Below are 144,179 nucleotides of genomic sequence, written 5' to 3' on the forward strand. Positions count from 1 at the left end.
ACGATGATAATGGAGTAGAAGCCAATGATACAGATTGGTCTCTATGTGGAATAGATGGAAGACCAGTGGATGGTGGTGTTAGAAGCCAGTGTAAGTGCAGACTGGTGTCAATGTGGGATTGACAAAGAACAGAAGATGGTGGTGTTGGAAGCCAGAAAAGTATCAGACTGGTGTTCATGTTTGATGGACGAAGACCAAACATGGTGGTGTGAGAACTCAAGTATAGAGTAGCCAACGGAGAAAAATACAATTATCCAAATTTCTGTGAACCGTCAATGCGGTCCGGAAATTGGGAACACGTTTGCTCCGATACGCAAACTGTGAACGCGGTCACGTGGGTGTAACAACGGACAGACAGACACACAGACACACAGACGCGGCCGTTACAGAACCTCTCCTTGACTACGTCACACGGAGAGGTAGAAAACTCGTGGTTTCAATCAAGTGTCTATAGTTCAGTGGTAGGATGTCTGTCTACTGCGTGAGCGACCCGGGTTCGATTCCCGGCTGCGATCTGTAAACCTTTTAATTAAAATTAAATCTCTAACAGAGCCCAGTTACCTCTATTGGTGGGTTGTGGTTAAATAAAGTTCCTTTTAAGTTAAAAAATAACGATAACGAAAGCGAAAACTCTGGCCACAGCTACTATTACTACTACTACTACTACTACTACTACGGCTCGGGTCTAACTAAGAGCCTCATCATATACCCCTCCTCTATACCCTACTTAAAAAACAATGCAGTTGCTTGCTCGATCCGGAGCCTCCGAGATATCTAGGAGGAAATATTTTTACCCTTTGTGTGTACGAGGTGGCGCTTTAATGACCGTTGCGACCGGGGTCTTCCATAAATTATCGATGACATTTTAGGGGCCAATTATAAAACTTTTATGAAAGAGACAGGTTTCACCTTTAAATTACCGTAATTTTCAGGGGCTATTCACTTTTTATTGAATCTATTGGTTAGATTGTATGGACAAAAAAGTAATTATGAGATTTTAACATCGTTATTTTTTTTAGTAAAACAAAACTTCTTGAAGTTGCTAATTCACAGTTTTCATATACCATTAGAGGATTTTTACCCCTTCAAAACCTTTCATTTTTTTAACCTTAACATTTTTATCCTTTACTTCTTTGGAATGATTTCTTAATAAAGGTCTTCGGAAATTTTCTAAAACATTTTTTTACTATCCGCGACCTCGGCTTCACCGCTCTACGCATAGACATTAGAATACTATTAATAACCTAGACACACTTATCGGAAGAGAAACACGCGCTTTTTGGATGCCGATTTTACGCTATTTACCCATTTTATATGCTATGGGGAAAAACAAGACGTTGGCCACCTAGCGGCGGACGGAGAAACTAAAAATCAAACTAATTCCAAAAAGACGGTAAATTTATGTTGCATTTTCTGTATTTTTAAAAGAGATGGCATACAAATAGACAAATTATGTTAAGAAAGTTAGGTTTTATTAAGATATAAAAGCATTTGCTATTTATTTATGTTGCATTTTCTGTATTTTTAAAAGAGAAGGCATAAAAATCAGGGTTGGCACGCTGGTAACCAGTCCGGTTTTATCCACCTGGATTAAACCGGTTTAAACCACGTTGAAAAATCCAGTGGATTTTTCAAAAAATATGATAATAGAGTACAGTGCAGGCACCATAAAGTGAGATGGAAGGAAAAGTTTGACACACATGTCTTTACCTCTTTACTTCATCGAAATGGTCGATTCCCATATATTGTGGGTTAGTTTGACGCGCCCTCCTCCCACTGCCCCACCCAAAAATCATGAGACTGAGTTGAACTTTTCGCAACGCTAAATTGTTGGGTCGGACCGCGCATTTAGAAAAATCTTTATCAGACCCTGCCCTATTGAAGATCACAAAAAAGCATACCAGGGCCCGACCCTGCCCTATTGAAGATAATAAAAATGTCTACCCGGGCCCGACTCTGCCCTATTGAAGATAATAAAAATGTCTACCCGGGCCCGTTTCTGCCCTATTGAAGATAATAAAAATGTCTACCCGGGCCCGACCCTGCCCTATTGAAGAAATAAAAATGTCTACCCGGGTTGATGGTATGATAACCCTATCCGACCCGACCAGCAAAACGTTTTAAGTAATTTTCTAACCCAACCCGACCTAGGATTTTTCGACCCGATATGGGTCGGGTTGCATTGAAAAATCCCGATTAAATTAGGGGCCCTACTCATCTCTAAGGGAAATGATTCTCAATCAGACGGCCCAGCAGAAGACAACTAGCGCACAAAATGTAAAAAGAAGTGCTAAAATTAAGCACTAGAGAGTAGTTTAAAAAAGCCGGATAAATCCAATAAAATCCGGTTTAAACCAGCAAAAAACCATACCAGTGGCTTTTTCAAGAAAAATCCGGATTTTTGCCAACCCTGATAAAAATAGACAAATTATATTAAGAAAGTTAGGTTTTATTAAGATATAAATGCATTTGCTTTTTTTTTATGTAAATTTCAATTAAATAAAAGCCGGAATTTGGCATATACCAGACAGGTGAAGTAGATTCATAAATAATTACACTTTGCGAGCATGAGGTTTCTAATGTATGGTGATATACATAAAATAATTATATAATTTATTTATTTCGACTCTTACTTACAAGCCTGAGGGCTAATTTCATGTCACACAGGTATCGATATTTTACTCTTATTACTACTTTCATAGAAAGGACTATACTGTAAATGACTCACTACCATAAAGCGGTGAACTTAGTACTTAGTAAGTGGTATTCATATTGGATTTGTGTAATTTTTACTTGGAACAATAACAATGTGAGGCCTACCATAAACCACAGAGGAAACCCTGTTTGTGGTTATTTACTTGTTTTGCATTGGCACAGAAAGTCTACTTGAGACTTGTGTAGACCGAATAGTAAAAGTGAATAATAGGAGAGTTAGTTTAACGGCTTGCAATAAAACAGACACACACAAAAGCTGATATACGTATGTAAAATTAGTATGATAAAATAAATTAAATGATGAATTTTCATTAGCCAAATGTCAAAGAAACAATATAAAACTTGACACAAATGTTTAGATAGAAACTAATATTGAGTACCTTTATCATCTATACGAATAAACTGTAACAATTTTTACCAATCCAGACAATTACCAAGTATTTGCATAAATACTAGATAAAAATACTTGGATAATATAGGCCTGTTAAATGACTAGATGTCACGCTGCTTCGGACAAGAACCCTTGGACTCAGTCTTTTAATCACAAAGAATATTCTGATAGAGTAGTACTCATCGAGAATAATCAACTAATACTCTTATATCAACTTTGGTAGGCCTAAATACTAAATACTCTTAACTCAATCCTATAATAGGTTTATTAAAATGTAAATATTCGGTAAACAAATCAATAAGGAAACACAACACTACACAGTAAAAAATAATGGTTTGGGTTTAAACCATTAAGGGGTATGAAACTTTTGTTAAAAAATCGTAACCTAAATGGTTTCATTTGAATCCATTAATGGTATGAGAATGGTTTACTTCGCAACCCTTTTTGAACCGTGTATGGTTTATCTTGAGAGCATGTATGGTTTGGAAGTGCATTTCCTTTAAACCATTTACGGCTTTGATCTGGTGTGCCATCAAACCATTTTTAAACCACATTTGGTTTCTTTCCAAACCAGTATTAAACCACATTTGGTTTCTTTCCAAACCAGAATTAAACCACATTTGGTTTCTTTCCAAACCAGTATTAAACCGAATAAGGTATATTTCCCACCCAGTTTTAAGCCATAAACGGTTTCGTTCCCAACCAGTTTTAAGCCATAAACGGTTTCTTTCCCACCCAGTTTTAAACCATAAAGGGTTTCTTTCCAAACCTGTTTTAAACCATAAATGGTTTCTTTCCCAACCAGTTTTAAGCCATAAAGGGTTTCTTTCCCAACCAGTTTTAAGCCATAAAGGGTTTCTTTCCAAACCTGTTTTAAACCATAAATGGTTTCTTTCCCAACCAGTTTTAAGCCATAAACGGTTTCTTTCCAACCAGTTTTAAGCCATAAACGGTTTCTTTCCCAACCAGTTTTAAGCCATAAACGGTTTCTTTCCCAACCAGTTTTAAGCCATAAACGGTTTTTTTCCCACACAGTTTTAACCCATAAACGGTTTCTTTCCAAACCTGTTTTAACCCATAAACGGTTTCTTTCCAAACCTGTTTTAAGCCAAAAACGGTTTCTTTAACAACCTGTTTTAAGCCAAAAACGGTTTCTTTAACAACCAGTTTTAAACCATAAACGGTTCCTTTCCCAACCAGTTTTAAACCATAAACGGTTCCTTTCCCAACCAGTTTTAAACCGCAAACGGTTTCTTTCCATCTCAATTTTAAACCGCAAACGGTTACTTTCCCAACCAGTTTTAAGCCATAAACGGTTTCTTTCCAAGCCGGTTTTAAACCAAACACGGTTTCCGAACAAATTTTTAACCAGAAGTGGTATATTCCCCCCCCCCCCACTTTTAAACCACACATGGCTTTTCCCAACACCACTTTCTAAACCAGTTTGAAACCATACATGGCAAGTTTCTAAACCAGTTTAAAAATTATTAAGCATATAATAAAATTCTATAACAAGTTTATTATTAACCGCGTTTTCGGGTAGAAATCAACAAATACATTTAAAGATTTGAAAATTAAAATTATGCAATACTTCATCTTAATTGATCGCAAAAAACTTGGTACCAAGCACGTTCTACCATGCGAAATATGAAAAATTAACTTTAAAAAATTATTTTTTACAATATTTTTCAAATTGTTTTATAGAGGTGTGACATTTTGTATATGACAAACCTAAGTAGCAGGACTCTACGAAACTTAAAGTTTTATACAAAACTGTAGAGTAGGCCACATCAAAAATCCAATACAGAGAAATAACAAGTGTTATGGCCTCTTTAAACCCTGCTGCTTCTGTAACTTTAACTCCATCCAAATATATTTCGTAATTCGGATTCGATAATGGTTTTTGTCCACTATACACGATAGTCGGTACTTTAGGGTATCGTGAAGGTTCATCATTTTTGAGGAAAAAAAACTTTTCATGGTTTTCTTGAAAACGATGTGGAATAAGCAAAACTGTTAAATATCTCTTCGCATCTGAAAATTTCAAATACATATTATAGACATGTTGATGTAGTTCAGTTTTAAGTAATTACAGGGGGGTTCAGATGATAAAACTCAATATGCATATTTTATTTATTAATTTTTTTTTTTCAAAATTCTTCACTTGGCGAAAATGTTTAATTATCTTTTAATTAGACCTAGTTCCATCTAATTAAAAGATAATTTTAATTTTTCGCCAAGTGACCAATTTTGAAAAAAATAAAAATAAAATTCACTATTGAGTTTTATGATCTGTATAGGTAAATGGTGAAGGAAAATATTTTAATTCTTCTTCTTTACAATGCTGTGATCCTACTTTATTTTCCTTCTAATTCTCCAAAGAAATGAATAGCTCACCCAGCAAAGCCTCTGGATCCTCCTCCTTTTTGATCTCCGCCATTATTTCAGCTTTTAAGGATCCTACATTCTTTTTAACTACTTTCCAAATTTTTTCAGCGTATAGTTTTGACGATTCTTCGAAGTTTTTTTTAATATTTATTTTAGTTTTTCTTTCGAATTCCAAAAATATCTTTTAATATGCTAAAATTAATAACGTGCTCAGGGTTTTGAGAAACATGCATTAGGCTTTACTTGTCTGGCATCACTCAGAGCAGGATATTCTCGCAAAACATCACCTACGTTTCCATTCTTTACTATTGACATTCTATCAGCCACTGTTTTATCCATTTTAGAATCGATCACCTCCCAATCAATTTTTTTTTTTTTCAACTCTTCCTTCATCTGACTTTTGTGCGCAGCGATGCTCTCCTCGTCTTCGAAAACGTCTATGTCAGTGGGCTTGAAATATAAACAAAGTTAACACGTTGTATAAACTCTTATATCTGCAATTATTTATAGAAAATCATAACTGTGGATAAGCGAAATTAATATTAGGGTATTTACCTCCACTCTGTTAACGTTTAGAAGAGTTTTTCCGTCAGAGCCTTGAATTTCAGACTCGGATGCATTTTTATATGATGCCTTTCCATATTTTTCCTTACGCTCAGCCACAGTTGAAAAGTTTTGTAAATTTTGACGGAAGTTTTTGAACTTGGACCTCAAGGATATATACCACCAATCCTGCAAAAAAATATTAATTCGTGGAAAATGCATTTTAAAATGGATTTACAGGAGGGTTAAGAGGAAAAACTAAGTGACTTTTTTTTTCATTCTTCTACTAAATATAAGACCACAAAATTATTTTAAAAAGCGAAATTAAGAACTCTATCTCCGACGAATCGTGTGACGCCCGCCTTCCAGTTAACATAATACCCGTGACATGCTCTATGTCGCGTGCCTTATCACATCTCGCGTATAGCGTGTGTCAAAAAAATTTTGTTAACTGAAAGGGTGGGAATTGATAGGAGTTGGAACTTTTAATATATCGATGGAATTTGAAACTTTGAGAACAACTTCTAATTGAGCTAAAATGGCAATTAAAATGCTTATGTCTAAGTTCTAACGAAATAAAATATAATGAACTGTTATTTCGATATCCCTATAAAAAAATACCTACACCAGGTTCCGTTTTTAAGTGAGGATATTGCAAGATCAATTTTTCCGCCACAATTTTATGACAAGGATACCTACAAAGTATTATTATTTGAATCAAATTGAATTGTTGTTCAGTTTGAAAAGATAATATTTACAATCCAAATCTTTTAATTAGGTCGCTGAATAGCAAGTTTCTTAATTCTCTATTCATGGTAATCTTTTCATTGGATGAAAGGCTGGTATATTTATCAGCATTCTGAAAAACTTCAGGCAAATCAGGAAGCGAATACTTTAATGCAAATGTGGTTCTGGAACAGTTACTGCCAACGTCTTGAGATATATTTTCAGAAACCCTGAAAACAATATTATAAACAGATCCATAAATTACATGCAGGGAAACTAAGACAAAGGGGAGGCCTGCCATCTTAGGTTATTTCCTTTGCGTCAAGAGGCAACGCCTTACGGAGCCCGAGATCACAAAACCCGGGAAGCTAGCCAACTATCCTACTGAGAGAAATAACATAAGATGGCGACTTCCTTTTGTGGATTGGTCAAGAAGCCAGCAATAGAGAGGTAGGCCTTTCAACATAAAGGATTATTTAGCTTACCAGGCAACTAGTTCCGACTCCTTTTCAAGGGATAGTCTTTCATTTGTGTCATTCTGTTTATGACAAAAAATTTCAGTGACACCTAATCATAGTTTTTCCTCTTGCAGGAAGGATTTGAGACATGAGCATTACTTACCGGTTTTTCGTAAGAAGTCGATGGAGTCGCCATGTCATTTTCAGACACCCTTTGTATTTTCTTCGGCTGTAATTCTGAATCCTCGTTACCTCTTTTTTTCTAATTAGAAATGATTTCACTTGTACATGCACATTTCAAGTATACATGAGGTTTCAGGCGGTTTTATAACCTTTTTTTACCTTTAAAACTACCATCACTCTGGTTTTATTTTCCAAAATGCTATTTGGTTCCAGATTTACGTACTCTTCGAAATCTTTATCATACACCTATGATAAACAATACTGAGAAATTTCTAGGTCACGTGTTTAGTTGTTTGCCTGTAGCTGGGTAACGCTGTATGAGTACATGACAATATCAACGTGTCTTTTAAAGTTACTTGGAAAAAATTCACAATGTTAAATATCTTAGAGAGGTTATAATGAAATTTCCAATTGAGTATGGACATAAAATTCCCGCCGCGCATACACTACAAACTGGACGTTAGAAAAAGATATACTTTATATTTAGATATGCGGTTAAATCCATTGGAAATTTTTACAGGTTTCTAAAACCTTGAAATATAAACATTTAAAGGGAGGGTGAAATGGAAAAGCAAGTGATATTTTTTTTTATTCTTCTACTAATTATAAAGGTAGGTCCACACTATGCTTATATCATAGACTTATATTATGTCCAGAAACATAGACTTATGTCACCCAAAGAGAAAGAATTATTATAAACTACTACTACGTAGACTTTAAGACTTATTTTCAGAAGCAAAGTAAATCGAAGGAGAAAGAATTTGGTAAAACACCCAACTTCAGTTCTTTCCCTAATAAATTCCGAAACTTTTGTTAGAGTTGACAGGAGAAAATTACCCCACATGAAGGGAAAAATAGCTCTATAGAACGCACGTCCCAGTCAGGGGGCTTGAAAAACTTCCAAGCAAAAACCCAAAAATCAGCTGATCTTTTGTGTCAGTATCCGAACTATACAAATTCAGTATCCGAACTATACAAATTCAGTATCCGAACTATACAAATTCAGTATCCGAACTAAGAGTATCCGAAGTGGCTGAAAAGCGAAACTAAGCGAAACTAAATTCCAATCGACGAGCGATACAACTACTACAGCAACATCTCAGTGAAACTAAGAGCCCATCTACGATGTGGCTAAAAACCAAGTATAGGGTGTTTTCACACGTGGCGGATTCATACTATTTACACAAGGAGGCTAGGCTACTTGTAGGGCAAAAAGTAAACTATTTTGCCTTGCCTCCTTGTGCAAATGGTATGAATCCTCCACGTGTGAAAACACCCTATATATACGTTATACCGAATTTAGCACAGAGTGCAGTCCAGATATTCGTTGGTCGTTCTCTGACAAGCTCTCATTAAATCAAATGCATGTAAAACCACAGAAGTGGCATACTTAGCGAAGATAAGTTAAAAACTTATAATACATTAGGATTGTAAGTGGGAAACTTTTCCGGAAAATGACCGAGCTATATTTTTCCGGAAAATTTTCCGTATTTTTCCGCTACCAATAGAGTAATATCGGTAGAGAGGGGGAGTGAACTGATGTGTATCCCCTTCGTCGGAGGCAACTTTGTATTAGAGAATACTATTTGCCTTCGGAAGGGGGGATATCACTAAGGTAAGAGATAGAGGGTTATGTGAAAGATATTACTCTATTTTTTAATTAAAAAAGTTTAAACTTAAAATTTTTTTCAATTGCTTTTCTCTTGAAAACATTAATTTTCGGTGTTTTCGGAGGTAAAAAAAATTATCCGAGCGCGCAAAGGGTCTAATGATCCCTTTTCTCTATAGCAAAAGCTCAGTTATTGGGTTACTGTTTAGACGTTAGAGAGACCTAACCGTTAAGAGACATAAGTCTAACTAAATGTTTATAAATTAAATCTTTAAATGTTTGAAAATTTACTCAAAGCTCACTTAATTGCTACTTCTATATTTTTCCGATTTGCGGAAAATTTTCCTCTCTCCGGAAAATTTTGTGCGTTTTATTTTTCCGGAAAATTAACAACACTATGATACATACTAGGTCAGGGTTGCAAATTAAAAGTATCTTATTCTGATGTATTGTATGAAATAATAGTAACTTTTTAACGTCATTGGTCAAAGAGCGCGGGCCACTATAGAGGTACAGACAGGCGGACAGACAGACAATATTCCGGAAATATGTATAAGCAGGAATTCATACAGCTAATAGGAATCATTGTGTAGCCATAATAATTTATCTCGCCGCGCGTTGAACCTTTACACGTGACGTGACGGATAGTACTCAAGCCCAGCCCACACAACCCGCATAGATATTAACATGGAAGATATGGGGGCACAATGATTCCTATTAGCTCTATGGATTCCTGATATAAAATATAAGATATAAGTTAGATACCTGATAAATTTTATCCGGCCCGGTGTAATCTCGTAAACTTTCATCGGTCTCGAGATGTTCCAAAAATGAGGAGTATCGTTGGTTTTTTATTTTAATTTTCCTCTTTTCGTCACCGAAGCACAAAAGCAACGTTATTTCTTCTTCCATTTTATAAACCGTTTCGCGTCTTAACTAGAACTTCACTGGTCTTCCGCAGTTCGGCTGTAGGCTACATGGTCAAAGACTTACTTGGTGAGGGGGATGGAAATGGGCAACCCGTTTTCTTTCTTTAACCCTTTGACGAGTAGAGATCGAACCAACGATTGTTTACTCTCTTTTCCGTTTTCCCGAAGAAATGACTCAAATGGGGTATTTTTAGGTAAAATAAGACTCGGTGGATTTGGGCTGGTTTTTTGGCAGTGGCAGTTGCAAAACTTATGGTCTTCACTCAAACTCGCGATTTTTAAGGCTTTTGTTACGCGGTACAAAAATTCTTCTTCTATAGAAGTTAGATAATTATGGCTCCGTCTAAATTATACAACTGTGTAAGATGTGTTTTTATTGCCAAAAGATTTGGAACTTTGTTAAATCACATGCGAAATAAGCATTCGCACGATCGGAACTTCAATATTGTTTGTGGCCTTGAAAATTGTGGGAGGTCTTATAATAAGATTGCCTCGTACTATCGTCATGTCAGATATAAACATAGCAACTTTCTTAATGATTCAAGTGACGAAATCGGTTCGGTTGATGATATTGAAAATGATGTTCAAGAGGATAAAGATGATGATGATGATGATATCGAGTCTAACATAAATGAAAATAATTTGAAACCCCCTGAAATTCGTGAAATCTTGATAAAAATTATCCTTAAATATCAAGAAGCTCATCACCTTCCAAAAACGGTGTTGCAATCACTTATTAACGATCTACTAATTTTTTGCGAGCATCTTTTAAATACTAATAAGGAAAACGTTTTAAAAGTGGTTCGCTTAAAAAACACCAACTTGGATGAAGCTGAGTTATTTCCAAAAAGCTATGAAGTGCGAGAAGTATTTGAAAGTTTGAACTCAAACTATAAAATCAACGCTGTTTGCAAGTCCGATTATGGATTAGTAGAGCCGATTGAAGTTACTTTTACAGAATCAATGGACAAAAAAAGACATTTTCACTATGTTCCTATCATAAATGTAATTCAAAAGCTATATACTTCGGATCTACAGTTAGAAAAACATGAAGATTTGGCAAGAATTCCAAATCAATGCGTTGGACACTTTCTTCAAAGTGAAACAGCTCAAAAAATAATTGAAAGAGACTCAAACTTCTCTTTAAACACACTCCAATTACAAATTTATGTTGATGATTTTGAAACTTCAAATCCACTCGGTTCAAAACGTGGTAAACATGAAATATTAGGCTGCTATTTTTCGATTTTGAACTTACAATCACAATACAGATCAAAATTGAGTGATATTAACTTAGTGTTTCTGGCTAAATCACGTGATGTAAAGGAGTTTGGTTGGCACTCTGTACTTGCACCACTGATTTTTGATCTAAACGTCTTGCATAAAGAAGGAATATATATCGAGAGTACGGGACACCACCTTACAGCGACTGTCTCAATATTTTCAGGAGACAATTTGGGCATTCATAAACTAGCCGGATTTAACGCTTGTTTCAGTTCGGGTAGGGTGTGTAGAGTCTGCATGATATCGAAGGCAAATATTCCGCATAAATTGAAAGTATGCGAGTTGCAGTCGAGATCTCTTGATCTTCATATGTATCACTTACGAAGCGTGGCTAGAAACCCAAGTGAGTCATCAATTTACGGGGTTCGCGGGGAGAGCCCCCTTATGAAAATCACGGGGTTTGATATCACTCAACAGTTACCGCCTGACCCCATGCACGACTTGAAAGAAGGTGTCATACCGGCCATCTTAAAACACACTTTGAAATACATGTTTCATCATTGTAATTTGCGTATTGATGAGCTAAACGAAATTTTGAAAAACTTTCAGTTTGGAAGAACGGAGTCCAGCAGGCCAGAAACCCAAATAAGAGCGGCAATTACTGGGGAGGGAAATTTAAAAGGCTCTGCAAGTGAAATGTTTTGTTTTTTCCGATTACTGCCTTTTATGTTTTATGCTTATTTACCCGAAGAAAATAATTTACATTATGATATTTATCTCCAACTTAGGGAAATAGTTGAATATATATATGCAACACATTTGCATGTTTCTTTCATCCCTAAATTGCAAGGGTTAATAGAGAAATTTTTAACGTCAGTTACAACAGTAATAGGAAGCGAAATTCTAACTCCAAAATTCCATTACCTTCTTCATTACCCTCAAGCTTATTTAAAATACGGACCTATTAGAAATATTTCCTGTATACGGTTTGAGGCAAAACACAGGTATTTTAAAAAGATCGCTAGATGTTCTAACAACTGCAAAAACTTAACCAAAACGTTGTCAGTTCGCCATCAGTATTGGCAATGTTATAATACATTGGACGAACAACCCCAAGGCTTGGAAACTAAATCAGCGGGAAGGTTTCTATCAAGAAATGATCTTCCCAGGCCCTTAAATCTTCTGCTTACGGAAGATTTTCCTGAAAAAATTTACTCTTTCGTGCATGCGTCATTTGATAATGTCCATTATTCATCCGGTTCTCTATTAGTCCATGAAACTGAGGGAAATAATATCAAATCTTTCTTCAAAATAAAGTACATTTTTTACAATAACATATCCCTAATATTGGCCGGTATAAAACACGATGTTAAGGGCTTTAATAAACGCCTGCACGCATATGCAATTGAAAAAGAACCTGAAAACTGGGTAATTGTTAAACCTTCAAATATTAGTCAGTATGAATTGTTGGATGATTATACAATTGTTGAAAGATCATATGTTTCTTTGAGATCTAAATGTGTAAGTTTTGAGTAATTGCTTAGTGTATTAGCTCTTAGTTATGTACAGAATTTCTTAAATAAAAACAAGATTCAGAATTTTATTCGAAATTAATAACAAGAGCTTAAGCCGAGAGGCTAATCACTGTCAGAGTAACGGTACACCGATTACGAACTACACTTAATTATTTTAGCATTGTCAAAGGCAGGGTTACGCGTAATCTCTTTAGTACAGTCAACGGTACAGTAGACCGATTACGCAGAATGGTTTGCCCCTCGGCTTATGCGGTAACCTTGTTGAAGATTTTGTTTTGCCGAATTGGAATATTTCGCGTTTGTGGGAGAGTCAATTTTAATTGAGGTGACCGACTGAAAAATCACCCCAAACTTTAAGAGAATTAATCACGACGTTTGGATAAAACATAAGTCAAACACTTTATTTAAGAAACAAGTTAAAATTAAATTGGCTCATTTGGAGCTGGCTAAATTAAAGGAATTTGCCCATTTGGGGCCTAACTAAAGTTTCAAGAATTTGCCCATTTGGGGCCTAACTAAAGAGGTTGAGAATACAGGAGCTCTCGGTCTAAACTAGTTTTTTTTGTAAGGTAAAATTTCGGTGTAAGCTGGGAGCGAGGAACAGATAAAGAAAGGGGTGTAACCCCTAGCACGGTACGGGATGGAAAGTTTCGAGAAAAACGCTGACTCATTCCCTCTTCGTATTTTTGGTTTTTTGAGGTGTTTTTGACCCCAGCTTACACGGGCGTTTTTCGCTACTTTACCTTTATCATAAGTAACAAGGTATTTCAAAGTATAGAGGTTTACATAGGTTTTCAGATTGGTTACAGATAGTTTTCATTAATTTTTAAGGTTCCAAATACAGATTTAAATATATTTATACAAAAAGAGATAATAATCAGAAACTACAAATTAAAGTAAATTAAACCAAGATAAATTCAAAAACAAGTTGGTAAAGTTCAAAGTTTGGCGCGTCAAATTCAACAGCTTTAAGCCCACTAAAGCGGGTGAAATTATCAAGTCGGCCACCCAACTTCGCTGGAGAAAATATACCTCTCATAGTACTAGCATAGGCGTGGATATTATTATTAAACCTTGTATAAAAATTTTGCTTATGTGTACAGGGCTTAAAAGGCATAGTAAAACTTTCTTTTTTGGATACAAAACCGTTGCACCATAGAGGGTATACAGTAGAGGAGTAGACACTGTAGCCTTCTCTAACGCATACGGGAATATCTCGCCAATATTTCTACCATCATTTCCGGTTAGTTCCCATTGGAAAAAAAACACAACTGTAAGCAACTACAGCAGTACAGCTAGGAACAGACTGACAACAGAGCTACTTCTAAAGTAAAATCGTCCCCCGAAGAAATACAGGTGTGAAAAACGGAAAATTTCCCGGGATTTCTTAAGAGCGCGTATGTAACAGTAAACACCTTTTCAAAAGCGCTTTTGCCCAAACGCGCTTTTACTCCGGCTTTCAAGCTTCCATATAACCAGGCTCAGAAGAGAGCAAAAATATATCTGTATTCTGAGACATGAATTTATTCACGGATCGACATGAATACTCCCAATGGCCAACAATATTCAAACTCAGATAGGTGTAGTTTTGAGAAGAACTGTATGGTACACTAGTGAATCATTCATGACAGACAATGGAGAAATTCATGTTGACAACCGATTTTCAAGAAACTTTCGACTTTTTGTTGATACAGGCATGCCTTTTTAAAAAGTCCCCTATACAAAATATGTAGCCGGGGAGGAAAGCACAGCAAAGACCGAAGGTGGAAAAATGGATGGACCCTAAATACTACACTGGCACAAAGAACTAGGCAGAAAATGCTGGCGCTATCTGTCGGATACTTGTTAACCCTTGTTCGTAGGGGTTACATTAAATTAGGAAATAAACGAATTAAAGCAGCTCGCTCTACGTTCCACGAAAAAAGAAATTTTGGTCGTTCCCCATTATTCGTCTAAAAATATTTAAATTCTAGCTTTATTTATACAATTTACCATGTATTACTCTATATAAACCATTAGTAGATTAGATTTTTGGAGCAACGCCTCTAAAACCATTTTGAGTTGTTTCTCAAACCATTTACGGTTTCTTTTGAATTTGTAAACTCTAAATAAACCAATTTCAAACCAACTCTCAAATGGTTTCATTTGAAACTATCTATAGACCATTTACTAGATAGTACTTTATATAAACCATTAATGGTTTTGAAAACAATATGAGAACCATTAATGGTTTCGATTTCTTGAGAAACCCTTCATAAACCATTTTGGGTTGTTTCAGAAACCATCTACGGTTTCTTTCGTCTTATAAACCCTAAATGTGTCGATTTCAAACCTCTGTTTAAATGGTTTAATTTGAAACCTTCGTTAAACCATTAAGTAGGTAGTACTCTATATAAACCATTATTGGTTTTGGAAATGAAATATCAAAACCATTCATGGTTCAGACTTTTGGAGAAACCCTTCTTAGACCAAGTTTGGTCGTTTTCTAAACCATGTACGGTTTCTTTGAATTTTCAAAACCATAAACACACCATTTTCAAACCATTATTTTTTACAGTGTACTAGTAAAAAGAACAAACTTTGAAGAATGTCACAATCTGGAAAATGAGGACCAGTTTATCAAGGCTAACGATAGTGAGATTCACGCTAGAGAGGACAATCAGTTAATGATGACACAATAACTTTTTTTTTTAATTAAAAGATTTAATGAATCTAGTTGAAAAGTGTACATAACGATTGAATAAAGAGTTTAAAAATTTACCACAGAGACACATTACATTGCAATCACAACCCAATATCTCCCAATAACGTCTTTATAAATCCCAGATAATTGTCTTCCTTTAACCACGAAATTGTTGTTGCCAAGAAGTAAATACCTTTAAGATATATTTAAAAAGACCAGCTTTGTTAATATTATTTGAAATGGGAATTCCGAGGGTATCAGTGTATTGGGGTAGCTCATTGATACTGATTTATCGATGCTGCCATCGTTTACCAAGCATATGGTTGATGATCTAGTCTCCCAGCATGATAGTATCATCTCAACGCTTTCATAAAACGAATTGATACGATTTATTTTACTTTTCGTCAACACAAAAACCACTAAAACATTTACAACGAAATTAATAGAGACACTCTAAGGAAAAACCTACCTTACCAATTTACTAAGTAGTTAAGCCTTTCACAAGGGCAGTAGCCCTAACTTGAAAAGAGATGATTTTGCTTTATAATAAATTATATATTTCTCTCTCTCTTTAAGGAGAAAAACTATTAAAGTTGCTTACCATTTATTATCTTTTATCTTGAACATTAATAATTTAATTTACTTGAAAAAGTAAATAATAATGCCCTACCGTATAATTAAACTGTATTTTTTTTACTCTCGGCGTTTTTCGTTCGTGACGCTGGTGCGCATGACTTAAATAAGTTAACCAATCATATTCCAGCATTAAATTAAAAAAATATATTTTAGTTACCGCCGCCGCCGCAGAGTGTCGCATGGCCTTTTTTTCCCCATAATGACGTAATATACATAAATGCTGTGACGTCAGCAACAATCGGCCTCAATTGCGGGAATTCAACAGTGACTCTATGTATCTCTATGGCTCTACGTCTATACCTTGCCCTAATATTGTAGCAGTCGATGGGGTCATGAGGCTGAACTTGTTTATTTTACGGTGCTTAAAGCGCCACCAAGCGGGAAAACACGGCGAACTAAATTAGTCAAAAAAATATTCTCGCTTCGCTACATGCATGGGCATAGATATCTCGGAGGCTCCGGAATTAGCAACTTCAAGAAGTTTTGTTTTACTCAAAAAACAACGATGTTAAAATCTCATAATTACTTTTTTGTTCATACAATATAACCAATATATTCCATAAAATGTGAATAGCCCTAAAAAATTACGTTAATTTAAAGGTGACACCTTTCTCTTCCATAAAAGTTTTATAATTGGCCCCTAAAATGTCATCGATAATTTATGGAAGACCCCGGTCGCAACGGTCATTAAAGCGCCACCTCGTACAATCAAAGGGTAAAAATATTTCCTGTATGAAACTGGATATTTCCCCACGTAAAAATCGACATGCATGGGCCTAGATATCTCGGAGACTCCGCTAATTCACAGTTTTCATATACCATTACAGGATTTTTTACCCCTTCAAAACCTTTCATTTTTTTAACCTTAACATTTTTATCCTTTACTTCTTTGGAATGATTGCTTAATAAAGGTCTTCGGAAACTTTCAAAAACATTTTTTAACTATCCGCGACCTCGGCTTCACTGCTCTACGTCCACACCTTGCCCTAATATTGTAGCAGCCGATGGGGTCATGAGGCTGAACTTGTTTATTTTACGGTGCTGAAAGCGCCACCAAGCGAGAAAACACGGCGAACTAAATTTGTTAAAAAAATATTCTCGCTTCGCTACATCTATGCATTCCTGATCTGACCAAATTATTAAACACGTTTTTTTACATTTGGCCAAGACATTTTGTTTGACATATAATTTTATTCCTTTATTGTAAGCCCACCCTTGATATATATACAATGCAATTTAGCGGTAACACCTTTGGAAAAACGTGGAGTGAAGAGATTTGTGCCTTCAGTTTGGATTTTTGGAACGATGACACTGACCTGGGCGTGGTCGGCCAATTTGACTCGCACACTTTTGACTGTTCATTCATCAAAAATTAACACTATTGAAGATTTGATATCAATGCCTAACGTTTTCACTACGATGAAATCGAATTGTAAAATTGTCCTGTTAATGAGTGTAAGTTAAGTCTATTGGTTGAATAGCTTTGTTTTGCATAAACACAGACAAGACCCAGGGATGAAGCTGATAATTATTATCGACTCTTTATCTGTAACAGGGATAGATTTAATTTTAGAAGTAGGAATGGAGAACAGAGTAATCTGGGCCCGCGTTAAAGTCCTGGACCCCCTTCCACGGGACGAAGGGGTATGAAAGAAGAGGCGGGGTCATTATTGCGACAGAGGTAAAAAGGAATTACGTATTTTTAGTCGTCCTCGTCAGCAACGCCATCAAACCTAGTTTCAGTGAGCCAATAAGATAATTTAAACGTTTCGTTACGTGTTGGAGGGAGGGCCTCTATACTGGGCTATGAGTCGGACTGAAGTTCTCCATTCCTACTTCTAAAATTAAATCTTTCCCTGGTTTCAAAAACTTTAAAAAAAACGATAAGAGTGAAGCTTATCGTTTTTCTAAAGCGATATGTAGTGAAATGTTTACTTGATGCTTGACAGAGCAGTTCAAAATAGATCAACTGAAAATTTGTAAAGCGATGGGTAACGAGGTTCTATTAAACCAGAATCCCACAATATATTTTTAAAATATTGAAATTTAAAACATTTATTGTACTTCATTAGGGATAATCCAGAGGTTCTTTGTTAATAAGAAAATGTTTTTCCAATTGGTCGAGCACCAGCAATTTCTTTTAAAGCACGCGGAAAGTTCGATTTCCTAAAAGGGAAAGTGGTCTAAGTCGCTCTTTATTTTTACCCAGTAAACGGATTAACTCATGGTATAGCTAGGAATCGAAGGCTTAAAAAGGATTCGATTACATGACAGGTGTTTACCGGCATCATTATCTCTGCAGAAGTAATTATTGGTCCTCATTTTAAATTTAGAAAAACGATTCAGCGTATTCAGCTTTGTCGAAACAAGGAGTGGAAACATTTCAATTCCTTAAAGATCCGAATGTTATGAAACGACTGGCGTATGGCAGAGCGGTTTTTATTGAACAAACGCAAATGTTGTGGGAATCGGGTGTAGGACATTTGTTTCAGCTAAAGAAAGAACTGGATGATCAAAAACGACGGATTTATGTGGGAAAGAAAACCTACGAACCTACATTCTTCCAAATATTTTTTAACCAAAATATTCCTCGAAAAATCTTGGAAAATATCGACTTCACGTAAGTGTACTGAAGCAATCGCGATCCTTTTCGGAAAACGCCACTCTTTCCAAATATAGGAATAATGAGATTTTGTTGAGACATTACTTCATAGAAGAGCTATAAGTTCAGAATTATTTAATTCTAACTTTGTTAATTTTAAATAGGAAACTTAATGGAAATAGCAATTTCTTATTTAAAATTTACAAAGCTGGAATTAAACAAGATGGTCCAAGGGCTGGGCCTTAATAATAGTCACGTCGTTATCTATTTAATTAGCAACAAAATAAAAAGAAAAGAAATATAAAGACACAAATTCAGAAGTATCCGACTCCCCCCCCCCAAAAAAAAACAGAAGTATCCGACCCCACAAATAAATGGGGCCCTCCCTCATTCCCGACCCTTTAGAGACAAATTAAAGGAAGAAAACTCGCTCTTCCTGACATACCCTCGTGTTACAGTGGTAGAGTGTCTGGCTTCTGCGCGAGCGACCCGGGTTCGAATCCCGGCTGCATCCAAGAAAAATTTTCAATTAAAATTAAATCTCTAACCGAGCTCAGTTCCACCTATGGGTGGGTTGATATCCTATAGAGTTCGTTTTAAGCTGAAAACTGGCGATAACGAAAGCGAAAACCCCGGCCACAGCTACTACTTTTACTACCACTACTACGGCTAGTTTGGGGCTCGGGTCAAACTAAGAGCCTCATCGTATACTACGATGTGGCTAAAAACACCTTGGATTCCAAATTTAACACCAGGGGTACCTTCAGTAACTCTCTTTTATGAACGCGCTAACTAAGCGATGTCATAATTTCCCTACGGTACGCTTTTTCGCTTATCCGGTTTTGACGTCATGATGCTCAGCGCTTGCCCGTCGAGAAAAAAAAACCCCATCTAATCGATATGGTTTTTTTGATGGCGTTACGTAGCGCTTGACTTTTGAACTCTTGACAGACGAAAAGTTGGCGCGAGACTTAAAAATTAAACTCCAATAACGCTATTCCTGCTGTAATTGTGTTAGTTGTCTTTACAAAACTACTTCTACTATTCAAATGGACATAATTATCTTTAACAATTTCAATATTTGCAAGCTCGTTAATAAATGTAAAGAGGCATTTGCGCTTTTTACTCTATTTTTCAAGACAGTACTAACTTCAAAATGTCACTGTCGTGTTCAACAACCTTTTACGTCACTGTGACGTCTCGAAGAAAACGGTGATTTCCTTCAGATTTTCGTTACTGAAAGTACCCCAGAATTATTTAACATGGATAAGCTCCTTTTAGCGCTTTACGTTACGGAACATTGTTCCGAAAATTACTTAACGCCCTAACCGGGGGTGGGGGGGGTAGAATCATAAACCTTTCTCAATGCTTGAACTTACTGAGGCTTAAAATTTAATTCAGCCGTAACAGTAATATCATTGCGATAAAAATAACAGAAGGGTGTCATCCTAGGTTAAAATAGTTCAATTCACCGTCTATTTGCTAGTTTTGGCTTGTGCATTTCATTCAAGAGTTACTTATCTTGAATCTTTATGATGCTACTTTTGTAATCGCGCGCTGTCACTAAGTCCAGAAAACACACGACTACGTAGTTTCAGTTAATTCAATATATATTTATTAATGTAGAAACCCGGTTAATTTATATTTACAGTCCGTTAGTTAATATTAATATACATCATAATTCCGTTAGACAATATGTAAACAAGTGAATAAAATTAATTTAATATAACAAAAGTATTAAGTTATCTCGATACCGGTAATCCTCCAACTGCCCAGATTCCCGGGCAACGTTTGATTATATCCCCTCGGGCCTCCGGTGATCGGCCAATCCCGGCTCTCGAGCAGACGACAGGTCCAAGGTACAGTTCTCCGGGAATGGGCGCCATCTGGCGGGGAACCCTGGTAGTAGTTTAGGTGGCTCCTCCTGGTGGTGAACTATAGTAACGGGCTCCCCGTTACATCCTCCCCCTCTGCAAGAAAGAAGCAGCTGCCCCAGGGAACGGGACGCGGCCGTGGAACGCCGCTGGGAGTGTCTGCAAAAGAACTAAGAGGACGGGAAACCCCGGATCCCGGTTCCCCCACAAAAACACAAGAGACCCCGGAAACGTGAGGTAGAACGTGTATTTAATAGTAAGGGGAAGAGGACCACGTTTTAGTGGGAAAACAAGTATACAACAAATATCAGTTTTACCTACGTACAAAAGTCAAATAAAGAAAGGAACTTAGGCCTCTAAGCCTCAAGCATGAACGCATAATGGTAGCGGCCGCTTCCAGTACCGGTACTTGTTTAACGACCGCAATGGCCTTAATAACATCCAGAGCTAATCCGGGCGCAGGGACAGACATATTCGTCGGTTCATCCCGGTTCGCAGAAAACATAGGGGCCCCAGACTGGGCAATGAGGCGGTGTAAAGGAATATCCCGGATTAGATGGGGAAGACCAGAATGCAACATCATGGGTGATATGGCCACGTAAAGGTTCGGAAAGACCCCCAAGAATTTAGCTGCCAACGCTGGGCCCCCGGAGAAATTCACCATTACGATGATATGATCGGTAATCAATGTGTTTTGCATTTCCGCCATGCAAGCCGTAAAAGCTCCTTGAGAGGGGCGGCCATCTCGACACCGTACTAACACAGGATATCCAAAATGATTGGCTATCTGGAGTTGGTCGCGAAATGTTACTCGCTGAATGGCCGAAGGACAAAGGTCGATAGGTCTAGAGTAGTCGAGGCCGATGGCTCCTACCGCTCGGACTTTTGAGAAGGACAACGCGCGTCTCAACGCTTGTTCCAATCGATTGCCCTCCACATACGCTTTGGCGTACAAGGGGGGAACTCCCACTGTCCCCAAGACACCCTTTAGACTAAGGGTTTTCTTTATGTAAGATTCGTCGAGTTCCTCGGGTGTGGCCCCTAAATGCGTGACACACCCGTTATACCCAGCCGGGAATAGGTTCGGAGACGAAGTGACGTGTTGATTGAACTCGTCCAGGCCCAGGCCTGTTCTTGACAAGTAGCATTTTAGAGAGCAAAAGGCATCCACAAAGGGGATTTTCATCAATTCCGGCTGTAGGGGTACTGTGGGTCCAACCGGTACGGAAACCATGGTACCGAGGGAAACGTTATTGTTAGTCGATGATGTCACCTCGGATGTGGACGGAGTATCAAGTTGGGCAACTGGGTCTAGTGTAATGGTATTTATGGGGCGGGCCTGTTCCGCTTCGGTCAAAATGGGAGGAGTGAGCGATCGAGGACAAACTCGGCCAAGTGCAGTGTGAGTTTTTGGCAAGGTACGGGTCGCTTTCTTCGCCACCTTCAGGGGAACGGAGATGTCCGGATCCTCTTCACTTTGATTTGTGCCTAGAAATTTCCGATACTGGGCATCTCTCACGGTAATGCGACCTCTAGCCATGATTCCCTATACATAAATAAATCAAAAGAGATCCGGGTCCATTTTTTTTTTTTTTTTTTTTTTTAAATCACCACAACGCGTGACGAACTATCTCAAAGGGGGGATACGCAAATGGTTGGGGCTTCATGCTGAAATTACGCATGCCTAATAGGCGGGCTTGGTTGCGATGGGTACCGAGGAAAGCCGCAATTTGTTTGTATGATCGTAACTTCTCCCTAACTGGTTCCGGGGTATAATAATATACGTCTCCAATTCGCCCTCCTGTATCCTTTCTTAAAACTATTTCCCTTCTCCACCCATATCTAAAGGGAGCCATCAACACATTGTCCTCATCCTCCTGGTCTATCTCCGGCACCGGGTCCTTTTGACTACCACGTTTCCGCCTACCCTCACCGGAAGGACCTGCCACCGCTAGGTCTACCCCTTGCTGTTCCTGTTCCTGATCTCGGACTCGGCGTCGGAGGTTATATTCCCGCCGTGGTGTCGGGGTGGGAAGTAAGTCATGTAATACCGAATAGCTATAATTCGGATCGGGTATATCCGGGTCTACATCTAGCGTTGTTGGTGGCCCATCACCGGTCCCTGCAGCCTGGTTTTGACGGGGCCGGAAGTCATAGAGTCTAACGGGTACCGTATCCCAGACATTCCCCTGTCCTTCCCGGGAATCGGCCTCGTCATACGACCTTTCATCTTGCGTGACGACCATCTCAAGTCCCTGTTCCTCATCTGGGTCTACGCCATTCTCCATGTCCGGTGTTACCGGTGGGATTTCTATCTCTGTGGCTTCTTGGGTCTCAAGGACCACAGAGTTCAGCAATAGTTTCAGCTGATTTATATGCCAGGTACCGGCTAAAGCACCTGACTCCAAATCCATGATAACATAGGAAACTGGGGATTTCTTCTCTACTACCCGGTAGGGACCCTCCCAAGCTGGAGCTAACTTAGCCGAGAACTTAGCTGCAGCGTTCGACAAGCTATGTCCTACTTTCCATACTAACTGCCCTACTTCTAGTTCCCCATCGGAATAGTTCCGGTCATAAAAGCGCTTTTGTTTAGCGCTCGCTTGCTCATTCATCTCCTGAGCAAAGTCAATGGACAATTGCCATTCCCGGAGTGGCCCATCCTCATAACCCCTTATTTCTCCTTCTATGTCCTCAGGGACTCCGGCAAATGTACGCTCATCCCAGGGTAACGTAGGCTCATAACCATGATGTAAATAAAAAGGGGATGAACCAGTGGAAGTATGTACGGCACTGTTAATGGCCAACTGAATAAGGGGCAAGCTTTCGTCCCACTTCGTATGGACATTCCCGGCATAAATACTCATTATTTCACCTATAACCCTGTTTGCTCGTTCAGTCATATTTGCCTGGGGATGATATGGAGATGTGAATTTTAATTGGATTTTTAACATTCGGCATAAGCGCTTCCATAACACCGATATGAATTGGGGCCCATTATCCGATAATAAGGCTGTCATCGTCCCATGACGTGAAACATACTGTAGTAAGATCTTACACAGTATAGGGGCGGTAACACTTCGCGCCGGGAAAAGCTCTACATACTTGGTAAAATAATCTACCATTACCACTAAGAATCTATTCTGGGATTTCGATACCGGTAAAGGACCCATAATATCAATCCCAACTAAGTCCCCGGGATGAATTTTATGAGAAGGAATCATTAAACCTGGTTTCTTAGTGTTCCTACTCTTATATCTCTGACAAGTTTCACATCCCCGTACATAGTCTTTAACTAGGGTATACAATTTAGGATGGTAGTATTTACCTTGCACCCGTTTATAAGTTGCGGTACGACCTCTATGACCCGAGAGTGGATGGTCATGGTAGGCTTGACATACACGTGGTACTATCGTGGTTGGAATAACTACCTTTTCCGGTTGAAAACCCTGCGCTATCCGGTATAACATGTCATCTTTTAGTACATATAATTTTGACGCTTTTCCATTTTCTAAGTCCTGTCTAATAGACTGCCAGTACGGATCACTAGCCTGTGCTAACTTAATATCGGCCTTAGTAGCTACGTCTAATGGGAGACCTAACGCCACCGGGTTACACGATACCACATTGACCCGGACTTCTTGGTCCACCGAACCGGGCGACTGATCTATGTCGTCTGTTTCTAAAACCCTTGGACTGACTGTGTCCAAATCTGATACCGGGCATCGCGATAAGGCATCGGCAACCACGTTTTCTCTGCCGGATTTATGCAGGATTTCGAATGGCATAAATTCCTGTAATTCCAATGCCCACCGCATTAGCCGACTTTTCTTGTCCTTTAAGCGTAGTAACCAGCATAACGCCCTATGATCCGATAAAACTGCAAATTCCCTGCCCTCTATATAGTGGCGAAATTTACGAATGGCTTCTACGACAGCTAAAGCTTCCTGTTCTGGGGTACTATATTTTAATTCCGGGGGTCGTAAGAGGCGACTAGTATATGCCAACGGTACTTCTACCTCTCCTTGGATTTGGGTTAACATCCCCCCTATACCGATGCCACTCGCATCCGTGGTGACGATAAACTTCCCATCTGGGGTTGGGGCCTGCAGCATCGCCGCATCCGCGATAGCTTGCTTTAACTCCTGATACGACTTCTCTTCATCGTCACCCCATCGCCATCGCTGGTGTTTTCGTTTTAATTGATTAAGAGAGGCCGTAAGATCCGCGAAGTGGGGAATAAACCGGGAGTGAAACCCACACATTCCCAAGAAGGAAGAAACCTGTTTGATGGTTCGTGGTCTGGGAAACTTCCTGATCGCTTCCACTTTCTCCGGGTCAATCTGTACACCCTGCGCGCTTACAATGTAGCCGAGTACGGCAACCTTAGAAACTCCAAAACTCGATTTTCTTAAATTCAGAGTTAAACCGGCGTGTTTCAGCTGAGAAAACACATACCGAAGAGCTTCCAGGTGTTCCTTCCAGCTAGCATTAGCGATGACAATGTCATCCAGGTATACACCGACCCCAAATCGTCTTGCATACTTCAAAACCTTATTCATTAACCGGGAAAAGGTGGAAGGGGCATTCTTTAACCCGAAGGGCATTACTAGCCATTCAAATTTCCCTTCCCTTGTGACAAATGCCGTTTTCTCAATATCATCCGGGTGCATCTCTACCTGCCAGTAACCGGATTTTAGATCAAGTTTAGTGATATATTTGGGCTTTCCCATAGAATCTATAATATCTTCGATGCGGGGCACCGGATAGGGATCATCTATCGTAACACTATTTAACCGGGTAACATCTATACACATTCGTTTTTCTGTTGTATTTTTCTTACCCACCACTATAGTAGGGGACGCCCACGGACTATCCGAAGGCCTGATTAACCCCTGTTGCAACAAGTCCTTGACCTGAGTGTTTATTTCTTCATTGGCCACCCGGCTATGGTTATATGGTTGGCGATGAATAGGGACAGTTCCTGGTTTTAACTTAATACGGTGTCGCAATAGGTGAGTTCTGCCTGGACGACCGGAAAACAGAGAGGAAAATTCTTGACAGATGCTGATTAAGTCCCCCATTTCCCGTTCCGTCAAGGTACCCATGTTTAATTGGGCCACATCAACTGTCCCGGTGTCAAGTTCTTGGTTTTGAGTAAACCCGGGCGCATGATCTCTCAAATAAATGAGGGGAAGAGTATATCCACAATACCGGAATTCGTTTCGTTCATGGTCGATGCTAGCTCGCAGCTCGTCCAAGAGGTCCATTCCCAGAATAATTGGGAATTCTATATCTTTCAGAACGTGAAAGCGCACCGGTATTGTACCCATTTGTCTCCCCAAATCTATTTCCAAGTCAATATAACCTACAGAAGTCGTAGTTATACCCTTTTTTATACCCTTGACCATCTTTGACTGAGGAACCACCAATGAAATAACGCCCAATTTATATAAGAAGTCCCAGGCAACAATACTGAGATCAGCCCCACTATCCAGAAAAGCTATACAGGGTTTACATGCAATCTGAATTGCTATTCCCTTAAGTCGACTGTTGTTAACCTGATCCCCCGTGACGGAATTAAAATGAATCGGGTCTTGTGGGTTCCGGCGCACATCCTGAGACCCTGTCAGGATGCGTCCTACGCGTTTCCCTGACCTGGTGCCGGACCTTGAGGGGCCACAGGTGGAAGCGCTGGTAAATTTCTCGGGCGAGGAGGAGTACCCGCGGGTCTGGGGCAATCCCGCCGAAGATGGTTAAAGCTACCACATCGATAGCAAGCCTGGGATAGTGGTGGTCTATTTGGGCCACTCGTCTGTCCGGGATTACTGCCCGCGGTCCCAGAAGGACTGGAAAAACGTACCCTTGGGCCAGGACTTGAAGGGTATCCCCCTGTTGCACCCTGGGCATACCTTCGGTCTAAACCACTCTGAATACGGCTAAATTCTTGTTGCACCTGAGTCAGGGTACGACATAAACCTACCGGCAACAGCAAGGAGATCTCTGGTGAAACATTAGTAATTAAAATCTCGACTAATTCATGTTCTGCAATAGGATTCAATAGGGTTTCGTTCAACTGCATGACTCGTCTACGAAATGAATGTAGGTTTTCACCCATATTCTGTTTTAAACTATAGAGGGCGATCCTGATTTCCCTATCTCTGCGGGGGGACAAATATTCTTGGGTAAATTGTTGAAGGAAATATCCCCAATCCCTGGGGTGATTAGCATAGTGGCTAAGATTTTTCCACCAGCTAAGGGCATCTTCCTTTAAGGACAAGGGTATAAATAACTCTATGTCCTGAACTGTAAACCTATGATACCGAATAAATGTTTCCATTTGATATAAATACTCCTTGGGATCCTCCCGTCCCGAAAAACTAGGCAACAGTATGGCTGGTCCCATAACCGGGTTATAACGCGTGCCACTGGCTGGGGTGGCCACTATCTGCACCGGGGTAGTGGGATTCACCGGCGGGGGTGTAGTAGTTCCATCCTCCCGTCCCGATTTGGCGAGGGGTGTAGTAGTTCCAATTACTCGGGGTGGCGTTAGTGGCTGATTGGCCACTGGAACCTGCTGAGCTAGGGGAGCAGGGGGTGAGGGGTTAACCCCCATAGTCCTATAAGTTACCCGAGGTGGTGTTGGAGCCGGATTAACTACCGGAACCTGATGAGCTGGGGTAGCCGGGGGTGAGGGGTTAACACCTATAGTCCTATAAATAACCCGAGGTGGTGTTTGTGGCGGGTTAACCACCGGCATATGCTGAACTATGGCAGCAAGGGGTGAAGTATTGGTTCCGATAACCTTACGCATTGTAAAACGGGATACTTGTGGAGAGCGGTTTACCGGAACATTCTGAGCTGGAGAAGTCGGGGGAGAGGGATTGGTCCCTATCGTCCTATGAGTCACTGGAGGTGGTGTTTGAGGTGGATTGATCACCGGAATATTCTGAATTAAGGCAGCAGGGGGTGAGGGATTGGTCCCCATCGTCCTATGAGTTACAGGAAGTGGTGTTTGGGGTGGATTGACCACCGGAATATGCTGAATTAGAGCAGCAGGGGGTGAGGGATTGGTCCCCATTGTCCTATGAGTGACAGGAGGTGGTGTTCGGGGTGGGTTGACCACCGGAACATACAGAGGTCGAAGAACAGGACCCCTACCCGAACTATTACCAGATGCTAATCTGCGAGGGGATTTCCCCGAAGGATTACGACTTTGTTGCCTATTAGGTAAGGCACCCGGGTTCCTGGGTATTGAGGAGATGGGCCGGTTAATAATTTCCGGCTGATTGAAAGAGACGTGAGGGGGCGCAGAGGCTAAAGCCTGTCTCTGAAATATGGGGGATGAGGTCCTCAATCCTGGGATATTTGACTGACGGGGTGCCCTTAACGGGGATAAAGGGGTAATTCCCCTAGGTGGTTGCCGATGTGGATCACCCGTCCCTAGTTCGTCATAAAAATGACCTACACGGGCCCGAATTCTTTCGGTTTCAATTCTAGCCCAGTTTTGCCAGGCTTTACGCTGTTGAATATCGATGGCATCTACCTCGGAAGGTCGTAAGACACTACCCGACCGGGATAATACACTAGAAGTTGCCCTATGGGGGGGTCCTGAGCCATTAAGGCCCTTATATTCTAAATCACAATCCGTGAGGAACCGGTCCATTAGGTCAAAAGAACCTGGACGTGCTTGCGCCTGACATCCAGCGCAAGGGTTTAATGTTAGGGGTATGGGAGGCCCGGTCTGTTTAATATTGCCAGTTGGCAGCTGAGGATTAATACCGTGACGAGGTGGAGGTATATTAAATCCATGTAACGGGGTATGTCTATCATATCCCACGGTCACACCAATTTCCCGGCATACTAAACATCCCACATATCCCAAAGTCACTATAACCGCAAATGGGATAAAATAAGGGAGAATTAATTGATCCAAAAGAAAGTAAAGCCCCATTTTGGATTCAGAAATATAATACAGCCAATTAAATGAATTTAATAAAACTTAACGGACAAAAGGTCCAAGGCCCAAGTTGGCGGCCCCTGGAAATAGGCTAAACCTAAGCGCAATGACTCAGCCCGTAATAAGAATGACCGAGGCTTAAGGTAAATAGTCAACGGAATCACTGTCCGTTTATACAAACAATCGTCCCTAAGTAAGAATTAAATCCATCGCCTTACCGGAAAATTGTTGCGCAGTTAATAAAGTAATTCAGGAAAATCTTAACAAAACTGATCTTCGTAGTTGGGCAAAAAAAAGATCTTGTGATATGATACAAATCAATCGTACGGCGGTCAGCGTGGAATGGCTTCTAACAGATACAGTAAACTCCGTCACAAGGAGAAATTTAAGCCCCGCCCTATCACGCGGTCCCACGAGAGAGAGAGAGAGACCACTGGGGAAGCCTACACGACTCCTTTGCTCACGCTTACCGGGGCAAACATACGGAGTATACAAAAACCGAGTAAAGAAATACGTAAGATTTGACTTATCGTTCGTAGAATCCTGGTTGGCCGTGCTGGTAGAGTGTTCCCGGCGTCTGCGGAACACCCCCAAAGATCCCCCCAGGCCGGATCAGGGGCTCACTGTAGGGTGTTCCAATCCCACGTTGTGCAGAAGGAACACACTAAGACGCACATCAGTCCACAAGTCCAGTAGTATATCAATAAGTTCACTCGGTGAAAAGACGTCCGTATAAAACGCAAGTCCGTATTAAACACAAAATCCGGGAGATAAAGGCGCGAAATTCAAAAAGTTATGTCCTCACTCGGGGCACCAATTGTAATCGCGCGCTGTCACTAAGTCCAGAAAACACACGACTACGTAGTTTCAGTTAATTCAATATATATTTATTAATGTAGAAACCCGGTTAATTTATATTTACAGTCCGTTAGTTAATATTAATATACATCATAATTCCGTTAGACAATATGTAAACAAGTGAATAAAATTAATTTAATATAACAAAAGTATTAAGTTATCTCGATACCGGTAATCCTCCAACTGCCCAGATTCCCGGGCAACGTTTGATTATATCCCCTCGGGCCTCCGGTGATCGGCCAATCCCGGCTCTCGAGCAGACGACAGGTCCAAGGTACAGTTCTCCGGGAATGGGCGCCATCTGGCGGGGAACCCTGGTAGTAGTTTAGGTGGCTCCTCCTGGTGGTGAACTATAGTAACGGGCTCCCCGTTACATCCTCCCCCTCTGCAAGAAAGAAGCAGCTGCCCCAGGGAACGGGACGCGGCCGTGGAACGCCGCTGGGAGTGTCTGCAAAAGAACTAAGAGGACGGGAAACCCCGGATCCCGGTTCCCCCACAAAAACACAAGAGACCCCGGAAACGTGAGGTAGAACGTGTATTTAATAGTAAGGGGAAGAGGACCACGTTTTAGTGGGAAAACAAGTATACAACAAATATCAGTTTTACCTACGTACAAAAGTCAAATAAAGAAAGGAACTTAGGCCTCTAAGCCTCAAGCATGAACGCATAATGGTAGCGGCCGCTTCCAGTACCGGTACTTGTTTAACGACCGCAATGGCCTTAATAACATCCAGAGCTAATCCGGGCGCAGGGACAGACATATTCGTCGGTTCATCCCGGTTCGCAGAAAACATAGGGGCCCCAGACTGGGCAATGAGGCGGTGTAAAGGAATATCCCGGATTAGATGGGGAAGACCAGAATGCAACATCATGGGTGATATGGCCACGTAAAGGTTCGGAAAGACCCCCAAGAATTTAGCTGCCAACGCTGGGCCCCCGGAGAAATTCACCATTACGATGATATGATCGGTAATCAATGTGTTTTGCATTTCCGCCATGCAAGCCGTAAAAGCTCCTTGAGAGGGGCGGCCATCTCGACACCGTACTAACACAGGATATCCAAAATGATTGGCTATCTGGAGTTGGTCGCGAAATGTTACTCGCTGAATGGCCGAAGGACAAAGGTCGATAGGTCTAGAGTAGTCGAGGCCGATGGCTCCTACCGCTCGGACTTTTGAGAAGGACAACGCGCGTCTCAACGCTTGTTCCAATCGATTGCCCTCCACATACGCTTTGGCGTACAAGGGGGGAACTCCCACTGTCCCCAAGACACCCTTTAGACTAAGGGTTTTCTTTATGTAAGATTCGTCGAGTTCCTCGGGTGTGGCCCCTAAATGCGTGACACACCCGTTATACCCAGCCGGGAATAGGTTCGGAGACGAAGTGACGTGTTGATTGAACTCGTCCAGGCCCAGGCCTGTTCTTGACAAGTAGCATTTTAGAGAGCAAAAGGCATCCACAAAGGGGATTTTCATCAATTCCGGCTGTAGGGGTACTGTGGGTCCAACCGGTACGGAAACCATGGTACCGAGGGAAACGTTATTGTTAGTCGATGATGTCACCTCGGATGTGGACGGAGTATCAAGTTGGGCAACTGGGTCTAGTGTAATGGTATTTATGGGGCGGGCCTGTTCCGCTTCGGTCAAAATGGGAGGAGTGAGCGATCGAGGACAAACTCGGCCAAGTGCAGTGTGAGTTTTTGGCAAGGTACGGGTCGCTTTCTTCGCCACCTTCAGGGGAACGGAGATGTCCGGATCCTCTTCACTTTGATTTGTGCCTAGAAATTTCCGATACTGGGCATCTCTCACGGTAATGCCACCTCTAGCCATGATTCCCTATACATAAATAAATCAAAAGAGATCCGGGTCCATTTTTTTTTTCTTTTTTTTTTTTTTAAATCACCACAACGCGTGACGAACTATCTCAAAGGGGGGATACGCAAATGGTTGGGGCTTCATGCTGAAATTACGCATGCCTAATAGGCGGGCTTGGTTGCGATGGGTACCGAGGAAAGCCGCAATTTGTTTGTATGATCGTAACTTCTCCCTAACTGGTTCCGGGGTATAATAATATACGTCTCCAATTCGCCCTCCTGTATCCTTTCTTAAAACTATTTCCCTTCTCCACCCATATCTAAAGGGAGCCATCAACACATTGTCCTCATCCTCCTGGTCTATCTCCGGCACCGGGTCCTTTTGACTACCACGTTTCCGCCTACCCTCACCAGAAGGACCTGCCACCGCTAGGTCTACCCCTTGCTGTTCCTGTTCCTGATCTCGGACTCGGCGTCGGAGGTTATATTCCCGCCGTGGTGTCGGGGTGGGAAGTAAGTCATGTAATACCGAATAGCTATAATTCGGATCGGGTATATCCGGGTCTACATCTAGCGTTGTTGGTGGCCCATCACCGGTCCCTGCAGCCTGGTTTTGACGGGGCCGGAAGTCATAGAGTCTAACGGGTACCGTATCCCAGACATTCCCCTGTCCTTCCCGGGAATCGGCCTCGTCATACGACCTTTCATCTTGCGTGACGACCATCTCAAGTCCCTGTTCCTCATCTGGGTCTACGCCATTCTCCATGTCCGGTGTTACCGGTGGGATTTCTATCTCTGTGGCTTCTTGGGTCTCAAGGACCACAGAGTTCAGCAATAGTTTCAGCTGATTTATATGCCAGGTACCGGCTAAAGCACCTGACTCCAAATCCATGATAACATAGGAAACTGGGGATTTCTTCTCTACTACCCGGTAGGGACCCTCCCAAGCTGGAGCTAACTTAGCCGAGAACTTAGCTGCAGCGTTCGACAAGCTATGTCCTACTTTCCATACTAACTGCCCTACTTCTAGTTCCCCATCGGAATAGTTCCGGTCATAAAAGCGCTTTTGTTTAGCGCTCGCTTGCTCATTCATCTCCTGAGCAAAGTCAATGGACAATTGCCATTCCCGGAGTGGCCCATCCTCATAACCCCTTATTTCTCCTTCTATGTCCTCAGGGACTCCGGCAAATGTACGCTCATCCCAGGGTAACGTAGGCTCATAACCATGATGTAAATAAAAAGGGGATGAACCAGTGGAAGTATGTACGGCACTGTTAATGGCCAACTGAATAAGGGGCAAGCTTTCGTCCCACTTCGTATGGACATTCCCGGCATAAATACTCATTATTTCACCTATAACCCTGTTTGCTCGTTCAGTCATATTTGCCTGGGGATGATATGGAGATGTGAATTTTAATTGGATTTTTAACATTCGGCATAAGCGCTTCCATAACACCGATATGAATTGGGGCCCATTATCCGATAATAAGGCTGTCATCGTCCCATGACGTGAAACATACTGTAGTAAGATCTTACACAGTATAGGGGCGGTAACACTTCGCGCCGGGAAAAGCTCTACATACTTGGTAAAATAATCTACCATTACCACTAAGAATCTATTCTGGGATTTCGATACCGGTAAAGGACCCATAATATCAATCCCAACTAAGTCCCCGGGATGAATTTTATGAGAAGGAATCATTAAACCTGGTTTCTTAGTGTTCCTACTCTTATATCTCTGACAAGTTTCACATCCCCGGACATAGTCTTTAACTAGGGTATACAATTTAGGATGGTAGTATTTACCTTGCACCCGTTTATAAGTTGCGGTACGACCTCTATGACCCGAGAGTGGATGGTCATGGTAGGCTTGACATACACGTGGTACTATCGTGGTTGGAATAACTACCTTTTCCGGTTGAAAACCCTGCGCTATCCGGTATAACATGTCATCTTTTAGTACATATAATTTTGACGCTTTTCCATTTTCTAAGTCCTGTCTAATAGACTGCCAGTACGGATCACTAGCCTGTGCTAACTTAATATCGGCCTTAGTAGCTACGTCTAATGGGAGACCTAACGCCACCGGGTTACACGATACCACATTGACCCGGACTTCTTGGTCCACCGAACCGGGCGACTGATCTATGTCGTCTGTTTCTAAAACCCTTGGACTGACTGTGTCCAAATCTGATACCGGGCATCGCGATAAGGCATCGGCAACCACGTTTTCTCTGCCGGATTTATGCAGGATTTCGAATGGCATAAATTCCTGTAATTCCAATGCCCACCGCATTAGCCGACTTTTCTTGTCCTTTAAGCGTAGTAACCAGCATAACGCCCTATGATCCGATAAAACTGCAAATTCCCTGCCCTCTATATAGTGGCGAAATTTACGAATGGCTTCTACGACAGCTAAAGCTTCCTGTTCTGGGGTACTATATTTTAATTCCGGGGGTCGTAAGAGGCGACTAGTATATGCCAACGGTACTTCTACCTCTCCTTGGATTTGGGTTAACATCCCCCCTATACCGATGCCACTCGCATCCGTGGTGACGATAAACTTCCCATCTGGGGTTGGGGCCTGCAGCATCGCCGCATCCGCGATAGCTTGCTTTAACTCCTGATACGACTTCTCTTCATCGTCACCCCATCGCCATCGCTGGTGTTTTCGTTTTAATTGATTAAGAGAGGCCGTAAGATCCGCGAAGTGGGGAATAAACCGGGAGTGAAACCCACACATTCCCAAGAAGGAAGAAACCTGTTTGATGGTTCGTGGTCTGGGAAACTTCCTGATCGCTTCCACTTTCTCCGGGTCAATCTGTACACCCTGCGCGCTTACAATGTAGCCGAGTACGGCAACCTTAGAAACTCCAAAACTCGATTTTCTTAAATTCAGAGTTAAACCGGCGTGTTTCAGCTGAGAAAACACATACCGAAGAGCTTCCAGGTGTTCCTTCCAGCTAGCATTAGCGATGACAATGTCATCCAGGTATACACCGACCCCAAATCGTCTTGCATACTTCAAAACCTTATTCATTAACCGGGAAAAGGTGGAAGGGGCATTCTTTAACCCGAAGGGCATTACTAGCCATTCAAATTTCCCTTCCCTTGTGACAAATGCCGTTTTCTCAATATCATCCGGGTGCATCTCTACCTGCCAGTAACCGGATTTTAGATCAAGTTTAGTGATATATTTGGGCTTTCCCATAGAATCTATAATATCTTCGATGCGGGGCACCGGATAGGGATCATCTATCGTAACACTATTTAACCGGGTAACATCTATACACATTCGTTTTTCTGTTGTATTTTTCTTACCCACCACTATAGTAGGGGACGCCCACGGACTATCCGAAGGCCTGATTAACCCCTGTTGCAACAAGTCCTTGACCTGAGTGTTTATTTCTTCATTGGCCACCCGGCTATGGTTATATGGTTGGCGATGAATAGGGACAGTTCCTGGTTTTAACTTAATACGGTGTCGCAATAGGTGAGTTCTGCCTGGACGACCGGAAAACAGAGAGGAAAATTCTTGACAGATGCTGATTAAGTCCCCCATTTCCCGTTCCGTCAAGGTACCCATGTTTAATTGGGCCACATCAACTGTCCCGGTGTCAAGTTCTTGGTTTTGAGTAAACCCGGGCGCATGATCTCTCAAATAAATGAGGGGAAGAGTATATCCACAATACCGGAATTCGTTTCGTTCATGGTCGATGCTAGCTCGCAGCTCGTCCAAGAGGTCCATTCCCAGAATAATTGGGAATTCTATATCTTTCAGAACGTGAAAGCGCACCGGTATTGTACCCATTTGTCTCCCCAAATCTATTTCCAAGTCAATATAACCTACAGAAGTCGTAGTTATACCCTTTTTTATACCCTTGACCATCTTTGACTGAGGAACCACCAATGAAATAACGCCCAATTTATATAAGAAGTCCCAGGCAACAATACTGAGATCAGCCCCACTATCCAGAAAAGCTATACAGGGTTTACATGCAATCTGAATTGCTATTCCCTTAAGTCGACTGTTGTTAACCTGATCCCCCGTGACGGAATTAAAATGAATCGGGTCTTGTGGGTTCCGGCGCACATCCTGAGACCCTGTCAGGATGCGTCCTACGCGTTTCCCTGACCTGGTGCCGGACCTTGAGGGGCCACAGGTGGAAGCGCTGGTAAATTTCTCGGGCGAGGAGGAGTACCCGCGGGTCTGGGGCAATCCCGCCGAAGATGGTTAAAGCTACCACATCGATAGCAAGCCTGGGATAGTGGTGGTCTATTTGGGCCACTCGTCTGTCCGGGATTACTGCCCGCGGTCCCAGAAGGACTGGAAAAACGTACCCTTGGGCCAGGACTTGAAGGGTATCCCCCTGTTGCACCCTGGGCATACCTTCGGTCTAAACCACTCTGAATACGGCTAAATTCTTGTTGCACCTGAGTCAGGGTACGACATAAACCTACCGGCAACAGCAAGGAGATCTCTGGTGAAACATTAGTAATTAAAATCTCGACTAATTCATGTTCTGCAATAGGATTCAATAGGGTTTCGTTCAACTGCATGACTCGTCTACGAAATGAATGTAGGTTTTCACCCATATTCTGTTTTAAACTATAGAGGGCGATCCTGATTTCCCTATCTCTGCGGGGGGACAAATATTCTTGGGTAAATTGTTGAAGGAAATATCCCCAATCCCTGGGGTGATTAGCATAGTGGCTAAGATTTTTCCACCAGCTAAGGGCATCTTCCTTTAAGGACAAGGGTATAAATAACTCTATGTCCTGAACTGTAAACCTATGATACCGAATAAATGTTTCCATTTGATATAAATACTCCTTGGGATCCTCCCGTCCCGAAAAACTAGGCAACAGTATGGCTGGTCCCATAACCGGGTTATAACGCGTGCCACTGGCTGGGGTGGCCACTATCTGCACCGGGGTAGTGGGATTCACCGGCGGGGGTGTAGTAGTTCCATCCTCCCGTCCCGATTTGGCGAGGGGTGTAGTAGTTCCAATTACTCGGGGTGGCGTTAGTGGCTGATTGGCCACTGGAACCTGCTGAGCTAGGGGAGCAGGGGGTGAGGGGTTAACCCCCATAGTCCTATAAGTTACCCGAGGTGGTGTTGGAGCCGGATTAACTACCGGAACCTGATGAGCTGGGGTAGCCGGGGGTGAGGGGTTAACACCTATAGTCCTATAAATAACCCGAGGTGGTGTTTGTGGCGGGTTAACCACCGGCATATGCTGAACTATGGCAGCAAGGGGTGAAGTATTGGTTCCGATAACCTTACGCATTGTAAAACGGGATACTTGTGGAGAGCGGTTTACCGGAACATTCTGAGCTGGAGAAGTCGGGGGAGAGGGATTGGTCCCTATCGTCCTATGAGTCACTGGAGGTGGTGTTTGAGGTGGATTGATCACCGGAATATTCTGAATTAAGGCAGCAGGGGGTGAGGGATTGGTCCCCATCGTCCTATGAGTTACAGGAAGTGGTGTTTGGGGTGGATTGACCACCGGAATATGCTGAATTAGAGCAGCAGGGGGTGAGGGATTGGTCCCCATTGTCCTATGAGTGACAGGAGGTGGTGTTCGGGGTGGGTTGACCACCGGAACATACAGAGGTCGAAGAACAGGACCCCTACCCGAACTATTACCAGATGCTAATCTGCGAGGGGATTTCCCCGAAGGATTACGACTTTGTTGCCTATTAGGTAAGGCACCCGGGTTCCTGGGTATTGAGGAGATGGGCCGGTTAATAATTTCCGGCTGATTGAAAGAGACGTGAGGGGGCGCAGAGGCTAAAGCCTGTCTCTGAAATATGGGGGATGAGGTCCTCAATCCTGGGATATTTGACTGACGGGGTGCCCTTAACGGGGATAAAGGGGTAATTCCCCTAGGTGGTTGCCGATGTGGATCACCCGTCCCTAGTTCGTCATAAAAATGACCTACACGGGCCCGAATTCTTTCGGTTTCAATTCTAGCCCAGTTTTGCCAGGCTTTACGCTGTTGAATATCGATGGCATCTACCTCGGAAGGTCGTAAGACACTACCCGACCGGGATAATACACTAGAAGTTGCCCTATGGGGGGGTCCTGAGCCATTAAGGCACTTATATTCTAAATCACAATCCGTGAGGAACCGGTCCATTAGGTCAAAAGAGCCTGGACGTGCTTGCGCCTGACATCCAGCGCAAGGGTTTAATGTTAGGGGTATGGGAGGCCCGGTCTGTTTAATATTGCCAGTTGGCAGCTGAGGATTAATACCGTGACGAGGTGGAGGTATATTAAATCCATGTAACGGGGTATGTCTATCATATCCCACGGTCACACCAATTTCCCGGCATACTAAACATCCCACATATCCCAAAGTCACTATAACCGCAAATGGGATAAAATAAGGGAGAATTAATTGATCCAAAAGAAAGTAAAGCCCCATTTTGGATTCAGAAATATAATACAGCCAATTAAATGAATTTAATAAAACTTAACGGACAAAAGGTCCAAGGCCCAAGTTGGCGGCCCCTGGAAATAGGCTAAACCTAAGCGCAATGACTCAGCCCGTAATAAGAATGACCGAGGCTTAAGGTAAATAGTCAACGGAATCACTGTCCGTTTATACAAACAATCGTCCCTAAGTAAGAATTAAATCCATCGCCTTACCGGAAAATTGTTGCGCAGTTAATAAAGTAATTCAGGAAAATCTTAACAAAACTGATCTTCGTAGTTGGGCAAAAAAAAGATCTTGTGATATGATACAAATCAATCGTACGGCGGTCAGCGTGGAATGGCTTCTAACAGATACAGTAAACTCCGTCACAAGGAGAAATTTAAGCCCCGCCCTATCACGCGGTCCCACGAGAGAGAGAGAGAGACCACTGGGGAAGCCTACACGACTCCTTTGCTCACGCTTACCGGGGCAAACATACGGAGTATACAAAAACCGAGTAAAGAAATACGTAAGATTTGACTTATCGTTCGTAGAATCCTGGTTGGCCGTGCTGGTAGAGTGTTCCCGGCGTCTGCGGAACACCCCCAAAGATCCCCCCAGGCCGGATCAGGGGCTCACTGTAGGGTGTTCCAATCCCACGTTGTGCAGAAGGAACACACTAAGACGCACATCAGTCCACAAGTCCAGTAGTATATCAATAAGTTCACTCGGTGAAAAGACGTCCGTATAAAACGCAAGTCCGTATTAAACACAAAATCCGGGAGATAAAGGCGCGAAATTCAAAAAGTTATGTCCTCACTCGGGGCACCAATTGTAATCGCGCGCTGTCACTAAGTCCAGAAAACACACGACTACGTAGTTTCAGTTAATTCAATATATATTTATTAATGTAGAAACCCGGTTAATTTATATTTACAGTCCGTTAGTTAATATTAATATACATCATAATTCCGTTAGACAATATGTAAACAAGTGAATAAAATTAATTTAATATAACAAAAGTATTAAGTTATCTCGATACCGGTAATCCTCCAACTGCCCAGATTCCCGGGCAACGTTTGATTATATCCCCTCGGGCCTCCGGTGATCGGCCAATCCCGGCTCTCGAGCAGACGACAGGTCCAAGGTACAGTTCTCCGGGAATGGGCGCCGTCTAGCGGGGAACCCTGGTAGTAGTTTAGGTGGCTCCTCCTGGTGGTGAACTATAGTAACGGGCTCCCCGTTACACTTTTACGACTCAATAGTGAGCCTCAGTAGCACATGTGTGTTTGGCACTTTCCGAAATATGTTTAATTAAGATCACAGTTACTTAAGAAATTATGGGTTTTGAACCTTCACCTTGATGAGTTATATTTGACTTGGAAGTTCACAAGTAAACCGAAAGGTCTGAGTATTCATACATAATTTAAAATATAGCGGAGCTTGGTAATTAACAGCAGCTTAAATTACAAGATTTATACCCATATCGCGAGCATTAATAAATAACTTAGTGTAGTCTTTACATTTTAAAATATTATTTACAGATGACAATAACAACGGCCAGGTAATGTATTAAGTAAAATACTAAAAACAACCAGGTTTGGTTATGCTAGGTTTGAATGGGTTGGGTTAGGTTAGGTTAGGTAAGGTTTGGTTTGGTTAGGTAAGGTTTGGTTTGGTTCGGATTAATTTGCCTGGTTAAAAAAATGCTGAGACCAATTTGTCCCGAGACCCATTTGTACCGGGACCAATTTGTCTCTAGACCAAAGTGTCCCGAGACCCATTTGCCCGAAGACCCAATTGTTTTCGATCATTATGATAAAAATACAAACAAATCCTATTTTTGAGATGGCAAAGTTTGAATTCTATTCTGTCTGCTTTTACCCAGAAAAGGTTGATAGTTCATGGGAGGGGTGATGCTTACTCGAGGTGCTTACTATACGTTAAAGAAAGCATAGCAGGATCGAACAGTGAGAGATTATAAGCATCTGCAGAGCTCTGTTCCACTGCTTAATTTCTTAGTGTATTTTTGTGGTACATTATGGAAAAACTCTTGCTTTTTTAGAAAAGGAGGTCAAAGTTGAAGTTGAAGAATTTTAGAACTATAAAGCAACGAGAATTTTAGGTTTTGTTTCTTAGAAATCAATAAACCGAAATAATACTTTGAAATTTTGGAGAATTCTAAAATTGCACGGTACACACTGAAGCAGTGACGGTTAGCTTAGCTAGTATTCTCAGAAGTAAGATGAGACTAGATGTAAATAGCTCCAGCATTGGTAGTAGATCCTGGCACTAGCGAAGAAATTTGAGGATTATATGCCGCTTCCATCGCGCCTACACTAGAAGGAAAAAAATTGGTCGAGTTCCAAAAAATATCCTATCCCCTTCCCCTCAACCTAAAGCCGTGGAACACGGACGCGGGTGCTTGAATCTAGTTCGGCCGTCTACCGCCGCGAGCGTCTCACGTTTTGGAGGGAAAACTCAGAAACCTCTACCTGAGGGCCAACCGTTGGTGTGTTATCAAGAATATTCACTTTCGCCTAGTGAAGAATTTGGTTAGCTCAGTACTTCTAGTGTCATCTTACTTCTGGTATTCTTTATAGAGTAATTTGACGTAGTCCATTCCCTGACTCAAGCGTCGATATTTTAATTATTTTATATTTGCTTTGTCCCACAGTATCGAAAGAGTATTTGAAACTAGTCTACTTTCCACACATTTATTAAATGAAAAATTTAAATCTCGAAACTACCTGCTCGAGTCTGACAGTTCGATATTTGAGGAACCGATGGACTTGTTTTTTCTCTGTTCTGTGTTTCGAGTTTATGCTGTTGGAAACACTTTGGCTGCATTGGTCTTCATCTTTGAAGTGGTACTTTATGTGGTGAAATTTTTCACGACCGTTCTAAAATAGGTACATAGCTAATTAAGTCTTATTTAAGTTTATAGTTATAAAGGTAATAAATATAGGAATTTTTTTTCTACTGCTACACAAGAGAGGGGGTCCCAAACCCCGCTTTTGGTTACTTCCTAGGCTAATTTAATGGACTTCTGTCGATATCCAAGCCGTAGACTTGGACCAATACACATTTCTCGAGTTTTCATAGAGAAATGAATATCGAAAATATATAGAACAACCTCCCGGAACCTAAGAAATAAGAATTTTAAGATTCTCTTTCTGAACTGTTATCCTCTTAAGGTGTAATTCATAAACGTTGAACGCTACGCAATTTGGTACTGGCGAAGTGAAGGCAGGGCGTCGTGCGCAAAAGGCGGGACGTTTTCACACGATGCCCTGTCTTCGCCTATACTAAATTGCGTTGCGTCCGACCTTTATGAATTAATCAAAAATGTCTTGATTAGAATCAAGACCTGAAAAGTATCGATAAGACTGAGGTTATCACTTGACTGAAGGATCAGATATTAATTTTTCTTTTTAATTGAAACTTAAAGGCATGCTTAAGAAAAAACAACGTTCCATTACCGTTTTCCGTTGAAATAACTTATTTTACTGGTAATCAATTTCAAAAGTTTACTTATCTCGGCTTTTCGACCACAATTCCATTCCCCGAAAACATTTTATCATTACATTAATTACTTTTGAGAGAGTACGTGTATGGTTTTGCGTTTTAAAAAGGTTCCTTAAGACATTACATCCCCATTCGTCCTGGCACGCTTTGCAGTGGAACATTTTATTTATTCTAAAAGAAATGGCGGTAAATTCAATAGGGACAGTAAGATTTTTACTCGCGGTTTTGCAAAATGATGTAATATCAAGTGTACTTTAGTCAACCGTCGTATTGTTCTTTCTCATAGTTCATGGCATGATCATTGTTACTCCGCAATTTCTCTCTTTAGTTTCTAACAATGGTCAGAGACTATTTGATATGGCATGTAACAACGTTATATACATTTGTAAATTCTAAGTAGCACAAAAGGAAAAAGAATCCAATTTTTTTATATTTTGGTTTGAAATAAATAAACTCATGATAGTAGTTATAAAGAACTGAAACTCAAGGGAATGACACCGGTAATGAGCAGCAAAATGAGAGGAAAGTTTGCTTCAAGTTAGCAGAGGGAGATGGTAGTGAAAATAGTAATCTGGAATTTTGTTCCTTCAAATCTTAATATAATCATGAAAAATTCAAGTGAGGTGAAAGATAAATTTGGCGTGAACGAGTGGTCCGTGAAAATAGCAGATAACAGCGAAAAAATTCCCTTGGATCATAGCCCACTCGATCCATGCTCACGGAAGAAAGCTGCTCGCGCTATAGTCTCGAAAGGGTTATATGGTGCTTTTAACTATTTAAAGGCTGTTTTCATGGCTAAACAGACCACTATTACAGTTTTTCTTGTTGTTTTATAGCTTATTTTGACACGGTATCTCTCAAAAGTAATTAATTTTACTGTAATAATGTAATGATAAAATGTTTTCGGGGAATGGAATTGTGGTCGAAAAGCCGAGATAAGTAAATTTTTGAAATTGATTACCAGTAAAATAAGTTATTTCAACGGAAAACGGTAATGGAACGTTGTTTTTTCTTTAGCATGCCTTTAAGTTTCAATTAAAAAAAAAATTAATATCTGATCCTTCAGTCAAGTGATAACCTCAGTCTTATCGATACTTTTCAGGTCTTGATTCTAATCAAGACATTTTTGATTAATATCTGTTCCTTCAGTCTTCATTTTAATTAAGATTGTTAAGAAACTGTTTTACATTTTCAAAATCTGCACTAAGCAGATACATATATAAAGGTGACCGTAACTTTAGCTCAATCAAACATTTATTTGTAATGATACTTCAAAAAAAAACTTAAATCATTAGAAGTTTGTAGTCTTATGATAATTAACGTAATACAATTTTTTACAATCGTTTATTGAAACGCGAGGCGCTCCCCTAAAAATACCAGAAATAGGACCAAATTGAAAATTTTACACAATTTTTAAAAACGCTGATTTATGTCCGTTTAAGCTTTAGCTCAAAATTTTCTTAAGCCCAATATGAAATTCGGATATCCTTAAAACTTCACAAAGACGATCTGAGATTGTCAATTTCAAACTTTTTGTAGCATTAACTATCGTCTGTTTGATATTAAGCTTAAAACCTTAAACACAATATAGCCAGGGCTACCCTAAAAGTCCACAAAGATGTTTCAATATTGCTAATACGCCTAAAAAGTACCCTCTTCAAAATATGTAGGCGGAGAAAAGAGAGCGTGATCGAGTGGGATATGCTAGTGGGAATTTGGGTAGGAAGTCGCGAAGGTTGGGAGTGACTTGGGACTCCAGGCATAGCCCATTCCATCACGCACTCGACAACGCAAAGCAACTCGCGCCAGCGTGTGAAATAAGGCGGTGACACAGGACAAATGAACAGTATAAAGATTGCTTGGTCCAGTTCAAAAATTAAATCGGAGGAACAGTGGTCCACGAGACTACTAAGAAAATTCAAGGGAAACTAGAGTCCACACATTAAAATAATAATATTTTAATTATCCACTTCTTTAGTTTAGCAGACGACGTGCTCTGGTCAGTGGTCACGGACCAGTTTATTTATTGCAAGTCAGGACTCGGGAGGGTCGCTGGCCTAATGTCCAGTTTAAAAAAATCCTTATTTCCCACCCTGCGATGTGTTGCGCGTGATCGAGTAGGCTATGCTCAGAGAAAAAGAAATCTTCACTTCAGTCATAGCCCACTCGAGCAGCCGCAGTGCAGCGTCCAGTAGCGCGGATCGAGTGGGCTATGCTTCAGTTGGGAGTCCTGGGCCTGAAATAAGCACAGAACACTGGACATTGTGCAATAAAATTTTAAAATGTCCCATAAATATTTTAAACACTAAGGGGGTCACTGGACAGTTGACCAGTAAATTTTTCCGAAGTTCTGATAGTTTGATTTTGAAGACGCGGCACAATTTTTGCGCACTCCAGTGGACAATGTCCTATAAATTTTCCAGTCAAACAGGGGGTCGCTTGACACACGTCCTATATATATTCTACCCTGATTTGAGCAAATTAGATATCGGTATCCTGAATTAACTAGCGCTACTGTTACCTATGTTGACGATAGCGCGTCATCGAGTAGGTTATGCTCCGGGCAAAAGAAATCTTCACTTCAGTTCAGCGTGGGAAATAAGGCGGTGGCACAGGTCAAATGACCAGTTTAAAAATTAAATCGGAGGGGGTCAGTGGTCTACGGGACCACTAAGAAAATTCTAGGGTATTAAACCAGGGTCCAGACATTATCTTAACTATTTTAATTCCACTTCATTAGTTTTCCAGACGACGCGCCCTGGTCAATGGTCATAGGCCAGTATATTTATTCCAGGCTGGCCCAATGTCTAGTTTTAAAAAAATACTTATTTCCCACCCTGCTTCTGTTGGGAGTCCTGGGGTTCCTGAAGGCCATGCATATGACAAAGATTCATTTCTTATAAGCGAGAATGGCCAACTTTGTTGTGTAAGAGACAGCCTGGCAGCCCGGTATTTGTTTACTTCAAACCTGTCAGGTTAGAAGTTAATACAGCCCTTTGAATTTAAATAATTAGAAATGAGAAATGTCAGACAGTCAGACAACAAATTTTCTGGTTACCCTGATACTGTTATCCAGACTTTCCCTCTAATATATTTTTCCCTGACCTTTAAAAAGGTCCATTTTCACTTTCCCAGACTTTTACCTGACTTTTTGGACCATTTTCAATTTCCCAGACTTTTCCCTAACTTTTCAGGCCCATTTTGGAATTTCCCAGACTTTTCAGGCCCATTTTCAATTTCCCAGACTTGCCCCTGACTTTTCAGGCCCATTTTCAATTTCCCAGACTTGTCCCTGACTTTAAAGGCCCATTATCAATTTTCCAGACTTTCTCCTGAATTTTTTGGCCCATTTTAAATTTCCCAGATTTTCCTTTGAATTTAAATAATTAGAAATGAGAAATGTCAGACAGTAAGACAACACATTTTCTGGTTACCCTGATACTGTTATCCAGACTTTCCCTCTAATATATTTTCCCTGACCTTTAAAAAGGTCCATTTTCACTTTCCCAGACTTTTACCTGACTTTTCAGGCCCATTTTCAATTTCCCAGACTTTTACCTGACGTTTTAGGACCATTTTCAATTTCCCAGACTTGTCCCAGACTTTTCAGGCCCATTTTCAATTTCCCAGACTTGTCCCAGACTTTTCAGGCCCATTTTCAATTTCCCAGACTTGTCCCAGACTTTTCAGGCCCATTTTCAATTTCCCAGACTTGTCCCTGACTTTTGAGGCCCATTTTCAATTTTCCAAACTTCTCCCAGACCTTTTAGGCCCATTTTCAATTTCCCAGACTTGTCCCAGACTTTTCAGGCCCATTTTGAATTTCCCAGACTTGTCCCTGACTTTTTAGGCCCATTTTCAATTTTCCAGACTTGTCCCAGACTTTTTTTAGGCCCATTTTCAATTTCCCAGACTTTCCCCTAAATTTTTAGGCCCATTTTAAATTTCCCAGATTTTCCTTTGAATTTAAATAATTAGAAATGAGAAATGTCAGACAACACATTTTCTGGTTACCCTGATACTGTTATCCAGACTTTCCCTCTAATATATTTTCCCTGACCTTTAAAAAGGTCCATTTTCACTTTCCCAGACTTTTACCTGACTTTTCAGGCCCATTTTCAATTTCCCAGACTTTTACCTGACGTTTTAGGACCATTTTCAATTTCCCAGACTTGTCCCAGACTTTTCAGGCCCATTTTCAATTTCCCAGACTTGTCCCAGACTTTTCAGGCCCATTTTCAATTTCCCAGACTTGTCCCAGACTTTTCAGGCCCATTTTCAATTTCCCAGACTTGTCCCAGACTTTTCAGGCCCATTTTCAATTTCCCAGACTTGTCCCAGACTTTTCAGGCCCATTTTCAATTTCCCAGACTTGTCCCAGACTTTTTAGGCCCATTTTCAATTTCCCAGACTTGTCCCTGACTTTTGAGGCCCATTTTCAATTTTCCAAACTTCTCCCAGACCTTTTAGGCCCATTTTCAATTTCCCAGACTTGTCCCAGACTATTCAGGCCCATTTTGAATTTCCCAGACTTGTCCCTGACTTTTCAGGCCCATTTTCAATTTCCCAGACTTTTACCTGACGTTTTAGGACCATTTTCAATTTCCCAGACTTGTCCCAGACTTTTCAGGCCCATTTTCAATTTCCCAGACTTGTCCCAGACTTTTCAGGCCCATTTTCAATTTCCCAGACTTGTCCCAGACTTTTCAGGCCCATTTTCAATTTCCCAGACTTGTCCCAGACTTTTCAGGCCCATTTTCAATTTCCCAGACTTGTCCCAGACTTTTCAGGCCCATTTTCAATTTCCCAGACTTGTCCCAGACTTTTCAGGCCCATTTTCAATTTCCCAGACTTGTCCCTGACTTTTGAGGCCCATTTTCAATTTTCCAAACTTCTCCCAGACCTTTTAGGCCCATTTTCAATTTCCCAGACTTGTCCCAGACTATTCAGGCCCATTTTGAATTTCCCAGACTTGTCCCTGACTTTTTAGGCCCATTTTCAATTTTCCAGACTTGTCCCATACTTTTTTTTAGGCCCATCTTCAATTTCCCAGACTTTCCCCTAAATTTTTAGGCCCATTTTAAATTTCCCAGATTTTCCTTTGAATTTAAATAATTAGAAATGAGAAATGTCAGACAACACATTTTCTGGTTAACCTGATATTGTTATCCAGACTTTCCCTCTAATATATTTTTCCCAGACCTTTGAAAAGGTCCATTTTCACTTTCCCAGACTTTTACCTGACTTTTTAGGACCATTTTCAATTTCTCTGACTTTTCAGGCCCATTTTCAATTTCCCAGACTTGTCCCTGACTTTTGAGGCCCATTTTCAATTTTCCAAACTTCTCCCAGACCTTTTAGGCCCATTTTCAATTTCCCAGACTTGTCCCAGACTATTCAGGCCCATTTTGAATTTCCCAGACTTGTCCCTGACTTTTTAGGCCCATTTTCAATTTTCCAGACTTGTCCCATACTTTTTTTTAGGCCCATCTTCAATTTCCCAGACTTTCCCCTAAATTTTTAGGCCCATTTTAAATTTCCCAGATTTTCCTTTGAATTTAAATAATTAGAAATGAGAAATGTCAGACAACACATTTTCTGGTTAACCTGATACTGTTATCCAGACTTTCCCTCTAATATATTTTTCCCAGACCTTTGAAAAGGTCCATTTTCACTTTCCCAGACTTTTACCTGACTTTTTAGGACCATTTTCAATTTCTCTGACTTTTCAGGCCCATTTACAATTTCCCAGACTTGTCCCAGACTTTTCAGGCCCATTTTCAATTTCCCAGACTTGTCTCAGACTTTCTTTAGGCCCATTTTCAATTTCCCAGACTTGTCCCAGACTTTTTAGGCCCATTTTAAATTTCCCTGACTTTCTTGGCCCATTTTCAATATCCCAGACTTTTCCCTGACTTTTTAGGCCTAATTTCAATCGAAAAAAGTTATTAAATGAATAAATCTATATGGTTATAATTATGTTGAAATGAAAGCTATTAAATCCATCTCTTTGTCATTTGGCTCCGTTAATTTCTGAAACTTACCAAAAATTACTGTATTACATATTTAACCAAAATTTATGTTAATTAAACAAACAAAAAAACGTTATGAAATAAAGAGCCTGAGAATGGATCCCCTTAAAACCAGAACCAAGACCTGTGAGTGTTAGTTTGAAACAATTTTTGAAAATGAACACTTTCGTTTCTTTGATATTTACCTACAATAATTTCAGAAACTTTGAAGGCTTAGTTGCAGAACTACTGTAACACTGAACAGTGTGTTACACATTAAACATAAACCAAAATAAATATAATTTTAACTATACATCGTGTTATAAACGCCTTTAAAAAAAACCCGCCCTCAAAATACAACTTTCATTTCAAAAGGAAAAGTAGTGGATAAAGCAAGTAAGTGAAATTCATCTTGTTAATAATAATACTTTAATAATAATACTTTATTTAGTAACATAACATACGTTACAGGCAACCACAGAAGGCCTAGGCCTGTAAAGTGTGGTTACCGGGACAGATACACAAAAAAAATGACAAATAAAATAAATAAATTATAACATTATAAATACAAATCTACGAATGACTAAAATTTTTAGTAAATTAAAGTAAAGATTTAAGCCAGTTAGTGTAAAGAAATTTAGAAACCCCAGTTTTGAAGGCCTGGAAAGACTCTTCCCGGCGAAGATCATCAGGAAGAGAATTCCAGGTCCTCACAACACGAAAAAAAATGAATTTTGAAGCGATAAACACCTAGCAAATTGTAAAGAATAAGTTAGAGTTGAATGTCTAGGGTTTATCCGGACAAAAGATTCAAGTTTAAAATCCAAAAAACCGCGGAGACGCCAAAGCGTAACTACATCGGAAACAGCACGACGCACCTCAAGGGGACTAAGACCTAGCTTGAGTTAATAGCAACGCGGAAAAACTGCACGACAGCTCCGCTTCATTTAGACTATTATCTAACTAATAAAACAACCATAAGTACATAAAAAGTCGAAAAAACCCCCTTTATTTTAGGCTTTAAAAACTGTAAGAGATAAGAAAATAATATAGTAAGGTAATACAACTCCAATGTCATAGTTGATATAATAACCCTCTTCGCTGTAACTATGAGGGAAAAACACTGGGATAAAACTTTGCCTTCCATCTCGCATTCGGCGCCTACGCTCTAAGCGTTTTTGGTTCAGAGAGTGTGCAGAGACCGTAGTGGATCAATTCCCTTTGTATGTCCCTATACTGAAGGTGCCTACCCCCTGTTTTACGGCTGAGAGTGCTGAATATCAGATTTTCTCAGTACAACAACTCAAGCCGAGGCTGTGTGTATTCTCAGTAGAGCAAACCTAAGTTGAACACAGTTAGACTTTGTTCCTTCACCTATGTTGTCAAATAACTTCTACAGCGTAGTGCTGTTGTTCCGTTATGTCATTTCGCCCCGCCCTTTTTTATCGTTTGTTCTTTACGTCTTGGACTAAACTAAGATATTTTTTATAATAGTGAATATTAGACTTGAAGCGATATGGCAAGATTTTCTCTTAGGTTTCTAGGTTCCCTAACCCTGCCGAGTTCCATTGTTTCATTTTCCTCCGCTGGGGAACGTGTTTGAAAAAGCTGGTTTCGGTGGTGACTGAGTTTTTAGAAATCAGTCTCTTTTCTCGGGCGAACTCGATTTTCGTCAGAACTTTCAGAACCAAATTCTAAAGTAACTGCTCCCTTGGAGTTGAATTATTACCTTGTGTTGCGTGTCATTAGATTATCTCTAATTACTATAAAAATTCTTTTCTCGCTAACAGATGAGGACAGTAAGTATTAACATTTACTAGAATTAAAATAATATATATATCTCGAAGATTTGCAGAATAATCACCTGATTTTCCTTGTTTGGGCAATGGCATTTTCTTTGAGCTGCTCCAACTCTTCCTAAAGGATTCGAAAATACATTGAGTCAGAAGTAAGATAAGGGACTAGAAGTATCGAGGTAACCAAATTCTTTACTTGGTGAAAGTGAATATTCTTGATAACACACCAACAGTTGGCCCTCTGGTACTGGTTTCTGAACTTTCCCTCCAAAACGTGAGACTCTCGCGGCAGTAGACGGCCGAACTAGATTCAAGCAGCCGCGTCAGTGTTCCGCGACTTTAGGTTGAGGGGAAGGGGGTAGGAATTTTTTTGGAACTCGACCAATTTTTTCTCTCTAGTGTAGGCGCGATGGAAGCGGCATAAATTCCTCAAATTTGTTCACTAGTGCCAGGATGCTAGAGCTCTTTACTTCTAGTCCCTTATCGTACTTCTGATTGAGTTAATATGTTTCGGAAACAAATGGGTAGCCCAAAGAAAAACGGCACAAAAAGACCATTCCTTAATGATTCCCTCCCATTGGACCGAAATCCCATTCAACCGAAACCAAAGAAGGGAGGTCCCATTGGACCGAAATCCCGCACCTTGGGCGGTTTACGAAAAGTGGAGATAGCCATGAATGGCTGCACTTAACGTTAGTGTACACTGCCCAGTTATCTCCGATTAAAACGAAGTAGCAATGAGTTAACCGTGGAATCGGTTTTAAAGGCTTATGTTAATTTAAGTGAAAGCTAAAATGAGCCGTAAACCGTAAAATTTTCTTTAATGTTACTTAAAATTACAAAACGCTTTAACTTGAATATAGGGTCTAATAATCTTTTCTCTGTTTATTTCAACTTGGTTGTTTCAAATTGAATAGTGTTCTAAAGTAAGTTTCCAAGGGTATTTTCATGAAAAGTACGAAACATTTACGTCGCTCAACCTAACCAAACCTAACCAAACCTAACCTAACCTAACCTGAGCAAACCTAATCTAACCAAACCAAACCAAACCAAACCTAACCTAACTTAACATAACAGTAATGTTTTGGAAAAGGCATATTATTTGAGAAGTCAATAAAGCTAAACATAAATATTCTGGAAAGGGCGTAGCATTGTTAAATGATTTATAAAATATTACTAACCTAACCTAACATAACATAACATAACATAACATAACATAACATAACAGTAATGTTTTGGAAAAGGCATATTATTTGAGAAGTCAATGAAGCTGAACATCAATATTCTGGAAAAGGCGTAGCATTGTTTGATTTATAAAATATTACTAACCTAACCTAACCAAACCAAACCAAACCAAACCAAACAGTAATGTTTTGGAAAAGGCATATTATTTGAGAAGTCAATGAAACTAAACATCAATATTCTGGAAAAGGCGTAGCATTGTTAAATGATTTATAAAATATTACTAACCTAACCTAACCTAACATAACATAACATAACATAACCTAACATAACATAACATAACAGTAATGTTTTGGAAAAGGCATATTATTTGAGAAGTCAATGAAGCTGAACATCAATATTCTGGAAAAGGCGTAGCATTGTTTGATTTATAAAATATTACTAACCTAACCTAACCTAACCTAACCTAACCAAACCAAACCAAACCAAACCAAACAGTAATGTTTTGGAAAAGGCATATTATTTGAGAAGTCAATGAAACTAAACATCAATATTCTGGAAAAGGCGTAGCATTGTTAAATGATTTATAAAATATTACTAACCTAACCTAACCTGCCCTAAATCAACGTCACCCCGTTGCATTCGAATCGATGGGATCTCCTTATCTTATGCAAATCCCAGTGGTTCGAAAACCCGCCGTTTCGCTAGTTTCTTATCCAGTTTGGCGTATTTCGGTTGAATGGGATTTCGGTTCACTGGGAATTCGGTCCATTGGGAGGATACCTCCTTAATCCCATGGTAGAAGCAAACACCACAGGGGCCGCCATCGGACACTATTTTCCTCGCGCCAAGAAGCACTGCAATAGGCAGTGTAAGTTGGCTAGCTTCCCGCGTTCAGTGAATGAGGGATCCGACTGGTGTTGCTTCCAGTCGCGAGGGAAATGACCCCGATGGCTACCCCACCCCCGTACGTTGGTTTCTCTGCAAGTATTTATTGGAATGGTCTATTTGTCTAAACTTTTATCCTTTAAATTGTTTGATTTTTTTTTAAATTTATTTAATGTATTTTTATGCTCACGTTCAATTCAACTACTATTTCGCAGTTCGTAAGTTTTTCTATTTTAATCAAATTTTGTTTTGGTGCATAAAAGTCCTGTTCATGGGGGAAACACAACAATATTCTGCAGAAACGCATTTTGATATTTGGACAGACAAAAGTTGAGAAAAATGAAGAATGATATTCAAATTTAGCCAAAATTCAGCTAAAACAGTAATTATGAAGTGCAAGAAACAGTCACTATTTGGAGTAGGCCTAGCAATTTGAGACTAAATATTAAATAATATCTAGAAAGGGAAGCGAAAAATTTCTTTCTTCGAACACGTTTGCTCCGATTTGCCAACTAGGAACGCGGTGACAGACACTCACACACACAGACACATCCAGTGTAATACCTCTCCGTGACGTCATCGTCACTCGGAGAGGTAATAATAAATCAGAGTGCAATCTCCTTTCTCTTAATTATTATTCCCTTCTGATTATACTGCATATTTTCATATAAATCTTAAGAAATTAAACGTGAAATTTTTGTTTTACACGACTATTTGAATTATCAATCAGATGACTTGTGTTAGTAAAGACACTTCTTGTTTATCATTGCTCCTAATTTCTCACAATTCCATAAAAAATGAGAAATTAAATTTGAAACTTATATTATTACCCTCTTTTCAATTACAAATTCTTCTTCCTCAATGAGCTTGGGTGAGTAGCCTTTTACATAATATCATAAGAAAATAATATATAGCTCCCTATAAGTATAAAACTCTCCGTGTAAGCCATGTAAGCAGCATTTTCTTCCATTGAAATTTGTAAAAAGTTTCTAATGCCACCTATTATGAGTTTTTGGTGTTAAAAAGAAGAAATATTTGTTTAGAAAATTTTCAAATTTTATATCAGGGATAGAATCAATCTTTTGACTACTAATGAAAAGCTTTCATTTTTTTTAAATCAGATAGAACCTAAAATTACGCTTTCAAAAATATATAGATATTGATAGTTTTAATAACTTAACTATTTTTAATTAATTTTTAATAGTATTAGTTTTCGGTGCCGCTACGATCACTGCCCCCTCTACAGTCGTTTGCAAAAACACGAGCGAAAAAACTAAATTACTCCAAGGATGATAGGGGTGGATACGAATTCTGAGAGAAATACGCGCCGTAACTTCGGACGCGATTGGGTCTGGTGGGACGCTAAAAATGGGGAAGGAATACTCGGGATGAAAGGCAGGTGGGCTACCTCAGAACTAGACCCTATTTAGCGGCATCGTGTTGGCCTAATTTTGCATGCATATTGCCAAAGTTATTTTAAACCTTTTTCTCATAAATAAAATTTGCAATTGAAACATTAAATTTTATATAGAGTTAATATTTAATAATTATTGTTTCGAAATTGTTGCTAAAATAATAGTGTACATAGATGACGCTGCAATAGGGAAACGCCGGTAGGAATTTCTTTGACGGCGCTAAACGCGTCTGATTGAGTTATTGGTTCCGCTTTCAAGAGGGATTGAAAGGATTATAAGATCAAATATTTCATTAAATAATGTTTTTAACTTCTAACTATGGTGTAAAATGATCATTTTTATGCGCAAAAGAAGAAAAGGTTTAATAATCAATGTAAGTTTTTTCAAACATAGTAAAATCATGTTTGGTTTCATCACTATGCGTTAGTAGTTAAATTCCATTATTTTCATCAAATGACTAATCTTTTCAATCGTCCTTGAAATAGGAATAGACAACTTAGGTGACGCCCAGCGCGTTCAAATAAATCCCTACCGGCGTTTCCCTATTGCAGCGTCATCTACGTACACTATTATTTTTGGAACAATTTCGAAGCAATAATTATTAAATATTAAGTCTATATAAAATTTAGTGTATCAATTGCAAATTTTATTTATGAGGAAAAAGTTTAAAATAACTTTGGCATATGTATGCGAATCTAGGCCTACACGATGGCGCTAAATAGGGTCTAGTTCTGAGGTAGCCCACCTGCCTTTCGTCCCGAGTATTCCTCCCCCACTTTTAGCGTCCCACCAGACCCAATCGCGTTCGAAGTTACGGCGCGTATTTCTCTCAGAATTCGTATCCACCCCCTATCATCCTTGATTACTCCCGCGACCCTCCTCTCCCTCGGAGGTACAGTAGATTTACTCCTAAAAGTAGTTTTCATACATTTTCGCCAAATTAATATAACTCATTTCGATGCGGATGCTTTGAAAGTTATAAAGGAAGGTAAATAGTAATTTTGGTGTTCAAACTAATAGTTTTACTATGTTTAATTACAATTAAAAATATGTTAAAGCCTAGATTAGGGCCATTAGGCTAAAATAAAGTCATACCATTATTATACATGGAAGCTAAGCCTTTGCCAAAATAGCGCAAAAATGTGATGTTTTGGACATTACCTGTAACAATTTTGATAAATCTCTATCATCCTTACTCTACAACGTAAAGGAGAGTTAAGAGAAGGATAATAAACATGAAAAATCAGAATTATGTTTACAAGGGTCTTCTCAAATATGCGCCGCTTCCCCAGTGAAGGTGCAAAGCTACTATACAGTGGTCTAGAGCTCCCTACATTCTCCTATTTCCAAACAACCAATGAATCAAGAGACATTAGCAACGTCACTGTGTGAAAAACAAGTTGGGCGGTATTTCGCGGCTAGTTTGAATTTCAAAATATCTAACGTACTTTTCTTAATTTTAAACGTTTTAATTCTATTTTTTTTAGCACCCATAATTTTAGGCACATTTTTTTACCTAAAACTGCCCTCATCTTGTACTAGTCGGAAAACATTGATTCTATCCCTTTAAATAGTTGTAGGTCTAGAATTAAGTTATCATTATGGTCCTATAACTGATAAAGTACATGTCAAAATTATCATAATAAAATAATAGATGGCGCGAGATTTTGATGAACGAGGCTAGCGCCTACAGTGGTACGAGGCATGGAGCATCTTGTGTTTCTACGGGCGCGGCGATATTTCCCCGGCCCATCGTGCCTTGCGCGGACACCTTAGGAAATTTCGCCCCCTTTTACTCGTAGTACCGAAACTTCTCCCACGGGGCGTAAGAGCGTAAGCACGCCTAATTTGGGAGCAAATGCTGCAGTATGAAAATGCACCACGTTTCATACTTATAGGGAGCTATATATTATTTTCTTATGATAATATGGAATGCCTTTTAAAAATTAACATCAGTGGAATCAAGGGAGAGAGAGAGAGAGAGAGAGAGAGTAAATAGTTAAATTTGACATTTATGCTTTACACGCTCTTCATTTATCAATTACGTTTCCTCAGTGACTTATCGTGAGTAGTTTTCTTTTTCATTATTACATACACAGAGTCTAGAGAGCCTGTTAAATGAATCATATTTTTAAACACTCTCTTGAAATATTTGTATTTAAAACAATTGTTGATGACAGGCAGAGTTACTTGCACGCTGCTTGTTATGGCGTGTATATTGAAAATCGAAAGATCAAATTCCACCCGATTCCTCACTCAATGGGTAGCTTAAATTAAAATAGCAGAATCGAAAATTGTCAAAGCACATTCGGAGACCCACTATTAGAGTTTCCGGTTCAAACATTCTACGGCGAGAGTCACGTGTCCTTAGAGAATCCATTAATACGGCTCTGTTTGAATGCTCGTATTTTCAAGCTGTAGAAATAGACAATATATTTATCCATAAAAAATAGACCCTTTTCAAACGGGGACAGCAATATTGTCTGCTTGCTATAGGGTTAAAAGAAACATCCAGTGTGTGGATGCACTGATGCTAGATAGGGCTTCAAAGTTACCACTAATTTCGCTTCAAGCCTAATCTATCGTCTTTGGATACAAATAACTGATGTTTCGTCTTAGGAAAATTAGGCTATATTTTACCTCCAATTTTTTTTAACGGACTATAAGCTATTTATTTTATTTAATATACGCTTGCTGTTACCTGATCTGACCAGAAGAATGATAAGCTTTCCTCATAATAATATCAGGGATAGATTTAATTTTAGAAGTAGGAATGGAGAACAGAGTAATGTGGGCGCGCGTTAAAGTCCCGGACCCCCTTCCACGGGACGGGAGGGAATGAAAGAAGAGGCGGGTCATAAAAGGGAATTATGTATTTTTCGCCATCCCCCTCAGCAACGTCACCAAAACGTAGTTTAAGTGAGCCAATAAGATAATTTAAACTTTTCATTGCGTGTTGGAAGGAGGGGCTCTATACTGGGCTGTGAGTCGGCCTGAAGTAAATACTATCCGTTCTCCATTCCTACTTCTAAAATTAAATCTATCCCTGATATAAGTATAATCATTAGCGAGAGTTAAAGTTTGCTATTGGTAGAATTTGAAGAGGGGCACCGAATACTGTTGCCCAGTCAGGAATTAAAACCTTTTACAGCGATGTTCTCAGCTATATTTTTGATCTCAAAATCTCATGAACATACAGAATACAAACGAAACCTGAGATATTTAAATAGCATACTCAATGTTGGCACCAAAACAAGGCGTGACATGATTGGCTAATACACAATTGCTGTAGCTGAAAAGTAACGCCGTAAAGTTCAAACGCACTAACACCATGGGATTATTATTCACACGGCACATCCTCAACATTATGAAGATTTATTATTTACCTGTCCAATTATTCAAATAGAAATAAAATATATAAAATAAAATATATAAAAGTATAATATATGAATTTCGAAATATTTATTTCATGAATTCCAGTATATTAAATTAACTATTTCGAGCATATATACAGGGTTGAGACCAGCGAATTGATCCCATTAAATGCTCCGTCAAAAGACTAAAACATTTAAAGTGCTGCGACATGAAAAAAATCGACTAAATGTAATCAAAAATGACAAAGAAAGTGGATCAAAATGTTGCTGAAAACGTTTCAAATGACTTTTCAATAAAGAAAAGTGACGTGAAATGACTAATTATACAAATAAAAGGGTTTTCGGATGAAATACACTTCAAAGCGATGTTAAAAATATAAATGTGATGGCTATTTTTGTTAAGATACTAAAAATTAAAATCCTTTTACGATATTGTTTAGTTTATCTTTAGAGTCAGGAAGTGTGACAAGGAGCCTTAGACATTTCTGTAGTAAGTTTGAAACATAGTCCAGTCAAGGATTATTTAAATAACAATTTTAGCTAATGCGCAGGCGCGAGTGACGTCGTTTACTACCGCCAGCAGAGAGAATTTGAAAATTCTCTCTGCCGCCAGCTTCCGCTTCCATCGACTGCTGCCCCACTCACTCTGTTCAAACAACAATCACCGTCTGTTGGGAGGAAACCGAGGCTTAATAAAAATGCCAAATTGTTTTTGTAACGGTTGTAGGAATGATTCAAGGTATTCGCTTAAAAATATATGAAAGGAATATCGTTCCACGCGTTTCCAAAGCCAAAAACCCAGATAGAAAAATGTAAAAGATGGATACTAGCTTCCACTAGCTTCTATTCACTTTCAATAAATTTCAAGCTTTGTTTTTGGTTTGGGAAATGGTTTGAAAACGATATTTACCATGTCGGGTCTTGTTAAATACTTATAGGTTACTTGAACAATTAAAAAACAACACTTCTTATAGTTAACCATGGCAGAAATTCAAACACGAACTTCCCCTTCTAGTTCAAAGCCGGTTTTTAAATTTGACGCATGCGCGCGGACACCGCGATGAGACCCCGAGTCAGCGCCAGAAAGAGACGAGTTTAGCCACAAAAGCGAACGAACGCGCCAATTCACTTTAACACTCCCTCTCAAGTCTCTCCTCCCTGATATATCTAAAGCGAAAGAAACGATTATTGGAATGCCTTAATGTATTGTTAAACTCTCCCTTTAAAATTTCTGTCACCCGTCGACAACAAGGATTTCACGCATTCAATCCCGCTCGTCTATTATTTAAACATTCAAGGAAATCGAGGTTAACATTAAATGCAAAAGCAAGTTTATGCTGATGGTATATTTTTTTGAATGGTCTTAAGGCTGTGTTTATCACGATTCCAGAATTACGTGTATTTCTCCAGAAAGCGAAAAATAATATTAAAAGCAAAAAGAAGTATATAGTATCTTTATATATTTAATATATTGTATTATAATTTTAACATAAGTAATTTTATGAACAAAAGGATTACGGCCCAGGTAATTATTTTTAGGTCAGGGAAACGAGAGGCTAATCACTTGGATTTTCTGTACTTCAATTAAAGTTTAGGTATGCGTTATTGTGGGGCTGCTCACTCAAGTTTTCTGTTTGTGTCGCATTATTACAATTATAAAAGAAGTTAAATTATTGATGTACAGATTACGGGAAATCATTTTAGCACAGTTAAAGATAGGGCATCGAGGGACCAATCAGTCTAATTTTCTGTACTTCAATTAAGGGTTTACTTATGCGTTACGATTAATCATTTTTGCACTGTTAAAGGGTGCGCAAGTTTCCTATTTGTGTCGCACTTTTATTATTATAACAGAAGAAAATGAATTGCAGTTAGAATTACTAGTAATCATTATATCGAACTTAAAGGTAGCGCGTCGAGGGGCTATTCACTGAATTTTTCTATTCGTTACGATGTAGCTAAAATTATGAGCCCAGCCCTTGGGTTATCTTGTTTGTTTCACGCTCTTTACCTAACCTTCTTCTCTCCCGTTCCTTCTGGTCCCATAAAACCTCGAAGTCAGACTCCTTTTGGTAAACCGATTTCCCTTTTCCTCAACACATCGACAGTGCACAGTGACCTGATAGGGGGCTTAACTGAAAATCCCCCTCTCTCTCCGACTTCGTGCTTTATTATTTTCGCAAACTATAGTTTATATAATAATATTTCTATTGTCTGATATTACTGAACTTTAATCTATTAAACTTCTCTATATGAATAATATGATAAAAATAGTTGTTAATTTAATATTATCGACGCTGTGCATCTAAACTTTTCTCTTGAAATTTTATAAGGGGCCCCCAAATCTTCCTTAGCCTACCTGTAAAAAAATCCTGGCGGCGCCACGCCGCGGGACTTAATATGTTATCTTACTCAGGGCCGGATTAACAATATTTTGGGCCCTAGGCAAGGCGTTAGTTCCGGGCCCCCAGCCCCCCAACAGACCACAGTTTAAGAGAATCTAAGAGACATACTGTTTTTGTATTTTTAATTGACTTAACACTGAACTGCATATTTAAATTTCTTTTTGAACTCAATAGTTCAATTCCTTTCTTTCTAATTCAAGAAATTTATCAATTATCTGTTCATAGTCTATGAAGTCTTTTAGCAAATCCTTTTCAATATATATCAAAGATAAAGAACTTAATTTTTCCTGGGCTAATGTGGTTCTTAAGTAGTTTTTCACTCTTTTTAAAGCTGAAAAGGATCTCTCGCCTCTTGCATTGCAAACACAAGTAAATTCTCAAAACAATTTCTAAGTTTGGAAAAGTTGAAATGATATTATTGGTAAGAATGAAGGAATGAAAGAATTCTGGGTTTTTGCTTTCTTCATTCTTCACGAAATGCTTGAAATGTAGCAGTTCGTTTTCAAGCTCTTCAAAATTTAAATCATTGCAATACGTTTCTGCCAATTCTTGGAAAGCTCCAGAGAAAGATTCATCGGGGGCATTAATGTTAAAAATAGGTTTGAACTTTTCATCAGTGTCCTTGTTAACTTTAGATTGTTTTTTTTAGTTTTTGTCATTAGATTGTCACATACGAGGGGTCCGTCATTCGAAGAAAAAACGTACGGGATTTTTATGGATTTTTACGTATTTTTTTTTAAATGGATTTGTCGATTTTTTATAAAAATCCAAAATCCAGTAGGATTTTCAAAAAAACCGTTGTGTTTTTGAATTTTTTCATGGAATTTCGTAATTTGTTTTAGGAATATCGTTATTTGTTTTGGGATTTCGTATTTTTAACTGTAATTTGTATCGTCTTCTTTTTGGGTTTTTTTCACAAAATTTTGGATTTTTTTTGTGGATTTTCACAAAATTTTGGATTTCTAAAAAAATACGAACAAACTCCCGGATTTAACATGTTATTTTGGATTTCTAAAAAAGTTTCGGTATTTTTGGATTTTTTTGAGATTTTCGGTGGATTTTTGGATTTTTAACATAATTTTATATATTTTGAAACTTTTGAACGATCTTCGGATTTTTCAAAAATTACAAAATCCTTTTTGTATTTTCACTGGAATTTTGGATTTTTTGGATTTTTCCCCGAGCGTACGGGATTTTTTGGCAATGACGGATCCCTCGTTCACATAAGACGTAAAACGCTTTTATTTTGAAAGCTTCCCTTCCACTCAGTGTGTTATCATCGTTTTTAGCCACATCGTATGATGTACATCTACGATGAGTCTCTTAGTTTGGCCTGCCCTGTTGTACTCGTTCTCTTAGTAGTACTAGTACCAGTAGACGTGAAAGAATAGCGCGTTTGGTAGTATAGAATTTTTCGTTCGTCATTTAAGGGAGAGTGAATGGGAGAAATTTGTGGTGAGGTGATTTTTACGTTCGTGTATTTTAAGAGAATGGGGATTATAATAGTAACTTTAAGCATTGCATTTAATTGTACCAGTAAGGTTAAGCATTTTGAATTGTGTTTTACGATTGCTCGACATATTTAAAGCGAGATAGAGGATTATGGTGTTACCTTAATTAAAATGGAAAGTAAATGCTGCCTTTAAAATTCCTGTCACCCGTCGACAATAAGGGTTTCACGCTTTCAATCCCGCTCCCCTATTTCAAAATCCAAAGAAATCGAGGAGAATTTTTAAAAAGCAAAAGAAAGTATGTTCCGTTGTTATATTTAGAATGGTCTTGAGATGTTTATTATTAGAAGTTACGTGTATTTCTCCACTAGTCGAGAAGAATTTTAAAAGAAAGTACTAGCTTGTGGCCCTGCATATTACAATTATAACGTAAGTAAATTTATTGAAGTAAGGATTATGGGTTATTATTTTTGTAAGGAAATCGAGGGGTTATTCACTCTCATTTTCTGTACTTCTTTTAATGGGCATTTACGGGTATTTCGTTTAACCATTGTTAAAGGATGCTCATCATGGGGGTACTCACGTTTTCCGTTCGTGTTTCACTATTAAAATTATAACAGAAGTAAAAAAATGAAGTAATCATTTTAAAACAGTAGGTAACGCATCAAGGGCTATTCACTCAAATTTTCTGTACGCCTGTCAAGTACAGTACGATGTGGCTACTATTACGAGCCCAAACCTAGGGTCGCCTTGTTCTTTCCTGCGCCACCATCGAAGAACCTTTTACGTATTTTTCCCCTTTCTTCGTTACTTTTGTAAATTATCTATTTTGTGAGCTGAGCAATTATTTAAATTATTTCAAATTATGACGAACACCCTGAATAAAGCTTATCAAGGAATCATACAATGCAACTTCAGTGTTTAATGACGGGACGTCAGTAACAACACGAATTCAAAATGATATTTCTTTCTCCGAGGATTGCGACTTCTGAAAATACACTTCCATTGAATTTTTAAGTTTCTTTTTGTCTTTTTACCTCTCCGTGTGACGTAGTCCAGGAGAGGTTCTGTAACGGCCGTGTCTGTGTGTGTGTCTGTCTGTGTGTGTGTCTGTCTGTGTGTCTGTCTGTCTGTCCGTTGTTACACCCACGTGACCGCGTTCGCAGTTTGCGTATCGGAGCAAACGTGTTCGCCATTTCCGAACTGCTTTCACAGTCACGGAAATGGCTCCTCTACTTGAGTTCTCACACCACCATCTTCTGGTCTTTGTCCATCCCACACGGACACCAGTCTGTTCTTACTGGCTTCTAATCACCACCATCTTCTGCTCTTTGTCAATCCCACATTGACACCAGTCTGCACTTACACTGGCTTCTAACACCACCATCCACTGGTCTTCCGTCTATTCCACATAGACACCAATCTGTATCATTGGCTTCTACTCCATTATCATCGTTTGGTTTTAGGATATACGCGGCGATCAGCTAGGGTTACGAGAAACGTCTAGCCTCCCTAAGGTGGGATCGCCACCAAAGGTTTTCGCAATTGCGCTTTTTCCTTACTATTATAATGGAAACGAATCGTATATATACCCCAAATTTGAAAAAAGCGGGCAAGAGGGGTACCCTTAACTTTAAACGTCAATATTAGCAAAGTTTGAGAAGATAATAGGTATAACTTTATTTTAAACGATTTAACTATTATTAATGTTAATTATTGAAGATTAAAATAATTAAAAATAATTATATTTATTTAAATATTAAAGATAAACCTCTGGTGCAAAGAGAGAGATTATCATTGCCTCCTATATCTACCAAGGCCCGTGCATGCGATATATTTCCTTCATTGCCTCTTATATCTATCAAGGCCCGTGCATTGTGATATATTTCATTCATTGCCTCCTATATCTATCAAGGCCCGTGCATTGCGATATATTTTTCAAAACAACAACAAAAATGGGAAACCCCAACTCAGAAACATAATAACGTTTTCATTGGATACTTTAAGTTTATATAATCTTCTTGACACGGAGAGGTAATATTTTGGTTTTCCCAACTTGTTCTTTCTCTCTTTATAAATTGCCATAATGTTTTTGGGTAACGGGTTTTTCAACATTAGGCTGCCGTTACATCTCACCTGGCTTTTCCATGGTGTCAGTGACGTTATGTTTTGGTAGAGAAAGAGGGGGAAATATATTTTTGGGTTTTTCATTTTCTCAATTTTTGAAAACTAGCTTATTACGGGCCCCTCAGATATCCGGGCCCTAGGCAATTGCCTAACTTGCCTAGTGGTTAATCCGGCCCTGATCTTACTCTATGTTTTCCACCATCTATCTCTTTTACCTTTCCGTTCAGCCTTTGTTTGGTTTTTGGAACTCACGAAATCATAAGTATAGTACACTTTATTCGATTTAGAAACAATTATAGAACGAACGATTTTCACGTAGAGACACGTATTCAAAATCCATTAAGTTAGGTTCAAAACCTTTAACTAACTTGTTAATGGCAATTAAAAACATTCCCTAAGCGTTTCAGCACCGCTAGCAGTCTCCATTTTCTGTTAACTTTGCTCGAGGTTTTTTTCTCTAGTCGGAATACGTCAATCGCGTCTGTATGACCTATCCGCACGGGATCCAATAGGAATGCGCAGAGCAATGACGGACATGAAAGGGGTGGGGCTTACTTGTCCAATGACACCGGCGTAAGAGTAGAAGCGTAAAGTTTTGCTACTTAGGTCTTATTATAGTAAATTCCTTCTTGATTCTGCGAAATCAATAAAGTGACTGCTTAAATTTATACCACTGCCACATGTCAAGAATTCCCACGCATTATACTTCTAACATAATTACAGAAAAGTAGTCAATCGTTTCGTCAGTCCCAAATTGGAAAGTAATGGTAGAATTCAACTTTAGATGGGATAAATATTCACGTAGAAAACCAGGTATTTTTGATGTAAACCTCTACTCCTTCTAAAGGTGCGATTGATTACAGTTGTTATTCCACAACACTAGAAACAGTATCGATAACCCATTTCGCCTTTTTGTTTATACTCCTGACGCAGTTTAATGCTCGGGAGTGACTGGGTAACGGCAAACGCAGTCATGGTGATAGTGACGCAAAACCCAAACTCGGCATGGTAATATACCTGACTCCAATAATTCAAAAGTGAGTATAGTTCTTCTAGCTTTATTATGGCGCAATTAATCGGCAACTATATGAGCGTCGTTAGAGCACAACTATAGCCTAGCTTAAAGTGACTCAAAAGAAGGGAGTGGCGGGTGGGTTAAAATTATTTGAAATATGCCAGAGGCACGTGAATGGGGAGAGGCATGGCTCAAAGAAACTCGGAAACCCAATAATAATAATAATAATAATAGGCTTTTATTTGGAACAATCATTAAGAAATCTCTTATTTACAATGATGTCCAGGTAGTCATGAATTACATATTTACAATTAAATTAAGTTAAAATAGGATTAAAATTCTACTAGAGAAGTTAATGTTGATGGAGAAGATTGTTGGTTATATGATGTTCTATTGCTTTCTTAAAATCATTTATTGTTGTTATATTCTTGATCTGGTTATCCAGGCCGTTCCAATACTTCATTCCCTGATGTTTTGTACTTTTACCCCTAAATTTGGAGTTAAAATGTTCAATGAAGAAATTACTACCATGTCCCCTAGTCCGGTGATTATTAGTAGTCATGTTATTTGCCGGGAACCATTCCGCAACGTAGTCTGGGAAGTACCCGTTTTTGACCTTAAACATAAAAGTTAATAGGTCATAATAATAGCCGAATTCAATTGTTTGTATTTTTGCTATGGCCTTCGCTTTGGCAGACGAGGTATATTTAGTAGTCTTTGAAATTAGCTTTGCACAGGTGTTGTGAAGGGACACAAGTTTCGCTTGGTTATATTTGGAAGTATTGTAGTAAAATAGAATTCCATAGTGCAGCAATGGTTTGACGCATGCATTGTAGAGTAGTCTTAGAGTGTCTGTGGTGAGGTAATTCTGTAGTGGCCTCAGTATCCATAGCCGAGAATTTGCCTTTTTAGTAATATATTCTATATGATTGGTCCCTGTTAGCATTTCATCTATCCACCATCCAAGATATTTGTATGCTTTCACTCTCTTAATAGAACCCGAACAAATTGTGTTTATTTCTTGGGCCGCAGTTTTCATTTGTTGATTAGGCGCCAAAATCAAGTAGTTTGTCTTCCCCTCGTTTAGGATAAGACCTCTCTTCCTGAGGGTTGTTTTAGGTTAGTTAAATCTTTTTCGGTGTCTGAGAGGGCAAGCTTCAATTCTTTATTGGTTACTATAAGGGCTGTGTCGTCCGCATATTCATTAGCTTGGGAGTTCCTTAAACATTTATGTACTTCGGCTGTATACGTGGTAAACAGCAATGGACCCAGGACACTGCCCTGGGGCACCCCGTGTTTAATAGTACGGGTTGCTGAGCAAGTCCCATTGATATAAAGTGTTTGCTGTCTGTTTGTTAGATAAGACTTGAACCAGGCCAGTACAGTTCCTCCAATTCCTCTCTTTTCTAGATCTTTAATAAGGATATCATGTTGTACGGCATCGAAGGCTTTCGACAAATCTATAAACACTAGGATGACGTACTTCTCACTGTTTAGCTGTTCAAGTACGGTTTCATTTAGATTAAAGATACTCGTCGTTGTAGAATGTCTGGATCTAAATCCTGATTGTAGTCTGTATAGAGCCTGGTTCTCTTCAAGGTGAGCATATACCAATCTATGTACGACTCTCTCACACAATAGAGAAAGAACCGGTAGAACCGATATTGGGCGGTAGTTTTTGGGTTCAGATGAGTCTCCTGCTTTGAAGATCGGTATAATTTTAGCTTTCTTCCACTGTTTTGGAAATTTGCCAGTTGATAATTTCAAATTTAAGATATGAGTTAATATTTTAGCAATTATAGCAGCAAGACTTTTGCATAAAGCCGGTGCTAGTCCATCGATCCCACTAGCTTTATTAGCTTTTACTTTCTAAAGCACTCTGAAAACCTGATCTTCCGTTAATGTGGGAAAGTTGGTAAGGTTTGAGATGTAAGAGATCGGGAGCTCGTTAGATTCTAATGTATCAGCCTGCCTCAAGTCAGAGACTTGCGTTTTATAATTATGAAGGAGGTCCTCCTCTATGTTGACGAAGTATTCGTTTAAAACATTGGCGATTTCCGTCGGGTCGTGTGTCACCTTGATGTTAAGGTTTATCTTGCTTATTTGATTAGGAGGTTTGTGCTTTAGGTATGGCTTGAGCGTAGCCCATATGGATTTTGCTGATCGGTCCCGGTATAGCTGATTATGAAAGTAGTTGGCTTTGGCCTCGTGTATCAGTTTGGTCACCAGATTCCATTGGGTTCGATACAAATCTATGTATTGTTCTCTTTGTTCCCTTTGCCAACTTTTAGTTTTATATTTATCTCGTATATGCATCTGGTGTTTAATAAATGGATTCATCCATGGGGCATTTTTGTCAGGGACATATTTCCGTCTTAGTGGGGCATGCACATCTAGTTGGTTATTTAGCTCTCTTTGTAGGATATCCAGTCCTTGCTCGGGGTCCCCTATATGCTCTATCGCCGAATTGAGTGCACTTTGCAATTGCCTAGTAAACAGGTCCATATTCATGTCCTTGTAGTTTCTGGTATACCTCATAGTTTTTAGTATTTTGTGACAGGCCTTTCTTCTGACAACCCATGTTAGGTCATGATCGGAGACACCACACGTCATGACACGGACTTCTATTATTCGGTCAGGATAGTTCGTATATATGTGGTCTATTAACGTTTGTGAGTCCAGGGTAATTCTTGTTGGAGTTCCGATCATTTGCTTGTATCCCTGCATTGTTTTAGTTAGGAGTTTTGTTTTGGCTGAGAGCGAATTAGTTTGTAGGTCACAATTTGTGTCTCCAAGGAGTATAATTTCTGGGTTATTTCCGGAGTTAAGATAGGTTAGTTGATCGCCTAGTTCTAGCAAGGAATCTTCTATTTGCGCTAGTGGGGGAATGTATATAAAGCCGATCACTAGTTTGTTGGAGTTTATGTATGTTATTTCCATCCACATGTATTCCAACATGGAGTTTTTTGGTCTTTCCCTTTCTTGAAATTCTACTTGGCTTATTGGTATGGTTGTTTTATAGTATATCGCAATCCCACCTCCTTTTCTGTCCTTCCTATCTGACCTCCACAAGTTATAGCCCTGAATGTTGCATATGCTATCCGGGATAGTACTATTCAACCAGGTTTCAGTAAGTCCTAGCATGTCTATATTGAACTTTGTTAATAGGTAATATATTTCAGTTAATTTGTATTTTAAGCTTCGGATGTTTAGGTGGGCTATAAGTAGTCCTTTATGGTGAGTGGGTGTGTATTTCAGCTCCGTTGGTATATTCGGGGGGAGCAATTTCCAATAAAGTAGCTCCTATATTGTTGCACGACTCTAATTTTGCAGAGTGAGGCTCGCTCTTCTGTCATCCTACCAACGAACTTGTTTGTCTTTACTTTGAATGGGGTTTTCCTAGTTTCCTCGTGGTGGACTTGTCTTTTGGGTTTCGTTGACTTTGAAGGTCTCTCTCTTTGCTCTATATGCCGTTCAGGCTCAGGCTTGGGATTGATATTTTTCGATTTGTGGTTCTGTACTATATCTCTATAAGATGGGTTTGTTAAATCGGCCGGTGTCTGCGTCGCTGGGTAATGGGCCCCCTCGCTGACTCTTAGTGGTATTGTTGGGACTTCTGATTCTGAGAGTAAAAGGTTCCTGGTGGAAAACGGAGGTCCCACGCAATTTTTTAAGTATGTAGATCTCCAGCTGAATCGCGTCATTGAACAAGTGATGTGGAAGCGACCATTGAAAAGTACGGTGGCCTTGGACTTGAGTAGGGTCTTCGTTCCATTCTACTTGCTTTTAATGCTATTGTCAGGAACAGTAGCCGTCGTCATAACAGAAATCTTGTTCTATCAATTTGCATAAACGCTGACTATTTCGAAAACAGGCAAACATTTTGTGCCTCGAAGTGTAGTAATTTGCACGTAACGAATTTTAAGTCTGCTCAATTATATGGACTAATTAAACACTAATGTTTTATTATAATTTAAATATTACATTCGATTATGATCTCCATTACGATTCAAATTCAGATGAAATTAATTGTCTTGCATTAATTAAAACGGGAAAATATGTACGTAGTTCAATCGAATTGCTTCAAATATCTCTAGATCAAAAAATTATTTTTAATTCTGAGGATGCAATAATATAATCACTCTATTAGATGCACTCGTTCGAGAGAAACCTTTCTGCAGTACAGTGGAATATATGGGCCTTGATTGGGGAAGATGCTCTGATCATAAGGGACACGTTTCTGGTCCAGTTCTCGATCGAATTGACGGCAGTTTCATTATAGTCTGGAAGCGATTTTAGAAACGCTACTTTTCAAATAATTGAAGCAAAACTTAATTGAACAAGCGAAGTCGATGAGAAAATCGAAAAGTACTTCTGCCTTGGACATTTGTAGCGTCATCATTCGTTTGTACTGGCTTTTCAGTTTGTTGTTCTGGTTTAGTAGCAGTTTTCCTACGTGAAATATATATCACGACAGCAAGTCAAATATTGCGAAAATTCATTAAAATATTTTATGACTCGAAATGTAGTGCGTCATTTTAAATCTTTTTAAAACTTATACGTACCCGGTATCTATGATATTATTGTGGTTCCATTCACTTTTGCTTCGTCCATGAATGCACCATGTTTTTGTTAAGTGTGGACACACGAACGGGATTACCCTATTACCTATCGATTATTACTAGCTGTTTCCCGCGGCGTCGCTCGCGTAAAATTAGAACTTCCATCAAAATGATATAAAGAATGGGTAGATATTACTGGTGACAAATATTTTTGTAGCTCCCTAGGAGCGAAGGCACTCGGCGTTGCCCGTCAGCCAGTCGGGAAATTTTTTATTACTTTCCACGCGGACATTATTCCATAAAGAAGGGCTTTTAAGTTTTTGGCCGCCATTTAAAAAAATGGCAACAAATCGAACCCGAAAGACCTTTCAGCCCGTCTACAGGTTAAAGGAAACCAGTGTACTAAATATTTGTGAAATCGGTTGAAACGCGCGGACTTTGTTGTGTAGAGATGATTTTTCACATTTCTGGGCGCCATTTTTAGCCACATCGTAGTATAAGATGAGGCTCTTAGTCTGATCTGCCTTAGTGTAGTAGTGCCACAGTCCTGCCTTTGGCAGTATCGTTCGTCATTTTTGAACGTCGAGAGAAAATATTTTTCTTTTTAGTTAACGTTACAGTTCACAGGTGGAGTTTTAAACTTGATACAGGGAAGAGATTATATTTCTTAAATTTTCTTCCTCCACGGAGAACCGAACCGCGGACCTATCGCTCGCCAGCTAAGCAGCCTCGCCTAAAACCGCTTGCTAAGAAACGCTCGCGAATAGAGGACTAGTCTCGGAGAGTTTGTCAGAGACAGGGTCCCCTTCCTCTCTCTCTCGATCTCTTCAACTAGGAGTCATGATCTTATTTGATGCCAGGAGATATAAATTCGCGGTAGGAGAGGCAAAAAGTATATTATATAAATTTTAACCGACCGGGAAGAAGTTTTTCCAATTGATCTCGTTGTTCTAATTTACGTACTTTACGATCATACGATGTGGCTAGTATTTTTGTCTTGACAAACTTGTTTAAGATGGAAATACCTTTCTTAGTACGCGTAATCACAAAAAATTATTGTTTTAGGCTAACGATAAAGCTTATTGTTAGTTAAATCTTAATTATTTTTACGAAATAGTGAAACAAAAATAATTCCATAATAATGGATGATAAACTTTACTTGGCACTCAGCATTGGCATTTGGCAATGAGAAACAATAATCATCCCTGAGAGAACCCACAACGCGGGTTACCTAATACAATTCCAGTCAAAAGCAAACTTTATTGCTTTGGCGCTCTTTAGATAGAGCTCGGCATTATCTATCCATTATCTACGTTATTTTATCTTTATCCATACTGGAAAATTATCCACAGAACTTGCATGTTAAATCGTATTATATGCACAACCATGGATAAAGAATGCGCGTGAGGAAATTGTTTTCACGCTATAGGATAATCAACTCCCTATCTCTAACGACAGCTTATTCTGCATATACTCTGTTACAACATCGGTTATTAGCACTTTGAAGCACTAACCGTAGGCCTAATTCCATTTTGTAGTTTGTAATATGCCAGAAAACTTCATACCTCTTATAATCTAGATTTTATTGATTACAACAATATTAACCATGCAAACTCTGGGTTTTAGGTGTATATCAAGAAAAACTCCATTTAAAGGGAATGAGAAGCTTCGTTTGAAAAACCGCATTTATATAACAAAACAGAATTAATTTCTGTGAATTCAAAAATATCAAGCTTATAATTCACCGATTTCTGGTTATTTGGCAAGGGCTTCATATGAAATTATTTGAAATCCACTTTTTATCAAAGGCTAAAACGTTTCCCGTAGGCTTACGTCACAGATATGTTTTTCACGTGAGATGGTGCCACTCTCTCCGCTATCAGACCCAGAGTTTTGACTGGCGAGAAGCTCGAGACGCAAATAGGATTCCCGCGTTTTTCCTGACGTCATAGTGATGTCATCAAACGGGCGAACAAGCTCGACAAGACAAAATTATTGATATATCAAAACTGAGTTTTCATGATTTTTCAATGGATTATAAAAATAGAAACTTTGGTTCAATTATATTAAAAACTTGATATTTTGAAAGTAGAGACTTGAAATTGATTACCAGTAAAATAATTTATTTCAACGGAAAACGGTAATGGAACGTTGTTTTTCTTAAGCATGCCTTTAAGTTTCAATTAAAAAGAAAAATTAATATCTGCTCCTTCAGTCACGTGATAACAACAGTCTTATCGAAACTTTTTAGGTCTTGATTCTAATCAAGACATTTTTGATTAATATCTGTTCCTTCAGTCTTCATTTTAATTAAGGATGTTAAGAAACTGTTTCACATTTTCAAAATGTGCACTAAGCAGAAACATATATAACTGTAAAGGGGACCATAACTTAAGCTCAATCAGCCATTTATTTATAATGATACTTCAAAAAAAACGTAAATCATTAAAAGTTTGGGTAAGTACCCACAAGCACCCGGGGCAAGAACTCACAAACACCCGGGGCAAGTACCCACAAGCACCTGGGGCAAGCACCCACAAGTACCTACAAACACCCACAAGTACCTACATGCACCCACAAGTACCTACATGCACCCACAAGTACCTACAAGCACCCACAAGTACCTACAAACACCCACAAGTACCTACAAACACCCACAAGTACCTAAAAACACCCACAAGTACCTACAAACACCCACAAGTACCTACAAACACCCACAAGTACCTACAAACACCCACAAGTACCTACAAACACCCACAAGTACCTACAAACACCCACAAGTACCTACAAACACCCACAAGTACCTACATGCACCCACAAGTACCTACAAACACCCACAAGTACCTACAAACACCCACAAGTACCTACACGCACCCAAAAGTACCTACAAGCACTCACAAGTACCTACAAACACCCACAAGTACCAACAAACACCCACAAGTACCTACAAACACCCACAAGTACCTACAAACACCCACAAGTACCTACAAACACCCACAAGTACCTACAAACACCCACAAGTACCTAAAAACACCCACAAGTACCTAAAAACACCCACAAGTACCTACAAACACCCACAAGTACCTACAAACACCCACAAGTACCTACAAACACCCACAAGTACCTACAAACACCCACAAGTACCTACAAACACCCACAAGTACCTACAAACACCCACAAGTACCTACATGCACCCACAAGTACCTACAAACACCCACAAGTACCTACAAACACCCACAAGTACCTACACGCACCCAAAAGTACCTACAAGCACTCACAAGTACCTACAAACACCCACAAGTACCAACAAACACCCACAAGTACCTACAAACACCCACAAGTACCTACAAACACCCACAAGTACCTACAAACACCCACAAGTACCTACAAACACCCACAAGTACCTACAAACACCCACAAGTACCTACAAACACCCACAAGTACCTACAAACACCCACAAGTACCTACAAACACCCACAAGTACCTACAAACACCCACAAGTACCTACATGCACCCACAAGTACCTACATGCACCCACAAGTACCTACAAGCACTCACAAGTACCAACAAACACCCACAAGTACCTACAAATACCCACAAGTACCTACAAACACCCACAAGTACCTACAAACACCCACAAGTACCTACAAACACCCACAAGTACCTACAAACACCCACAAGTACCTACAAACACCCACAAGTACCTACAAACACCCACAAGTACCTACAAACACCCACAAGTACCTACAAACACCCACAAGTACCTACAAACATCCACAAGTACCTACAAACACCCACAAGTACCTGCAAACACCCACAAGTACCTACAAACACCCACAAGTACCTACAAACACCCACAAGTACCTACAAACACCCACAAGTACCTACAAACACCCACAAGTACCTACAAACACCCACAAGTACCTACATGCACCCACAAGTACCTACAAACACCCACAAGTACCTACAAACACCCACAAGTACCTACATGCACCCACAAGTACCTACAAGCACTCACAAGTACCTACAAACACCCACAAGTACCAACAAACACCCACAAGTACCTACAAACACCCACAAGTACCTACAAACACCCACAAGTACCTACAAACACCCACAAGTACCTACAAACACCCACAAGTACCTACAAACACCCACAAGTACCTACAAACACCCACAAGTACCTACAAACACCCACAAGTACCTACATGCACCCACAAGTACCTACATGCACCCACAAGTACCTACAAGCACTCACAAGTACCAACAAACACCCACAAGTACCTACAAATACCCACAAGTACCTACAAACACCCACAAGTACCTACAAACACCCACAAGTACCTACAAACACCCACAAGTACCTACAAACACCCACAAGTACCTACAAACACCCACAAGTACCTACAAGCACCCACAAGTACCTACAAACACCCACAAGTACCTACAAACACCCACAAGTACCTACAAACACCCACAAGTACCTACAAACACCCACAAGTACCTGCAAACACCCACAAGTACCTGCAAACACCCACAAGTACCTGCAAACACCCACAAGTACCTGCAAACACCCACAAGTACCTACAAACACCCACAAGTACCTACAAACACCCACAAGTACCTACAAACACCCACAAGTACCTACAAACACCCACAAGTACCTACAAACACCCACAAGTACCTACAAACACCCACAAGTACCTACAAACACCCACAAGTACCTACAGACACCCACAAGTACCTACAAACACCTACAAGTACCTACAAACACCCACAAGTACCTACAAACACCCACAAGTACCTGCAAACACCCACAAGTACCTGCAAACACCCACAAGTACCTACAAACACCCACAAGTACCTACAAACACCCACAAGTACCTACAAACACCCACAAGTACCTACAAACACCCACAAGTACCAACAAACACCCACAAGTACCTACAAACACCCACAAGTACCTACCAACACCCACAAGTACCTAAAAGCACCCACAAGTACCTACAAACACCCACAAGTACCTACAAACACCCACAAGTACCTACAAACACCCACAAGTACCTAAAAGCACCCACAAGTACCTACAAACACCCACAAGTACCTACAAACACCCACAAGTACCTACAAACACCCACAAGTCGGTAATCTGGCTAATGACCAGTCGTCGGTAATCTGGCTTAATTACCAGCCGTCAGTAATCTAGCTTAATTGACAGCTGTCGGTAATCTACCTTAATTACCAGTCGTCGGTAATCTACCTTAATTACCAGTCGTCGGTAATCTACCTTAATTACCAGTCGTCGGTAATCTACCTTAATTACCAGTCGTCGGTAATCTACCTTAATTACCAGTCGTCGGTAATCTACCTTAATTACCAGTCGTCGGTAATCTACCTTAATTACCAGTCGTCGCAGCGGCCGCATCAACGTCACGGCGGCAATGTTCAAACCGTCTTATCACACTATCGATAGGCCATTCCAACCAAAAGGCAATAAGAAGAAACAATCGGATTATTTTGAGGCAACTATACGTTAAAAAAGGCCAATATTGGTCACGCTGATATTTCCCAATAAAACAGTGTATAAATGCTAAAATATCGCAGATTGGGGCAATTTTTAAAATTTAAATTAAACATATTTAAAACTAATTTTTCTTAATAACAAGAAAAATGGTCCTAGATTATAGTGTAAAGTTTCATTTAAGATCGTTCCCAAAACTAACCAACGTATAGTTTTTCTAAATCACGAGTAACCGATTTGTTTTTTTCCAAAAATTTCCCATGTTATTTCTATGGGAAAAATTCCTGTTTTTCATCAAAAGGTGTGATTAATTTTAAGGAAATGAAAACCACCCTTAGCAACTTTATTTTTTATAAAATAGACTAATTAATGGATCTCTTTGAAATTTTAACCACATATTGAGGGCCCGAATTGTAGTTCTGTGGAATTTATTCAGAACAATTAATGCAATACAAAAAAAACTACATCCAAACAAAAAACCTTCCTTATACATTAAGAGCAGAAGTCATATCTAAGAGAGCTACCGCTCTCTCAGAATTCTTGAGATCAATCTCCAAAGAAGGTTTAAGGTTTGTTTTCCAAAGTAAGGAATTCTTGAGATAAATTTTAAGTCCATGGTTTTAGTTCCAAAAGAAATTCGTTAGGAATTATTGAGATAAATGTCCAATGAAGCTCTAGGGTTGGTTTTCCAAAGAAGATCTAGGGTTTATCTTCCAACGAAATTCGTTTGGAATTCAAGAGATTAATTTCCAAAGAAGGTTTATTTTCCAAGGAAATAAGTTAAAAATTTTAGAGATGAATTTCAAAGGGCCAGATATATTGCAATTATGCTTTACATATAATTATCTCAAAATATTTTTACCCCAATTGTTTAGCGAAAGTTTTCCTAGATAGACATTAACTTGATGGTTAAAAAAATTAAAAACGTTTCACGAAGGCTTGTCCCGTAGCTAAGGCTAGGCAAGCGCTGAAATGGAATGTTATATTTACCTATTTTTTTTTTTGCCTTCAATAATCCGTGAGGTGTTTATGTAAAGGATAAAATAGATTAAAAGTAAAATAAGAGTAATTAAAATCGTTGTTTAGATTTTCAGGGAATCTAAGCTGTCAGTCGGAATTTTTGCTTAATTCTCTTATGGCGTGTTTTATCTTTATTTCGAGCGTAATTAGAGTCCAAAATAAATATTTTTTTAAAAACAATTGTAGAGGAAATTATGTTAAACGCGTTTCTGATACTCGAAAAACTCTCAGTGAATATACATTATTAAATTTAACAACGACGTCTGTATCTACTGCTTGGCCGTTAAAGCCTCCAAAACCCACTTAGTACCCCATACAATTGCACAAGGTTTAAAACTTTCTGCCGTTTACGGACAGTGGCGCCGGCAGGGGTAGGCTGGGTAGGCTACAGCCTACCTGTAAATTTCATAGGGGCCCCGAAATGAGGTTCCCATAATACTAAAATACCATTATTACAATATTTTGATCTACAAGTCAATGTACTTTAGACAAAGTTTCATAAGGATGATGATCCTTTTAGCATTTGATTTTTACAATATTCTACAAAATGGGGAATGGGTTAACACGCTCGTGGTAAAAGTTTTTGACCAGCCTGAAATGTTATCTCACTTTTTGATTTTAGCCACATCGTATGATGAACATCTCGATGTGGGTATTAGTTTGTCCTGCCCTGTTGGCGGCATTGTAGGCGACGTTGTAGTGTACAGTAAATGCCTTTGGTAGTATAAACTTTTTCGTTCGTCATTTGAAGGGAGAGTGAATGGGAGAGGAATGTGGTGAGGTGATATTTTTCGTTCGTCATTGAAGTGAGACTGAATAGGAGAGAATTAAACATTACATTTAATTGTACTAGTAAGGTTAAGCATTGTGAATTGTGTTTTACGTTTGCTCGATATATTTAATTCGAGAGAGAGGATTATGGTATTGCCTTGATTTAAATGGGAGGTTTCCTACTCCCTTTAAAATTTCTCTCAGCCGTCGACAATAAGGATTTCACGCTTTCAATCCCGCTCCCCTATTTCAACATTCAAAGAAATCGAGGAAAATTTTAAAAGCAAAAGTAACTATATACTGATGTTATTTTTGGAATGGTCTTAAGGCGGTGTTTTTTATGGGAAGTTACGTCTGTTTCTCCAGGAATCGAGAAAAAATTTAAAAGCAAAGGAAAATATATACTTGCTTGTGAACCCGTGATAGTACATTTACAACATAACTACATTTATTGAAATAACACTTACGGCCAATTAATATACCACTGAAGAATTTTAAAAACAAAATCAAGTATGTTACGCTTTCAAGCGCAACGAGAGGCTAATCGCTCATTGCTGGGATAAGAATTTAGCACTGTAAAAGATAGCTCATGGAGATGCTAATCACTTAAATTTTCTGCACTTCTATGAAGTCAGAATTACGGGCAATCATTTTATCACATTTAATGGTAGAGCATCGAGGTGCTATTCACTCAAATTTCTCTGTACGCCTGTTTAGTACAGTACGATGTGGCTACTATTACGAGCCCTTGTGTCGTCTTGTTGGTTTCGCGCTCTTTAACCCTCTTCTCTTCCATTCCTTCTGTTCCCATAAAACGTCTAGGTCAGGCTCCTTTTGGAAAACTGATTTCCCTTTTCCTCACCCCATCGACAGTGCACAGTGACCTCATATGGGGCTTAACTGAAAATCCCCCTCACCTCTCTCTCTCCGGCTCCGTGTTTTTATTATTTTCGGAAACTATAGTTTATATTATCAGGGATAGATTTAATTTTAGATGTAGGAATGGAGAGCGGTTAGTATTTACTTTAGTCCGACTCATAGCCCAGTAAAGAGCCCCTCCCTCCAACACGTAACGAAAAGTTTAAATTATCTTATTGGCTCACTTAAACTACGTTTTGATGACGTTGCTGAATGGGACGGCGAAAAATACGCAACTTCTTTTTACCTCTGTCGCTATGACCAGCCTCTTCTTTCATACTCACCCCGTCCCGGGAAGGAGGTCCGGGACTTAAAAGCGCGCCCGGATTACTCTGTTCTCCATTCCTACTTCTAAAATTAAATCTATCCCTGATATAATAATATGTCTATTGTCTGATAATACTGAACTTTAATACGTTAAACTTATAGTATGAATAATACGATAAAAATGGTTGTTAATTTAATATTATCGACGCTGTGGAACTAAATTTGTCTCTTGAAATTTTATAAGGGGCCCCCAAATCTTTCTTAGCCTATCCGCAAAAAAATCCTGGCGGCGCCACTGGCGCCCTATACTAACTATTACCGTTAACCTCGGCAAGTTTTGATGGAAAGGAGAAACCGGGTTAGACCGCGGAGGAAAACTCCTTTAACAAGCGGGGAGAGAACTTGCAAACTCTACGCAGAAGGATTTGTTCCGAGATTCTCACCCGGTGCCACAGTGCGGGATCGAACCCGAGATCCTCTTGCTGCGAGGCGAAAGCGCTAACCGCTACGCCACCCAACCGTACTAAGGATACATTAAAAATATTCTAGCATGATGAAGGCTATTTTAATCATTTGAATTCATATTAATTTCCTTTTCAACACAAGCGTTTAAAAAATACCTATAGACCGCCAATTATTTTTTAAAATCGGAAAAATAAAGTGGACTTCTACTATTATATTCACAACCCAACACTATGTATGGAACAACTTGTTTAATTCCGCGCTCTTCTCTCTCAAACCTTTCCTCATTGGCTACCAGCCTACCACTTACTTCCGTTTGCTTGCCCCGCTTATTAAAAATTTCTTTCGCGCCAAAATCATTCCTCTGGTTTAGTTCAGAAATTCGCCGCTGCGTTTCGCATATACCCTTTTCTCTTCAGAGCTAGGAGACAATGCTGATGCACGGCGATGTTATATCGTCCAGTACTTCTAGGGAGCTGTAATATGATCCACTTCTGCCCTGACCTCATGTATTTGAACTTACAAACCGCGTGTTATTGACATATTTAGCGACCTGCGCCGCGATTCCCGCGACCTATGAGCGTCAAATCCTAATGTAAACAAATGCTCTTAGCATAGATATTTTTTAAATTTTAATTTTTGGAGTTGAAGCGGGGTTGAAGTTAACATTTGCCTTAAGTAAATGTCTAAAGTTTTTGTTTGAGCTACTTTTTACCTCTCCGAGTGACGTATGTCACGCAGAGGTTCTGTAACGATCGTGTGTGTCTGTGTGTCTGTTGTTACACCCACGTGACCGCGTACGCAGTTTCCAAATCGGAGCAAACGTGTTCGCCATTTCCGAACTGCTGTCACAGTCACGGAAATGGTTCCTCTACTTGAGTTCTCACACCACCAACTTCTGGTCTTGGTCCATCCCACACGGACACCAGTCTGTACTTACTGCCTTCTAATCACCACCATCTTTTGGTCTTTGTCCATCCAACTTGGACACCAGTCTGCACATACTGGCTTCTAGACACCACCATCTACTGGTCTTCCGTCTATTCCACAAAGACACCAATCTGTCTCACTGGCTTCTAACTCCATCGTCATCATTTGGTTTAAGACATTCGCGGCGATCAGCTAGGGTTACGAGAAACGTCTAGCCTCCCTTAGGTGGGTTGTCCACCAAAGGTTTTCGCAATTGTGGTTGTTCTTGCTTTTAACTGTAGTTCGACACCCTTATATACTACCTATTTGAGTAAGTGGAAGCAACCGGCGTATGCTTCATTTCAAACGCCAATATTAGTCAAGTCTCTCAAGAATGTTTAATTGTTCTTTATCAAAACGATGTAACGCTCAATAAGGCGAACAACTAACGAAGAAAATATTTAATATTAATTATATTTATTTTAATATTTAAGATAATCTTGTTTCTCAACTCAAAACTAATACGGAAAGAGTTAAAAAGCAGTCTATGTTTTTGTCTGTGTGTGTCCGTACATTGTTACACTAGTGCGTTGCGTTAGCAGTTAGCCTTGTGTTGATGTGTTAAGAAATCATTCAGAACCTTAATATTACCTTCTTCCATAATATAAAGTGAATGTGTGGAAGTATTTTTCGTAATTACGATGCCTTTAGTAGTTTTGTGGCTTGAAAGCTCTGTTTCATTTTGATATTCCAAGGACATTTTTTAATATTATTATTTGAAATGGCTGTTTATATATTATTTAAGCTATACTACATCTGTATATAGAATAATCTATGCTTTTGTTTTTATAAGATGAACGCTAAGGCTTACACTCTGTCGGTTAAATCAAGTATTAACCGTAATAGGCCTAGTAGACTAAAGAGTGTATAATTGAGGCCCAAGGTGTTGTAAACTATGGGTTTTGATTTTCGTGTCTGTATTCAAGAGACATTAACGGTTCAGAGTGAGCTGAAAGTTAAATACACGTTTAAACAATCATGGTTAGATATTATAATCGAAGAAAAGATCATGGAATTAGACCAGTAAAAGAGCTAATGTTAAACGGGTAGTAGCTACGGAGTGTTCATTCTTTTTATGGTGCCCAAGACTTTTAGTGCGTCTAGACACAAATCAGCTTTTGTGTTATTTAACCTTAACACGCATGTTGGCAAACAATGAACATTGTTGAGGTGAGACAAGACGATAGTGTTTACACTGCAAACCAGTTGTGAATGTAGCTATGAGTATATCGGGTAAACAGCTGAAGCGTAGACAATTGGGCCTTTACAAACACGTAAAGGTTATATCTCTCCAAAATTTATACACTTCATTTCCTGTTCTTTTCCCCATTGACTGATTTCCATGTGTCCAAGATTTATCCTTATTTGATGTAAAATGTCGTCTGCTTTACTGTACATTCGCTATGTTTGGAATACTGCTTCAATATTTCGTAAATTTTTACTTCAAAAAAAAAAGAAATAATTCCATATCTAGGTAAATAAGTTTGTAGTAGTAGACCTCTTGACACGGAGAGGTAATATTTTGGTTTTCCCAACTTGTTAATATTATTATTTGAAATGGCTGTTTATATATTACTTAAGCTATACTACATCTGTATATAGAATAATCCTTGCTTTAGTTATATCAAGAAGAACGCTAAGGCTTACACTCTGTCGGTTAAATTAAGTATTATCTGTAACAGGCCTAGTGAAATGAAGAGTAAATAATTGAGGCCCAAGGTGTAGTAAACTATGGGTGTTGATTTTCGTGTCTGTATTGAAGAGACATCAACGGTTCAGACTTCAGAGTGAGCCGAAAGTTAAATACACGCTTAAATAATCAGGTGTAGATATTATAATCGAAGAAAAGAACATGGTGGCAATTAAACCAGTGAAAGTGCTAATGGTGAACGGGTATTAGCTACGGAGTTTTCATTCTTTTTATGGTGCGCAAGACTGTCAGTGCGTTTAGCCAAGAATTTATTTACTATAAGTATGCCTAAAAAGGCGTCCGGTGCGCGCGTGATAGTCGACAATCCCCCCTCATGGGTGGGGGAGGCTGGAAACGGAGGCGGGGCTTAATATTTTCTTTTACTCTATGTTTTCCACCATCTATCTCTTTTACCTTTTCGTTAAGCCTTGGTTTGGTTTTTGTAACTCGCGAAATCATAAGCATATAGTACACTTGATTCGATTTAGAAACAATCATAGAACTAACGATTTTCACGTACAGACACGTATTCAAAATCCATTAAGTTAGGTTCAAAACCTTTAACTAACTTGTTAATGGCAATTAAAAACCATTCGCGTACCGTTTCAGCACCGCTGGCAGCCTCCATTTTTTTTTTACTTTGCTCGAGTTTTTTTTCTCTATTCGGAATACGTCAATGACCGATCCCAACGGGATCCAATAGGAAAGCGCAGAGCAATGACGGACATGAAAGGGGTGGGGCTTATTTGTCCACTAACATAGGCGTAAGAGTAGAAGCGTAAAATCTCGCTACATAGGCATTCTTATAGTAAATAAATTCCTGGTTTAGCCACAAATCACTTTTGGTGTTATTTAACCTTAACACGCATAACACGGGTAAACAGCTGAAGCGTAGACAATTGGGCCTTTACAAACACATAAAGGTTATATCTCTCCAAAATTTATACACTTCATTTCCTGTTCTTTTCCCCATTGACTGATTTCCATGTGTCCAAGATTTATCCTTATTTGATGTAAAATGTCGTCTGCTTTACTATATATATTCGCAATGTTTGGAATACTGCTTCAATAATTTGTAAATTTTTACTTCAAAAAAAGAGAAATAATTCCATATCTAGGTAAATAAGTTTGCAGTTGTAGACCTCTTGACTCGGAGAGGTAATATTTTGGTTTTCCCAACTTGTTTATTATTATTTTTTTCTTTTTAATGGCCAGATATATATTGACAACAGAAGTTTTTCTGTATAAGCGTATGAGTTATTTAGAGTCGTTGCGAGAGGAGGATTTATTTTGTTGTTTGATTGATTAGGTGTCATTTTTTCCTGTGGTTTTCTTCATATTTTCTGTTCCTATACACGTGAACAGCCAATGAAACGCAAGCATGGAGGCGCGGGCTTTTAAACAAATTTTTAAGCCCTTCCCCTTACATTAAATCAGTAATTAGTATGGGGGTCTATGGCCTCAAAGATTCCAAGAAGAAGAATTCTATGTATTCCCTGGTATTCCTGGTTGAAATGCTTACATATACTCGGGCCATTAATTTTTAATTTCATTAGCACTTGGCATTTACCGAGGATTAACTTTATTGGAATGGAAATGAAAGAAAGCTTTGTTAAATGTGTGTCAAACTGAAGCTCGGTCTCCTCAAACATCGCTCCACGATGGCATATTGCTAGCAGCCAATGGAAAAGCAGTAAAACCTAATTACAGGATATCATCCGCGTTTTAACATCTATTAACCAGCTTATTTAATTTATTAAATATTAACCAAATTTTGTTTTGTTCAATTCAATTATTCCAAAGATTCACCATGTACAGATGATACTGCATGTCTGTCACTAAACATATACTTTTCGAAAAAGTCACAACTGACATATTTCATTTTTTACAAAAGTTTGGCGTCTTTCACCAATTCATAAAAAAGCGATTGTTCGTTCTTGAGAAGATTTTTCGGAGAGTCCAGTTCTGCTAGGCATCCTTTGTCCAGAACCAAGACCCTATAATGACAAATTTATAAAAACAGAATTCATTATTGTAAAATTATCAAAAAACCGAAAATGGATAACGCGATTTCCAGTGGTTAAGAATGCCATTCTTAACTATAATTCCCCGATTAAAATAATTCATTCGAAAATGGCGGTAGAAAAGTAATGCGGAACACAATGCAATATAACTCCCGATTTAGTTGAAATAATGATTAAACCATCGTTTCTTGAAAAAATTCCTCACTTAAAAAAACACATTTAAACTCACACTGGGTGAAAGTCCATTTAGGTAGCTGATGTCAGAAATAGTTTCGTTATCTATGTGGTTATTCCTTCTGTTTACTAAGACCGATAGATGGCGAGTGTCGACATTTTAAATTTTAAGAAACGCCCTTCAAAACCTACGAAGTAGAAGAAGACTTACACGGCCTTCCCTAAGTTCAAAGTTCTTTTTACATAAATCCGTTTTGTCAAAACTTGCAAATACATCATATTGATAAGCATTCAAAGGGTATTAAAAAATTTTAAGGCTAACCGTCAGTAGTTTATTGGTTAAAGGCTAACAATTAGATATATTTTTATTTAGGTAGCTGATGTCAGAAATAGTTTCGTTATCTATGTGGTTATTCCTTCTGTTTACTAAGACCGATAGATGGCGAGTGTCGACATTTTAAATTTTAAGAAACGCCCTTCAAAACCTACGAAGTAGAAGAAGACTTACACGGCCTTCCCTAAGTTCAAAGTTCTTTTTACATAAATCCGTTTTGTCAAAACTTGCAAATACATCATATTGATAAGCATTCAAAGGGTATTAAAAAAATTTTAAGGCTAACCGTCAGTAGTTTATTGGTTATAGGCTAACAATTAGATATATTTGTATTTAGGTAGCTGATGTCAGAAATAGTTTCGTTATCTATGTGGTTATTCCTTCTGTTTACTAAGACCGATAGATGGCGAGTGTCGACATTTTAAATTTTAAGAAACGCCCTTCAAAACCTACGAAGTAGAAGAAGACTTACACGGCCTTCCCTAAGTTCAAAGCTCTTTTTACATAAATCCGTTTTGTCAAAACTTGCAAATACATCATATTGATAAGCATTCAAAGGGTATTAAAAAAATTTTAAGGCTAACCGTCAGTAGTTTATTGGTTAAAGGCTAACAATTAGATATATTTGTATTTAGGTAGCTGATGTCAGAAATAGTTTCGTTATCTATGTGGTTATTCCTTCTGTTTACTAAGACCGATAGATGGCGAGTGTCGACATTTTAAATTTTAAGAAACGCCCTTCAAAACCTACGAAGTAGAAGAAGACTTACACGGCCTTCCCTTAGTTCAAAGCTCTTTTTACATAAATCCGTTTTGTCAAAACTTGCAAATACATCATATTGATAAGCATTCAAAGGGTATTAAAAAAATTTTAAGGCTAACCGTCAGTAGTTTATTGGTTAAAGGCTAACAATTAGATATATTTGTATTTAGGTAGCTGATGTCAGAAATAGTTTCGTTATCTATGTGGTTATTCCTTCTGTTTACTAAGACCGATAGATGGCGAGTGTCGACATTTTAAATTTTAAGAAACGCCCTTCAAAACCTACGAAGTAGAAGAAGACTTACACGGCCTTCCCTAAGTTCAAAGTTCTTTTTACATAAATCCGTTTTGTCAAAACTTGCAAATACATCATATTGATAAGCATTCAAAGGGTATTAAAAAAATTTTAAGGCTAACCATCAGTAGTTTATTGGTTTAAGGCTAACAATTAGATGTATTTGTTTATGTGATTCCGAACAAATTACATACCTGTCATAATCCATAATTGTATTGATTCTATGGGCGATGGTGATGATCGTCGACGATGCAAATTCCTTCCGTATCGTCGCTTGAATGAGAGCATCCGTGTCCATGTCCACCGAAGCCGTCGCTTCGTCCAATATTAAAATCGTCGTGTTTCTCAATAATGCACGAGCTAAGCACACCAACTGACGTTGACCAACACTATAGGAAAACCGCAACGTTTGAGAGCTTGAAGCGAAAATTTACCACACGACATAATTTGCGAAGCATTTAGGATTACACATAATCACTTGTCATTTAATGCATGTTTTTAAAAATGTTCCCAAAATTTCTATATACCTCAAATTTTGTCCACCTTCGCTGACCCCGAAATCGAGTCCGTTTTCGTGACCTTCGACGAATGGTTTCAAGTGAGAATGTTCGAGAGCGGACCAGAGACTCTGATCGTCGTATTTTCCGAACGGATCGAGATTGATCCTCAATGTTCCCGAAAAGAGAACAGGGTCTTGGGGAATGATAGCTAAACGGGATCGCAAATCGAATAACCCGATACTAGCGATCTTCACTCCATCGATTACTATTTCGCCGGCTGCTGCCTCGATCAGACGAAACAGAGCCAAGGTCAACGATGACTTTCCGGCTCCCGTTCTACCAACTACACCGACCTTTTCACCGCCCTCTATCGTGAAATTCAAATCTTTCAGTACGAGATTCATTCCTTCGCGATACCGGGTACTATAGTTTCGAAAAATAATTTCTCCACATTCGGGCCATTGGGGAGATAACGAAATGTTTGGTTTATGCCATTCCGCTTCGGACTCTAAGTGACAATACTCGTGAACTCGCTCCGCACACACGATCTGCGTTTCCAAACTGGTTATTTGGACTGCATTGACCTTTAGACTACCAATTAACTGTCAATGAGAATATTGATATTTAAGTATAATATCCGATCCACATGCACGGAAACACAGTTGGAAATTTTTTATGTAATTTAACTTTCTTTTTCACGTAGCATCACCTGTAATTTCTTACATTTAAAGCTGCACTCAACACAAATCCGACCATACCAGATGAAATAGTTCCTTTGCATAGAACAAGAAAGAGTGACGAACAAAATATCAAGAAGTTTGCCAGTAAATCAAATCGAACTGCCAGCCACCTTTAAAGATTGCTTTATTCAAATGGTGATCAATCTCATAACATGTTCGAGTCATTAAATTTTGACAAATAATATTAACCTTTGGCTCATGTTCATCATGTAATTGGCTGCAGTACTCTCGTCTAGAAGCTGAAGAAACCTTGTGTCGTATTTATTGCCCGCGTTGCTAGCTCTGATGACTGTAGAGCCAGCAACGGATCCAGAAACGTGCGAAAACAAAAAGGAGTTCTTCGTTCCGTAAATTCTTTTCAATTGACGATTTGAAGCCATGAAAAAACGCTAAGTTAAACCCATTAATAATGGTCAGTATTCACTCAAGAAGTAGTTTTGTCAAATCCACAAAAATCCAAAGAGTGAGGGATCGAGACTTATATTCTGCTTTCTTTTAATTTACCTGAAGCAATGAATTCGCAGTAAAAACGACGGCAAATACAATGATGAAAAGAGGCAGTCCAATTGAAGCTGATACCGTCGCTACAACCATTACTGATGTTATTAATACGCAACCCCTAATCAATTCCGGGATCTGTTGGTCCAGATCGTCGATATCTTGCGAGAATCGATTCAGTATTCTACCAGCAGGCGTCGTATCGAAAAATGAAATTGGAGAGCGTAATATACGTCTTAACATGTCAGCGTGTAGCACTTTTGATGCTTTCAGAGTCGTAAACATGGAGATGACAACAGTAAGATGAACTGTGACACTTACAAAGAAGTTTAACACGCCGTAAACTGTAACTCGGGTTGTTCTTAAAACTGGGTCAACAGGTTCGCCATCTTTAGAGTCTTCCCCCCATAAAGCGAGCCAGTACATCATTACTTGATATACCAACGGAGCGACTAAATTAATGAGAAACAAGGCAACACAGCCTACGATCCCCATTGCGTTCGCATAATGCCTGAAGACTGTAAGTGATGTCTGTGAAAAGTGTAATGGTTACGAACGACAGGAACCTTTACAACACTAATGTCAAATTAGGCCCTAGAGTGTATAACAAATAAGTATTTTGTCAATTGTTTTAAATGCATACATTTCCTTCCTTTAAGACCTCCTTTGCAATGAGTTTGGCGTTTTCATTATCTGTTCCATTCTTTTTAACATCAGCTGCCTTTGATACTTCCGAAATAATTCTGAAAAATAATACGGTTAATCGAGGTCTCACTTGGGTATGACAGCTCGGAACGTTCGATCTAAGTGAAAGGAATTCACTAATGGTAACAGAATATTCGACGTGTTTTGAGCGCAAGATTCGGATATGTCTTGTAGACAAGGACAAATATTTAACTCTCGATCTTAATTCCTCCACTCAAATCTTCCGCGAAGTTAATTATTAACTTACTGCAGCTCTTCTTCTTCTGTCTCTTTATAATCTTTCATATGTTCGCCGAAATATTCACTAACTAGACTATTTCTGCTCATGATTTCATCAAACGTGCCTTTTTCTATTATTTCTCCGTTGTTCAAGAAAAATATTTGGTCCACATCTCGAAGAAACGTTAAGCTGTGTGTCACAAAAACTCTGGTCTTTGTTCAAATGAAAAAATTGACCAGACATACTCAATTTTATAAAGAAGTATTATCAGGAGTTCATAAAAACCTTTCTTGGGGGGATAAAAGTACGAAACTGATTAAAAAGACTAACAACAAAGTCCCACCGCTGCTGAAGCTGCCTTTCACGTTTTAAAAGGGTTAGGGCAAGTTTATTCGCAGTATCAGAAGTCCATTTATTTAACCTAGGCTAACTTAATGGGCTTCTGACAGTTTTTTTAATATAAGAATTATATTTCGTTTCTATGTCCATTTATTTTTGGACGGAGATCTCAGTCACTGGAAGTTTCGGAACAAAACGCAAGGTGTACAGATACCACTATAGTCTACTGTAATCTGTGTGTCCGTTAACAGACTAATCCTTTAGATGGATAACGTCAAAATCTTGTTGTAGATCTATGGGCAGTTTCGTACTTCCTCCCGGTTTTATGTATCCTATACTTTTTTTTTAAGTAATCCATTTGGTCCAATCACTTTGTTGAAAATGTGCTTGCCAACGTGCGAGTCAACAGCGCCCAAGGGGTCGTCCAGTAGATAAATATCATCGTTGTGATAAATTGCTCTCGCGACGCTTACCCTTTGCTTTTGCCCGCCACTCAAGTTGATGCCCTTTTGAAACACGAGTGAATAACGGTAAAATAATTGCATTGATCGAATCATACTCTTTCTCCAATCTCCGTGTCATCGTGAGCGGGGAGAGCCTTGATATCAAAATCTAAAGCGCAGCTCTCAATCACTTTCTTGTATTTGTCGTCGTCGAAATCGTCAATGAACAAGATATTTTTTCGAAGAGAAGTGTTTTCGATCCACGGCTGCTGAGTGACGTACCCAACTTTACCGTTTATTTTCACTTGTCCATCAATTTTATCCATTTCGCGGATAAGAGGGAAGACTTCCCAGAGCCCACTGGGCCCACAACGGCAACTAGTGCCCCGTGAGGCACTTGGAAGTTTATGTCCTTCAGACATGCTGGTTCATCTTCTTTCCAACGGAATGTTGCATTGGATACTTCAACAGCTGCAAAAAGTTTAGTTAAATTGAAATATCACAATTTAATTTCGAACGTTACTTAACATTCGCAAAACTCAGAAAAAATTAACTTGATATCGTACCACAGCGTTAAAGGCTAGCCGCAGAAAATTCAGCAAAGAAATCTTAAATATGTATAACCTCTAATTTGTTCTAAGTTAATGTTTTATATTAAATTTAAAGTGCATTGGTTCGGAAAGAATATCTTCAAAGTTGAACTACCAATTCATGCCTGTCACAAGAGAAAATAGAAGAGAGTATAATACTTCCTTCAATATATAACTTTAGGGATTCTTGGAAAGGTAGCTGCTCCTCGTCCCCCGCCTATAAGTCCATAGGTTGTTTTCCGGGAAATATTTCTCTCTCTCTCTCTAAAAGCTGTGAGGGGGCCATCCTGGGACGGCGGGATCGCAACGCTAGAACGGTAAGAATCTAACCCCTCAAACGAGGCACAGCACGCGGAGGCAGAGGTATTATACCAAGAATTTATTTAAATAAATTCTTGATTATACTCTTGTGGAAGCGGTTACTGAAATATCTAAAGGTTTGTGGGTAGACTGGTTCGTGAATTAGTGGCCGCGTTTAAGAGTCTTTGAGCGATAATAAGCGGAGCGATTTAAATAATAAAAACTGAGTTTATTGCAAAAAAGTGACTATGTTAAAAAATAAATAAGTTTAAGTTCAAGTTATAAGTTAAAAAATACTAAGTTAAAGTTCGACGCGAGGGTCGTTGTTCGGAGGTCTAAAACCCGGCTAGGACCGTTTAAGCGTTAAATCCTAGCGCTGAGTATAGCCAGCGAAAGCGAGAAGGCGATTAACCTTTTAGCGAGGTTAACAAGCGAGAGGGAGGTTAACCTATAAGCGAGGCTTAACCTAGAGCGAGAGTATGGTTTCTTAGCGAGTGACCAAAGAGTTCTGCTGCCGAAATAGTGGGAGAGGCGAGTTTTTATACTTTTAGGCGAGGTCAGAGGTTAAACAAGTTAAGGTGTTTGAACTTGGTTTTGCACGTGTGCTTGTAAAAGGTCAGAGGTTGAAAGGGATTATTATCGATGGCTATTCATAGAGGTTTTTCAAGTTATGCAAAGGGGTTACACAAAAGGGAAGGGGTTGTATAGAAATCTTCGAGAATAACACTTGTAAATTTAGAATTGTACGGTAGAAGTTAATAATATGAAGTAAGGAGCACGTTTAGCGTAATTAAAGCGAGGTTTCGAATATTAGATTCGACAACTCTCTTCTATTTTCTTCTGATATCATTTAATGAATCTGAGCAGTTTTCGAACTTCAAGCTAATGAAGTATCTTATTTACCGTATTTTCCGTCATTTGAAGTTTTACTTCTGTCAGTATATGCATCGGTTTCAGTGCAATTCAAAACTTTACTGATTCTTGAAATAGAAACTCTTGTCTGTAATAAAGGTGGAAATACAATGTTATGTAACAATCGCTATTCTAAAAACGAAGGAAAGTAGTGCCAGTGCATCAGTTTCATGTGGTCTATCCCATTACCATCTTTAAGAACGGGGGTTTTAGCTTATGATTCCAGCCCATCTGCGTTTAATGGCCTTAGATGAGAGGGACATCAGAAAGGTCCCTTTTCCCTTCCCCTTTGACTCTCCTTCTTATACGTTCTCACTGTTCCTAGCGTCATTATCTTCAGTAACCTTGCCTTCTCTCAGCGTTCACTGTTTGAGGCTATTGACTAGACTACTCAGGCCAGAGTCAAGCCGGGGCTTTTAGTTTTTAGCCACATCGTATATATGATGCGCTATTAGTTTGGCCTGGTGTGTAGAAGATGAATTTGTTTCGTTCGTTATTTTTAAATAGTTCTTCGTAAAACCACTTCTAGGTGGCGCTGGCTCCATAATTTTTTGTCGACGATTTTTAAATTTGTATTACTTATTTTCTTCTCCACCACCACCGGGATTCAGTCGCTTGTTGAAAGAGGGTTGCAGAGATCGTTGCCTACGCTATATCATAAGGACATCATCTCTCTAAGGGCCCAAGCGCATCTATTAGCAAAAACATCTAGTTCTGCTAGATGTGACGTAGATTTTGTATAGGGGCTCCTTCCGAATTTTTCGTGAAAATCGTGGGAGAGAAAAATAATTTTCAAAATCAGCCACGACCGATATCCTAAGCCGGTCGTGGTCTAGACGCGAGCTCTGAGATAACGCTCCCAAGCGGTTGGGAATCAAACTAAAACAGGCGGGTAGGCGAGAGAGGAAGGACTGAGGGGAAAAAATAAGTAAGAGAATTTCCATAACCCCCCAGCTCTCTCAGACACAAGAGGTAAATTCGCGCTTAGTAAAAATCACGAAGAGCTGTCGTGAGAAATCTTTGAAGGAGGGAAAAATGAACAATGCCGGGTTACTCTGCAGCGAATGCGCTCGGCCTCTGTTTAGGCTATACAATTATTATACCACTTGAGATGAGACGGATGGCTGACCAAATCGGACATACATACATTTCAACCGTAACATAGAATCTTGGGCCCTTAGAAAGATGATGTCCTTATGGCTATATCAAAACGTAGGCAACGCAGAGATAGTATAGGACAGAGAACGAAAGTATGCGGTCCGAGCTGTGCTTAGTAACTCGTGAGCTCCAAGAGAGGAATGGGAGGGATATAGAACCGGTCCGAGCGGGCGAGGATTCTATAGAAGCGCGCTTTGGTTTTTTGGTTTCTTCTTAGCTACAAGGTATCGATGGGACTAATAGTTTTACCCGAAGAGTAGTGGTAATAGTAGTAGTATTAGTAATTAAATTAGTAGCGGGCGTTGGCGACATGTGATTCACGTTGCCAAGAAGCCATTGAAAAATTATTTATTGCAGTAGGGATAGCGAGAGTACGAAAACGATGTGGCTTAATTATGGGCTAAACCATCTTGTATTCTTCTCAGTTTCGGTTTCTTCGGAAACCCATTGTAAGGAGTTTCATCATTGTAACTCACGAGCAAGGATAAAACCTTCGAAGGAAAAACCGACTGACATCTCCTCAACGATTTTATGGATATCCGTTCGATCCATACTTGTTGTTATTAAATTATTTCTGTAATTAATCTGCGTTGGTGCTACTTTTCTTCTGAAAACTGACGCAAGTTCCGAGTTTAACTAACCAAGGCCAAAGTTTGAATTAGTTGCGGTAAATAACGCGCTGCTATAGCGACTATGCGAATTAACTGAGTTGAAACGAAGGCTTTCCTTACAGTAAAAACGTTCGCATCGTCCATCAGAACAAAAGCGGCAAAACAGCATAGACCAGCCTTAAAAAAATAATTAACAGATCAAGTTAGTAACATAGCTCCAAAGTATGAGCTATGGCTCATATCGATTTCTTCTACTTGGGATCTTTAACATGTCATTTTCTGTACCTTTCTCCTTGAACTATAAACGGGAGGGGTTGACGAAACCGTCACCCCTAATTTAATTGAACTTAGAAGCCAAGGGTACAATGACGATTACCCGAAACCCATAAGTAACCCAGTAGGCCTTTTAAAATAGCCAATGATTAGTGAGTAGTCCCTCGACGCGCTACCTTTAAGGGTACTATGACGATTACCCGAAACCCCCGATCCCTTTAAAATCGCGAATTATTAGTTAGCAGCCCCTCGACGTTTAACAATGCTAAATATTGATTACACACGTACTGCACAATTTTCAGAACTAGATTTTAAGGCAAAGAAACCCTTACAAAAAAGTTCTTAAGAATTCCAAAGGCCATTCTTTGGAACCCTATGGAGCCCTTGGGATCATTTTCTAAAGAAACAATTCCCAAAGACTTGCTTTGGAATTTCCTAAAGAAGTCTTGAGACAAATGTCCAAAGAACGTCTTGAGATTATTTTCCAAAGAAATTCTTTAGGAATTCTAGAGATTAATTTCCAAAGAAGGTTTAACGAATATTTTCCAAAGAAATTCTTTAGGAATTCTAGAGGTAAATTTCCAAAGAATGTATAAGGTTTATTTTCCAAAGAATGTTTAAGGTTTATTTTCCAAAGAATGTATAAGGTTTATTTTCCAAAGAATGTATAAGGTTTATTTTCCAAAGAATGTATAAGGTTTATTTTCCAAAGAAACTCTTTAGGAATTCTAGAGATTAATTTCCAAAGAAGGTTTAACGAATATTTTCCAAAGAAATTCTTTAGGAATTCTAGAGGTAAATTTCCAAAGAATGTATGAGGTTTATTTTCCAAAGAATGTATAAGGTTTATTTTCCAAAGAAACTCTTTAGGAATTCTAGAGATTAATTTCCAAAGAAGGTATAACGAATATTTTCCAAAGAAACTCTTTAGGAATTCTAGAGATTAATTTCCAAAGAAGGTTTAACGAATATTTTCCAAAGAAATTCTTTAGGAATTCTAGAGGTAAATTTCCAAAGAATGTATGAGGTTTATTTTCCAAAGAATGTATAAGGTTTATTTTCCAAAGAAACTCTTTAGGAATTCTAGAGATTAATTTCCAAAGAAGGTATAACGAATATTTTCCAAAGAAACTCTTTAGGAATTCTAGAGATTAATTTCCAAAGAAGGTTTAACGAATATTATCCAAAGAAATTCTTTAGGAATTCTAGAGGTAAATTGAATAAAATCCAGACCAGTGGTTTTTATTGGATTAAACCGGATTTTATTGGATTTATCCGGATTTTTTAAAAAAACGAGTCATTTTAGGTTTTTTGAAGGTAATGTACTTCTGTTTAGCTCTTATTTGAGCTTTGGGGCACTCCCCGACCCCTAGCCCCGGTTCTAATACAAAATCGTCTTCCAGTTTAACTGCTAAAATGTTTTCATGAAATCAATTTCTTTCCTGAGTGCACGAGCCTAACATTAGCGCGGATCCAGTGGATCCCTTACAAGGGGACTTTCCATCTAAACTCCGGGTTTGGCTTGGCAAAGGCTAGTGGGCGGGATTTATACATGCACGTTTAAATCCCGCCCACAAATGCCTCTAGCTTTTCCAAGCCAAAACTGGAGTTCGTAAGGAAAGTCAACTTGTAGGGGATCCACTGGAACCACGCTATGCTTTAAGTTCGAGTAATACTGGTAATATTGTAAGCTGTAACTGGACAGTAACTGCTAACATAACTATTAGTTTTATCATTTATAATAAGTAATCTTTAGTTATCGCTTCATATATTTTTGCCTTGTTTCTGGTTGTATTTTAATTATTTTTATGGCACAAAATTGATTTTTCCCCATTCATAATTAAGCCGGATATTTTAGGTGAATTTTTTTAAGTGGATTAATCCGGATTAAACCAGGTGGTTTAAACCGGACTGGATAGGTAGTTGCCAACCCTGATGTGAGAACTATCCTCGTTTCTATAGGGCTAAATTGATTTACCTCATAATCTTCCCTATATTTCCCAAGAAAATTCTTAACATATTTCCGAAGAAAATTCCAAAGATATTTCGCAAGAAAATTCCAAAGATATTTCCCAAGAAAATTCCAAAGATATTTCCCAAGAAAATTCGAAAGATATTTCGCAAGAAAATTCCAAAGATATTTCGCAAGAAAATTCCAAAGATATTTCCCAAGAAAATTCCAAAGATATTTCCCAAGAAAATTCCAAAGATATTTCCCAAGAAAATTCCAAAGATATTTCCCAAGAAAATTCCAAAGATATTTCCCAAGAAAATTCCAAAGATATTTCCCAAGAAAATTCCAAAGATATTTCCCAAGAACATTCCAAAGCATTTTCCAAAGAAACAGAGGCCAATATTCCCCAATTTCCCAAAGAATCCCTTAAGAATTTCTAAAGAAATTTCCCAAGGAGTTTTCTAAAGAGTTCTAAAGAAGATTTTTGTAAGGGAATGTTGGAGTTGCTTATTATAGGCCTATATTGTTATTTAAAAGAAAGAGATCTGACCCAAGTGAAAAATACACTTAATGTGAAGTATATCGAATGAACCATTTCATTTGTGTTCTAAGTGCCGACTTACTATATATGACGCAGTAGACACAAGACAGAAACTGAAGCCATATAAATGTGCTCGTTTCTTCAAGAACGAAATTTCTTGTTTCCTTAAATCGGAAACAATTTCTTGGAAGGAACTTTCCCAAGCGTACAATTTTAAAACACGAATTCCGTTCAATATTTCACTCATCATTTTGACTCTCTTGTCAGTAATCTTCATTTGCAGATTCTGCGAAGTATTTCAAAGATATATGAGCTTGAACAGTTCAATAATAACAAGTTATTTTAAAATATCTCATTTATCTTTATCTTACTTGAATGTTTTTAGATTTACTGGTAATTAAAACAGAGATTGGAATACTCAAGAGAAAAACCAGAAGGCCAATGAAAGAAGAGACACCAATTTCATTGTATAAAAAGTAAGAACATAGAAATAGGTTGATAGGGATGGACCACAGAAATGCTATTTGCGTTGAAAGAACAACGAATCGACTTGTATCGATGTAAATTGTGTTTAAAATTTCTCCCATCGTCATATCACTTCGATCGATATTGGACAAACGTAAAACCTGTGAGTTTCGTAAAAACAATGTTAAATTAGTATTAATATACTACCAAGAATACGTAAGCTGAACATTGACCTTTTTGTAAAGGGCGTGCATAGTTGCGGATTTCAGTTTTAGGCCAAATTTAGTGGAGAAAATGCCCACACCTTCCAGTAACAAACAATTTGCCATTCCAGCAACTCCCATTAGGCATGCGTAGAATACACCCTTCCAAAGAGGTTCGTCGCTCGAAGCAAAGTCTACAAGTAAGCTAAAAGTATAGAGGTTTTGATTTGACGTGAAGTGTATCAATAAAGAATATTTAAATATATAACATTGTTCATATCCTCGTATAACCACGCGTAAAATAATTAATTTCTTTAAACGAATAAACTTCTATGATCTAAAACCAAACAATGGTCACCAAACTAATAACAATGCTAAGTTTTAGAAAAAAATATGGTACCCAATTATGAATGGAGTTGTGAAGAAAACCGCATCTGCCAAAACTTGTAAGATGGCTCCAGCCAATACAAATTTCCACACTGTTTTAAAACAGGCCATTTCGATGGAAATTAAACCTTGCTTATTAGTATCGCTTTTTCTTCCCTTCACGAGGCTTTCCATTTCTACATCATCGCAGTCACTAAAATAAAAGTTGAAATAATTAAGAAAAAAGGCTTCGAAGTGCGTGTAGAATGAATCTTTACACGTACGTTTTACTTGGATTGTAATTCCAATAATTTTGAAATTTCCGTGACACGGTTAATGCTTTGTCCGAATCGTTCAGCTCGTAAACATCCGATGGTGTTAGAGTAGTCTTCCAACCATTCCACACAGCCCTGAAAACGATAGTTTCTTACAGCTAACAATAAGTAATTTAAGACCTGATAACTTTCAATGATTTATTTATTAGTAGTGTTCGGATTTTCCCAACTATTCTTGGAACTGGGTCCCTCAGATTGCTATCATATTGGCTTGTGCACAATGACGCCCTGCTAACGTTGGAGCTCATGGAAAACTAAGATGGCTGTTCATAGTTCTAAGGTTTAATATGGATCCTTGTAGCACATTGGCTCACAAAAGATTTCGCGATAACCTCAGAGATGTTGCTGGTATTATGTAGCGGACTTTAATCGGAATTATTTAGTTACAAGTAACTTTACCTCGTGAGCCACGAATGTACCATGCGTGAACAGAAAGACCCTGCTTCTTCCGGTGATTTCTAAATTTTTTTAAAACAAAAACGTAAATAGCTATGAAGAATTGAAAATCGTCATGTCAAAAAAATTGCTCCATCGTTACATTGTTGCGTTTGTTTTCATCGGAAGAGCCCTCCGACATGGCGCCAAGGACAAGCATCGATAGTACCAAGGGGAGGTTTACTGATTTTATTATAAGCCCAAAATCATCCTTCCTGCCACTCTGAGGAAAGAGAGAACAATTTAAATTGGCTTATAAAAAATAAGTTATTTATAGACCTCTAAGTAGTTATCCATGATGTATGATCTGAAGATAATGACTTCACTAACTGCCCTTACAAAAATGTTCTTAAGAATTCCAAAGGCCATTCTTTGGAACCCTATGGAGGCCTTGGGATCATTTTCTAAAGAATCAATTCCCAAAGACTTTCTTTGGAATTTCCTAAAGAAGTCTTGAGACAAATGTCCAAAGAATGTCTTGAGATTATTTTCCAAAGAAATTCTTTAGGAATTCTAGAGATAAATTTCCAAAGAAGGTATAAGGTTTATTTTCCAAAGAAACTCTTTAGGACTTCTAGAGATTAATTTCCAAAGAAGATATAACGAATGTTTTCCAAAGAAATTCTTTAGGAATTCTAGAGATTAATTTCCAAAGAAGGTATAACGAATATTTTCCAAAGAAATTCTTTAGGAATTCTAGAGGTAAATTTTCAAAGAATGTATAAGGTTTATTTTCCAAAGAGACTCTTAAGGAACTCTAGATATTAATTTCCAAAGAAAGTATAACGAATATTTTCCAAAGAAATTCTTTAGGAATTCTAGAGGTAAATTTCCAAAGAACGTATATGGAATATTTTTCAACGAAATTCTTAAGGAATTCTTGAGATACATTTCCAAAGAAAGTCTAGGGTTAATTTCCGAAAGAAATTCGATAGGAATTATTGAGATAAATTTCCAAAGAACGTCTATGGAATATTTTCCAACGAAATTCTTAATGAAATCTTGAGATAAGTTTCCAAAGAAGGTCTGGGGTTTATATTCCAATGAAATTCGTTAAGAATTCTAGACATGAATTTCAAAGGGCCAGATATATTTGCAATTATGCTTTACATATAATTATCTGAAAATATTTTTACCCAAATTGTTTAGCTAAAGTTTTCCTGCATGGAAACCGACTTGATGGCTAAAAAATTAAAAACGTTTCACGAAGGCTTGTCCCGTAGCTAAGGCTCAGCAAGTGCTGAAATGGTTTATCATATTTACCCATTTTTGTATTTTGCCTTTAATAATCCGTGAGGTGTTTATGCAAAGGTTAAATTAAATTAAAAGTAAAATACGCGTAGTAAAAATCGTGATGTTTAGATTTACAGGGAGTATAAGCTGGCAGTCGAAACTTTCGCTTTTGAAAAGTAAAATTAACCTAAAATTAATTCTTTTGTGACAGTTCTATCTTTATTTCGAGCGTAATTAGAGTCCAAAATAAATATTTTTTTAAAAAATATTGTAGATAAAATTTGGTTAAACGCGTTTCTGGTACTCAAAAAACTCTCAGTGAAAATACATTATTATAGTTAACAACAACATCTTTATCTACTGCTTGGCGATTGAAGCCTCCAAAACCCACTTAGTACCCCATATATATGCACAAAGTTAAAACTTTCTGCCGTTTTCGGATGTTTTTAGGTCGACTAATGACTGACTTTATAAGCAGTTTCGCACTGCATGCGAGAACTGCCCGCACTATAAGGTGTGTTGTTCAGCATATAAGAACTGCACTCCCTGCATTGGGATATGGTTCTGCATGTGAGAACTATCATCGTTTCTAGAGGGCTAACTTAATTTACCCCATTATCTTCCCTATATTTCCCATGAAAATTCCTAAGATATTTCCCAAGAAAATTCCTAAGATATATCCCAAGAAAATTCTTAAAGGGACTGTAAAGAGGTCGGCGGACCGTTGAATTTCTTGTTTTAAAAAAACTCACCCGACCCATCCTCCCCTCTCTTGTGATTGGTTGTGATTCGCCCTGCTTCGGCGTTTCCCCTATTCTGACCCGCGAGAGTCCGAATACATTTGGAATTTCTTTAGGAATACTTTTGGAATTTCTTTAGGAATACTTTTGGAACTTCTTTAGTAATACTTTTGGAATGTCTTTAGGAATACTTATGGAATTTCTTTAGGAATACTTTTGGAATTTCTTTAGGAATACTTTTGGAATTTCTTTAGGAATACTTTTGGAATTTCTTTAGGAATACTTTTGGAATTTCTTTAGGAATACTTTTGGAATTTCTTTAGGAATACTTTTGGAATTTCTTTAGGAATACTTTTGGAATTTCTATGTTTTTCTATGGAAAAAGGGGCCAATTTTCCGCAATTTTCCTTACGATTTCTTAAGACGTTTCTTTATGTTTGCCTAAGAAATTTTCTTATGGAATTCTTAAGAACATTTTTGTAAGGGTGCCGTGAGAGACCAGAATAGAAGATGTATCCCAGACGAAACGACCCCACCTCTTCGACCAAAGCAAATTGCAACTAATAGTGCCAATACCTGATAAATTAATGTACGTTATTCAACTGGCTCAATTATGATAAACGAGTCATCAAGGTGAGATGTTTGTCACTTCTTTCGCTCTCATTCAAACGACCTTTTTATTAGATGCTGATATAAATGTATATACAGCACTGTAATTGGGTTTTACGAGACTGTTCACTACGTTTGACTTTTTGTAAAAAGTACGATGTGCGAAAAAAACTATTCACGGACAGCAACCCTTACAAAAATGTTCTTAAGAATTCCATAAGAAAATTTCTTAGGCAAACATAAAGAAACGTCTTAAGAAATCGTAAGGAAAATTGCGGAAAATTGGCCCCTTTTTCCATAGAAAAACATAGAAATTCCAAAAGTATTCCTAAAGAAATTCCAAAAGTATTCCTAAAGAAATTCCAAAAGTATTCCTAAAGAAATTCCAAAAGTATTCCTAAAGAAATTCCAAAAGTATTCCTAAAGAAATTCCAAAAGTATTCCTAAAGAAATTCCATAAGTATTCCTAAAGACATTCCAAAAGTATTACTAAAGAAGTTCCAAAAGTATTCCTAAAGAAATTCCAAAAGTATTCCTAAAGAAATTCCAAATGTATTCGGACTCTCGCGGGTCAGAATAGGGGAAACGCCGAAGCAGGGCGAATCACAACCAATCACAAGAGAGGGGAGGATGGGTCGGGTGAGTTTTTTTAAAACAAGAAATTCAACGGTCCGCCGACCTCTTTACAGTCCCTTTAAGAATTTTCTTGGGATATATCTTAGGAATTTTCTTGGGAAATATCTTAGGAATTTTCATGGGAAATATAGGGAAGATAATGGGGTAAATTAAGTTAGCCCTCTAGAAACGATGATAGTTCTCACATGCAGAACCATATCCCAATGCAGGGAGTGCAGTTCTTATATGCTGAACAACACACCTTATAGTGCGGGCAGTTCTCGCATGCAGTGCGAAACTGCTTATAAAGTCAGTCATTAGTCGACCTAAAAACATCCGAAAACGGCAGAAAGTTTTAACTTTGTGCATATATATGGGGTACTAAGTGGGTTTTGGAGGCTTCAATCGCCAAGCAGTAGATAAAGATGTTGTTGTTAACTATAATAATGTATTTTCACTGAGAGTTTTTTGAGTACCAGAAACGCGTTTAACCAAATTTTATCTACAATATTTTTTAAAAAAATATTTATTTTGGACTCTAATTACGCTCGAAATAAAGATAGAACTGTCACAAAAGAATTAATTTTAGGTTAATTTTACTTTTCAAAAGCGAAAGTTTCGACTGCCAGCTTATACTCCCTGTAAATCTAAACATCACGATTTTTACTACGCGTATTTTACTTTTAATTTAATTTAACCTTTGCATAAACACCTCACGGATTATTAAAGGCAAAATACAAAAATGGGTAAATATGATAAACCATTTCAGCACTTGCTGAGCCTTAGCTACGGGACAAGCCTTCGTGAAACGTTTTTAATTTTTTAGCCATCAAGTCGGTTTCCATGCAGGAAAACTTTAGCTAAACAATTTGGGTAAAAATATTTTCAGATAATTATATGTAAAGCATAATTGCAAATATATCTGGCCCTTTGAAATTCATGTCTAGAATTCTTAACGAATTTCATTGGAATATAAACCCCAGACCTTCTTTGGAAACTTATCTCAAGATTTCATTAAGAATTTCGTTGGAAAATATTCCATAGACGTTCTTTGGAAATTTATCTCAATAATTCCTATCGAATTTCTTTCGGAAATTAACCCTAGACTTTCTTTGGAAATGTATCTCAAGAATTCCTTAAGAATTTCGTTGAAAAATATTCCATATACGTTCTTTGGAAATTTACCTCTAGAATTCCTAAAGAATTTCTTTGGAAAATATTCGTTATACTTTCTTTGGAAATTAATATCTAGAGTTCCTTAAGAGTCTCTTTGGAAAATAAACCTTATACATTCTTTGAAAATTTACCTCTAGAATTCCTAAAGAATTTCTTTGGAAAATATTCGTTATACCTTCTTTGGAAATTAATCTCTAGAATTCCTAAAGAATTTCTTTGGAAAACATTCGTTATATCTTCTTTGGAAATTAATCTCTAGAAGTCCTAAAGAGTTTCTTTGGAAAATAAACCTTATACCTTCTTTGGAAATTTATCTCTAGAATTCCTAAAGAATTTCTTTGGAAAATAATCTCAAGACATTCTTTGGACATTTGTCTCAAGACTTCTTTAGGAAATTCCAAAGAAAGTCTTTGGGAATTGATTCTTTAGAAAATGATCCCAAGGCCTCCATAGGGTTCCAAAGAATGGCCTTTGGAATTCTTAAGAACATTTTTGTAAGGGAAAATTGCTAAATTACTTCCTCAGTTGTATCTTACTAAAGTTCCAAATTTCATTGCCGCTGCCACGTTGTCGATCGTCTGAAAATCGTCATGATACACTTGATTCGCTAGCTTCATCGCACTTAGAGTTGCCAATAAAATCAAAACAAGCTGAAATATTCGGAGAATCATTTATATTTTTGGCAATGTATAAAATGAACTTATTATACGTTTAGTTTTTTTAAATATGAACTATTTTACTTTCAATGATTTCTTTATTTCTGGACAACTTATCATAAGAGGACTTACTATTTTCGTGATGTTGAGTATGGAATGGGGTAAAGGCTTCTGATTGGTTCTGGAAACTAGGGCTACTTCCAAGGGAAATAAGAGCCAAAATATTCCACATGGCACCCAGACTAAGACAGTGTTTTGGAAGCATGGCGTAAAATCAGGGTTGTTGGTGTACCATGTTAAGTTGGAATCCTGAAATCGAAAAAAAAAATAAAAATAAATATTGAGAATGAAACCATTTTAAATAGAAGTCGAAAACTTTTCAGTAACGTTACTCTTATGTAGTAGGCACGCACAAACAAATATTTTTCCAATGTACCGACATCTTGGAAAATGGGGGTCAGATATAAAAAAAAGACGGCCCAAGGGCTCGTAATAGTAGCCATATCCTACGAGTCAATAGCCCCTCTATACCCTACCCTAATGAGTGGATAACCCCTCTATACCTTACCCTAATGAGTGAATAGCGCTATCTTTTTCAATGCTTAAATGATTTACCGTGCATAAAATCATAGTGAATAGCCCCTCGATTCCCTACTCTAAACAGTGATTAAATTATAACCGTATAAATTTACTTATGCTGTAATTCTAATATTCCGACGAATCGAAGAACAGATAGTTTTTAGTGATAATCCCCTTGATGAGTTTACAACATAGACTTATGCCGATGCACGCTTATCGCATCTTATAAATTTCTAACAAGAACTTATGCCCAGAAACTTTTGAAAGAGAAAGTTTAGTTATAGTGATTACGCATTTTAGTGATTATCCCCTCGAATTACCTTTAGCAATGCTAAAATGATCAAACGCATAACGCCCATTTAACACTATGTTAGCTCTATCTAAACCCACATTTGAATTAACCGACAAAACGTTCCAGTCAAACATAACATAGATGACGATAGCTACCGAACGACAACGAAACACATGAGAAGCGCGGTAGGAAACTGGGAAAATCGTTATCTATTTAATTAGCATTTACATAAAAAGAAAATAAATATAAAAACCCCAAACATGCAAATTCATAAGTATCCGACCCCACAGATTAAGAGGTACCCCACCCCACATCACCCCGACATTTTAGAGATAAAAATAAATGATAAAAAACTCGGGGTTTCTATCAAGTCTCTACGGTTCAGTGGTAGAATTTCTATCTACTGCGCCAGCGACCCGGGTTCGATTCCCGGGTCTGGCCTGAAAAAACTTTAATTAAAATTAAATCTCTAACCGAGCCCAGTAACCCCTATGGGTGGGTTGTGGTAATATTAAGTTCCTTTTAAGCTAAAATCTGACGATAACGAAGCGACAACCCCGGCCACTACTACTACTACTACGGACGACGGCTCGGGTCAAACTAAGAGCCTATCGTTTACTACGACATGGCTAAAAACCTGCTTAACGTTTTAACGTTCGCGCGTTTCAACCGATTTCTTTAATATTTGGTACACTGATTCCCTATATCCTACAGGCGGCCTTTTTTGGGTTTCGATTTTGGCAGCCCGAACAGTAAAAACCTTCATTATGGAATATATATCGGGCGTTTTAACCGATTTTACTAATAATTAGTATACAGGTTTTCTTATGACCTATATACGCGCCTTATCGGTTTTGGGCTTGGATTTTCGCGTCATATTTTTTTAAATTAATGGACTTGTGATAGGTTAACTACAAAGTTAAACATAATGAAGTAAACTATTTTCAAATTTAGAGCGTGCTCTTCCGTTTCAAAATCATTTTGCATTTTATATGTCAGATAATAAAATATAAGATTTAATAAAAGTAAGAAAACTTCCATTTTAGCTAAGCATTATACTTCTAATATCTTAAATATTATTTAAACACGCTTATATAAATTTTATTTACCCAAAAAGACGACTGGCAAAAGCTATCCAAAATTTGCGACGACATTCTTGAAACCGAATTCAGTTTTATCCGTTATAACTTTCGGTATTTATTTTAAGACTGCATTGAAGCATTCTCTCAAGTTATAATATAAACTATTCTTCCCCTATAATGGCAAATGGCTCTAACTATCTTGCTTAACGTACGAGATATGATTTCTATCGAAAATAGTTTATTCTGTTTCTAAGTGATAAACACGTTATCGCAATGAACCGATGCGAGAGTACATTAACTAAGAGTAAAAGATACAAAATTTCAAGCAAGATCTATAAACGTGTTCTTTTAGAACTAGATTGGAACGCTAGCACCACTATCGTGAGAAATTGCCTCTAGCAATAATACTAGTTGCTAGGATCAATAGGAGAGGTGCATGGTGGTACCGGTTAAGGTAGCTTATGATCTTAACAAATTCAGTGTCTATAATGTTTAAAACAAAACACATTTGTCACATTTACGGTTTTTGATTTACTCCAAGTGGATTGGTTCTTCGTACAAAATAATAAGACAGATAACGCGGAAAGAACGGCGTTTCAAGTTTTCAACTACTTTTAATCTAACTATTAGATTGTAAGTTGGAATCGAATTTTAGGGTGTCTCCCTATGATTTATTTCTTTCCTCTGTTCACTCACATTTGGGACCAAGATGTTGTCCAAAGTGTGGTATCTATCACACCAGTTCAAAATCCATGAATTTACATAAAAGATCTTGTTGAATTTTGGCCACTGTAGAGCCTATCGGATCCACCAGAAGAAGTGCAAGGCTTGTTTCAATTGCTGCAAAAAGAAAGAAATAAATTTTGGGTATTTTCAAAGACGACTTAAATGAGAATGACGCAGAGTGGGTCGACCAAGATGAAGGGGAAAATCATGACGTGATTGGTGTTCAAGAGGCACCTATTTCCGTGCGCGCAATCAATCGAAGAATGGCTCTCTCCAACGTGGGAAGAAATTTAGTGAACTAACAGGTTTATTATTTGTACGGTAATAATATTTGCAATAAAAACTATAATATTAATCATTAATCAAATTAAGTTTATAAATTAAGACAAATCAATGGGAGGGGGGGGTTTAAAGAAATGTGACGTGGTTTTTAAGGGAGGGGTCTGAGTTAACGTGACGAAGCGTGATCTGGGGGGACGGGAGTCAGAATATGCTTTTTTTGCGTGACGTAGTTTATGGACGGTCCCTGGGCCCTAAAGTGTGTTTATTGTTTACATAAACTGAAAACTCATCTCGGTTTCTAGTCCCTTAAAACACCAATAGCTTCGCAATGTATATATTTCAGGTAGTTGTTTCTTTGTAGTTTTTGTTCTTTATGCAGTCTTAGTTCGGTACCGAATTTTATAATACTGCGTGGTTCATCTCAGAAACACTGGGGGAAAGTTTTAGAAACCGCGTGGTTTAGCTCTTCAAGGTTGGATGCGTGAACCTATAGCCATTAAGGGTGTCCATAACGTCCTACAACAGACTCATCACGTCTCAGCTTTTTGCTTAACCCTAATTAAGCATCCTTATATAGAAGTTAAAAGTTTAAAGATTGATTTTTTCTAAAAAGATTGAATTGTTTTAAAAAGATTGAATTGTTTTAAAAAGATTGAATTGTTTTAAAAAGATTGAATTGTTTTAAAAAGATTGAATGGTTTTAAAAAGATTGAATTGTTTTAAAAAGATTGAATTGTTTTAAAAAGATTGAATGGTTTTAAAAAGATTGAATTGTTTTAAAAAGATTGAATTGTTTTAAAAAGATTGAATTGTTTTAAAAAGATTGAGTTGTTTTAAAAAGATTGAATTGTTTTAAAAAGATTGAATTGTTTTAAAAATATTGAATTGTTTTAAAAAGATTGAATTGTTTTAAAAAGATTGAATTGTTTTAAAAAGATTGAATTGTTTTAAAAAGATTGAATTGTTTTAAAAAGATTGAATGGTTTTAAAAAGATTGAATTATTTTAAAAAGATTGAATTATTTTAAAAAGATTGAGTTGTTTTAAAAAGATTGAATTGTTTTAAAAAGATTGATTTGTTTTAAAAGATTGATTTGTTTTAAAAAGATTGCTCTGCTTTAAAAGATTGATTTATTTTAAAAAGATTGATTTGTTAAAGAAAAATTGTTTTGTCTTAAAAAATGATTTGTTTTAAAAAAATTGATTTGTTTTAAAACGATTTTTATGTTTAAAAATATTATCATGCAGATATTTTACACGTTCCAAAGACTATTTAGTGTTTAGTGTCTACATAAATACCAAAATCTGCACGTTTTTAACCCCTTAATAAACACTCTGGCAACTTACAGTTATTTCAACAAATTAATCGCGAGACTTTCACTACGATTAGAAGCGTACTGTTGATTTAATTTCTTTTTGCGGGTGAAATGCGTTCCAGCTATATAACGGAAGTAATTTTTAACATCAATGAACTGAAGTTCGAAATAAAACTGATAATTCGATCAGCTGTTTATCGATAGAATTGGAAATGATAAAAAACCTTAGACGAGAGACGTGCGTAAGTTCTTTAAACTGAAGCATTTCAAACCTTTCAAGATATATAACAGTTATACTGTAACTTAGATTAAAACTTGTAGAAACTCCGCTCTTTTCGAACATATATCGAGAGCAAATTTACTTGGAGTAAATCACATCAGAATTCTACGAGTATGTTTTGGCATTCCAGACAATGAATTTACCAAAGTCCCAACTTCTAATATTGCTCCTACCTTGCCCCGACTATTATTGCTAGAGTCATAAGTTTACCATGCCTCTAAGTACACAAATACAACTGGGCATCTTCCGCAGGCTACTGTGACGTCAGAACTCGCATAGCGCTAAGATCCGAAGAGAGAAAATTTTGAAATTTCTGTCGCGGTGCAGCCACCAAGCGGTCGAGATGATTACTAAATGGGTCACGTGATAAAAAATCATCCAATGGAATAAAGGAGATTTTTATGATTCGTATAGGCAGGCATTTTACTTAAGCAACCCCAAATCCCTCTCTCTCTCTCGTGAGATAGAGGCGGTTTCAGTCCTGAAATATTCTGAAAGGGATAAAAGAAACGCTAGGCAGTACAATTTTGTATTGAAGTTGAGGTGATAAATGATACGGAGAGAGTATAGGGTTTCATTAAAGCGAGCCAGACAAACACTATTGCCATTTCTCTACTTAGAGGCATTATAAACTTATGCTAGAGTCAATTTCTAACGATAGTGTCGCTAATCGCTAGTATTCCCTTTTTGCTAACAGGCTGTATTTCATACTTTTAAACTTAACTTACGATTTTTACAAATTGTGATAACATTTTATCCTTACGTTAACTAAAACATTTACAAATAAAATAATCTAAGGTTAAAGTCCTCTCTTAGCAAGTTAGTTCGAGAGATACGCGCTTTGAAAATTGCTATTACAACTTTTGATGAGACGAATGCTGTTAGAGTGTTCTTAAAATAAATGCCAAAAATAATCTAATTAATGAATAAAGTCAGAGGTGGATTAGGGGAAGTTATGAACGAGCCATAGAGCTCACTGTAGGGGCATTTTATTTACGAGAGAGAGGAAGATGAACGGCTGGGTGGGTTAAAAGCTTGTGTCCCATTCGACCGAATCCCAATCGACCGAACGCGTTTCCCATTCAACCGAAAACAGCCCAAATGTGCGGTTTGGGGTAAATATATATCAAAATTTAAGCAAACGTTTTCACTTTTTTTAAGGCTTTTTTTTTCCTACAGTTTTTGTTGAATATATATATTGATGTTTGAAATGTAAAATTTAACTTTAAGAGTGATTGATAACTGAGAGAATTGCTAATAAAGGCGGCTTTCTTTACATTAATAATGGCTACTTGTTTCAATTGAATAAGAAAAAGGATAAAACTAGTTACTATAATTGTAGAAATCCCTCCTGTAAGGTTCGAATAATAGAAGTAACCTAACCTAACCAAACCAAACCTATCCTAAACCTAACCCTAACCTAACCTAACCAAACCTGACCAAACCAAACCAAACCAAACCTAACCAAACCTAACCAAACCTAACCAAACCTGACCAAACCAAACCAAAACCTGACCAAACCAAACCTAACATAACCTAACTTGACCAAACCAAACCTAAACCTAACCAAACCAAACCAAACCAAACCAAACCAAACCAAACAAAACCAAACCAAACCAAACCAAACCTAACCTAACCTAACCTATCATAACCAAACCAAACCTAACCTAAACCTAACCTAACCAAACCTAACCTAACCTAACCTAAACTTAACCTAACCTAACCAAACCTGACCAAACCTAACCTAACCTAACCTAACCAAACCTGACCAAACCTAACCTAACCTAACCTAACCTAACCAAACCTAACCTGACCAAACCAAACCTAAACCTAACCAAACCAAACCAAACCAAACCTAACCTAACCTAACCAAACCAAACCAAACCTAACCTAACCTAACCTAACCTACCCTAACCTAACCTAACCAAACCAAACCAAACCAAACCTAACCTAACCTAACCAAACCTAACATAACAGTAATGTTTTGGAAAAGGCATGTTATTTGAGAAGTCAATGAAGCTAAACATGAACATTTCGGAAAAGGCGTACCATAGTAAAATGATTTGTAAAATATTATTAACCTAACATAACAGTAAAGTTTTGAAAAAGGCATATTATTTGAGAAGTCAATGAAGGTATAAAACATCAATATTTTGGAAAAGGCGTAACATTGTTAAATGATTTATAAAATATTACTAACCTAACTTAACCAAACCAAACATAACAGTAATGTTTTGGAAAAGGCATATTATTTGAGAAGTCAATGAAGCTAAACATAAATATTTTAGAAAAGGCGTAGAATAGTTAAAGGATTTATAAAATATTAGCCTAACCTAACTTACAATTTCCTTCTCTGGGTTTGAACCCGAGCCTCTGAATTAAAAGCCTAATATTCTACCATGCTGCTGCGGTGATTCGAAATCCTCACAGACATTTAATTAACTAATTCTTTCAAATAAATTCCCATTCAGCAGAAACCCGCCATTGGGCTGGAAATTTAAATATATTCTCCATAAAAAACCAAAAAGCGGTTTCGGTCGAATGGGATTCGGTCCAATGGGATAATACCGGTTAAAATTCCTCCCCTCTATCAACGGAGTAAGATTAAGGTCTCTACCTGGTCATGGCCAACTTAGATTACCGGTGGTAGAAGGCCTGTCAACTTCACCCGAGCCCCAAGTTAAAAAACGACTAGCAAAAGCGCCCCTAGTTCCAACTTTCGCCGTTAGGTGCGCTACCTACCCAGTTTTCCTCATAATGCTTTTTCTATGGGAAAAAAAATCGGAAGTGGACTCGGTTTTAGAGCATTTTTAATATATTTACCGATTTTTTTCGTCGCCGAGTTTTAAATGAGAAGTCAAGTAAGTTTTAATTTATATTTTGAGACCGATTTCATAATTTCCCCTCCATTATTTGACGAATAATTAACATTCAAAGTTCGAGTTCTTTTTAAGGCGGAGAAAACCGAGAAATGCGCCGTTTATAGTTAAGCCTCGGTCTTCAAGTAAGTTTACATTAAAATTTAGCGAAATTTCCGAGAAATTTAATTTATCCGCCTTAAAAACAACCCCAACTTTGAATGTTGATTACTCGTCAAATAACGGACGGAAAATTATAAAATTGGTCTCAAAATATAGATTAGAACTAGTGTTCGTACGGGGTAAAAATTTAATCGGGGTCGGGGTCGGGGGCAGGTTATCCCCGAAAAAAACAAGTCGAGGTCGGGGTCGGGGTAAGACATCAGCCTAGTAGGCAAGAAACTGTAAAAAACCCCAATAAATTCCGATTTTCCGAGCTACGCAGCTACGATTCCCATGAAAGACCACTGCCATTACAAAAGACGGGGGAGGGCCGCCGACCCACGAGAGGGAGGATGGTGAACTTTGGAATTTTGGTGACTGTTTTTACTGTATTTTGTTTGTTGTTAGTTACCCCCTTGCCCTTTTTTCATAAAGGAGAAGCGGAGCACTTATTTGAAACGAATGAGATGATTGTTTTTGGCGCAGGACAAAAAAATATTTGCTAAAAATAACCTAACCAAAATCAAGAAGTTATATCTAGTATCTCAGAGAGAAGGTATAAATTCGCCAGATTTCCAGCTTTATCTCCAGTCCAAACGTAGGTCCGGAGTCAATCCCCGTCTCTAAATAACAACCAGCATCTCATTGGTTCTTGAAAACTCACGTCAGCGCGACGACGCGAGTGAAAAATTACAGTCATATTTTCCGACTGGGGAGAGGCGAAATAGCCCGGCGCCTCCTTTTACGTCCCCCCTTGTATTTTGAAAGGGGGACTGGGACTATGGCGCGCGAATACAAAGGCATTTTATACCTTCTTTCTGAGATACTGATATAACTTCTTGCCAAAATCTAACCCCGAAAAAAACCCCAACTACATTTTACATGTTAGGTACCGGGGTCGGGGTCGGGGGAAAAAGTCGGGGATCCCCGGTTTTCGGGGTCGGGGTCGGGGTCCCCGTACGAACACTAATTAGAACTTACTTGACTTCTCATTTAAAACTCGGCGACGAAAAAAATCGGTAAATATATTAAAAATGCTCTAAAACCGAGTCTACTTCCGATTTTTTTCCCATAGAAAAAGCATTATGAGGAAAACTGGGTTGGTAGCGCACCTAACGGCGAAAGTTGGAACTAGGGGCGCTTTTGCTAGTCGTTTTTTATCATGGGGCTCGGATGAAGTTGGCAGGCCTTCTACCACCGGTAATCTAAGTTGGCCATGACCTGGTGGATGTTAAGAGAAGTAACACGGGAAATTGAGAAAATGGCCTCCGAAGTTAAGCTTGAAAACTCTTCGCGACCTATTATGAGTATTAACAGCTCTAAAAGTTATGAAGAAGTTTGAACTCAATGTAATTTTTATTTAATGGTCAAACAAAATATGAGAAATAAGTCTGTAGGTTGTAACATAGATAAAACAAGTTGGGAAACCAAAATAAACCTCTCTGAGTCGAGACGAATTTACTTTCCAAACACAGGTCCACCATGGACGAACTAATACTGAAGGACGGATGGCAGATGGAGAAAGTTGAAAAATACTTGTTGATTCGCCTTCTAGCGGCAGATAGTAGCAAACCGGATAGTGGGGGAATCAACGTTCTAACGAGGGAAGCAGCTAACGTCTTATTTTGTCTAGATGGCGCTAGCGTTTTCCGGGATTTGACTCCGCATTTTCATAACCCCCTCCATTTTGGAGCTGTAAGCTTTACATTGGTTATTTTGTCGCTTAGTAATGGGGGCAGTAATGGGCTGCCATTGGTTTTTCAGTATTACTTCGTCCATGGGTCCACCAGCCAATGAGAAAACCGGAAATACGTAGCTCAAATTGGCGGGATACCGCGAAGACCATTTGTAAAGGATTAATCGTTTAGCATTTCCCTGTGTATTCTCATAAGTCTAATGAGGACCTAATATCTATCACTTAAGTGTGTATTTAACTTTCGGCTCACTCTGAACCGTTAACACCTCTTGTAAGAGGACACGAAACAAGTTCAATTCTAGTTTAATTCTAGGGTTTCTTGTTTCATGGGCTCAATCGCTTCAACACTTACAGAGAGACGAAGTATTGAAATCCTTATTATGTAGTGACATCAAAAGTTGCGTTTACACTATATATAAATGTAGTAAAGCTGAATTAAAAAGTAAACACCAAATTTGAAATGTTAATATCAAAAGATGTTCTTGGAATATTGAGATGAAACAGAGCTTTATAGCTACACAACTACTAAAAGAATCGTAATGCCGAAAATTATTTAAAATATTTCCATTTAATATTCTGCAAAAAGGAAATGTTATCGTTTTGTAAGAGATCTTATCATCCTACTCGCTTTATATTAACTTTCATGTGCGTGTAGTGTTTCGATTCGGATGCAATCTTCATTACTCGTTCTATATAAACTCTCACTTGTGTCATTACATAGAAATAAGTTTATCTTAAATAATTAATTAAATGTAAATGATATTAATTATTTTAATCGTCAGTAAATAACTTTAAAAATAGTTAAATCGTTTAAAATAAAGTTGTTCATAATATCTTTCGAAACTTTGCTAATATTGACGTTTAAAGTGAAGGGTACCCTTCTTGCCCGCTTTCTTCAAATTTTGGGGTATATATACGATCCGTTTCCATTATAATATTAGATAAAAACGCATTCGCGTGAACCTTTGGTGGAAGCCCTGCCATTGGGAGGCTAGACGTTTCTCGTAACCCTAGCTGATCGCCGCGTATATCTTAAAACCAAATAATAGATAAAAACGCATTCGCGTTAACCGATGGTGGAAGCCCTGCCATTGGGAGGCTAGACGTTTCTCGTAACCCTAGCCGCTCGCCGCGTATATCTTGAAACCAAACGATGACGGTGGAAAAGAAGCCAGAATGCACTGACCGGCGTCCATGTGGAATGGACAAAAGACCTGAAGATGGTGTTGCATAGAAGCTGGTGTCAATGTGGAATTGACGAAGAACACAAGATGGTGGTGCATAGAAGCAAGCAAGTACAGACTAGTGTCCCTGTGGGACGGACAAAGACTAACAGATTGTGGTCCTTAGAAGCCAATAAGTAAAGACTGGTGTTGGTAGATGAATGGCCAAATTTCCGTGAACCGCGAACGCGTTCCGGAAATCGGGTATTTGTTTGCTCCGATTTGTAAACTGCGAACGCGGTCACGTGGGGTCTGACAGACAGACACACACACACACACAGACAGACTCGGCCGGTGTAATACCTCTCCGTGACATACGTCACTCGGAGAGGTAAAAACCGACAAAAAGTAGCGAAAAATCGGAAAAGATAGCTAAGCCTTTGCCGCGCTTTAAATCAGTTTCAACCCAGTGCTTGACTTTAATAAATTAATAAAGGCCGCCACTTTTTTACAGAATTACAGAAAGTGCCTACTGTAGAATTCTTATGTCCAACCCTGACCCATCTTGTAGCAGACGACAAAACCTATATAAAAAGATTACTGCGTAGCATAAGCTGGTGCAGGGTTGTTTGTGTTTACTGTAACGCGCAGTTTATAAGCATTAATTAAATCCAAGTGTTATGTTATTAAGACCGACTCATTTCTAACATAAGCATAAAACATTACACCTACAAGTGCCCTCAGTAGGAAAACTACTATAGCAGTAGTTTTATAGAAAAAGACTTATATTTAAGTTAATTACCGGTGAAAATGGTTCAAAATTGCATATATACAATAAGTAAACAATAATCTATATTATAAACCCTTTTAAAACTTAATTCCGAACTAATTTACTTAAATTTAAGGGTGACTACAACTTACTATTTTACAGATAATGCTTATATTTAAGTTAATTACGGGTCAAATTAATTCAAATTTACTATACATAATCAGAAACGTTTTTGGTTTAATATACACTATTTAAATAGTTAATAAACTAGCTATTATCTCACTTAAATTCAGGGTGTCTACAACACACTATTTTACAGAAAATGCGATTATTCAAGTTAATTACGGGTCAAATTATTTCAAATTTACTATACATAATCAGAAACGTGTTTGGTTTAATCTAAACCCACATTTGAATTAACCGACAAAACGTTCCAGTCAAACATAACATAGATGACGATAGCTACCGAACGACAACGAAACACATGAGAAGCGCGGTAGGAAACTGGGAAAATCGTTATCTATTTAATTAGCATTTACATAAAAAGAAAATAAATATAAAAACCCCAAACATGCAAATTCATAAGTATCCGACCCCACAGATTAAGAGGTACCCCACCCCACATCACCCCGACATTTTAGAGATAAAAATAAATGATAAAAAACTCGGGGTTTCTATCAAGTCTCTACGTTTCAGTGGTAGAATTTCTATCTACTGCGCCAGCGACCCGGGTTCGATTCCCGGGTCTGGCCTGAAAAAACTTTAATTAAAATTAAATCTCTAACCGAGCCCAGTAACCCCTATGGGTGGGTTGTGGTAATATTAAGTTCCTTTTAAGCTAAAATCTGACGATAACGAAGCGACAACCCCGGCCACTACTACTACTACTACGGACGACGGCTCGGGTCAAACTAAGAGCCTATCGTTTACTACGACATGGCTAAAAACCTGCTTAACGTTTTAACGTTCGCGCGTTTCAACCGATTTCTTTAATATTTGGTACACTGATTCCCTATATCCTACAGGCGGCCTTTTTTGGGTTTCGATTTTGGCAGCCCGAACAGTAAAAACCTTCATTATGGAATATATATCGGGCGTTTTAACCGATTTTACTAATAATTAGTATACAGGTTTTCTTATGACCTATATACGCGCCTTATCGGTTTTGGGCTTGGATTTTCGCGTCATATTTTTTTAAATTAATGGACTTGTGATAGGTTAACTACAAAGTTAAACATAATGAAGTAAACTATTTTCAAATTTAGAGCGTGCTCTTCCGTTTCAAAATCATTTTGCATTTTATATGTCAGATAATAAAATATAAGATTTAATAAAAGTAAGAAAACTTCCATTTTAGCTAAGCATTATACTTCTAATATCTTAAATATTATTTAAACACGCTTATATAAATTTTATTTACCCAAAAAGACGACTGGCAAAAGCTATCCAAAATTTGCGACGACATTCTTGAAACCGAATTGAGTTTTATCCGTTATAACTTTCGGTATTTATTTTAAGACTGCATTGAAGCATTCTCTCAAGTTATAATATAAACTATTCTTCCCCTATAATGGCAAATGGCTCTAACTATCTTGCTTAACGTACGAGATATGATTTCTATCGAAAATAGTTTATTCTGTTTCTAAGTGATAAACACGTTATCGCAATGAACCGATGCGAGAGTACATTAACTAAGAGTAAAAGATACAAAATTTCAAGCAAGATCTATAAACGTGTTCTTTTAGAACTAGATTGGAACGCTAGCACCACTATCGTGAGAAATTGCCTCTAGCAATAATACTAGTTGCTAGGATCAATAGGAGAGGTGCATGGTGGTACCGGTTAAGGTAGCTTATGATCTTAACAAATTCAGTGTCTATAATGTTTAAAACAAAACACATTTGTCACATTTACGGTTTTTGATTTACTCCAAGTGGATTGGTTCTTCGTACAAAATAATAAGACAGATAACGCGGAAAGAACGGCGTTTCAAGTTTTCAACTACTTTTAATCTAACTATTAGATTGTAAGTTGGAATCGAATTTTAGGGTGTCTCCCTATGATTTATTTCTTTCCTCTGTTCACTCACATTTGGGACCAAGATGTTGTCCAAAGTGTGGTATCTATCACACCAGTTCAAAATCCATGAATTTACATAAAAGATCTTGTTGAATTTTGGCCACTGTAGAGCCTATCGGATCCACCAGAAGAAGTGCAAGGCTTGTTTCAATTGCTGCAAAAAGAAAGAAATAAATTTTGGGTATTTTCAAAGACGACTTAAATGAGAATGACGCAGAGTGGGTCGACCAAGATGAAGGGGAAAATCATGACGTGATTGGTGTTCAAGAGGCACCTATTTCCGTGCGCGCAATCAATCGAAGAATGGCTCTCTCCAACGTGGGAAGAAATTTAGTGAACTAACAGGTTTATTATTTGTACGGTAATAATATTTGCAATAAAAACTATAATATTAATCATTAATCAAATTAAGTTTATAAATTAAGACAAATCAATGGGAGGGGGGGGTTTAAAGAAATGTGACGTGGTTTTTAAGGGAGGGGTCTGAGTTAACGTGACGAAGCGTGATCTGGGGGGACGGGAGTCAGAATATGCTTTTTTTGCGTGACGTAGTTTATGGACGGTCCCTGGGCCCTAAAGTGTGTTTATTGTTTACATAAACTGAAAACTCATCTCGGTTTCTAGTCCCTTAAAACACCAATAGCTTCGCAATGTATATATTTCAGGTAGTTGTTTCTTTGTAGTTTTTGTTCTTTATGCAGTCTTAGTTCGGTACCGAATTTTATAATACTGCGTGGTTCATCTCAGAAACACTGGGGGAAAGTTTTAGAAACCGCGTGGTTTAGCTCTTCAAGGTTGGATGCGTGAACCTATAGCCATTAAGGGTGTCCATAACGTCCTACAACAGACTCATCACGTCTCAGCTTTTTGCTTAACCCTAATTAAGCATCCTTATATAGAAGTTAAAAGTTTAAAGATTGATTTTTTCTAAAAAGATTGAATTGTTTTAAAAAGATTGAATTGTTTTAAAAAGATTGAATTGTTTTAAAAAGATTGAATGGTTTTAAAAAGATTGAATTGTTTTAAAAAGATTGAATTGTTTTAAAAAGATTGAATGGTTTTAAAAAGATTGAATTGTTTTAAAAAGATTGAATTGTTTTAAAAAGATTGAATTGTTTTAAAAAGATTGAGTTGTTTTAAAAAGATTGAATTGTTTTAAAAAGATTGAATTGTTTTAAAAATATTGAATTGTTTTAAAAAGATTGAATTGTTTTAAAAAGATTGAATTGTTTTAAAAAGATTGAATTGTTTTAAAAAGATTGAATTGTTTTAAAAAGATTGAATGGTTTTAAAAAGATTGAATTATTTTAAAAAGATTGAATTATTTTAAAAAGATTGAGTTGTTTTAAAAAGATTGAATTGTTTTAAAAAGATTGATTTGTTTTAAAAGATTGATTTGTTTTAAAAAGATTGCTCTGCTTTAAAAGATTGATTTATTTTAAAAAGATTGATTTGTTAAAGAAAAATTGTTTTGTCTTAAAAAATGATTTGTTTTAAAAAAATTGATTTGTTTTAAAACGATTTTTATGTTTAAAAATATTATCATGCAGATATTTTACACGTTCCAAAGACTATTTAGTGTTTAGTGTCTACATAAATACCAAAATCTGCACGTTTTTAACCCCTTAATAAACACTCTGGCAACTTACAGTTATTTCAACAAATTAATCGCGAGACTTTCACTACGATTAGAAGCGTACTGTTGATTTAATTTCTTTTTGCGGGTGAAATGCGTTCCAGCTATATAACGGAAGTAATTTTTAACATCAATGAACTGAAGTTCGAAATAAAACTGATAATTCGATCAGCTGTTTATCGATAGAATTGGAAATGATAAAAAACCTTAGACGAGAGACGTGCGTAAGTTCTTTAAACTGAAGCATTTCAAACCTTTCAAGATATATAACAGTTATACTGTAACTTAGATTAAAACTTGTAGAAACTCCGCTCTTTTCGAACATATATCGAGAGCAAATTTACTTGGAGTAAATCACATCAGAATTCTACGAGTATGTTTTGGCATTCCAGACAATGAATTTACCAAAGTCCCAACTTCTAATATTGCTCCTACCTTGCCCCGACTATTATTGCTAGAGTCATAAGTTTACCATGCCTCTAAGTACACAAATACAACTGGGCATCTTCCGCAGGCTACTGTGACGTCAGAACTCGCATAGCGCTAAGATCCGAAGAGAGAAAATTTTGAAATTTCTGTCGCGGTGCAGCCACCAAGCGGTCGAGATGATTACTAAATGGGTCACGTGATAAAAAATCATCCAATGGAATAAAGGAGATTTTTATGATTCGTATAGGCAGGCATTTTACTTAAGCAACCCCAAATCCCTCTCTCTCTCTCGTGAGATAGAGGCGGTTTCAGTCCTGAAATATTCTGAAAGGGATAAAAGAAACGCTAGGCAGTACAATTTTGTATTGAAGTTGAGGTGATAAATGATACGGAGAGAGTATAGGGTTTCATTAAAGCGAGCCAGACAAACACTATTGCCATTTCTCTACTTAGAGGCATTATAAACTTATGCTAGAGTCAATTTCTAACGATAGTGTCGCTAATCGCTAGTATTCCCTTTTTGCTAACAGGCTGTATTTCATACTTTTAAACTTAACTTACGATTTTTACAAATTGTGATAACATTTTATCCTTACGTTAACTAAAACATTTACAAATAAAATAATCTAAGGTTAAAGTCCTCTCTTAGCAAGTTAGTTCGAGAGATACGCGCTTTGAAAATTGCAATTACAACTTTTGATGAGACGAATGCTGTTAGAGTGTTCTTAAAATAAATGCCAAAAATAATCTAATTAATGAATAAAGTCAGAGGTGGATTAGGGGAAGTTATGAACGAGCCATAGAGCTCACTGTAGGGGCATTTTATTTACGAGAGAGAGGAAGATGAACGGCTGGGTGGGTTAAAAGCTTGTGTCCCATTCGACAAACACTATTGCCATTTCTCTACTTAGAGGCATTATAAAGTTATGCTAGAGTCAATTTCTAACGATAGTGTCGCTAATCGCTAGTATTCCCTTTTTGCTAACAGGCTGTATTTCATACTTTTAAACTTAACTTACGATTTTTACAAATTGTGATAACATTTTATCCTTACGTTAACTAAAACATTTACAAATAAAATAATCTAAGGTTAAAGTCCTCTCTTAGCAAGTTAGTTCGAGAGATACGCGCTTTGAAAATTGCTATTACAACTTTTGATGAGACGAATGCTGTTAGAGTGTTCTTAAAATAAATGCCAAAAATAATCTAATTAATGAATAAAGTCAGAGGTGGATTAGGGGAAGTTATGAACGAGCCATAGAGCTCACTGTAGGGGCATTTTATTTACGAGAGAGAGGAAGATGAACGGCTGGGTGGGTTAAAAGCTTGTGTCCCATTCGACCGAATCCCAATCGACCGAACGCGTTTCCCATTCAACCGAAAACAGCCCAAATGTGCGGTTTGGGGTAAATATATATCAAAATTTAAAAAGCAAACGTTTTCACTTTTTTTAAGGCTTTTTTTTTCCTACAGTTTTTGTTGAATATATATATTGATGTTTGAAATGTAAAATTTAACTTTAAGAGTGATTGATAACTGAGAGAATTGCTAATAAAGGCGGCTTTCTTTACATTAATAATGGCTACTTGTTTCAATTGAATAAGAAAAAGGATAAAACTAGTTACTATAATTGTAGAAATCCCTCCTGTAAGGTTCGAATAATAGAAGTAACCTAACCTAACCAAACCAAACCTATCCTAAACCTAACCCTAACCTAACCTAACCAAACCTGACCAAACCAAACCAAACCAAACCTAACCAAACCTAACCAAACCTAACCAAACCTGACCAAACCAAACCAAAACCTGACCAAACCAAACCTAACATAACCTAACTTGACCAAACCAAACCTAAACCTAACCAAACCAAACCAAACCAAACCAAACCAAACCAAACAAAACCAAACCAAACCAAACCAAACCTAACCTAACCTAACCTATCATAACCAAACCAAACCTAACCTAAACCTAACCTAACCAAACCTAACCTAACCTAACCTAAACTTAACCTAACCTAACCAAACCTGACCAAACCTAACCTAACCTAACCTAACCAAACCTGACCAAACCTAACCTAACCTAACCTAACCTAACCAAACCTAACCTGACCAAACCAAACCTAAACCTAACCAAACCAAACCAAACCAAACCAAACCTAACCTAACCTAACCAAACCAAACCAAACCTAACCTAACCTAACCTACCCTAACCTAACCTAACCAAACCAAACCAAACCAAACCTAACCTAACCTAACCAAACCTAACATAACAGTAATGTTTTGGAAAAGGCATGTTATTTGAGAAGTCAATGAAGCTAAACATGAACATTTCGGAAAAGGCGTACCATAGTAAAATGATTTGTAAAATATTATTAACCTAACATAACAGTAAAGTTTTGAAAAAGGCATATTATTTGAGAAGTCAATGAAGGTATAAAACATCAATATTTTGGAAAAGGCGTAACATTGTTAAATGATTTATAAAATATTACTAACCTAACTTAACCAAACCAAACATAACAGTAATGTTTTGGAAAAGGCATATTATTTGAGAAGTCAATGAAGCTAAACATAAATATTTTAGAAAAGGCGTAGAATAGTTAAAGGATTTATAAAATATTAGCCTAACCTAACTTACAATTTCCTTCTCTGGGTTTGAACCCGAGCCTCTGAATTAAAAGCCTAATATTCTACCATGCTGCTGCGGTGATTCGAAATCCTCACAGACATTTAATTAACTAATTCTTTCAAATAAATTCCCATTCAGCAGAAACCCGCCATTGGGCTGGAAATTTAAATATATTCTCCATAAAAAACCAAAAAGCGGTTTCGGTCGAATGGGATTCGGTCCAATGGGATAATACCGGTTAAAATTCCTCCCCTCTATCAACGGAGTAAGATTAAGGTCTCTACCTGGTCATGGCCAACTTAGATTACCGGTGGTAGAAGGCCTGTCAACTTCACCCGAGCCCCAAGTTAAAAAACGACTAGCAAAAGCGCCCCTAGTTCCAACTTTCGCCGTTAGGTGCGCTACCTACCCAGTTTTCCTCATAATGCTTTTTCTATGGGAAAAAAAATCGGAAGTGGACTCGGTTTTAGAGCATTTTTAATATATTTACCGATTTTTTTCGTCGCCGAGTTTTAAATGAGAAGTCAAGTAAGTTTTAATTTATATTTTGAGACCGATTTCATAATTTCCCCTCCATTATTTGACGAATAATTAACATTCAAAGTTCGAGTTCTTTTTAAGGCGGAGAAAACCGAGAAATGCGCCGTTTATAGTTAAGCCTCGGTCTTCAAGTAAGTTTACATTAAAATTTAGCGAAATTTCCGAGAAATTTAATTTATCCGCCTTAAAAACAACCCCAACTTTGAATGTTGATTACTCGTCAAATAACGGACGGAAAATTATAAAATTGGTCTCAAAATATAGATTAGAACTAGTGTTCGTACGGGGTAAAAATTTAATCGGGGTCGGGGTCGGGGGCAGGTTATCCCCGAAAAAAACAAGTCGAGGTCGGGGTCGGGGTAAGACATCAGCCTAGTAGGCAAGAAACTGTAAAAAACCCCAATAAATTCCGATTTTCCGAGCTACGCAGCTACGATTCCCATGAAAGACCACTGCCATTACAAAAGACGGGGGAGGGCCGCCGACCCACGAGAGGGAGGATGGTGAACTTTGGAATTTTGGTGACTGTTTTTACTGTATTTTGTTTGTTGTTAGTTACCCCCTTGCCCTTTTTTCATAAAGGAGAAGCGGAGCACTTATTTGAAACGAATGAGATGATTGTTTTTGGCGCAGGACAATAAAATATTTGCTAAAAATAACCTAACCAAAATCAAGAAGTTATATCTAGTATCTCAGAGAGAAGGTATAAATTCGCCAGATTTCCAGCTTTATCTCCAGTCCAAACGTAGGTCCGGAGTCAATCCCCGTCTCTAAATAACAACCAGCATCTCATTGGTTCTTGAAAACTCACGTCAGCGCGACGACGCGAGTGAAAAATTACAGTCATATTTTCCGACTGGGGAGAGGCGAAATAGCCCGGCGCCTCCTTTTACGTCCCCCCTTGTATTTTGAAAGGGGGACTGGGACTATGGCGCGCGAATACAAAGGCATTTTATACCTTCTTTCTGAGATACTGATATAACTTCTTGCCAAAATCTAACCCCGAAAAAAACCCCAACTACATTTTACATGTTAGGTACCGGGGTCGGGGTCGGGGGAAAAAGTCGGGGATCCCCGGTTTTCGGGGTCGGGGTCGGGGTCCCCGTACGAACACTAATTAGAACTTACTTGACTTCTCATTTAAAACTCGGCGACGAAAAAAATCGGTAAATATATTAAAAATGCTCTAAAACCGAGTCTACTTCCGATTTTTTTCCCATAGAAAAAGCATTATGAGGAAAACTGGGTTGGTAGCGCACCTAACGGCGAAAGTTGGAACTAGGGGCGCTTTTGCTAGTCGTTTTTTATCATGGGGCTCGGATGAAGTTGGCAGGCCTTCTACCACCGGTAATCTAAGTTGGCCATGACCTGGTGGATGTTAAGAGAAGTAACACGGGAAATTGAGAAAATGGCCTCCGAAGTTAAGCTTGAAAACTCTTCGCGACCTATTATGAGTATTAACAGCTCTAAAAGTTATGAAGAAGTTTGAACTCAATGTAATTTTTATTTAATGGTCAAACAAAATATGAGAAATAAGTCTGTAGGTTGTAACATAGATAAAACAAGTTGGGAAACCAAAATAAACCTCTCTGAGTCGAGACGAATTTACTTTCCAAACACAGGTCCACCATGGACGAACTAATACTGAAGGACGGATGGCAGATGGAGAAAGTTGAAAAATACTTGTTGATTCGCCTTCTAGCGGCAGATAGTAGCAAACCGGATAGTGGGGGAATCAACGTTCTAACGAGGGAAGCAGCTAACGTCTTATTTTGTCTAGATGGCGCTAGCGTTTTCCGGGATTTGACTCCGCATTTTCATAACCCCCTCCATTTTGGAGCTGTAAGCTTTACATTGGTTATTTTGTCGCTTAGTAATGGGGGCAGTAATGGGCTGCCATTGGTTTTTCAGTATTACTTCGTCCATGGGTCCACCAGCCAATGAGAAAACCGGAAATACGTAGCTCAAATTGGCGGGATACCGCGAAGACCATTTGTAAAGGATTAATCGTTTAGCATTTCCCTGTGTATTCTCATAAGTCTAATGAGGACCTAATATCTATCACTTAAGTGTGTATTTAACTTTCGGCTCACTCTGAACCGTTAACACCTCTTGTAAGAGGACACGAAACAAGTTCAATTCTAGTTTAATTCTAGGGTTTCTTGTTTCATGGGCTCAATCGCTTCAACACTTACAGAGAGACGAAGTATTGAAATCCTTATTATGTAGTGACATCAAAAGTTGCGTTTACACTATATATAAATGTAGTAAAGCTGAATTAAAAAGTAAACACCAAATTTGAAATGTTAATATCAAAAGATGTTCTTGGAATATTGAGATGAAACAGAGCTTTATAGCTACACAACTACTAAAAGAATCGTAATGCCGAAAATTATTTAAAATATTTCCATTTAATATTCTGCAAAAAGGAAATGTTATCGTTTTGTAAGAGATCTTATCATCCTACTCGCTTTATATTAACTTTCATGTGCGTGTAGTGTTTCGATTCGGATGCAATCTTCATTACTCGTTCTATATAAACTCTCACTTGTGTCATTACATAGAAATAAGTTTATCTTAAATAATTAATTAAATGTAAATGATATTAATTATTTTAATCGTCAGTAAATAACTTTAAAAATAGTTAAATCGTTTAAAATAAAGTTGTTCATAATATCTTTCGAAACTTTGCTAATATTGACGTTTAAAGTGAAGGGTTCCCTTCTTGCCCGCTTTCTTCAAATTTTGGGGTATATATACGATCCGTTTCCATTATAATATTAGATAAAAACGCATTCGCGTGAACCTTTGGTGGAAGCCCTGCCATTGGGAGGCTAGACGTTTCTCGTAACCCTAGCTGATCGCCGCGTATATCTTAAAACCAAATAATAGATAAAAACGCATTCGCGTTAACCGATGGTGGAAGCCCTGCCATTGGGAGGCTAGACGTTTCTCGTAACCCTAGCCGCTCGCCGCGTATATCTTGAAACCAAACGATGACGGTGGAAAAGAAGCCAGAATGCACTGACCGGCGTCCATGTGGAATGGACAAAAGACCTGAAGATGGTGTTGCATAGAAGCTGGTGTCAATGTGGAATTGACGAAGAACACAAGATGGTGGTGCATAGAAGCAAGCAAGTACAGACTAGTGTCCCTGTGGGACGGACAAAGACTAACAGATTGTGGTCCTTAGAAGCCAATAAGTAAAGACTGGTGTTGGTAGATGAATGGCCAAATTTCCGTGAACCGCGAACGCGTTCCGGAAATCGGGTATTTGTTTGCTCCGATTTGTAAACTGCGAACGCGGTCACGTGGGGTCTGACAGACAGACACACACACACACACACACACAGACAGACTCGGCCGGTGTAATACCTCTCCGTGACATACGTCACTCGGAGAGGTAAAAACCGACAAAAAGTAGCGAAAAATCGGAAAAGATAGCTAAGCCTTTGCCGCGCTTTAAATCAGTTTCAACCCAGTGCTTGACTTTAATAAATTAATAAAGGCCGCCACTTTTTTACAGAATTACAGAAAGTGCCTACTGTAGAATTCTTATGTCCAACCCTGACCCATCTTGTAGCAGACGACAAAACCTATATAAAAAGATTACTGCGTAGCATAAGCTGGTGCAGGGTTGTTTGTGTTTACTGTAACGCGCAGTTTATAAGCATTAATTAAATCCAAGTGTTATGTTATTAAGACCGACTCATTTCTAACATAAGCATAAAACATTACACCTACAAGTGCCCTCAGTAGGAAAACTACTATAGCAGTAGTTTTATAGAAAAAGACTTATATTTAAGTTAATTACCGGTGAAAATGGTTCAAAATTGCATATATACAATAAGTAAACAATAATCTATATTATAAACCCTTTTAAAACTTAATTCCGAACTAATTTACTTAAATTTAAGGGTGACTACAACTTACTATTTTACAGATAATGCTTATATTTAAGTTAATTACGGGTCAAATTAATTCAAATTTACTATACATAATCAGAAACGTTTTTGGTTTAATATACACTATTTAAATAGTTAATAAACTAGCTATTATCTCACTTAAATTCAGGGTGTCTACAACACACTATTTTACAGAAAATGCGATTATTCAAGTTAATTACGGGTCAAATTATTTCAAATTTACTATACATAATCAGAAACGTGTTTGGTTTAATATACACTACTTAAATAGTTAATAACTAGCTATTATCTCACTTAAATTCAGGGTGTCTACAACACACTATTTTACAGAAAATGCGATTATTTAAGTTAATTACGGGTCAAATTAATTCAAATTTACTTTACATATTCAGAAACGTGTTTGGTTTAATACACACTACTTAAATAGTTAATAACTAGCTATTTTCTCACTTAAATTCAGGGTGCCTACAACACATTATTGTACAGATTCATGGGTGCCTCCAAATATACTATTTTACAGAAAATGCGATCATTTAAGTTAATTACGAGTAGTAATCATACTTAAACTGAGGAAGGCAACAAGACTTTCGTAATCTTGTCTACTGGGGTAAGAATTTTACCAAAATGTGAATATTTAAGTTAATTAAGTATGAAATTAAATCTAACTTGGATTATAATGCTATTTGAGTGTGATGTTGAAATTAAACACTATAAAAAGTAAATTGTGCCAATTAAACTTACGGTAAGGGTGCCTTCAAAATATTGCTTAAGGAAAACCACGGCCACAGCGGTTTGAACTGTCCAAAATGCGATTATTAACATAACTATTATTTCATAAGTAATGAAATTTAATTTGTTAATGTGTCATATGAATGTGGTGCTCAATTTAAACGCAATTTAATGTTAATTGCGAGCAATTATTCTCAAATATAAGGTGCCTACAACTTACATAATACAATTTTACATAACCTGGGTGCCTACGAGTCACAATTTTACCAAAACGCTTTCATTTAACTTAATTTTGGACGGAATTCAATCGAAGTTGGTACATATATATTTGAGATTGCGATGATTAATTTAAAGGCAACACAGTTTCTCGATGCAACTACCCTTATTGAAACACTCTGTATAAATTAACGTAATAATTTTTTTTAAGTTTTGTTAATGGTTTTGAAGTTATTTTATCAATTTAAAACAACAGCACTCTTTCGTTTTGAACCATTAAATTATTAAATAACAAAATAATTAACACAACAGTTATCCAGGAAAAAATTGGTGTGATGGGTTATATTGGAGAAATTTGATCACATTAAAATTTATTAAATATGACGCAAAACAATAGGACTAGGGCGCTTACTAGACCCAAAAGCTATCATCTGTGCGGGCTAATTATTTTTGGATTACATGATATGGGGTATCATGTAAGCTACTAGTACCCCTAGCACGTGACGTGATTTATTAATGGCCCCTCGACAACTATGCGTTTTACAAAGCGCGATAGACAATACACCCTTTCGACGGGAAAAGGGGGCATAGGCAACCCTAAGTATCCGGAGATACAAGGGAGTTGCTCTAGTGCTGTGTTTGTGCACTCTCAGATCCAAAACACCCATCGGTTTTTCCAAAAACGGATTTATGTAAGAAGAACGTTGAACGTAGCTAATTCCCTACCCATCCTCGACTTTTTTGTATGTTTTGATGGGAGTGGCTTATAATTTCAAAACTCACGCTCGCCATCTATCGGCCTTATTCTCCTATATTTTGGGCTTTAAAGATGGTTACTGCATAAGGCAAGTAAATAATAATAATTTATAATTGTGCTACAATAATATTTTTAGTACAAAGAAAGAAAAACCAGATACTTAAAGAAAATATTTAAAGAATCATCAATTATTGATGGGAGTGGCTTATAATTTCAAAACTCGCGCTCGCCATCTATCGGCCTTATTCTCGTATATTTTGGGCTTTAAAGATGGTTACTGCATAAGGCAAGTAAATAATAATAATTTTTAATTGTGCTACAATAATATTTTTAGTACAAAGAAAGAAAAACCAGATACTTAAAGAAAATATTTAAAGAATCATCAATTATATATATTCTTTACTTTAAAACTTAATTCCACCAAATCGGAAGTTATATCGCACTGTTGTCCGCTTTACTTTTTTACCACTGGCGCAATTTCGAATAAAAAAATTTTACCACGAAAATGGAGATAAGAATGAAATTTTCGACCACTAGAAGTTGCTGTATACAAATTTGTGGGTAGAGTCAAAATATAAGCAGACGAAGTTTCTCAATAAAGTATGCGAGGACGGTACCAGAGGCTAAAGCTATGATCCGACGTTCTTAGTACATAAATCCGTTTTTGGTTTTACACTGAAGATGCTGCAGTTGCGGAAATACATTGTCCCAAAACATGCATTTTGCTACTACTCTTGTCATTAGGATAATTTCTGAAATGAGTCGAAACTAGCAACTATCGAGATCAAAGCGTCCTAGACGTCCGGGAAATAATCCGGGGGAATACAGGAAGTATTTAAACAGTAGAGAATAATACGGCAGTATGCCAGTATACGCCACTCGGGTCCCTGCGACCCCCCTTGCCGACCCCCTTTTGGTTTATACGCCACATGTACCCCCTCCCCCCTCCCATTTTTGTACTCTTTTTCTGCGACCCCCCCTAGCCGACCCCCATTTGGTTTATACGCCATACGATTTTCCATTTCGGTTTATACGCCACACAGGGAAAATATTTTTGGGTTTATAGGGAACCTGGACGACCATATTTTCATCCCCCTCCCCCCATTTGGTATTACAGGTAAAATATATATTTTAGAGAGGCGAAACTCTTTTTTGGGTTTATAGGGAAAGATATTTTTTTCACCGCTAGATGTCGGTATTGTCAACCTTATTTGAGGGAAAAAGAAGATTTTCTTCAAGTCGTGAGGGGTCCTCTTTAGGCTCAGATTTGTTCTTTTCTTAACACGTAGAGAAGAAGAGTTTTTGTTTATTTTACTAGGCAATAATAGGTTGGGGGAAAGTAATTTATGTATTGTCAGTTCCCAAAGAACACCTTTTATTCGACTAAAGTTCTTATTCTGAATTAGAGATCCCCCTAAATACAGGTACATCCCTTTGGTTACGATTTGTTCACAACCAATAATTACCGGACCTCTTTAATTTCAAGTTCCCCTCCCTTTTCTTCACTGTTTACATATTGACAAATTCGAAAGAGGCGTATTTTTAAGGGCTAGTAATTTATCGTTTGTAGGAAACTGTTGCTTTTACACGAAATAATAACGTATTTACTATTTTTATTGTTGACATGATGGCAAATTCAAAGAAAGGTATTATTAGGCAATTAATTTTGCCGGCTTCAACATGTAAGGAGTCGCCGTAGAGAGTGCGAGGGAAGGGGAAGTTATGACACGCGAGTTGTTGTTTTGGACGGTCACTTTTTCAGCGAGCCTCCAAACTGGGCGACCACTTTTTCATACCAATTGATACTAGAGGGAAAATATATTTCAGAGCGAAAATCTTTTTAAGTTTATGGGGAAAGATATTTTTTTGCAGCTAGAGGGTGGCATCGTCACGATTTCCTTCGGGGTGACAGGGTACTCTTTAAGCTTAGAATTTTTCTTCTCGGATCTTGTTTAAAAGGGTATGTTGTAGTGGAAAAAACAAGATGGTCAAGACCCCAATATAAGTTTTAAATTTTTTTATTGTTATCCTTTGGAAAGAAAATAATACTTATAAATTCTTTTCAAATTTTTATTTGGGTAAACATTGGTTAGGATACACCAAATATATATTTTGACGCAGTGAAATTTAATTAGATTAGAGATTACGTAAACACCAAAATATTGTTGTACACAGAACAAATATAAATAAATAATAAATTTCATAGTATTCAATACAAATATCAAGACGTAATAACTTTCATATAACAATTTAAAGTAAAATCGTCACCTTAAGAAATACAAATGAAAAAAAATGTTTTACAACAACAAACCTTTCAGGAAAAAATAAATATAATCTAAACATAAAATACCATTAAAAACTAATAAACCAAAAAAAAATTTAGGCGATTTTTTGATATTTACTCCATACGTAACCCCTCTCCCCCTTATTTAGTTTATACACGAATTTATGTCTTGGGCGACTCACCATTACGATAATACGCGATACAAACCCCCCTCCCTTCTCCTCACTTCGTTTACACGCGCGTTGGTATCTTGGACGACTCGCTTGGATGACGGTATGGTCAACCCTATTTGAGGGAAAATTGTGATGTCCTTCGAGTCGAGAGGGGTACTCTTTAAGCTTAGATTGGTTCTTTACGGATCTTATTTAAAAGGGTATGTTGTAGTTAAAAAACAAGATGGTCAAGACCCAAATATTAATTTAAAGAAAATCTATTTTCACAAGATTTACAAATCTTTTTCCAATTTAGTTTTAAAATATTTTTGTTGGGAAATTATTAAGCTATGAAGGTTAAATGGTTTTAAAGTACACTTGCAATTTTTCTTTTCTAAGGTGTCTTTAAATTTATGAATTGTTTTCGTAGGAGTATATAATTCATAATATAATTTAATAATTCATTGAAGTGTTCGTAGATTGATTCGTGAACGGTTCGTCTTCGAATAAATATTTGTTAAGTTTGAAAAGATTTTAGTATACAGTTTAAATCATACATTCCATAGGTCAAGTATTACACTTTAAAAGTTCTAAATGTTTCGTTATTTTAGGTATTTGTCTGTTTGAAGTAAGGACTTCTATAGGGGATATTTTAAAATTAAAATCTCCGATATCTTGAAAAGTAAAAATTATACCGTCGAAAGACGCAAGTTTAATATAATTATGTTCTGTCTTATCCTCTAAATTTTAAAATTCTTTGGTTTTTTATCAGGATTCGAAGTTAGTAATTGATATATATCAGTCTATTTTCCCATAAAATGTTTCCAAGTTTCGAGAGGTAGAGAAAATCCTTTAATATGGTTTTTTCTAGTAAGAAAAATTTCAATTTCCATATCATCGACGAGACCGAATGTAAGTCAAAGCGTTTTACTTAGATGAAATTTCGAATTAAGTTTCGTAAGACGTCCTTTCACCTTGTTTCTTTTAATAACGATAGATTCTGAATTATCGATAGGTCTTTTATTAGAAATTTCAGAAGTCATTTTGCAGATGTTTATTCTTCAGAAACAAAATGTCATATGTCTATTCGAAGGTGCGTTGTTTGTCCTGAATAATGACCCCCTCTTTTATTCGAAATTCCTTTTTAGAACAGTAGTGAAGTAGAGTACTTTTGTTAGCAAAACTTAGAGGATTGGAGTATTTTTGGTTAGTAATATTTCACTTTATCAGTAATAGCCAAGGATAATGGGAAGGTAATTCGTATATTGTCAGTGCCCAAAGACCTTTTATCCGAAATAATGCCTTTCTTATTTCTATAAGAGATCCTCCCCCTCAAAGATTTAGTAATTTATAGACTTTTAACGCCGTAGATACCTTTGATTTTGATTTCTTACCAGGTTGAAAACCAATAATTATAGGTTCTGTTTTCGAAATTTCCCTTTTTTATGGTACGTGGAGAAGAAGAGTATATTGTTTCGTTACTAATATTTCACCTGACAGTGATAGGAAATAAATTATTATATTGTTAGTACCTGAAGTCCTCCTTGTATTTAAAATAATAAAGAGTTCGGTAGTCAAAATTGGTGCGACTCCTCTTTAGTTAACTTTACTTCTGCCCAAATTCTCTTTTTCTCTCTAGACGGAGTAATTCACGACAAATGTTTGATTTTTAGAATTCTATATGAATCTTATTTCAAGAGATATGTTGTAGTCAGAACCCAAATAATAGATTTAATGAAAAGATTTTAAATGAAAAGATTTTCAAATCTTTAACCAAATATTTCTGTAACGATATTTCAGTAAACTCGTAACTTTAAAAGATGAAAATGAATATTTATAAAAGATCCTCAGGTAAATTTATATAAAAAACCGTTTTTATGTATATAAAACTAATTAGGGAAAATAACAAACGTATGTGTTCTTTAAGAAGCCAATTTTAGGCTAATAATTAAGGAAAATAACAAACGTATGTGTTCTTTAAGAAGCCAATTTTAGGCTAATAATTAAGGAAAATAACAAACGTATGTGTTCTTTAAGAAGCCAATTTTAGGCTAATAATTAAGGAAAATAACAAACGTATGTGTTCTTTAAGAAGCCAATTTTAGGCTAATAATTAAGGAAAATAGCAAACGTATGTGTTCTTTAAGAAGCCAATTTTAGGCTACATGTCGTATGAAAACAAGATGATCAAGAACCTAATAATGTATTTTCTTGTTATTTGAAAACTATTTTACGTAGTCTCATGAATTTTATTTTATGGTAAATGTTCTAGTTGAAAACAAAGTGCCCAAGACCCAAAATATTAGATTTAAAAGAAATTTATTTAAAAAATATTTAGAAATCTTTTTACAGTTTAGTTTTAAAATATATTTGTTTGGAAACTTAATATATAAAGATAAAAAGGCTTTAGTGTATAAGTAGAATTTTATCTTTGCTAATTTTTCTTTAAATGTATGAACGATTCACATATGGGTAATACAATTCATAATGTAAAGAAATTTTTCATTGCAAGTGTAGTAGAATAATTCTATATTACGTATAAAGGGGTCGTCTTGCAATATATATTTTGTAAGTTTAAAAAAAACAACAAATATAGGTTCAGTCATGCATTGAATAGTTAAGGTATTAGAATAAAAAATTATAGATTTTTGGATATTTTAGTTATTTGTCGGTTTAAAGTTTTACTTCTTTAGGGGGCATTCCAAACTAAAAGTCTTCGTCAATCGAAACCTGAAGATTATTTCGTCGATAGATAAAGGATGTTTATATTTAAAAATATAATCGGCGCTCAAGTAAAATCATAACTTTAAATAGAAAATAAGGCATAAATTGTTTTAAAATTTATTTTAGGATGTTTAAAAACTCATACAGTTATCCTTAAAAGTTACGGCTAACTTAGGTTTGCCAATTCGTTTTGTCTCTTGGATTATGATTTGTATGCACCGAAAAAGATAAACAAGCCACGAATACTACAATATTTGTCTTTCACAAAGAAGGTATTGTTAAAAAAAATAATTTTGGAAGTTTATACATGGAAAATATTTTTGAAACATATGCCATCTTAAAAAATTTCTATAACGAGATTATCAACTATAAGGTATGAAAACCGTAAAAAAATAAAGACATCGCGAAGACTTCAATATTTGTCTCTCAATTACGAACTTATTCGTAACTTTCAAGAACTTTCTTGGTACAAAAGAAGTTAAATACAATTGAACAAAAGGGGCACATTATAATTTACTATAATCAATTACAAGTAAAATCGTATCTTTAAAAAGTTAATAAACCAAATATTTAGATATCAGAAATTTATACTACATTTTAAAATAGCTCTTTTTCATACTATCATTGTATATTTATGCCCTTAGCTTGATAAATTCAAACACGCTTCTAAGAGCTAAACTCTGGGAGACCCGTTGATGAAAGCATTACTTTGAAACCAATTAAATTACACAGGGTCCGAAATGTTTAAATGTTTATCATGTAAAAAGTAATAAAAATGACCTTGAAATCGACAACGTTCATTTCCACCGCCGATATCGCGATTGATACCGCGTCGCGACACGGACGCGTTCGCGATTTATACCGCGTCGCGACACAGACGCGTTCGGGATTTATACCGCGTCGCGACACGGACGCGTCCGTGAATTGTACCGCGCGGTGGCGCGAACGCGTCCGCGATTTATACCGCGTCGCGCCACTTTTTAATAGCCATGAACAGTCCTTCGTTTATGAGCGAAATTGCATTCCACGTGACTTGGACTAAAATCCAAATTTAGTTATTTGTCAGGTAAGTAGCTTTACAAGAACAATAACCTCTAATAATTTACAAATATTCACTAAATATACACTTCAGTATCTTTTTGAATTACTAGATAGTTGATTTGCTTCTAATTGTATTTCATCCGCGCGCAAACCCACTATTTTAGGATACAACAATAGTCTTATTGAGCGTACGTTTTAAAATGATGATATAAAATATCGCCACCACGACTCTTAGCTACTATCATTTAGTAATGAATTTTGACGCAGTGACTGAATGATGTACTATATTATTTATTAAATTTCTTCTTCCGAAATAAGAAGACATATTTGATTGCGAATAAAAGTAGGGCAATGAAATCGTTGGTTATTTCTAATGTCTTTGTTATTCGTAAGATATCTTTAGTACGCCTCTAAAAACTATCTAACTGGATTTAGGAAACATCTTTTAACTGATTTGCAGAAAATTATTAATATTTATAGGGTGGTTCTTAATTGACTTGGATTAACTTTGATATCAATTTTAAATAAATGTTGCTACTTAAGGCCTATTTTAAATCTATCGCATAGTTGAATTGTAATTGGAAAATTAACGTCTTTGTGTACTTTTGCAATTTTAAGGCTTTTTCAAAGTATATGTTACAAATTGATTTTAGTTGATCAAGTTAATGTTTCGAAAATAAACGTTTATTAATGAAGATTGTTTCAAGTTATAAATTAAAATTAAGAGCAACTTTAATATTTTTTGTATATTTTTAAACAAAGGGTTTTGTGTTCAAAACGTGTTTGTCTTATAAGGTTATAATGGCTTTTTTCATTCATAAAAAATAAACTAGGTCTAGTTGCTTCGAATTCATTACTGTTATATTGTATCTAGCTCTAGTCATTAATATTGAGTATTAACAAAATCCTTGTCCTCTAAAACTCCGTACTTGTAAGAAATTTAAGACATTCTTTTGCATATTAAGTTTAGGATTTGAAAATTTTTCCTGTATCACTTATTGAAAAATTTACTGCTGTCCAAATATTCTCCGTGCAATCTCTGAAAGTCACTTGACTTTCTTTAATTGCTTATAGAAAGTGTGATCTTATTCTTCGGCATATACCATATCTCATAAATTATCAAAAATTAGATCGTCTGTTTCATTAATCCTTAATAAATTTCTCTAGTTCATTCCTGCGTAACAATTTAAAATAATTTCTTACTGTATGAATAAGGACTGTAGGTTTGAATAAACTTAAAGAAGTCTCGCGATACCTCGAACTATGTATGCTATGCTAGTTCGTATTAAATATTGCTCGAATACTGTCGTGTCTGCAGAAATATTTCAAATTACGCTTCTCGATTCCAAATTATAAAATATTAGGAAGAAACAAGTAGGGAAAACCAAAATATTACCTCTCCGAGTCAAGACGACTACTTACAAACTTATTTACCCAGATATGGAAATGTTTCTTAAGTTAAAATTTATGAAATATTAAAGCAGTATACAAATAATAGCAAATATACTGTAAATCAGACGACATTTTACATCCAATAATGATATACTTGTACACATTAAAATCATCCGATGGGGGAAAAACGGGGAATGAAGAGATAAAACTTTGGAAAGATATTACCTTTACGTGTTTGTAAAGGCCCAATTTTCTACTCCTCAACTGTATGCCCTCTATTTTCAAAGCCATATTCACAACAGGGTTGCCATGTAAACACTATCCTCTCGTTTCATCTCAACTATTTTCTTAGTTTGTCAACATGACTGTTAACGTTACATAACACCAAAGCTTATTTGTGGCAACACACACTGAAAGTAAATGCGTACCATAAAAAGCATGAAAACACGAAGCTATTATCCGATTACGATCAGACCTTTCACTGGTCTGGGCTGCGTTCAGCAGAGCTCACCAAAAAAGACAGCGGATTTTGGAAATGTTTACCGGTGATGTCTGTGGTCATAGCTTTTCTCAGGTCATGGGCGTTTTATAAATGACGCTAGCGCAATAAAAAGTGCAAGGTACCAAGGCTTAACAAAAATTGTATGATAACATATTTATGGAGATAGATAACAAGTTGGGAAAACCAAAATATTACCTCTCCGAGTAAAGAGGTTTACCACTACAAACTTATTTACCTAGATATGGAATTATTTCTCTTTTTTGAAGTAAAAATTTACGAAATATTGAAGCAGTATTCCAAGCATACGACATTTTACATCCAATAAGGATAAATCTTGGACACATGGAAATCAGTCAATGGGGAAAAGAACAGGAAATGTAGTCTACGCTTCAGCCGTTTACCCTATATTCTGATAGCCACATTCGCAACTGGTTTTCAGTGTAAACACTATCGTCTCGTCTCACCTCAACAATATTCTTAGTTTGCCAACGTGAGTGTTAACGTTAAATAACACCAAAGCTAAATTGTAGCTAGACGAACTGATAGTCAATGCGCACCATAAAGAGAATAAAAACTCTGTAGCTACTACCCGTTTTCCATTAGCCCTTTTACTAATCTAATTGACACCATGATCTTTTCTTCTATTTTAAAATCTTAACCTGATTATTTAAGAGTGTATTTAACTTTCGGCTCACTCTGAACTGTTGATGTCTCTTCATTTCAGACACGAAAATCATAACCCAGAGTTTACTTCACCTAAGGCCTCAATTATTTATTCTTTGTTTCACTAAGCCTATAGGGACTTGGCAATTCGGGCTCAACTCCGCCCCCAGCGCCATTATGGTATGTTTTTAACAGAATGAAAGCTATATAAGACCCTCCTCCTGGTATGTTTCTTAGCACTAATGGAAGGTAGCCTGACGTTGCATGACGTAGAACTGCCAAGTCCCTATTGCGGATAATACTTGATATACCCGCCGAAGTCTAGGTATTAGCTTTCTCCATGAAATCGCTAAACCAAGGATTATTCTATATACAGATGTAGTATAGCTTAAGTAATATATAAACAGCCATTTCAAATAACAAAATTAAAAAAAAAATCTTTGGAATATCAAAATGAAACGGAGCTTTAAACCTACAAAAGTACTAAATGCATCATAATTACGAAAAATATTTCCACATATTCATTTTATATTATTGAAAAAGGGAATATTAAGGATCTGTAGGATTTCTTTACACATCAAAACAAAACGAACTTCTAACGCAGCGCACTAGTGTAACAACGGACGGACACATATAGACAAACACATAGACTGCTGTTTTACCCTTTCCGTATTAATTTTGAGTTGAGAGACATGATTATCTTAAATATTAAAATAAATATAATTAATATTAAATATTTTCTTCGATAGTTGTTCGCCTTATTGAGCGTTACATCGTTTTGAAAAAGAACAATTAAACATTCTTGAGAGACTTGACTAATATTGGCGTTTGAAATGAAGCATACGCCGATTTCTTCGCCTTTCTCAAATCGGTAGTATATAAGGGTGTCGAATCGCAGCTATGGATAAGAACAGCGCAATTGCGTGAACCTTTGGTGGAAGCCCCACCATTGGAAGGCCAGACGTTTCTCGTAACCCTGGCCGATCGCCGCGTATGTCTTAACCTTAACGATGATGATGGAGTAGAAGCCAGGTGTACAGACTGGTGTCCATGTGGGATGGACAAATCAAAGACCAGAAGATGGTGGTGTTAGAAGCCAGGTGTACAGACTGGTGTCCATGTGGGATGGACAAAGAGCAGATGACGGTGGTGATCAGAAGCCAGTGTGTACAGACTGGTCTCCATGTGGGATGGACAAAGAGCAGATGACGGTGGTGATTAGAAGCCAGTGTGTACAGACTGTTGTCCATGTGGGATGGACAAAGACCACAAGAGGGTGGGGATTAGAAGCCAGTGTGTGCAGACTGGTGTCCATGTGGGATGGACAAAGACCAGAGGCTGGTGATGTTAGACAGGCAATGGAGTAATAGCCTGTAAGTGTAATACAATTTTCGAAATTTCCGGAAATTGAGAACACGTTTGCTCCGATTTGCAAACTGCGAACGCGGTCACGTGGGTGTAACAACAGACAGACACACACACAGAGACACGTCGAAATTAGAACCTCTCCGTGACATACGTCACTCGGAGAGGTAACAAGTTGGGAAAGCCAAAATATTACCTCTCCGAGTGGAGATGACTATCACTACCCCTTAAACAACCTAAATATATGCATCTATCGCTTTTTTTAATTCTTTGCAAGTGCAGGAATTCAATTTTAAAATAGTCAATTGTTCAAGCCTTTTCAATATCTCTCAATTGCTGTGGAAACTCTACTCTCTCGCTATACCTCAACCGTATTCTTAGTCTACCAGTATGATTTGTAACATTTGTCCATATCAAAGCTGAATCATACCTCGCCACACAAAAAGCAAATGTCCCCAAAACATGGAAGCCACAACCCAATCACACATAAGCTAGGCTCGTACTTGTTCATCGCCTTCGATTATTTCACTAATATTAGCATTATCATTTTGTACATTATTGGGTTCCTCATTAATAGATATGCCTACGCTTACGGTACTTTCAATAGAGCTTTTATTTAATGCGTCATCTTTCGCAGAATCATGGCCAACTGGCCTCGCGGTAGGACCAACATTGGGTGTGCTAGAACCTGTTCCCGAAACAGCCTTTTTTTCAGCTGCTAACACTCTTCTCCTTTCATTTTCTCGTTTCCTAAATTCAGGATCTGACCTTTTTGCCCTCATTCTTTCCCTTGCTTTACGTTTCCTGATTTCCTCTTTACTTAAATTATTATCCTCCTCCATTTTATTATTCAGTTAAATACTCACAAAATCCGCAAAAGCAATCCCCTTGCAACGTTTGAAATATTATTTTCCGAAGAAAGTTATTACAGAACATTGAATTATGAAGTACTACCTTTGAAATTCAAATAAAGAATGATAAAAGTGCGTAAAAAAGGTCTTTCACAAATAGGGGGCGTATAAAATAAACAGCATTTTTTATATTTAAAAAATATTCTTAGATTGTCAAATACTTTTTTCGCCGTTGAATTTTTTTTAAAGGAATGGTTCACCCATAAACTTTTTTTGCTGTAATCCCTTTAATTACACCCAAAACCAAAATTTCGAGAGTTGAAAAAATTTTACATTAAGTATATTTTAAATTAAATCAGAAAAACTAATTGCATTGAGGACCTTATCGCGCCTGTATGGTGCTTTTCCGCAAAGCCAGAGAGAGTGCGATACGTCACTCTCATATATTAATTCAGTCCTCCTTCTTATTGGCCGAGGTATCTATAGGACAAGCTTCTACTAAAAAGTAAACTCGACTATTATACCCGGTTGAGCGCTAGACCGGCGACAAGGTACGTTGGCAGCGCCTATAGAGCCGTAGTCAAGCCTGCTCCTAGACGGCCGTAGCAAAGGCCTAGCTAGTACGCTAGCGAATCGTAACCATTTTGATGCACTATAAGGGTACTTACAGTGATCGGGAACAGTATAAAAACTAACCGCACACCTAGAGTTAACACTCTGACAGTCTTTTATAATACAACTTGGCATTTCGGCAATTAATTTTGATTCAAATTGATCAACGTAATTGTCAGACTCAAAAAAAAACCCGACCTAAATTCTTCTGCTTGGAGTGCTAAAATCTCATTGGCTAAACGCTATTTAAACCAGCCAGTCATCTGGCAGGTCTGGAAAAGCACGACAGTGAAGTTTAGAGATAGGGGTTAAGGGTTTTGTCCATATAAAATTTTATTTTAATTATAAAATGAAAACTATCGCTAATAATTTAATTTCAGTAGTACCACTATCTTTATAAAAGTACTATTGACGCTAAGAGACAAAAAAAGTTTATGGGTGAACCATTCCTTTAACACCAGCTTGTAATCTAACTGGGAGTAAGATGAAAGGAGTAGAAGCTTATCTGTCTTAGGAAATATGAAATTTTATCTTAACAGTTCGTTAAATCATAAGTTTATAACGAAAAAACGCGGAAGGGGAAAACGAGCAGACAACAGCGATTTTTGGGGGTAGAAGGTTAAGAGCGCCATCTGTCGTCCGTGCCAAAGTTGAACTTCCACTCGAAACGCAATGAGAAAGTGGATAAAATAATGCCATCAGCTATTTAACTGCGTCGATATAATTAACGACTTGACCCATGACATGCCCTTAACACCGGCTTCTATGAATCCTATTTATTCTTGGATACTAGGAAACTTGGTAGACGTAACAGTCTGTACCAAGTACCCAAGCATCCTTCAATAAACGTCTGGCAACATTGTCGTACGCATGGTAAAACTAAAAAATAGGATGTGTATTTATCTTTCGACTCACTCCAAGTCGTGAAGCCCTCATTACAGAGGATTTGAAACATTACCATAATTCATAGTGTCTCGAATCTCTACGTTCCTGTCCATTATGAACAGTGCTGAGAGAATGATACATCAGAAAGAGCCATTCAAATCGAATTGCCGAAAATATTATCCATATTTTCATTTCATATAACAAAGAAAATAAATTATTATGGTTTTGAGAGGAGCTTCCCATTTTGGTTGTTATTTTCAAAAATATATCGCAATGCACGGGCCTTCAAAGATATAGGAGGCAATGTAGGAAATATAACGCAATGCACGGGCCTTGATAGATATAGGAGGCAATGATTTAACGACTTCGGTACTTGGGTTTATCTTTAATATTTAAATAAATAAAATTATTTTTAATTATTTTAATCGCCAGTAAATAACTTTAAAAATAGTTTAATCGTTTAAAATAAAGTTGTTCATAATATCTTTCGAAACTTTGCTAATATTGACGTTTAAAGTGAAGGGTACCCTTCTTGCCCGCTTTCTTCAAATTTTGGGGTATATATACGATCCGTTTCCATTATAATAACAGATAAAAACGCATTCGCGTGAAACTTTGGTGGAAGCCCTGCCATTGGGAGGCTAGACGTTTCTCGTAACCCTAGCTGATCGCCGCGTATATCTTAAAACCAAATAATAGATAAAAACGCATTCGCGTGAACCGATGGTGGAAGCCCTGCCATTGGGAGGCTAGACGTTTCTCGTAACCCTAGCCGCTCGCCGCGTATATCTTGAAACCAAACGATGACGGTGGAAAAGAAGCCAGAATGTACTGACCGGCGTCCATGTGGAATGGACAAAAGACCTGAAGATGGTGGTGCATAGAAGCTGGTGTCAATGTGGAATTGACGAAGAACAGAAGATGGTGGTGCATAGAAGCTGGAGTCAAGGTGAAATTGACGAAGAACAGAAGTTGGTGGTGCTTGGAAGCAAGCAAGTACAGACTGTTAAAAAAGTCTTTGCGCGTTGCGTTTTTCGCACATATTTTACTATAATTCAAAAACTATTCAAGCTAGCGCTCTGGAATAAAGTGCGTTATAAAAGTTTTGCATTCCTCTTTCATATTTTACCCGTTCCACAGTTGTCCTTTGCATACTTACACCGGAAACCGGAAATGTCAAAATTATCAACTTTGAAAATATTGGATTCTCGAGGATATAAATGCGATTTTCGGAATCCTTGGGGTCGATTCATATTTGAAAAGTGTTCACCAAATTCAATTCGGATGAATAGGTCACGAGTAATCAGCCTTTATTCAAAATCTGGCAAACTTGGTTAGATTGGCGATAATTCATAATCGAGTATCGAATCTTTGTCGTAATATTGCTTGTTAGATGTTATGACACTTTATGCATATATATATGATTGGTCTTTTGGCGCAATACTTTGAAACAATCAGACGATCATTAAAGGGATGGTGAAGTGGAAAATAAAGTAATTTTTTATTAATTCTTCTATAAGACCAATCTGCATCGTGAAACATCCAGGAAATAACACCGAACGATTTTTAAACGACAATTAGTTTGAAATTTCATGGATAATTTTAAATAGGGATCTCCGACCAATCGCGTAGCGCCCCGCCTTTTTGCCAACAATTTTCTCTTGGCACACTCCGTGTTGAATAAATTTATCGCGATGTGACAATTGTGGCGCGAGACATGGAGTGTGCCACGAAAATTTTGTTAACGAAAAGGCACGGCGTTACGGGGTTGGTCGGAGTTCCTTTTTTGAAATTATTCTTAAAATCTTAACCTAATTTGAATATTAAAATCAATGGGAGGTATTTCCTTAATTTTTCATTATGCATACTGGTAGAAGAATCAATAAAAAAATCACTTTATTTTCCACTTCCCACTCCCTTTAAGAGAAAACTCGCGTCTTTTGAAGAGGAGAAGCGGTTTGAAAATTTTGTTATTTGGGCCATGATATCATAATATTTAGAACTCATTTTAATTACGTCTAGGTCTTCAGCCCGATTCATTGCAGCCTAGAGAAAATCTCATTCGTGATGGCGTATGCGCTTCACGAGATCCCTTCAAATAGACATATTCGACTATTCCAAATAAGAAACAACTTCAGAGGAGAGGGCTTCTATGCTAGGAATGTTCGCTACGCGATTGAGCTTCGCTAAACGGAGCCTGAGGTTGGCTATAGCCTCCCGCGTTTAGCGCAAATGTGAGGCCAGGGATAGATTTAATTTTAGAAGTGGGAATAGAGAATAGAGTAATCTAGGAACGCGTCAAATTCCCGGAACCCTTCCACGGAAAGGAGGGGTATGAAAGAAGAGGCGTGTCAAAGCCCATGCTTTGGTTGTGGTCGGCTTTATTATTAAGCCTCAATAGAGATAGATTTAATTTTAGAAGCAGGATTCGAGAACGGTTAGTGTTTAATTCAGTCCGACTCATTGCCCAGTATAGAGCCCTCCCTCTAACGCGTGATGAAAAGTTTAAATTTTCGTATTGCTCAATTAAACTACGTTTTGCTGACGTTACTGACGGGATCGGCAAAAAATACGTTATTCCTTTTTACCTTTGTCGCTTTGACACGCCTCTTCTTTCATACCCCTCCTTTCCGTGGAAGGGGGTCCGGGAATTTGACGCGTTCCTAGATTACTCTATTCTCTATTCCCACTTCTAAAATTTAATCTATCCCTGGCCTCACATTTGCGCTAAACGCGGGAGGCTATAGCCAACCTCAGGCTCCGTTTAGCGAAGCTCAATCGCGTAGCGAACATTCCTAGCATAGAAGCCCTCTCCTCTGAAGTTGTTTCTTATTTGGAATAGTCGAATATGTCTATTTGAAGGGATCTCGTGAAGCGCATACGCCATCACGAATGAGATTTTCTCTACTCTGCAATGAATCGGGCTGAAGGCCTAGACGTAATTAAAATGAGTTCTAAATATTATGATATCATGGCCCAAATAACAAAATTTTCAAACCGCTTCTCCTCTTCAAAAGACGCGAGTTTTCTCTTAAAGGGAGTGGGAAGTGGAAAATAAAGTGATTTTTTTATTGATTCTTCTACCAGTATGCATAATGAAAAATTAAGGAAATACCTCCCATTGATTTTAATATTCAAATTAGGTTAAGATTTTAAGAATAATTTCCAAAAAGGAACTCCGACCAATCCCGTAACGCCGTGCCTTTTCGTTAACAAAGTTTTCGTGGCACACTCCATGTCTCGCGCCACAATTGTCACATCGTGCAAATTTTTTCAAGTCTCGCAATAAATTTATTCAACACGGAGAGTGCCAAGAGAAAATTGTTGATAAAAAGGCGGGGCCCTACGCGATTGGTCGGAGATCCCTATTTAAAATTATCCATGAAATTTCAAACTAATTGTCGTTTAAAAATCGTTTGGTGTTATTCCCGGATGTTTCACGATGCAGATTGGTCTCTTAGAAGAATTAATAAAAAATTACTTTATTTTCCACTTCACCATCCCTTTAATGAACGTCTGATTTGTTTCAAAGTATTGCGCCAAAAGCCCAATCATATATATATGCATAAAGTGTCATAACATCTAACAAGCATTATTACGAGAAAGATTCGATACTCGATTATGAATTATCGCCAATCTAACCAAGTTTGCCAGATTTTGAATAAAGGCTGATTACTCGTGACCTATTCATCCGAATTGAATTTGGTGAACACTTTTCAAATATGAATCGACCCCAAGGATTCCGAAAATCGCATTTATATCCTCGAGAATCCAATATTTTCAAAGTTGATAATTTTGACATTTCCGGTTTCCGGTATAAGTATGCAAAGGACAACTTTGGAACGGGTAAAATATGAAAGAGAAATGCAAAACTTTTATAACGCACTTTATTCCAGAGCGCTAGCTTGAATAGTTTTTGAAATATAGTAAAATATGTGCGAAAAACGCAACGCGCAAAGACTTTTTTAACAGTCTGTACAGACTAGTGTCCATGTGGGACGGACAAAGACTAGCAGATTGTGGTCCTTAGAAGCCAATTAGTAAAGACTGGTGTTGGTAGATGAATGGCCAAATTTCCGTGAACCGCGAACGCGTTCAGGAAATCGGGTATTGGTTTGCTCCGATTTGTAAACTGCGAACGCGGTGACGTGGGGTCAGACAGACACACACACAGACAGACACGGCCGGTGTAATACCTCTCCGTGACATACGTCACTCGGAGAGGTAAAAATTTCCGGGTAAATTTCACCTTCATAAATTTTCTTAAACACTATAATTTGGTACTCGTGTTCTAAAATATTTTGAAAAGCTGAAATCTGTTCAATCCTAACGGATCCTACGGATAAGTTAGCTTCATATTAAAGTTTTAGGGCCTCTTCCCTCTGTAGTGGTCTGTCAGATGCCTGTATTCTACGGTACCGGTTATAGTCGAAACCAGATCTGTCTAGTTTTTTAACCGATGGTATTTAAGGGGATATTAAAAATATTATAGCACATAACTGCACTCAGTTATTACCTTTTAAACATCTCTTCATTTATTTACAATCAATAGGTAATCTCGTTCATGCATGTCTTTGAAATCCATTGCCGCCAGAGCTTTAGTACTAATATTGCGGTAAAAACTCGTGCAGTAGTGCATCTACACGACATGATGGAAGTAATTTGGGGACGTTCAGAAATGTTTCTGTAGTAATTGCATAAAAAAACCTTTATATAATAAGTATAGTGAAGAATTCTGTACGGGTAATACCGGGTGGCATACTAAAAGCGATCGTAGATCTTTTACATTTAGAGACAGAGAAGTGGTAACTCATAAGCTATTGTATCTTTTTTACATTAAATATTTCTATAAATTTTTTTGAATCGGGCCGGAAAATAAACTTAGGTAGGACACGGTGTTTTGTACATTTTTAATAATCCTATTGTAAATCTGAATGGTACAAGTACGAAAATAAATAATAAGTATTGTAAATTGTAATATAATAAACTTGAATTCTCAGTCAGATACATTGTATTCCTTTCTAGAGAAAAGGGTTTTACATCTTACATTCCTATAACGAAAGGGTATTACATCTGGCATTCTCAACGAAAGGGTTTTACATCTTGCATTCCTAGCGAAAGGGTATAACATCTTGCATTCCTAGCGAAAGGGTTTTACATCTTGCATTCTTGAGGCCCTATATGCGTTACTAAATGTTACTGGCTGCATATGTAGAAGAAAATTTTTTCCGTGTAAATTTCACCTTATCTTTCTTAAAATTGTTTTCAGCGCTAAACACTACAATTAGGTACTCGGGTTCTAAGATATTTTGACGGACAAAGACTAGCAGATTGTGGTCCTTAGAAGCCAATTAGTAAAGACTGGTGTTGGTAGATGAATGGCCAAATTTCCGTGAACCGCGAACGCGTTCCGGAAATCGGGTATTTGTTTGCTCCGATTTGTAAACTGCGAACGCGGTCACGTGGGGTCTGACAGACAGACAGACACACACACACACACAGACAGACACGGCCGGTGTAATACCTCTCCGTGACATACGTCACTCGGAGAGGTAAAAATAGGACATTGCTTACAAATTTAGCAGTTGCAATGATAGTATGACAAAGAGCTATTTTAAAATGTAGTATAAATTTCTGATATCTATATATTTGGTTTATTAACTTTTTACACTTTAAGAAATTGGGGTGTGCTTTAACACCTTTAAAAGTAGTTTATATGGGTCCAAATTTGACACCGTTACATGTGTTCATTTACACCCCTGAAAGTGTTTAATAACACTATTTTGAGCAATTGGTGTTAAAGATAAGAATAAAATGGTGCAATAGAGGTGTAGTTTAACACCTTTTTAACTCTTATATCGAACTAAAAGTTAATTTTTTACTCTCATATGAGTGTTGTGCTGCTTGTGCAATTCCTTAAAAGGTGTAGAATAGCACCTTTCCGATTTTAAATAAAGTTTTTAAGAGTGTAGCATAACACGTTTCTGAGTGACATATAACACCTTTCAGAGTGTCGTATAAAACCTTTCAGAGTGTCGTATAACACCTTTCAGAGTGTCGCATGACACCTTTCAGATGGTCGCATGACACCTTTCAGAGTGTCGCATGACACCTTTAAGAGTGTTTGATTTATTCGCGAATAACGCTTTATTCATAGCAAGGTTCCACCTTGAGAGAAGAGTTCTAACATGCAGAGCTATACCCCTTTAGGCAAGGGTAGTTCTCTCATGCAATGTGAAACTGCATAAAATTCAGCGTGAATCTGCATGATAAGTTGGTCATTTTCACCGACTTAATAACTTCTGAAAAGGCAGAAAGTTTTAAATTAGTATAAATGCATCGGGTGTTAAATTGGTTTTGCGGCTATATTATCCCAGCAGTAGATACAGACGAACTCGTTAAATTTAACGATCTCTCTCAATCGAAGAGTTTTTCGAACACCAGAAACGCGTTTGACCTAATCTACTCAAAAATATTAAAAAAAAACATTTTCTACTCTAATTTTTCTCAAAATAAAGATAAGACATGTCACAAAAGCATGTGCCCCACATGTTTGCGTCTCAAGCTGGAGTCTATAGTCCATAACGGTGGAACGAATTCTACGCTACACCGCGGCCACAGGTCTCTTCAAGGCCTGAATATGTGGATGTACAGGATGCCTCTGGCATCGGTGCAAGGATATGAGCCCCCCTCTCCCCAATAGTAATAATAATAATTGCCAAACTGTGAGGCCAGTATCTAACCTAGTCTCGTTTTTTTAGTGTCACACAATACTTTTAAGAGTATCGCGTAACACTTTCAAGAGTGCAATAGCGTTGCTAGGGTTTGAAATTTGGGGGGCTTAATCTTTTTATTCGTATATTAAAGATATACAAACTTTTATTGATAAAGAGTACGGAACCGAGTTATTGACTATGAGACAATTGTGGATGAAAGAATTTCACTCGTCTTTAGTAAGTTTAGTTTTCGTTTGCTTTTAGTCCCCACTACTGTTTGGTATTAAAATTCATCTCTACAAAGATGAAACTTAACGCACTTTTCATTATAATTTTTATACACTATATTCGGAGCCTCCGAGATATCTAGGCCCATGCATGTCGATTTTTACGTGGGGAAATATCCAGTTTCATATTGTGTACGAGGTGGCGCTTTAATGACCGTTGCGACCGGGGTCTTCCATAAATTATCGATGACATTTTAGGGGCCATTTATAAAACTTTCATGAAAGAGAAAGGTTTCACCTTTAAATTAACGTAATTCTTTAGGGGCTATCAGAGACCTGCACGGGCCGAGTTTTTCAGGCCCGACCCAAGCCCGGCCCGGTTTTAGCATTTTAAATAAGCCCGAAACCCGGCCCGAGTCCGAGTACATTGTTGGTTTTTCGGCCCGGTCCGGCCCGGCCCGTTACATGCATTAACCAAGCCCGGCCCGACACATTGCATGAATTGAACAGGCCCGACCCGGCCCGGCCCGTTACACGTAGTGCAGTTGTAATTTTTATATTTTTTTACATAAAATCAATGATTTGAATTCATATTTGCTTTAGCGTCGTGTATTTTTCATTTCTTTTGATAATTGTTCGTTACATTTGTCCTTAGAAGCTTATACTCATTTAATTATCTTTCATTTGAACTTTAGATTAAATGATAATCAAGTTCGGCCCGGCCCGGCCCGGCCCGTTAATTTCCAAAATTTTAAAAGCCCGACCCGGCCCGGCCCGTTAATTTTCAAAATTTTAAAAGCCCGACCCGGCCCGGCCCGATACAATTTTCAAAAGTGGAAAGCCCGGCTCGGCCCGACCCGATCGGGCCGGACCGGGCTTAAGCCCGGCCCGTGCAGGACTCTGGGGGCTATTCACTTTTTATTGAATCAATTGGTTAGATTGTATGGACAAAAAAGTAATTATGAGATTTTAACATCGTTGTTTTTTAGTAAAACAAAACTTCTTGAAGTTCTTAATTCACAGTTTTCATATACCATTAGAGGATTTTTTACCCTTTCAAACCTTTAATTTTTTTAACCTTAACATTTTTATCCTTTACTTCTTTGGAATGATTGTTTAATAAAGGTCTTCAGAAATTTCCAAAAACATTTTTTAACTATCAGCGACCTCGGCTTCACCGCTCTACGTCTATACCTTGCCCTAATATTGTAGCAGTCGACGGGGTCATGAGGCTGAACTTGTTTATTTTACGGTGCTGAAAGCGCAACCAAGCGGGAAAACACGGCGAACTAAATTAGTCAAAAAATATTCTCGCTTCGCTAGATGCATGGGCCTAGATATCTCGGAGGCTCCGCTATATTGTTAAAGAATTTTAGGGGGCTAAGAGTAATTTTTTGGTATAGTTTACAGATTCTTTTGAGGGGGCTAACTTTGAAATTTGGGGGCGATATAGCCCCCATAAAAGGCCTAACGACGCCACTGCGAGAGTGTCG

The 144,179-nt window shown here is 37.9% G+C and overlaps 5 protein-coding genes across 6 annotated transcripts; 1 reads left to right on the forward strand and 4 right to left on the reverse strand.

Annotated features, from left to right (window-relative positions):
* Nucleotides 1-4,604: 4,604 nt before the first annotated feature.
* LOC149720088 (sterile alpha motif domain-containing protein 3-like) lies at nucleotides 4,605-9,925 on the reverse strand. Its single transcript, XM_089858258.1, has 10 exons — nucleotides 9,779-9,925; nucleotides 7,564-7,650; nucleotides 7,385-7,483; nucleotides 7,249-7,301; nucleotides 6,796-6,993; nucleotides 6,663-6,732; nucleotides 6,050-6,226; nucleotides 5,738-5,944; nucleotides 5,504-5,675; nucleotides 4,605-5,140 (listed from the first exon to the last, which is right to left on the reverse strand). The coding sequence occupies exons 1-10, from the start codon at nucleotides 9,923-9,925 to the stop codon at nucleotides 4,776-4,778; spliced, it is 1,575 nt and encodes a 524-aa protein (XP_089714384.1). The 3' UTR covers nucleotides 4,605-4,775.
* A 350-nt stretch (nucleotides 9,926-10,275) lies between these two features.
* LOC149720089 (uncharacterized) lies at nucleotides 10,276-12,702 on the forward strand. The gene has a single exon (XM_089864130.1). It carries the CDS (start codon nucleotides 10,276-10,278, stop codon nucleotides 12,700-12,702), a length of 2,427 nt encoding a protein of 808 aa, XP_089720256.1.
* A 50,392-nt stretch (nucleotides 12,703-63,094) lies between these two features.
* Nucleotides 63,095-66,446, reverse strand: LOC149720090 (uncharacterized). Its single transcript, XM_089864167.1, has 4 exons — nucleotides 66,126-66,446; nucleotides 64,630-65,898; nucleotides 63,919-64,476; nucleotides 63,095-63,358 (listed from the first exon to the last, which is right to left on the reverse strand). The coding sequence occupies exons 1-4, from the start codon at nucleotides 66,444-66,446 to the stop codon at nucleotides 63,095-63,097; spliced, it is 2,412 nt and encodes an 803-aa protein (XP_089720293.1).
* A 13,986-nt stretch (nucleotides 66,447-80,432) lies between these two features.
* Nucleotides 80,433-85,384, reverse strand: LOC149720091 (multidrug resistance-associated protein 1-like). Its single transcript, XM_089858471.1, has 7 exons — nucleotides 84,894-85,384; nucleotides 84,257-84,781; nucleotides 83,942-84,141; nucleotides 83,736-83,862; nucleotides 83,040-83,614; nucleotides 82,707-82,901; nucleotides 80,433-80,919 (listed from the first exon to the last, which is right to left on the reverse strand). Exons 2-7 carry the CDS (start codon nucleotides 84,743-84,745, stop codon nucleotides 80,808-80,810), a joined length of 1,698 nt encoding a protein of 565 aa, XP_089714597.1. The 5' UTR covers nucleotides 84,746-84,781; nucleotides 84,894-85,384; the 3' UTR covers nucleotides 80,433-80,807.
* Nucleotides 85,385-89,534: 4,150 nt separating this feature from the next.
* LOC149720092 (ATP-binding cassette sub-family C member 1-like) lies at nucleotides 89,535-111,858 on the reverse strand. 2 transcript variants are annotated; one of them, XM_089858410.1, is made up of 13 exons: nucleotides 111,754-111,858; nucleotides 99,262-99,438; nucleotides 99,010-99,123; nucleotides 96,560-96,649; nucleotides 94,380-94,430; nucleotides 94,204-94,323; nucleotides 94,065-94,123; nucleotides 93,615-93,740; nucleotides 93,365-93,544; nucleotides 92,995-93,169; nucleotides 92,668-92,922; nucleotides 92,379-92,582; nucleotides 89,535-89,705 (listed from the first exon to the last, which is right to left on the reverse strand). In XM_089858410.1, exons 1-13 carry the CDS (start codon nucleotides 111,796-111,798, stop codon nucleotides 89,550-89,552), a joined length of 1,752 nt encoding a protein of 583 aa, XP_089714536.1. In that variant the 5' UTR covers nucleotides 111,799-111,858; the 3' UTR covers nucleotides 89,535-89,549. The 2 variants fall into 2 exon arrangements, with proteins under 2 accessions (XP_089714536.1, XP_089714499.1); XM_089858373.1 differs by lacking the exon at nucleotides 111,754-111,858 and adding an exon at nucleotides 101,110-101,245.
* Between the last annotated feature and the right edge of the window lie 32,321 nt (nucleotides 111,859-144,179).

Source organism: Phalangium opilio, unplaced genomic scaffold, assembly GCF_054372755.1.
Source record: "Phalangium opilio isolate 3A_F unplaced genomic scaffold, DU_Popi_V2 ptg000002l_1, whole genome shotgun sequence".
In the NCBI taxonomy this organism is placed as follows: Eukaryota; Metazoa; Arthropoda; class Arachnida; order Opiliones; family Phalangiidae; genus Phalangium; species Phalangium opilio.

Bases quoted from the DNA above. Each gene is read 5' to 3' on its own strand.
- LOC149720089 (XM_089864130.1), top strand. From the start codon at position 10,276: ATGGCTCCGTCTAAATTATACAACTGTGTAAGATGTGTTTTTATTGCC.
- LOC149720090 (XM_089864167.1), bottom strand. From the start codon at position 66,446: ATGACGCGATTCAGCTGGAGATCTACATACTTAAAAAATTGCGTGGGA. The intron at 64,477-64,629 runs GTTTTCAGAGTG...TTTCCAAAACAG, and splicing joins CCACATTAACGGAAGATCAG to TGGAAGAAAGCTAAAATTAT. The intron at 63,359-63,918 runs GTAACCAATAAA...TTTATGTTTAAG, and splicing joins CGGACGACACAGCCCTTATA to GTCAAAAACGGGTACTTCCC.
- LOC149720092 (XM_089858410.1), bottom strand. From the start codon at position 111,798: ATGTCGTCGCAAATTTTGGATAGCTTTTGCCAGTCGTCTTTTTGG. The intron at 93,741-94,064 runs GTAAAGTTACTT...TATCGTTTTCAG, and splicing joins GTACATTCGTGGCTCACGAG to GGCTGTGTGGAATGGTTGGA. The intron at 92,583-92,667 runs GTAAGATAAAGA...AATACTTCGCAG, and splicing joins GTAAATCTAAAAACATTCAA to AATCTGCAAATGAAGATTAC.
- LOC149720088 (XM_089858258.1), bottom strand. From the start codon at position 9,925: ATGGAAGAAGAAATAACGTTGCTTTTGTGCTTCGGTGACGAAAAGAGG. The intron at 7,651-9,778 runs GTATCTAACTTA...TGTTTATCATAG, and splicing joins GGCCGGATAAAATTTATCAG to GTGTATGATAAAGATTTCGA. The intron at 7,484-7,563 runs GTAAAAAAAGGT...ATTTCTAATTAG, and splicing joins GAGTGATGGTAGTTTTAAAG to AAAAAAAGAGGTAACGAGGA.
- LOC149720091 (XM_089858471.1), bottom strand. From the start codon at position 84,745: ATGGGGATCGTAGGCTGTGTTGCCTTGTTTCTCATTAATTTAGTCGCT. The intron at 84,142-84,256 runs GTAAATTAAAAG...GGTTTAACTTAG, and splicing joins CTGCGAATTCATTGCTTCAG to CGTTTTTTCATGGCTTCAAA. The intron at 83,615-83,735 runs GTAAGAAATTAC...TCTCATTGACAG, and splicing joins TGTTGAGTGCAGCTTTAAAT to TTAATTGGTAGTCTAAAGGT.